The sequence below is a fragment of the Chiloscyllium punctatum genome, chromosome 25 (genome assembly GCF_047496795.1).
Source record: "Chiloscyllium punctatum isolate Juve2018m chromosome 25, sChiPun1.3, whole genome shotgun sequence".
NCBI lineage: Eukaryota > Metazoa > Chordata > Chondrichthyes > Orectolobiformes > Hemiscylliidae > Chiloscyllium > Chiloscyllium punctatum.
The window spans coordinates 26,144,992-26,289,170 of record NC_092763.1 but is presented as its reverse complement, the minus strand read 5'-3'; the positions used below and the strand labels follow the sequence as shown (position 1 = coordinate 26,289,170).

At 44.3% G+C, this 144,179-nt stretch overlaps 1 protein-coding gene across 1 annotated transcript; it reads left to right on the top strand.

The window, feature by feature from the left end:
* The first annotated feature begins 43,469 nt into the window (after positions 1-43,469).
* On the top strand, positions 43,470-88,924 carry LOC140495775 (proteolipid protein DM alpha). The gene is made up of 7 exons (XM_072594865.1): positions 43,470-43,601; positions 79,036-79,222; positions 81,696-81,852; positions 82,615-82,783; positions 85,832-85,905; positions 87,511-87,576; positions 88,267-88,924. Exons 1-7 carry the CDS (start codon positions 43,598-43,600, stop codon positions 88,345-88,347), a joined length of 738 nt encoding a protein of 245 aa, XP_072450966.1. The 5' UTR covers positions 43,470-43,597; the 3' UTR covers positions 88,348-88,924.
* The last annotated feature ends 55,255 nt before the right edge of the window (positions 88,925-144,179 follow it).

Here is a 144,179-nt window from a genome sequence, read left to right as displayed (position 1 = left end):
CTTGAAGAGCATTAAGAAGGATCAGTCCACAGGCCCCGATGGTATCTACCCCAGGTTTACTGAGAGAGGCGAGCGAGGAGGTTGCTGGGGCCTTGACTAAGATCTTTATATCCTCGCTAACCACTGGAGAGATTCGGGAGGACTGGCAAGTAGCCAATGTTGTTCAAGAAAGGAAATAGGAATAATCCAGGAAACAATAAACAAGTGAGTGCCACATCGGTGGTTAGGAAGCTATTGGAAAAAAATTCTCAGGGATAGCAATTAACATGGTTCTATGTAGGGCAGGTCATGTCTTACTAACTTGACTGAATTTTTCACGTGGATGATCAATGAGGCTAAGACAGTGGATGTTATTATAGAATAGAATCATCATAGGCTTCTTAAAATGTGGAAACAGGCCTTTCAGCCCAATAAGGCCACATTGACCCTCCAAAGTGTGACCCACACAGACCAATCCCCTAACCCATTATCCTCTATTTAAACCTGACTAATGCACCTAACCTACACATCCCTGAACACTTTGGGCAATTTAGCATGGTCAATTTACCTAACCTGCACATCTTTGGATTGTGGGAGGAAACTGGAGCACCTGAAGAAAACCACGCAGACACGGGGTGAATGTGCAAACTCCACACAGGCAGTCACCCCAGGTTGGAATCAAACCCGGGCCCCTAGCATTGTGAGGCAGCAGTGCTAACCACTGAGTCACCGTGCTGCCCATTAAGCCACCCATGTTGTTTACATGCATTTTAGTAAGGTTTTCAACAACATTCCTCATGGTAGGCTCATCCAGAAGATTAAGATGTATGGGATCCACGGTGACTTGGCCATTTGGATTCAGAATTGGGTTGCCCATAGAAGGCAGAGGGTAGTGGTGGAAGGCTGTTTTTCAGGCTGGAGGTCTGTGATAGCAGGGGGATAGTATTGGGACCTCTGCTGTTTGTGATATCTTTAAATGACTTAGATGAAAATGTAGATGGATGGGTTAGTAAGTTTACAGATGATACAAAGATCGGTGCAGTTGGGGATAACTTAGAAGATTGTCAAAGGATACAGCAGGATATTAATCAGTTGCAGATATGGGCAGAGAAATAGCAGATGGAGTTTAATCTGAGTGAGTGTGAGTTCGGGATATCAAATGTTAAGGAAAAGTATACAGTTAATAGCAGGGCCCTGAACAGCATTGATGTACAGAGGGATCTTAGGGTTCAACTCCATAGCTCCCTGAAAGTGGTCACTCAAATAAATAGGGTGGTAAAGAATGTGTATGGCATGCTTACCTTTATTGGTCGGAGAATTGAGTACAAGAGTCAAGATTTCATGTTTCAGCTTTATAAGACTTTGGTTAGGCCACACATCGGAAGTAACAAGTCATATGGTACCTACTAAATGGAAGAACTTGTTTCAACATGAGTCATGCAGGCATCTGCAGGAATGAATGCTCTGAACCAATACATTTTGTTATGATCCCAGCTAAAGGCAATATTGGACAAGTCAGATCTCAGAGTGAAACCCACCTTGACAGATAATAACTTTTATTTTTATAAAAGTATTACATTTGTTATTCTATCTTCCATGCCTAGAGAGTATGTCAGCATAATGCAAGATCTGGTCCATTCTGTGATGAATATGCTCTTTTATTGTTCTACAGCATCAGCTCTTTTGCATGTGATTTACTGTCCTGAATGTAGGTTTCTCCTCTTTCTCCTACATCGCTTATATCTCTCAGTAGACGTACTCTCATTGGAGGATCACTTATGCCTAATTCAATCTTGTATTTAATTCCATCGTACCTTGTGTAAATTTTGCAGGATTTTACAGGCTGAATTTATAATGTCACATTTTGATCAATGGACATTTATTTCTTTTTGGCTCCGAATGTTGAAGGCATTCTATTCACATGTAAGATTCACTTAGGGTTCAAAGTGTGCTTTACAATTTCTGCTGTGTTTTTTTGTTTGGTCTTCAGGGAGATTTAGGGTAGAGTCGAAGAGTGTGGCACTGGAAAAGCATGACTAGTCAGGCAGCAATCAAGGAGCAGGAGAGTTGACGTTTCGGGCATAAAGCTCTTCATCAGGAATGTGGAGGAGGCCCAAGTGGGCTGAGAGCTAAATGGAAAGGGATGGGGCATGGGGGAAGGTAGCTGGGAATGCAGTAAGTAGATGAATGTGGAGGACAATGGTGATAGGTCAGAGTGGAGGGTGAAGGGAATGATCTGTCCAAAACACAGGTAAGGATGGGGAGGGAAATATATCTCTGGTTGTGAGGTCTGTTTGTAGGTGGCAGAAATGGCCACCTTTCCACCATCTAGTCAAAAACGGCAATTTCCCCTCCCATGTGGTCAACGATGCTCTCCAGCGCATCTCCTCCTCTTCCCGCAACTCCTCCCTCGAACCCCACCCCCCCAACTTCAACAAGGAAAGAACCCCCCGGTTCATATCTTCCACCCGACCAACCTCCGTATACATCGCATCATCCTCCGCCACTTCCGCCACCTACAAACAGATCCCACCACCAGAGATATATTTCTCTCCCCAACACCATCTGCATTTCAGAGACACCATTCCCTCCATGACTCTCTTGTCAGGTCCATGCACAGCCCCCACCAACCAACCCACCCTCCCTTCTTGGCACCTTCCCCTGCCATCGCAAGAAGTGCAAAACCTTCACCCACTCCTCTCCGCTCACCTCCATCCAAGGCCCCAAACGATTCTTTCATACCTGACAGAGATTTACCTGTACTTGCACGCACATCATTTACTGTACTCATTGCATCCAATGTGGTCTCCTTTACATTGGAGAAACAGGACACCAATTTGCAGTTTGTTTAAGAGAAAAAAACATCTCTGGGACACCCTCAACAACCAACCTCACCCCATGGCTGAACACTTCAACTCCCCCAGGACATGCAGGTCCTTGGCGTCCTCCACCGCCAAACCCTAACCACCCGACACCTGGAGGAAGAACGCCTCATCTTCCATCTTGGGACCCTCCAACTACACAGGACCAATGTGGATTTTACTCCCCCCACCCCCCCCCCCCCCACACACCTTATCCCAGTCCCAACCTCTATTTGGCATCGTTCTCTTGAACTGTCCTCCTCTCCATCTTCCCTCCCAACTATCCACTCCACCCTCCACTCCGATTTATCATTTTCACCCCTACCTTCATCTACCTATCACATTCCCATCCACCATCTACCCAGCCCCAGCCCCCTCCCATTTATCCCTCAGTCCCCCTTGGCCCACAAGCCTCATTCCTGGTGAAGGGATTATGCCTGAAACGTCGACTCTCCTGCTCCTCGGATGCTGCCTGACCTGCTGTGCTTTTCCAGCGTCGCACTCTTTGACTCTGATCTCCAACATTTGCAGTCTTCACTTTCTCCTAGATGTAGGATAAAAAATGTTTTTAAAAAGTTTCTTTCTAACAGCGATAAAAGTGCAGTGGCTTGCAACCGTTCCAGTTTGCTAAACAAATCTATTGTTCTTTTATAACTCTGTCATTGTGTATGGAATAAATTCCAGCTTTGTTTCATCTCCGTCTGTCCTTTGAAAGGGAGCTGTTGGGGAAAAAGCTGCAGCCTATTTACTGTGTCTAGTTTCTCTGTCAGTCTTTGTCAATTTCACCTCTCTGTGTTATTTGTTAGTGAGTTCATGTGTATCTAAGGAAGAGAATGTCTCTGTGTTTGTAAATAAGGACGTGTATGTGAGTGTGATCCTGTGACGGGTTTATGTGACTGTCCCTGCATTTGGATCTATGTAAGTGTACAAAGTGTATATGTAGGCATATATGTCTATATACAGAAATATAATTTTGGAGACAGGAGAGAGAATAGGGAGATGGAGAGAGAAAGGGAGTCACCACCATCAGGGAGGGTGCAGGGCATATAGGGGACCCAAGGGATTCAGTTGCACAGTTACCCAGGATCTTGACACAGAATCTTCTGCATAACATTTCCTGGATAACTGTCCAGGTGATTATTTCTGAACTGTCCAACATTCTCTGACTCAATCTCAGGGTTGGACCATTGTTCAGAGGGTCCTGGGAAGTTCAAACTACAGCGACATTGCATCAAGGGCCCTGCTCTGCATCTTGGATGATTGAACCTGTATCTCTCATGATTCAGAAACCAGTGCCTTTATTTCCATCTATTTGCATCATTGTATAATTCATATTCTGTCTGTTAATTGCTGCAACATCCCTGTCAAAAATGTATGTCACCATCCCTGTCTTTTGTGCACCTTCTATACGAAAACCCTTGAGGAAACAGAAGTTGAAGTGATACCCCCCCAGAAAGTTGCAAACAAATATGTAACAAAGAGGAGGCATCTCCTCCGAGTGGCTTCAGACATTCATTACATGTTAATTTACCGAAGAAACCTAAAGTCTGCAATCATTTTAGAATGGAATCTTAATGACCCATCTTAGTGAAATGATTTTACATCATAGAAAGGAATAATAATATCTTTAAAGCAAAGATTGGTGAAGCACAGTCTGTATTTAAGTGTGAACAGAGTGAAGATTTCACTTAAAACCAGTATAAGACAGATATAGAAATAAACTGGGAAATTTACAGACACAGAGTCATAGAGATGTACAGCACAGAAACAAACCCTTCGGTCCAACTCGTCCATGCTGACCAGATACCCCAACCTAATCTAGTCTTACCTGCCAGCACCCGGCTCATATCCCTCCAAACCCTTCCTATTCATATACCCATCCAGATGCCTTTTAAATGTTGCAATTGTACTAGCCTCCATCACTTCCTCTGGCAGCTTATTCCATACACTTACCATCCTCTGCATGAAAAAGTTGCCCCTTAGGTCTCTTTGATATCTTTCCCCTCTCACCCTAAACCTATGCCCTCTAGCTCAGGACTCCCCCACCCCAGGGAAGAGACTTGTCTACTTATCCTATCCATATCCCTCATGATTTTATAAACCTCTATAAGGTCACCCCTCAGCCTCCGACACTCCAGGGAAAATAGCCCCAGCCTGTTCAACCTCTCATTATAGCTCGAATCCTCCAACCCTGGCAATATCCTTGTAAATCTTTTCTGAACCCTTTCAAGTTTCACATCATCTTTCCGATAGGAAGAAGACCAGAATTGCATGCAATATTCCAATAGTGGCCTAACCAATGCCCTGTACAGCTGCAACATGACCCCCCAACTCCTGCATAAATTGTGAAAAAGTGTTTGATTGCGTTTACCACCCAATGGTAATTGATGAGTTGCTGAACTCTGACACTGACAGCAAAGTGTTACGACTTAGCCAAATCCTGTACTGCACCAACCAATGAGCATCCGGCTAGAAGAGAGACTAACAGATGAGTTTCCAATGAAGAAGGAAGGATGACAACGTTGTGTAGTGTCACCAAAATGATTTAATCTGCACAAAACAAATACTCAGAGAATTGGAAGCTGAAGAAATTGGAAACTAGAACATAACCAACCTGCAGAATGCTGATGACCCACCCTACCTAATAAATCACAGGTGGTGTAGTGATGACATCAGTCAACCATTTTGCCAGAGGCATAGGCTAATGGTCTGGGAGACTGGGTTCAAATCTTACTATGGGAGTTGATGAAATTATCATTCATTTATTAAATGAAAATGAAAATGAAATTGAAACTTTAAAACCTCATGGAATTATAATTGATTATTGTAAATACCCATCGGAATCCCTTCAGGGATGGTGAGGGTGCAATTTGTGCTCTGATTGGGGGGTTTCAAAGTGCATCACCAAGAGTGGCTCAGCAGCATTACTGATCAAGCTGCTCGGGTCCAAAAATACAAAGCTGCTAGATTGGGTCTGTGACTGGTGGGAGGCACACATCCCCCCTTACCTTTATCCAAGGACCCAAAGAATTATTCCAAGTCCAGCAGAGGTTCACCTGCATTTCCTCTAACCTGATTAATTGCATCCATTGCTCCCGATGTGGATTCCCTACATCGGAAAGACCAAGCATAAACTCAGGGACTGTTCAGGGAACATCTATCATCCATACGCTCCAATCAACCCCACCTCCTGATTGCCAGCCATTTCAACTCCCACTCCCACTCCCCCAATGACATGTCCATCCTGGGCCTCCTCCACCATCAAAATAAGATCATATGCAAACTGGAGGAAGAACACCTGATCTTCTGCCTTGTGAGCTTACAACCATACTACCTCAGCATGGAATTCACCAGCTTTCAAATCTCGCCACCTCCCACCTTCTCCCAGGTTCAGGCCTCCCTCTCTGCCCCACTCCCTTGACCTGACCTAACCTGTCCATCTTCCTTCCCACCTATCCGCTCCACCCTTTCCACTGATTAATCACAATCACCTCCAACCTGCATCCAGCTATTGCCAACCCGCCTACCTTTCCCCCAGCCCCACCCCACCATTTATTTCTCAGACCCCTTCCCCCTCGCCATTCCTGATTAAAGGATCCAATCTGAAACGGAGACTCTCCTGTGCCTCAGATGCTGCTTGACTTGCTGTTCTTTTTCCAGCTCCACATTTTATCAACTCTCACTTTCCAGCATCTGCAGTCTTCACTATCTCCAACCAACAGAAGGAAAATCACACTAGGCTTTACCCCTATCAATCTGCCAGCTGCGGATACATCTGTCCATGACATATCCGTAAGACTGACCACTGCTCAATGGAGATGAAGTCCTGCCTTCACAGTGAAAATAACCTCCACTGTGTTTTGTAGCACTATCACTTGCTAAATGGGTCAGATTTTTAACATAGAATCATAGAGATGTAGAGCATGGATCAGACCCTTCAGTCCAACTTGTCCATGCCGACCAGATATCCAAAATAAATCTGTTCACATTCACCACTTTTTGGCCCATATCCCTTTAAACCCTTCCTTTTCATATCCCATCCAGATGCCTTTTAAATGCTGTAATTGTACCAGCCTCCACCAAAGCCTCTGGCAGCTCATTCCATACATGCACCAACATCTGCATGTAAATGTTACCCCTTAAGCCCCTTAGGGTGGCAGGGTGGTGCAGTGGTTAGCACTGCTGCCTCACACCACCAGAGACCTGGGTTTAATTCCCACCTCAGGCAACAGTTTGTGTGGAGTTTGCATGTTCTCCCAGTGTCTGCTTGAGTTTCCTCCCACAGTCCAAAAATATTGTGCAGGTTAGGTGAATTGGCCATGCTAAATTGCCCGTAGTGTTAAGTGTAGGGGAATGGGTCTGGGTGGGTTGCGGCTCAGTGTGGACTTGTTGGGCCGAAGGGCCTGTTTCCACACTGTAAGTAATCTAATCTAAATCTTTACCCTCTCACCTTAAACTTATGTCCCCTAGTTTTGGACTCCCCCACCAAACGGAAAGTACCTTCTCTATTTACCCTACCTATGCCCTTCGTGATTTTATAAATCTCTATAAGGTCACTCACCAGCCTCCAACACTCCAGGGAAAATAACACCAGCCTATTCAGCCTCACGTTATAGGTCAAACCCTCCAGATCTTTTATGAACCTTTTCAATTTCACAACATCCTTCCTATAGTAGGGAGGCCAGAATTGAATGCAGTACTCCAAAAGTGGCCTCATCAATGTCCTGTACAGCCACGACATGACCTCCCAATGCGCTGCCCAGTAAAGGCAAGCATACCAAAGGCCTTCTTCACTATCCTATCTACCCACAGCTCCACTTTCAAGGAACTATAAACCTGCATCCCAAGGTCTTTTTCTTTGACAACACTGGGCAATTTGAGATTGGCCATCCATTAGGTGCTGTGGGCCATCAACAGCAGCAGAATTGTACTCCAGGACAATCTGCAACCTCATGGCTCGGCATATCCCACACTGACAATGACCAGCCAGCAGGAGACCAACCCTGGTTCAACAGAGAATGCACCAGGGTATGTCAGGAGGAGCAGCGGGCAGACTTAAAAATGAGGTGTCAACCTGATGAAACCACCCAACAGAATTACTTGTGTGCCAAACACCACAAGCAGCAAACGATAGAACTGTGCAACCAACAGGTCAGATCTAAGCTCTGTGGCCCTGCTACATCCAGTCATAAATGGCAGTGGACAATTAAACAACTTACTAAAGGAGGAGGCTCCACAAATATCCCCTTCCTCAATGATGGAAGAACCCAACACACTAGATCTTCAGCCAGAAGTGCCAAGTGGATGTTCCATCTTGACCAACTCCAGTGGTCCCCAGCATTACAGATATCAGTCTTCAGCCAATCCAACTCACTCCACTTGATGTCAAGAAACAGCTGGAGATGCTGGACATTGCAAAGGCTACAGGGCCTGACAACATTTTAGCAATAGTACTGAAGACTTGTGCTCCAGAACTTGCCTTTCCCTGCGCTAAGCTGTTCCAGCATAGTTACAACACCAGCATCCACCCAACAATGTGGAACATTGCTCAGGTATGTCCTGTACATAAAAAGCAGAACAAATCCAACCCCCAGCCAATTACCAGCCCCTCCATCAGTCAACTCTCAATCATCAGTAAAGTGATGGAAGGTGTCATCAACAGGGCTCTCAAGTAGCACCTGCTCAGCAATAACCTGCTCAGTGTCACCCAGTTTGGGTTCCACCAGGGCCACTCAGCTCCTGACCTTATTACAGCCTTGGTTCAAACATGGACAAAAGAGCTGAATACACTGTCAGTGTTAGCCCTTGATGTCAAGGCCATATTTAATCTAGTGTGGCATCAAGGAGCCCTAGCAAAATTGGAATCAATAAGTATCGGTGCCAAACTCTCCAATGGTTGGAGTCATACCTGGCACATAGGAGACGGTCATGGTTGTTGGAGGTCAGTCATCTCAGCTCCATAACATCTTTGCAGAAGGTCCTCAGGGTAGTGTCCTAGGCCCAACCAACTTCAGCTGCTTCCCTCCATCATAAGGTCAGAAATGGGGATGTTCACCGATCATTGCACAATGTTCAGCATCGTTCACAACTCCTCACAAACTGAAGCAATCCATGCTATTTTGGAAATTTAGGGGGTGATGCACTTTCAGGTAAATGTACCATTAACCGCCAAGTGCCTGGTATCAACACTGGCTCTAACGTAATGAGGGGTACATCAGGTTACAAAATCAGAATGGTGTGTTGCTTCCCTGGTGCTAGGACTAAGGATGTCTCAGAGAGGGTGCAGAATGTTCTCAAGGTGGAGAGGGCCCAGCAGGAGGTAATTGTACACATTGGTATCAACAACATAAGAAGGGAAAAAGATGAGATTCTCAATATACAATAGACAATAGGTGCAGGAGTAGGCCATTCTGCCCTTCGAGCCTGCACCACCATTCATTATGATCATGGCTGATCATCCTCAATCAGTATCCTGTTCCTGCCTTATCTCCATAGCCCTTGATTCCACTATCCTTGAGAGCTCTATCCTACTCTTTCTTAAACGAATCCAGAGACTGGGCCTCCACTGCCTTCTGGGTCAGAGCATTCCACACACCCACGACTCTCTGGCTGAAGAAGTTTCTCCTTATCTCTGTCCTAAATGGCCTACCCCTTATTTTTAAGCTGTGTCCTCTGGTTCGGGACTTAGCGGAAACATGTTTCCTGCCTCCAGAGTGTCCAATCCTTTAATAATCTTATATGTCTCAATCAGATCCCCTCTCAGTCTTCTAAACTCTTCTAAACTAAAGCCCAGTCGCTCCAATCTTTCAACATAAGATAGTCCCGCCATTCCAGGAATTGACCTTGTGAACCTATGCTGCACTCCCTCAATAGCCAGAATGTCTTTCCTCAAATTTGGAGACCAGAACTGCACACAATATTCCAGGTGCGGTCTCACCAGGGCCCTGTACAGCTGCAGAAGAACCTCTTTGCTTCTATACTCAATCCCTCTTGTTATGAAGGCCAGCATGCTATTAGCCTTCTTCACTACCTGCTGTACCTGCATGCTTACCTTTATTGACTGGTGTACAAGAACACCCAGATCTTTTTGTACTGCCCCTTTACCTAACTTGACTCCATTTAGGTAGTAATCTGCCTTCCTGTTCTTGCCACCAAAGTGGATAACCATACATTTATCCACATCAAACTGCATCTGCCATGCATCTGTCCACTCACCTAACCTATCCAGGTCACCCTGTAATCTCCTAACATCATCATCACATTTCACCCTGCCACCCAGCTTTGTATCAGCAGCAAATTTGCTAATGTTACTATTAATACTATCTTCTATATCATTAATATATATTGTAAAAAGCTGCAGTCCCAGCACTGATCCCTGCGGTACCCCACTGGTCACTGCCTGCCATTCCGAAAGGGAGCCGTTTATCACTACTCTTTGTTTCCTGTCAGCCAACCAGTTTTCAATCCAAGTCAGTACTTTGCCCCCAATACCATGCTCCCTAATTTTGCTCACTAACCTCCTATGTGGGACTTTATCAAAGGCTTTCTGAAAGTCCAGGTACACTACATCCACTGGATCTCCCTTGTCCACCTTCAGAGTTACATTCTCAAAAAATTCCAGAAGATTGGTCAAGCATGATTTCCCCTTCATAAATCCATGCTGACTCTTTACCTATCCTGTTACTGCTATCCAGATGTGTCATAATTTCATCCTTTATAATTGATTCCAGCATCTTTCCCACCACTGAGGTCAGACTAACAGGTCTATAATTTCCTGCTTTCTCTCTCCCACCTTTCTTAAAAAGTGATACAACATTAGCCACCATCCAATCTGCAGGAACTGATCCTGAATCTATTGAACTCTGGAAAATAATCACCAATGCATCCACGATATCCAGAGCCACCTCCTTCAGTACCCTGGGATGTAGATCATCAGGCCCCGGGGACTTATCAACCTTCAGACCTAACAGTCTCTCCAACACCAACTCCTGGCAATTATAAATTCCCTTAAGTTCAGGCCCTTCAGCCACTGTTACCTCAGGGAGATTGCTTGTGTCTTCCCCAGTGAACACAGATCTGAAGTACCAATTCAACTCTTCTGTCACTTCTTTGTTCCCCGTAATATATTCCCCTGTTTTTAGTCTTAACCATTTTTTTTGCCTTTCACATACTAAAAAAGCTTTTACTATCCTCATTTATATCTTTGGCCAGTTTACCATCGTACCTCATATTTTCTCCACGTATTTCCTTCTTAGTAATCCTCTATTGTTCTTTAAAAGCTTCCCAGTCCTCCATTTTCCCACTTATCTTTGTATGTTATACTTTTTCTCTTTTAACTTTATATGTTTCTTAACTTCCCTCGTCAGCCACAGCCACCCATGCCTCCTCATAGGATCTTTCTTCCTTTTTGGAATGAACTGATCCTGCATCTTCTGCATTATACCCAGAAATATCTGCCATTGTTCCTCCACTGTCATCCCTGCCAAGGTATTGCACTATTGAACTTTGGCCAGCTCCTCCCTCATAGCTCCGTAGTTCACCTTATTCAACTGAAATATTGTCACTTCCGATTGTACCCTCTCCCTTTCAAATTGCAGATTGAAGCTTATGGTCACTACCTGCTAATGGTTCCTTCACTTCGAGGTCCCTGATCAATTCTGGTTTGTTACACAATACCAGATCCAGAATTGCCTTCTCCCTGGTCGGCTCCAGCACCAGCTGTTCTAAGAATCCATCTCAGAGGCACTCCACAAAGTCTCTTTCTTGGGGTCCAGTACCATCCTGATTCTCCCAGTCTACCTGCATGTTGAAATCCCCCATAACAACTGTAGTAACATCTTTGCGACAGGCCAATTTCAGCTCCTTATTCAACTTACACCCTACATCTATACTACAGTTTGGGGGCCTGTAGATAATTCCCAAGAGGGTCTTTCTACCCTTAGAATTTCTCAGCTCTATCCACACTGACTCTACATCCCCTGATACTAGGCCCCCCCCACACAAGGGACTGAATATCATCCCTTACCAACATGGCTACCCCACCCCCTCTGCCCGTCAGTCTGTCCTTACGATAGTACGTATAGCCTTGAATATTCATTTCCCAGGCCCTGTCCACTTGAAGCTACGTCCCAGTTATCCCCACAATATCGTATCTGCCAATTTCCAAAAAAGCCTCAAGCTCTTCCATCTTATTTCTAATGCTTCGTGCATTCATATATAGTATTTTTAATTTGTTACTGCCCTCACCCTTCCCATCAACTCCTATTTCACTCAACCTTACAGCATGATCCCTTTTTGGGTTTTCTGCCTCATTGATACAGTTGTCTTTCTTGACTTCCCTTGTTCGAACTTTCCCTCCAATTTCCTTCTTAAACATCTAGTTTGTCCCCTCCCCCCCTCTACTTAGTTTAAACGTAGCTGTGTTGCAGTAGCAAACCTGCCTGCCAGAATGCTGGTCCCCAACCTATTAAGGTGCAAACCGTCTCTTTTGTATAATTTATGCTCACCACAAAACATACCCCAGTGATCCAAGAATTTAAATCCTTGCTTCCTGCACCAGTTCCACAGCCACACATTCAAGTCCATTATCTCCCTGTCCCTGGCCTCTCCAATCCGAGGAACTGGAAGCAAACCGGAGACTATAAAAAGTTATGAAGGAATTTAAAAAGGAGGTCCTCGAGGGTAGTAATATCTGGATTACACCCGGTGCTATGAGCTAGTGAGGGCAGGAATAGGAGGATAGAATGTGTGGCTGAAGAGCTGGTATATGAGAAAAGGATTCACATTTTTGGATCGTTGGAATCTCTTCTGGGGTAGAAGTGACCTGTACAAGAAGGACGGATTCCCCCGAATTGGAAGGGGACAAATAAACTGGCAGGGAGATTTGCGAGAGCTGCTCAGGAGGATTTAAATTAGTAAGGTGGAGGGCTGGGACCCAGAGAGATAGTGAGGAAAGAGATCAATCTGAGACTGGTACAGTTGATAAAAGAAGCGAGTCAAACAGCCAGGGCAGGCAGGGACAAAGCAGAGAACAATGTAGGACTGATAAATTAAACTGCATTTATTTCAATGCAAGAGGCCTAACAAGGAAGGCAGATGAACTCAGGGCATGGTTAGGAACATGGGACTGGGATCTCATAGCAATTAAGGAAACATGGCTCAGGGATGGACAGGTCTGGTAGCTTAATGCTCCAGGACATAAATGCTACAGGAAGGGAAAAAAGGGAGGCAAGAAAGGAGGGGAAGTGGTGTTTTTGATAACAGATAACATTACTGATGAAAGGCTTTTGCCCGAAATGTCGAATTTCCTGCTTCTCGGATGCTGCCTGAGCTGCTGTGCTTTTCCAGCACTACTCTAATCTCGACTCTGATCTTCAGCATCTGCAGTCCTCACTTTCGCCTTGTATTACTGCTTTACTGTGGGAGGATATTCCCAGAAATACATCCAGGGAAGTTATTTGGGTGGAAGTGAAAAATAAGAAAGGGATGATCACTTTATTGGGATCGAATTATCAACTCCCTAACAGCCAGTGAGAAAGTGAGAAACAAATTTGTAAGGAGATTTCACTTATCTGTAAGAATAATAGGGTGGTTAGTGTTGGGGATTTTAACTTTCCAAACTGCCAGAGTTTAAATGGAGGGTAATTTGTTTAGTGTGTACAAGAAAATTTTCTGATTCAGTATGTGGATGTACATACTACAGAAGGTGCAAAACTTGACCTTCTCTTGGGAAATAAGGCAGGGCAGGGTGACTGAGGTGTCAGTAGGGGAGCACTTTGGAGCCAGTGACCATAATTCTATTCGTTTTAAAATAGTGATGGAAAAGGATAGACCCAGATCTAAAAGTTGAAGTTCTAAATTGGAGAAAGGCCAATTTTGACGATATTAGGTAAGAACTTTTAAAAGCTGATTGCTTGCAGATGTTCACAAGTAAAGGGATGGCTGGAAAATGGGAAGCCTTCAGATATGAGATAATGAGAGCCCAGAGACAATATAATCTTGTTAGGATGAAAGGAAAGGCTGGTAGGTGTAGGGAATGTTGGATGACTAAAGAAATTGAGGCTTTGGTAAAAAAAAGAAGAAAGTATATGTCAGGTACTGACTGGATAGATCAAGTGAATCCTTAGAAGGGTATGAAGGCAGTAGGGAGTTTACTTAAGAGGAAAATCAGGAAGGCAAAAAGGGGACATGAGATAGCTTTGGCAACTAGAGTTAACGAGAATCGAAAGGGATTTTACAAATACATTAAGGACAAAAGGGTAACTAGGGAGAGAATAGGGCCCCCTCAAAGATCAACTTGGCAAAAGTGAGGACTGTAGATCCTGGAGATCAGAGACAAGACTAGAGTGGTGCTGGAAAAGCACAGCAGGTCAGACAGCATCCGAGGAGCAGGAAATCTATGTTTCAGGCAGAAGCCCTTCCTCATTCCTGATGGAAGATATAGAATGTAGGGAAATAGATGGTGACATCTTGAAAAATGTCCATTTTACAGAGGAGGAAGAGCTGGACATCTTGAAATGCATAAAAGTGGATAAATCCCCAGGACCTAATCAGGTGTACCCTAGAACTCTGTGGGAAGCTAGGGAAATGATTGATGGGCCACTTGCTGAGATATTTGTATCATCGATAGTCACAGGTGAGGTGCTGGAAGACTGAAGGTTGGCTAACGTGGTGCCACTGTTTAAGAACGGTGGTAAGGACAAGCTAGGGAACTATAGACCAGTGAGTTTGCCTTCGGTAGTGGGCAAGTATTTGGAGGGAATCCTGAGGGACAGGATGTACATGTATTTGGAAAGGCAAGGACTGATTCAGGATAGTCAACATGGCTTTGTGCATGGGAAATCACAAACTTGATTGAGTTTTTAGAAGAAGTAACAAAGAAGAGTGATGAGGGCAGAGCAGTAGATGTGATCTATATGGACTTCAGTAAGGCGTTCTACAAGGTTCCCCATGGGAGACTGATTAGCAAGGTTAGATCTCATGGAATACAGAAAGAACTAACCATTTGGATACAGAACTGGCTCACAGGTAGAAGACAGAGGGTGGTGGTGGAGGGTTGTTTTTCAGACTGGAGGCCTGTGACCAGTGGAGTGCCACAAGGATCGGTGCTGGGTCCTCTACTTTTGTCATTTATATAAATGATTTGGATGTGAGCATAAGAGGTATAGTTAGTAAGTTTGCAGATGACACCAAAATTGGAGGTGTAGTGGACAGTGAAGAAGCTTACTCAGATTACAATGGGATCTTGTTCAGATGGGCCAATGGGCTGAGAAGTGGCAGATGGAGTTTAATTTAAATAAATGTGGGGTGCTGCATTTTGGGAAAACAAATCATAGCAGGACTTGTCCACTTAACGGTAAGGTCCTCGGGAGTGTTGCTGAACTAAGGGACCTTTAAGTGCAGGTTCACCGCTCCTTGAAAGTGGAGTCGTAGTTAAATAGGATAGTGAAGAAGAATTGCTTTTCTTTATTGGTCAGAATATTGAGTACAAGAGTTGGGAGGTCATGTTGCAGCTGTACAGGACATTGATTAGGCCACTGTTGGAATATTGTGTGTAATTCTGGTCTCCTTCCTATCGGGAAGATGTTGAGAAACTTGAAAGGGTTCAGAAAGGATTCAGAAAGGATGTTGCCAGGGTTGGCGGATTTGAGCTATAGGGAGATGTTGAATAGGCTGGGGTTGTTTTCCTTGGAGCCTCGGAGGCTGAGGGGTGACCTTATACAGGTTTATACAATTATGAGGGGCATGGATAGGATAAATAGACAAAGTCTTTTCTCTGGGGTGGTGGATTCCCGAACTAGAGGGCATAGGTCTAGAATGAGAGGGGAAAGGTATAAAAGAGACCTAAAGGACAACTTTTTCATGCTGACGGTGGTACATGTATGGAATGAGCTGCCAGAGGAAGTGGTGGAAGATGGGCCAAGTGCTGGCAAATGGGACTTGATTAGCCTGGGATATCTGGTCGGCATGGACAAGTTGGATCGAAGTGTCTGTTTCCATGCTGTACATCTCTATGAATCTGTGTTCAAATGCAACAAGACCTGGACTATATTCAGACTTAGAATGACATATGGCAAGTAACTTTTCCCCCACACAAGCAATGACCATCTGCAATTAGAGGTATTCTAACCACCACCCCTTGATGTTCAATGGTGTGACTATCACTGAACACCCCACTGTTAGCATCCTGGGAGTTACCATTGACCAAAACCTCAACTGGAATCACCACATAAACATAGTGACTACAAGAACAGGTCAGAGGCTAGGAATACTGTGGTGAGTAATTCACTTCCTGACACTTCAAAGCCTGCCCACCATCTACAAGGCACAAGTCAGGATTGTAAAGGTGTATACCTCACCTGCCTGGATGAGTGCAGCTCCAATAACACCCAAGAAGCTCGACACTATCCAGGACAAAGCAGCTCACTTGATTGACCCCACATCCATAAGCATCCATTCCCTCTACCACTGATGCTCAGGAGCAGCAGTGTGGCCTACCTACAAGATGCACTGCAGAAATTCTTAGACACTGTCTTCCAACTCACAACCACTATGATCTAGAAGGTCAAGAACAATAGATACATGGGAACACCTTATTCTCCAAGATATTCACCATCCTAACTTAGACATATATCACCATTCCTTAACTGTCACTGGGTCAAAATCCTGGAATCTCTCCCTGAAGGCGTTGTGGGTCTGCCTACAGCACAGGGACTGCAATGGTTCAAGAAGGCAGCTCACCTTCTCAAGGACAACCAGGGATGCGCAACAAATACTGGCCAGCCAGCGACAGCCACATCCCAAGAGAGCATAACAAATATGATTAGATTTCCTACAATGTGGAAACAGGCCCTTCGGCCCAACAAGTCTACACCGACCTTCTGAAGAGTAACCCACCCAGACCCATTCCCCCGCCCTATATTTACCCCGACTTGGCAATTTAACATGGCCTATTCACCTGACCTGCATGTCTTTTGGATTGTGGGAGGAAACCAGAGGAATCCCACGCAGACATGGGGAGAATGTGTAAACTTTGTAGAGACAGTCACCTAAGGTGGGAATCAAACCCAAGCCCCTGGCACTGTAAGGCAGCAGTGCTAACCACTGTGCCACAGCTCCACCCCAACTGCCAGCCTTACCAGGCTGAACCTACATGTGATTCCAGACTTACAGTAATATGGGTGACTTTTAGCGTGCCATCAGAAAAGGCCCAAGCACGCCACTCAGTTCAAGGGCAGTTAGGGATGGGTAATAAATCTTGTCCTTGGCACACGATGCCCACATCCCGTGAAAGAACAAAGATAACAAAATTGGAAGGGGCCCTACAAAATATTGAAGATAAATTAAAATAGAGAAATTAAAACATTGGTTGAGTATGAGCATCAAAAATGAAACAAAAGTGAGAAAGAGTAATTTGAAGAAGTAGATTGTGATGGATGGTGTGTCACTGGAACTATCAATAAGTTTGTCTCTTTAGGACAAATGAAAACAGAAGGTGACAGATATGATGCCAGAGTCAGAAGGAGGACAGGGATTGCCAGAAATAACTTTCAGAAGATGAAGTATACATTAGCAAGAGAAAACTCAAGCTTACATCAAGCAAAACCTCATAAGATGCGATGTTCTATCCAGTTCTTTATGTGAGGAAAGAGCTGAAAAATAGCCAAGGTCTTTTTCCCTGGGTGGGGCTGGGGGGGGGGGGGTGGGGGGGTGGGGTGGGGAAGAGTCCAAAAGCCAGAGGGCAGAGGCTTAAGGGTGAGAGGGGAAAGATGAAATAGGGACCTGAGGGGCAACTTTTTCACTCAGGGAGTGGTGCATGAATGGAACGAGTTGCCAGAGGACGTGGTAGAGACAAGTACAATTACAACAGACAGGAAAGGTTTAGAAGGATTTCGAACAAACACAGGCAAATGGATTTGGGAAACCTGGTCGGCATGTATAAATTGTGCCTAAGGGCCTATTTCTGTGATGTGTGACTCCAACATTCTGTATGAATGGAAAAGATTGATGGGCATATTTTTGAAAGCCGCATTCTGACTTCTAGTTAATGTTTTTGAATTTGACCAACTCATTTCTTGCGGTCACAGACATTTTCGGCTCAGGGTCAGGTTCAGTAAAGGACAGTCATGGTCAGTGAACAGGGAAGTGGATCAAGTATTAATGACAATTTAAACAGTGCTCATGCTGTGTATAAACACCCTTTCTGCTGGTCTGGCAGTGCTAGTGGAAATATACACATTAGCCCCAAGAACCAACAGATGAATTGGGATGAATACTAGCAGTAGATAGTTATACCGTATTTTGTTCAGTGGTACAGTGGACATTAGTGATGGGAGGGCTGGGGATATCTCCCTGAGGACTGAAAAATTGAAAGTAGGCATTTCACAGGTGAAGATGTTCACTGCCTTAGCATAAACAGCACAATAAATATTTAGCTGGCACACAGCAGATTTGGCCAGTTTTGAGATGCCCCCACAGTTGAAAAGTCCATGTTCGCACAAGCCTTATTGCGTTCTAGGAGCAAATTGCTGTAGATGCTGGAATCTGAACCGAAAACAAAAAGTGCTGGAGATCACAGAGGGTCAGGCAGCATCCACGGAGACAAAACAAGCTAATGTTTTGAGTCTAGATGACTCTTCATCAGAACTGAAGTGTAGCTCTGATGGAGAGTTATCTCGACTCAAAATGTTAGCTTGCTTTCTGTCCATGGATGCTGCCTTATTGCATTCACTGACTTTGCTCAGTGGACAGTGATTAACGTATTCACAGCAGAGGGCATGAGCTAGGCTAGTTTCCTACTGTCTCCATCATCTCTCCATCCAGAAGGGAAGGCAGACGGCAGTGGAAACCATCCAGAGATGACCCAGGGTTTAATGGGATACAAAAATAGACAAAGCTGTTCAGCTGTACAAAGGATCCCTCTGCTGGCTGCCTCAGGAAATGCAGGGACATTGAATAAAGAATGAGGATAGCTCACTAAATGAGAGACAGATCAGCACCTGCAGGAAGATGGAGAGTCAGCGCCTTCAAGGGGAGACAGATTCAGCATGCTAAGGGGGGGGGAAGAAAGCTTGTTTATTGCAAATGTGATGCCTCAGTGGTGCACTTACCATACACAAGCTCTGTGCTCTAAACCGGAGAATGACTCTGTCAATCCGCATACGCTACAGTCTGGCAGAATTGACCTGTGTAGTTTTACCACAGAAAGAGTTCTTAGTATTTAACCCATTGTCCCACTCTCTGAGCTGAGTGGCAAGGCAAGCAGCAAAGTTTGAGGTGGGGTCTGGAATCTGACAGGGGCTGGGCAGCATCAGAGCGATGTAGGGTCAGCCCTCAGCACTGTCTCTGCTGGTTGTGTTCACAATATGCAGTCCCACTTTCTTAAAAGAAAATGGCTGCTCTTTTTTAAATGGCCCAAGGGCACATTGAACAAATAACTGGATTAACCTGTTGACACAGGATCTCAAAACAGGCAAATTAAACAAATTTTAATCCAAGCTCAGGAAACACCTCCCTCCCACACTACCCTGAGCTCCCAAAGCTTTTGTATTGTTGCTATATATTTTCACTGTGATTTTGCTGCCTAGAGCAAGAGAAAGAAAAGAATAAATGAGAAAAGAACAACAGTCATGCCTTTTGAAGTATTTGTATGTAAGGACAGAGGAGACCAGAGCAGGAGTAGACCATTTGGCCCATCAACTCATACCAGCCATTCACTACAGTAGTGCCTGATCTTTTGGTCACCCACTCACCCATCCTCACATTCCTAGAAGCACACCCATCACTTACTCTCAGTTCTACACTCAACCACTGAGGAAGGTGGGTGGGAGGGTGTGCTCAGTGCTGGGGGTTGGGGGAGTGGAATAGGAGCTGATGGAAAAAGTTGCAGAGGGGTGTTTTGGGAGGTTGGAAAGAGTGGCAAACTGAATCGGTCAGACAGAGAGGGAAGGGGAAGGATGGATTCTGTTGTAGGAGAATGGGTGGGGGAGAGAGCTTGACGGATGGACAGGGAGGAATTTGGGGTAGGATAAACTGAGATGGGATGATTGAAAGCATTTGGAATTGCTACAAAATTTGGTAAGATAGGAAGGTTAAAACAATTCCCTCTGGTAAGACGGAGTCCAAAACAAGGGGAACTAATTTTAAACATAGAACCAGGCTCTTGAGGAGTGGAATCAAGAAGTATTAATATGCACAGGAGTTGTGGAAATATCTCTTCCAAGAGTCTGGAGGTCAAGTAAAGGTTTCAGATCAATATCAATGAAGTTGGATTGGAGTTAGCAATAGACATGGATCAATGGCAGGTAAATGGGGTTGAAATACAGATCATCCAGGATCTTACAAAATAGCGGAATGTTTCATTGGGAGTTCTCATGTTCCTGCGTGGCATTGTGAGGGGAAAGGATGGCACTGAGATATTAACATTATCCCTTCCTCTCGATCAACACTGAACGATTGCAAGTAATGGCGCTGCAAATGATCTGTAGACATTAAGACAGAACTTTGCATTTTATCACATGGTTTCCAGGGTGTGTTCACATTGTTCAAATGTTAAACAAATGAAGGATTTGGAACTCTTTTTTAACAAGTTTAACAGCGATCCCTTGAGTGAAATAAAGTAAAAATATAACTCAAGACAATCGCTCTGGGAACCATCAGCAAAGAACCAGCAACAAAGCAGACTTATAAGACCATAAGACATGGGAGCGGAAGTAAGGCCATTCGGCCCATCGAGTCCACTGTCCATTCAATCATGGCTGATGTGCATTTCAACTCCACTTACCCTCATTCTCCCCATAGCCCTTAATTCCTTGTGACATCAAGAATTTATCAATCTCTGCCTTGAAGACATTTAGTGTCCCGGCCTCCACTCCACTTGCATTTAAATAGCTTCCTTCCCAACCTCAGGATATTCCAAAACCTTTCAAAAGCTTGCTGAGAATTTGCAAAAGGTATCTTTATTGGAACAAAGCACACAGTTAGAAGATGCCACAGAAATGAATGATACAATAAAAACCCGAGAGTTTAAATAAACAAAAAAATACAGATGCTGGAAATCTGAAACAATTACAAAAAATTGTTGGAGAAACTCAGCAGACCTGGCAACATCTTGGAGAGAAAGAAGAGTTACTGTTTTGAGTCCAGAACTTTCAGAACTAAGTAGTAGTTGGGATATACTGAAGACAGGAGGTAGGCAGCGAGTAGATAGCTGGTAGTGAGCCAAAAGGTTGAGATGGAGCCCAGAGAGAGTGAGAATGTTTGTTAGGCAGGCAAAGGATTAGATAATGGTAAGCCAGGGAGAAAGAAAATCTGGTGATGGCGACCAGACGTATGTGAAAATGAGTTAGTGAGGCTGAAAGCATGACAGGGTCAAAGAGTGTGGTGCTGGAAAAGCACAGCTGGTCAGGCAGCGTCCGAGGAGCAGGAGAATTGATGTTTCAGGCGTAAGCCCTTCATAAGGAATCAGGAATTTTCCAGCACCACACTCTTGAACTCTGATTTCCAGCATCTGCAGTCCTCACGTTCTCCTGAAAGCATGACAGGATCTGGGGTTTGGGGGGTTGTAGGTAAAACACATGTGGAAAGGTGGTCAAGCCCTAAAATTATTGAATTGATATTGAGCTCTGAAGATCCCTAAGTGGAAAAAGAAATGTTGTTCTTCCTGTTTACGCTGAACTTCACTGGAGTACTGAGTAAGCCCAAGACAGAGATGTTGACCAGGTAACACGATGGTGCATTGAAATTGCAGGCAACTGGAAGTTCAGGGCCTTTTTTGTGGACACAGTGTAGATATATCTTTACTTCCACACGTCATTTAATGTATCCGTTGCTCTCGATGTGGTCTCCTTTGGGAAACAAGATGCCAACTCGCTGAATGTTTCGGGAACATCTCTGGACACATGCGTGAAACAACCCCACTGCCCTGTGGCTGAACACCTTAACTCCCCCTCCCACTCTGCCAAGGACTTACAGGTCCTGGACCTCCTCCATTGCTAAACCCTAACCACCCGATGCCTGGAGGAAGAACGCCTCATCTTCCAACCTTAGGACCCTCCAACCACACGGGATCAATGTCGATTCATCAGTTTCCCCACTTACCCTCCCCACACCTTATCCCAGTCCTAACCTTCCAACTCCTCTTGAATGGTCCGACCTGTCCTTCTTCTTTCCCACCTATCTGTTCCACCTTCCTCTCTGACCTATCGCTTTCATCTCCATCTTCATCTACCTATTGCATTCACAGCTACCTATCCCCAGTCCCACCCCCCTCCCATTTATCACTCAGTCCCCTGCCCCCAAGCCTCATTCCTGATGAAGGGCTTCTACTCGAAATGTCGATTCTCCTGCTTTTCGGATGCTGCCTGACCGGCTGTGCTTTTCCAGCATCACACTCTTTGACTTACAGCTCCTCTCAACACCCCTTCCATAAAAATGTGATCCCTTAATCCCAATTCCTCCACCTCCACCGCATCTGCTTCCAGGAGGAACAATTCCACCATACAGCATCCCAGATGGCCTCCTTCTTCAAGGACTGCAATTTCCCTCCCACGTGGTCAAAGATGCCCTCCAGCACATCTCGACAATTTCCTGCATCTCTGCTCTTGAACCCCACCCCTCCAATCACAACAAGGACAGAACTACCCCTGTTCTCACCTTCCACCCCATCATCCTCTCCCACCTCTGCCACTATATTTCCCTCCCTATTCCTATCTGCATTCCACGGAGACCAGTCTATCTGTGACTCTCTTGCATGTCCCCCACCAACCCATCTTCCAGTCCCGGCACCTTCCCTTGCCACCGCAAGAGGTGTAAAACCTGCACCCTCACCTCCCCCCTCACCTTCCCGCCTCAGGCGACTGACTGTGTGGAGTTTGCACGTTCTCCCCGTGTCTGCGTGGGTTTCCTCCGGGTGCTCCGGTTTCCTCCCACAGTCCAAAGATGTGCAGGTCAGGTGAATTGGCCATGCTAAATTGCCCGTAGTGTTAGGTAAGGGGTAGATGTAGATGTAGGGGTATGGGTGGGTTACGCTTCGGCGGGGCGGTGTGGACTTGTTGGGCCGAAGGGCCTGTTTCCACATTGTAAGTAATCTAATCTAATCTAAACCTCCATCCAAGGCCCCAAAGGATCTTTCCACATCCATCAGAGATTTTCCTGCACCTCCACAGATGTTATCTACTGTGTCCGTTGCTCACAATGTGGTCTCTTCTACACTAGGGAGACAGGATGCCAACTTGTGGAATGTTTCGGAGAACATTTGCGGGACACACGCACCAAACAACCCCTTGTGACTGCCTTGTGACTGAACACTTCAACTTTCCCTCCCACTCCACCAAGGACGTGCAAGTCCTGGGCCTCCTCCACCACCAGTTTCTAGCCACATGACGCCTGTAGGCAGAACGCCTCATCTTCCGCCTTGGGACCGTCCAACCACACGGGATCAATGTTGATTTTACCAGTTTCCTCATTTCCCCTCTCCCCACCTTGTCCCAGATCCTACCCTCGACACCACCCTCTTAAACTGTCCGACCTGTTCATCTTCTTTCCTGCCTATCTGCTCCACCCTCCACTCCGACCTATCACCTTCCACCCCACCTTCACCTACCTATCGCATTCCCAGCTAACTTTCCCGCAGCCCCATCCCTCCCATTTATCTCTCAGCCCCTTTGGGCCTCCCCCACATTCCTGATGAGGCACTTATGCCCGAAACGTCGATTCTCGTGCACCTCGGATGCTGCCTGACCGGCTGTGCTTTTCCAGCGCTACACTCTTCGACTCTGATCTTCAGCATCTGCAGTACTGACTTTCTCCTTGTACGTAATATCATACAGTTTACTACACACGCATACATCAGTAAAGTTGCTGAGTCCTTCTGTACAAAGACAGAGGTTGTGTTCAATCCCCCCTTGTCAGAGCCAGGCAGGCAGAACCACCAAGAGGCTTTACTCAGATTCCAGACTGTCTGTGGTGTAAGTTGCCATTAATTGAATTTTACCAAAGCATCCCTCACATGAAGAAATTACCAAGAAGGTTCCACAATTTATAGCTGCCATTTTTAAGACAATCAGAACCAAAACAAACATAGAAACATAGAAGGTAGGAGTAAGGGGATGTCATTTGGCCCTTCAACTCTACTTTGCCGTTCATTTTGATCATGGTTGATCGTCCACTCAATAGCCTAATCCTGCTTTCTCCCAATAACCTTTGATCCTATTTACCCCAAGTGCTACATCTAGCCGTCTCTTGAATACATTAAATATTTTGTCACTACTCCCTGTGGTAATGAGTTCCACAGGTTCACTGCTTTTTGAGTAAAGAAATGTCTCCTCATCTCCATCCTAAATGGTCCACCCTGAATTCTCAGATTGCGACCCCTGGTTCTGGACACACCCACCATTGGGAACATCCTCCCTGCATCTACCTTGTCTAGTTGCGAAAGAATTTTTTAAGACTCTGTGAGGACCACCTCATTCATCTGAACTCCAGTGAAAACAATCCTAACAGACTCAATCTCTCCTCATATGTCAGTCAGCCATCTCCAGAATCAGCCTGGTAAACCCCCACTGTAGTCCCTTGAAAGCAAGACCATCCTCCCTCAGAGAAGGAGACCAAAACTGCACACAATATTCTAGGTATGGCCTCACCAAGGCCCTGTATAACTACAACAACACATCCCTGCTCCTGTACTCGAAACCTCTCACAATGAAGGCCAACATACCATTTGTCAGCTTAACTTCTCCCAATTTACAACCATTCAGGTAGCAATTTGCCTTCTTGTCTTTGCTTCCAAAGTGAATAACCTCACATTTATCCAAATTATACTGCATTTGTCATTGATTTGCCCACTTACCCAACTTGTCCAGATCACGGTGAAGGATCTGTTTCCCAGTCACAGTCCACCCTCCCACCAAACTTGGTATCATCTGCGAGCTTTGAGATGTTGCATTTTGTTCCATCATTAAACCATAAATATATATTATGAATAGCTGGGGTCCTAGGACCAATTCCTGTGGCACCCACTGGTTACTGCCTGCCAACTTAAAATGGACCCATTAATTCCTACTCTTTGTTTCCTCTGTGCCAACCAGTTTTCTATCCATCTCAATACACTTCCCCCAATCCCATGCTCTTTAATCTTTCACAAAAATCTCCTCTATGGGATTTTGTCAAACACTTTCTGAAAGTCCAAATATATCACATCGACTGGCTCCCCCTTGTCTCTACTAGTTACATCTTCATAGAATTCCAACAGATTTGTTAAGTATGATTTCCCCTTCATAAAGTATGTTGACTCTGTCTGATCCTGCCACTGCTTTCTGTTATAAAGTCCTTGATAATGGATTGTAGAATTTTCCAACCTACTGATGTTTGGCTTACTGGTCTATAAATCCCTGGTTTCTCTTTACCCCACTTTTTGAATATTGGAGTGACATTAACTACCCTCCAATCTGCAGGTATTGTTCTAGAGTCTGTAGAATCCTGGGAGATCACCACCATTTCTAGAGCTACTTCCTTAAGTACTCTGGGATGTAGATTATCAAGCCCTGAGGGATCATCTGCCTTCAATTTCATCAATATTCCACAATATTCCCCTTGAATTAATAGGCCAATGAAGGTTTAAAAAATGAATAGATCTCATGGCTTTAGCAACCACACTTAGCTGCATCAAAGGTGGAAATCTGTATAATTTTGCAATGTTCCCAGCTTGGCCTCTAGTATGTAGGATTTCTCACTTTTCAACCAATTCTATTCAGCGCGTTGACCACCAGTCGTATTTCACCCAAGGTTTCTAGTTATGATTAATACCAACAAGACACACATCTATAAACACTCTCTTATCTGGGTCACATCAGTCATGATAGCGTAGCTTTCCAAAGTTCAGTAATCAACATGCTTGAGCTACCCATACTTCCTTTAGGATTCGGTCCCTCAGCCATAAATTACTTTCTCAGGAGCTTCTGGAAATCCATTCTTCTTCTTTTTTGTCGAATAGAAAACTGATCTTGATGCTCCTAACCATGCCAGGGGTTTGATAATTGTTTTTCTGCAGCATTTCCTTGTGTCTGCAACTCTGCGCTGGTGACCTTCTGCCTCAGCAATGGCTGCTGAGATATTGGTGACATGATTTGGAATGGATGGGTTACAGTTGGAGTGTTGGTGCAGGGTATGGGACATGAGGTATGAAGCCTAGAACTGAGTTGAAGGTGTAGAGAACCAAGACATGTCCTTCAAACTGCCCTTTAGTGTTGTTCCTGGCTGCCTCTGATTGGTATCTGAAGGAAGTGGATCTGACCTTGTCCAGCATGCAATAACCCTGGAGTGAAAATTCTGGCATCATGGCACTTTAACTCATGGCACGTATGCCAAGCTGGAAGATTTCCCAATTAAGTCCTCCATCTGAAGAGGTAGTATTTAGCCCAATATTGCAGGTTAACGACCTGCCAAGGAGATCGGAAAAGTTAGAAATGCAGCTTTTTAATGGATGTTCCTGGGACTGGACGGTTTGAGTTACATGGACAGGTTGGATCGTTTGTGACTTTTTTCCCGGAACGTTGAATACTGAGGGGTGGCCTTACAGAGATTTATAAAATCACGAGGGAGATAGATATAACGTATAACCTGGGTCTTTTTTCAAGAGTGGGGAACTCCAAAACTAGAGGGACTGAGTTTAAGGTGAGAGGGGAACAATTTAAAAGGGACCTGAGGGGCAACGTTTTCAGAGGGTGGTGCATACATGAAACAAGCTGCCAGAGATAGTGGCAGAGGCAGGTACAATTACAACATTTAAAATATATTTGATACATGGATAGGAAAGATTTAGAGGGATATGGGCCAAACACAGCAAATGGGACTAGTTCAGCTCAGGCAACCTGGTCGGCAGAGATGAGTTGGGCCAAAAAGTCTATTTCTGTACTGTATGAACCCATGACTCTATAAGTGAAATAGGCAAAGGTTCAAAAAGAAGAAGAGGGAAGATAGAAAAGTTTATACTTCAAAGGAATTGGTGATGTGAAGCCAAAGGATTTGAGACTGGAAAAAATGAAAAGGAGTGAATAGCTGAATAATGAATGCTGTCTGAAAGAGAAAACGAGAGAATCAAAGGTAACACTGTAGCTTTTAAAGAGAATGGAACAAAAATGGAGGAAAAGATGTCAGACAGAACCCAGGAAGATGAATTCACTGTTTAGCCCAGGAATATATGGAATGGCTAACTGAAAGATGAGGTCTTCACTGAGGTAAGTTAGAACTGAGTTGAATTGAATTGAGTTAAATTGAATTTATTGTGACGTGTACTGAGGCACAGTGAAAAGCTTTATCTTGCGAGCAATGCAGGCAGATCACAGAGTTAAGTAGCATAGATCATAAATAATAGGTAAACAGCAGCAAAAACAAAAACACAGGTACAGGTGAATGTTAAGAGTTTGACAGTCCATTCAGTATTCGAACAACAGTAGGGTATAAACTTTTTCGAAACCGGCTGGTGTGTGTGTGTGTGTGTGTGTGTGTGTGTGTTCGTTCAGGATTCTGTCCCTTCTCCCCAGTGGTAGAGGCTGTAGAAAAACATGGGATGGATCTTTGACAATGCTGGAAGCCTTTCCTTGACAACGGGCCTGGTAGATGTATTCTATAGATGGGAGGTTGGCCTTTGTGATGGTCCGGGGTGAGTTCACTACACTACGAACTACACTAAGACAATATAGAGGGTTGAGAGAGCTTGGCGTGGGAGCAAGGTGGAGAATTAAAATGACAAGTGACTGTGAAGCTCAGGGTCATGGTTGCAGTTTGAGAGGAGGTCTTCTTACGGTAGACTACACACTGGTGTTTGGTCTTCCTTGTATAAAGAAAAGAATCTACTAAACTAAATTGAAAGGAGTGCGCAAAATCCTCTGTTTTACCTCGGCCAAAACCCTGACTCTGAAGTAACTGTTCTAAAAGGTTTTTGTCATTTCCAATCTCTCTGTCAGCCATCCCCACACTCACTCTGCATCCCTACAGCTCTGGGCTGAATTCTGAGAAATTGTATTGCTGAGCTCTGCAGGATGTAGGTCGAGTTCATTTAGGACATGTAGGGAGATGGCAGCAGTGAGAAGTTAATATTCTGATCCGATAGAAAAGCGTTGGCTTGAGTTTGTGATGGGATTGTTTAGTGACTGTTTCTATGGCAGCTGGCTCAGTGCAACCTGGGGCCACTTTTATTGTTGTGCGTGACCTTTGTCCAGTCCTTGGGATCTTTGGTAAAGAGGGCTAGAAAATAGGTCACCATGACAGCAATACGAATGAAGCCGAAGAATGGAGCTTGAATAAGAGCGAGTACCTCCTGCATCAGTTCTCATGGAATTTTGGTCTCTTGGTATAATGAGCCCTTGTGTTTAGCTTTATTTATGACTGAATATCCTGAAGGATTAATGTTTCATATCGAATTCTCCACGTTCTTCCATCAATGTCCTGTTCTGCAAAACACTAATCCCTTTGTGTCTCTGTGTTGGAGAAACTCCTCTCCTGTTCGCTTACAAACTACTTTTCTGATTTCCTATGTGTTTATCCTTAGAGCCTCCGTTCACAACGATAGTTTTGCAGCCACTGATCTGTTACACACCTGTTATGACATCAGCCTTATGAGGAATCTAGAACTGGGTGAGAATCTAGAACTGGGTGAGAATGTAGAATTGGAGGAGAAGCCAGAACTGGGGTGAGTATAGAACTGGGACCAATCTAGACCTGGGAAATTCCAGAACCGGGGGAGTCTAGAATTTGGGCGATTTTAGAATTGGGGAGAATCTAGAACCAGAAGTCACTGTGAAAGTGAGTGGTCATTTATGTAAGACAAAGATGTGGATAAAACCTCTTCGATGGGTCAGTAAGTTTGCAGATGACACAAAGGTTGGAGGTGTCGTTGACAGTATAGAGGGCTGTTGTAGGCTGCAGCAGGATATTGACAGGATGCAGAGGTGGGCTGAGAGGTGGCAGATGGAGTTCAACCTGGATAAATGCGTGGTGATGCATTTTGGAAGGTTCAAATTTGAAAGCTGAGTACAGGATTAAGGATAGGATTCTTGGCAGTGTGGAGGAACAGAGGGATCTTGGTGTGCAGGTACATAGATCCCTTAAAATGGCCACCCAAGTGGACAGGGTTGTTAAGAAAGCATATGGTGTTTTGGCTTTCATTAACAGGAGGATTGAGTTTAAGAGTCGTGAGATCTTGTTGCAGCTCTATAAAACTTTGGTTAGACCGCACTTGGAATACTGCATCCGGTTCTGGTCGCCCTATTATAGAAAAGATGTGGATGCTTTGGAGAGGGTTCAGAGGAGGTTTACCAGGATGCTGCCTGGACTGGAGGGCTTATCTTATGAAGAGAGGTTGACTGAGCTCGGACTTTTTTCATTGGAGAAAAGGAGGAGGAGAGGAGACCTAATTGAGGTATACAAGATAATGAGGGGCATAGATAGAGTCGATAGCCAGAGACTATTTCCCAGGGCAGAAATGACTAACACAAGGGGTCATAGTTTTAAGCTGGTTGGAGGAAAGTATAGAGGGGATGTCAGAGTCGGGTTCTTTACAGAGAGAGTTGTGAGAGCATGGAATGCGTTGCCAGTAGCATTTGTGGAAGCAAGATCATTGGGGACATTTAAGAGAATCCTGGACATGCATATGGTCACAGAAATTTGAGGGCGCATACATGAGGATCAGTGGTGGGCACAACATCGTGGGCTGAAGGGCCTGTTCTGTGCTGTACTGTTCTATGTTCTATGTAGAGGGTCGTGAGTTTCAGAACTCTCATCCTCAAGAAGCAGAGGAAGCAGAGTCTTTAAATGTTTTTAAGAGAGATGTCGATAGGTTCTTGATAAGCAAGGACTTGAGGGGCTAACAGGAATAATTGGGAATATGGAGTAATCAGATCAGGCTTGTTGATCTTGTGGAGTTGGCACAGTAACTTGAAGGGTCGTGTGACCTTCCGCTCGATGCCTCTGGTTTTGGTTGGTTCCTTGGTACAGTTCTCACCCTTGCTGGTTTAAGTGGAAGTGATACAGACTTAAACAGACTAGGCCATACTTCTGTTCAACGCTGGAACAGATCATGTACATTATCAACATGTTCCACTCTTGGAGGTAAAGCAGCTTACTCTACCAGGATCATCTGCAAAGCAATGATGACCCCTTGTTTCTTTTCTCCTGCTGCAAACCATCATCTTAAACCCCTCTTCACTGGCTCCTGGACGCTCACCTCCAATAACAAGTAAAGGAAGGTCAGAAGTCACACAACACCAAGTAATAGTCCAACAGGTTTATTTGAAATCACAAGTTTTCTTAGCGCTGCTCCATCACCACTTGATGAAGAGGCAGCACTCTGAAAGCTTGTGATTTCAAATGAAACTGTTAGACCATTACTTGGTGTCATCTGACTTCTGACCTTGTCCACCCCAGTCCAACACTGGCACCTCCACATCACAAATAGGAGGAAGATCAGGAACCACTTTGTCGCTGCGATTTCCAGTCAGCTACCTCCCTTCCTTCCACAATCTCAAATTATGCCACTCTTCCTCTGAATTTTCACTTTTTTCCAGTGCTGAATTTGTTTCTCTACTATCCCATCATTCCTACTCTGAGCTCAACGAGGCCCAGCTCTTGCTTCCATACACTAATAGCAGTAAACTAAACCATTGGTTCCTGTGTCCTATATTATACTAAATATCAAGCTGGATTTAAGGGAGGTCACTGAAATGGGCTATGAGAAGGTGGGCCTGTATAATCACAGGGGAGGACATGCATCCTGCTGTTAGGAAAACTGAGTCCTGTTATGCTGCAGGGAAGCTGCCCATTAGTTAATTAGGAGAAAGTGAGGACTGCAGATGCTGGAGATCAGAGTCGAGTGTTGGGTGCTGGAAAAGCACAGCAGTCAGGCAGCATCCGAGGAGTAGGAAAATCGCCATTTTAGGCTTAAGCCCTTCATCAGGAATTAATTGGTTAATGAGACTGATTGGTAAACTACTTGAATGTTATTATTCATGAACCGACAAGGATTTAGTGGTATAAGCACAGAGAATGCTGGAGAAACTCAGCAGGTCTGGCAGCAACTGAAGAGAGAAAAACAGAGTTACTTTTTTGAGTCTGGTTTGACTCGTTGTCAGAATACATACAGTTTAAAGCCCTTATGCTGAGCTTGAGGTGTGAGGTTTTTACCTGAGACCACAGTGATTTGGTTGGTGTCTTGACTCTTCAGAGCTAATAAATATTGTAGGTATCCTTTTTTAAGTTGCAGTATCTTGGCACTGACTGTTTTGACTTGTTTCAGTGCCTTTGGATAAAATACTAATTTCAGTTCAGGCAGTTTTATTCCTTGACATTTGATTTATGAAGCTTGCCCGAACAGTGATCAGCTGATTATTGTGGCCATTTTGGGACCATTTTGTCCCTTTCTGAAATAGTTACATTCCATGAAAGTCCCAGGTATTACATATTAGACAATGAAGTTGTAAATCTGTAGTCCACACTTTATCACCATCATTTGGTATCAATGAGTCATCATGAATGGCGCTATTTAAATGTACATTGCTCTTCCTCTTGATGTTTCTGCAGCCTTGGACGCAGTGAAACATATTGTTTCTTCCAGCTCTCTCAAATCATATCCAGCTAGGTGGGACCATGCTCAGCTCTTTCAATTCTCAACTATCTAATCCTGGCCAGGAAAGCACCGACACCACTTCTCTTCCAACTCCCGCAAAATATTTCTAAAAATTGTTTCAATATTAGAACATAAAAGTACTCTGATACATGGTAATCATTGACATACTAAACTGTGACTTACAATTATAACATCAAGACTAAATAATTTTTGTTTATTTATGTCCATGTGTTCATGGAAGTCTTTCAGATTGTTCTAACTCGGCCTACTCTGTGCAGTTTATGCTTAGCATTGGTGCAGTCCCATGATATCATTGCAAAGTTGTTCTAGGATCTAGAGCTCTTCCAGAACAGCAACCTACATTCACATGGGTGGCACGGTGGCACAGTGGTTAGCACTGCTGCCTCACAGCGCCAGTAGACCCGGGTTCAATTCCCGCCTCAGGCGACTGACTGTGTGGAGTTTGCACGTTCTCCCCGTGTAGGTTTCTTCCGGGTGCTCCGGTTTCCTCCCACAGTCCAAAGATGTGCAGGTCAGGTAAATTGGCCATGCTAAATTGCCCGTAGTGTTAGGTAAGGGGTAAATGTAGGGGTATGGGTGGGTTGCGCTTCGGCGGGGCGGTGTGGACTTGTTGGGCCGAAGGGCCTGTTTCCACACTGTAAGAAATCTAAATCTAAATCTCTAAAAAAATGCTAACATGAAGGTCATTAAGAAAGTTGATGGAATGTTGCCCATTATTGCAAGAGATTGGAGTTGAAGAGTACAGACTCTTGATATAGTTGTAGTTTTGCTCTCCTTGCTTCAAGAGAGAGATACTTGCATTTAGACCAGTTCTGGGAAAGCTCTTTCACCAATTTTCTGGGAGGACAGGGTTGCTTTGTGAGGAAACAATGCACAGTTTAGCCCATAGTCCAAAGATGCATCGGTTAGGTGGTTGGCCATGCTAAATTGCCCTGTGGTGTTCAGGGATGTACAGGCTAGGTGGGCTAGCCATGGGAAATGCAGGGCTACAGGGATATGATGGGGGGGGGGATGTGTAAGTCTGGGTGGAATGCTTTTCAGAGGGTCTATGCAGATTCAGTGGGCTGAATGGCTTGCTTCCACACTGTTGGGATTCTACACTTATGAGAGTTTAGAAGGATGAGAAGTGATCTTAAAGCAACATAGATTTTGAAGGGACTTGGCAAGGTAGATGCTGAGAGGATGTTTTCTGTTGTGGAGAGATCAAGAATTAGGTGCTTTGAAAATAGGGGAGCTCCAACTTAAGATGGAAGTAATAAGGAACTACTTCTCTCAAAGGGTCCTTAGTGTTAGGAAGTCTTCTCAAAAGAGAGCAATTAAGGCGGGGTCACTGAATATATTCAAGGCTGCATTACACAAATTGTTGATTGAATTTAGAATTTAGAATAAATTTACTGTCACATATACTTAATGAATACAGTGAAAAGTTTGTACGTCGCCCATTACAGCACCAACCTTGATACAAAATTACCTCGGTACAGCTTCTATGGTTACAAGACCTTAGACAAGAGAGAAATAAAATGTCCAGTATTACAGAACTAAATGTTCAGTACAACAGACCATGCTGGCACCTAGCTTCCAGTCCACACCGGGCCTTGGCTCCACACCATGCTAGCAACACACCACACTGAGAGGTCACTGTGGGAGGCCAGATAGTCACCTTGCCATGCCAGGAGGCCCCTACAGGAGGAGGCCACTATTGCAAGAGATTGGCGTAGAAGAGTACAGTACTTTTTATATAGTTATACAAGACCTTAGTAAGATCACATCTGTGCACAGTTTTGGTCCCCTTGCTTCAAGAGAGAGGTACTTGCATTAAGTACCAGGTTGTGAGGTCAACGCCAAGAGAGTCAAGAGAGACAATAGTCCAGGAAAATGGGACACAGGTAGAAGAGTCAGAAGGCCTTAATCAGATCAACCATGATGATATTGAATGGCAGAGCAAACTGATGGGCCAGATGTTCTACACCTATTTCTCATCCTTATAATCTTCTGGTCTCAGTACTGCATCAGTTTTCATGTCTACGCTCATGACGTTCATGAGTACCTGCACCATCTCTGATTCATCGCATTGCTGCCTTTACATTCAGAAATGGATAAGTATAATTTATTTTTCAAATTAACAATGACAGTTTGTATTTAAAGCGCACAATCGACTCTACAAAATGTCCCTCATAAATTCCCTGGAATATTACAAAGCAAAAATTGACATTGAGTCACGAAGGGAGAGGTGGTCAAATGGTCAATGTCTTAGATGAAAACAACAGCTCCAGCTCTGATGAAGAGACATCTAGGCTCAAAACATTAGCTTGCCCTCTCTCCATGGATGCTGTCTGACCTGCTGTCATCTCCAGCATTTTTTGTTTTCAGTACAGAATCCAGCATCTGAAGTAATTTTCTCCCTCTTGGGTGCAGAAGTGGTTTTATGCAGTATTGTAATAGAAGGAAAATGAAGGAGAAAAGCAGGGATATTTATGTAGGAAATTCCAGAAGGGAATTAGGGCCATGACAGCTGAAGTCATAGCCAACAATAGTCAAACAATTAAAACCACGGATAGTCACAAGGCGAGAATTAGAGGATCACAGAACTTGGAGGATAGAACATAGAACATAGAACATAGAACATTACAGTGCAGTCGATGGCTCTCGATGTTGCACTGACCTTTGGAACTAATCTGAAGCCCATCTAACCTACACTATTCCATTTTCATCCACATGTCTATCCAATGACCATTTAAATGCCCTTAAAGTTGGCGAGTCCACTACTGCTGCAGGCAGGGTGTTCCACACCTCTATTACTCTCTGAGTAAAGAATCTACCTCTGGCATCTGTCCTATATCTATCACTCCTCAATTTAAAGCTATGTCCCCTCAGCTAGCCATCACCATCCAAGGAAAAAGGCTCTCACTGTCCACCCTAGCTAACTCTCTGATCATCTTATATGTCTCAATTAATTCACCTCTCAAACATTTTCTCTCTCATGAAAATAGTCTCAAGTCCCTCAGCCTTTCCTCATACGACCTTCCGTCCATACCAGGCAACATCCTAGTAAATCTCATCAGCACCCTTTCCAAAGCTTCTACATCCTTCCTATAATACGGTGAACAGAACTGCACAGAATACTCCAAGTGCGACTGCACCAGAGTTTTGTACAGCTGCAGCATGACCTCATGGTTCTGAAACTTGATCCCTCTACTAATAAAAGCTAACACACCGTATGCCTTCTTCACAGCCCTATTAACCTGGGTGGCAACTTTCAATGATCTATGTACATGGACACCGAGATCAGTCTGCTTATCTGCACTACCAAGAATCTTACCATTAGCCCAGTACTCCACAGGTTTGTGGAACTGAAGGACATTCAATGATAGGGTGGGGCAGGTTTGTGGAGAGATTCAAGAGCAAGCATGAGAATTTAATAAAAGGAGACATTCCTTAACATTAAGCCAATATAAGTTAGTGAGTATGGTGATGGATAAATGGAATTTGGTGCAAAAGAACATACAGGAAGCAAAGATTTGCATGGCTTCGAGCTTGTGGAGGGTAGAAGGTGGGAGAGCAGCAGTTTGAGGAATGTATTTATTCTTGGTGTATAAGCTGGTTTGCTATAATCATGTAGACTCCACCTCTTCAGCTTGTGGCAAACATGACACTTGAAACAAAATGAAATTGAAGCTGAGTAAATTTTCAGAGCTGTAAAGACAGCCACCAACTAAAATTTTTTTAAAAAGCAAGGGATAGTTTCAACCATAGTCTGTAATTTTGAAGAGCAGAGTGAGTCAGAATGGCTATGAGTTTCTCACTCCCTGCTATGAGTTTCTCACTCCCTGTTATGTCTTTCTCACTCCCTGTTATGACTTTCTCACACCCTGCTATGAGTTTCTCACTCCCTGCTATACGTTTCTCACTCCCTGCTATGAGTTTCTCACTCCCTGCTATACGTTTCTCACTCCCTGCTATACGTTTCTCACTCTCTGCTATACGTTTCTCACTCCCTGCTATGAGTTTCTCACACCCTGCTATATGTTTCTCACTCCCTGCTATATGTTTCTCACTCCCTGCTATGAGTTTCTCACTCCCTGCTATACGTTTCTCACTCCCTGCTATGAGTTTCTCACTCCCTGCTATACGTTTCTCACTCCCTGCTATACGTTTCTCACTCTCTGCTATACGTTTCTCACTCCCTGCTATGAGTTTCTCACTCCCTGCTACTATGAAACTGAAATGAGATATGATACGGATTTGGAATCAGTTCCCGTCTCAATGGAAAATCTGTGATGGAGCTACTAAATTTAATAAAAGGTCTGAATAAATAAAAGCAGTAACTCTTTTATCAGCACTGGAGGAAGAGTACCACATGATGCCACTGAGAAACAGAAAACCCAGACATGAGTGGTTTTGAACCCCATATTAATTTGTTTAACACTGGGCGGCATGGAAGCTCAATGGTTAGCACTGCTGCTTCACAGCGCCAGGGACCCGGGTTTGAATTCAGCCAGTCTGTATGGAGCTTGTACATTCTCCCCGTGTCTGTGTGGGTTTCCTCCGGGTGCTCTGGTTTCCTCCCACAGTCCAAAGATTTGCAGGTTAGGTGAATTGGCCATGAGAAATTGTCCATAGTGTCCAGGGATGTGTAGGTTAGGTGTATGAGTCAAGGGGAAATGTCGAGGAATGGGTCTGGGCGAGTTACTGTTTGGAGGGTCAGTCTGGACTTGTTGGGCAGAAGGGCCTGTTTCCACACTGTAGGGATTGTATGAAAACTCAGGGGGGAAGAGAGAGAGAAACTATTGATCAGTATGTCATGGCAATGGTACCACCAGCCGCTAGAGCCAGAGCTCTGTCTATTCCTTGCTGATGCCACTGTTTGACATGCAAGTAAACCAGTGTTTACAGCTTCATCAGGTTGACATCTCATTTTTAGTTAAGTCTGGTGCTGCTCCTGGCATGACCCTCCCCCCTGCACTCTTTGTTGAACTGGAAACAAAAGTGTTTGAGATTCTTTTCCTGTTTATGAAAAGGGGAATGTTTGAAGAAATGCACTTGTCTATGATTTACTAGCTGGCTTCCTGTAGTCTTGTGACCTGCACCACTGCTTTAACTTGTTTTCATTTTACTTTGTAGCAACTATGAGCACTGATCAGGTTAATTGCATGTAACAGTTACAGATGCATGAGAAAGAAGTCTGGCATCAGAGGTGGAGAGGAGTGATGTTGTGGAGGTGAAAATTGATGATCCTGGTGTTGGTTCACAGCTATGTTCAAAAAGAACACAGAAGAGTACAGGCTCTTTGCCCCTCGATGTTGTGCTAACCTTTTATCCTACTTTAAGATCAGACTGACCTACATACCCTTCATCATACTATCTTCCATGTGCCTATTCAAGAATCGCTTAAATGTCTCTAATGTATCTGGCTCTACTACCACTGCTGGCAGTACAATCCACACACGCAACACTCTGTGTGTACAGAACCTACCATCTGACATCTCCCCTAAACCTTCCTCCAATCACTATAGAATTATGCTCTCCTGTGATACGCATTTCCGCCCTAGGAAAAAAGTAGAAATGTAGAATCTCTACAGTATGGAAATAGGCCATTCAGCCCAACGGGTCCACACCAACCCTCTGAAGAGTAACCTACACAGACCCATTCCCCTACTCTATTACTCCACATTTACCCCTGACTAATGCATCTAACCTACACATTCCTGATCATTACAGGCAATTTAGCATGGCCAATTCACCTAACCAACACATCTTTGGACTGTGGGAGGAAATTGGAGCACCCAGAGGAAATCCACGCAGACACGGGAAGAGTGTGAAAAACTCCACACAGACAGTTGCCCAATGCTGGAATCAAACCGAGTTCCCTGTGAGGTAGCAGTGCTAACCACTGACCCGCCATGCTGCCATCTCTGCCTATTAACTATGCCTCTCATTATCTATTCCTCTCATCATCTTGTACACGTCTATCGCGTCATCTCTCATCTATCTTTGCTCCAATGAGAAAAGTCCTAGCTCCCTCAACCTTTCTTCACAAGACATGCATTCCAGTCCAGGCAGCATCCTAGTAAATCTCCTCTGCATCCTCTCTGAAGCTTCCACATCTTTCCTATAATGAGGTGACCAGAACTGAACACAACATTCCAAGCATGGTCTAACCAGGAGTCTATAGACCTACAGCATAACCTCGTGGCTCTTAATCTCAATACCCCTGTTAATGAAAGCCAACACACCATACAGCTTCTTGACAACCCTATCAACTATGGTAGCAACTTTGAGGAATGTATAGATGTGGACCCCAAGATCCCCCTGTTCCTCCACACTGCCAAGAATCCTGCCTTTAATCCTGTATTCTGCATTCAAATTCAACCTTCCAAAGTGAATGACTTCACACTTTTCCAGGTTGAGCTCCATCTGCCATTTATCAGCCCAGTTCTGCATCCTGCCAATGTCCCATTGCAACCTACAACAGCCCTCGACACTATCTACCACTCCACCAACCTTTGTGTTGTCGGCAAACCTACTAACCCACCCTTCAACTTTCTCATTCAAGTCATTTATAAAAATCACAAACAGCAGAGGGCCCAGAACCAATCCCTGAGAAATACCACTGGTCACCTGGCTGAATTCTTTCCATCTACCACCACCCTCTGTCTTCTATGGCCCAGCCAATTCTGAATCTAGGCAGCCAGATTTCCCTGCATTTCATGCCTCCGTACTTTCTGAAGAAACCTACCATGGGGAACCTTATCAAATGCCTTGCTAAAATATATATACACTATATCCACTGCTCTGCCTTCATCAATGTGTTTTGTCACATCCTCAAAGAATTCAATAAGATTTATGAGGCATGACCTGCCCCCCACAAAGTCATGCTGACTATTTCTAATCAGCTATGGTTTTCCAAGTAATCATAAATCCTGTCTCTCAGAATCCTCTCTTGTACTTTACCCACCACAGACGTGAGACTGACTTGTCTGTAATTCCCAAGATTATCCTTATTCTCTTTCTTGAACAAGGGAATAACAGTTGCCACCCTCCAATCATCTGGCACTACTCCAGTGGACAGTGAGGATGCAAAGATCATTGCCAAAGGCACAGCAATCTCTTCCCTCATGTCCCGTAGTAACCTTAGGTATATCCCATCTGGACACGGGGATTTATCTATCCTTATGTTTTTCAAAATTTTCAGCACTTTCTCCTTCTTAACTGTTAGAGCATAGCAGTCTGTTTCACGTTATTCTCAGGAACATCAAGGTCCCTCTCAGTAGTGAATACCGAAGCAAGATATTAATTTAGGACCTCCTCTACCTCCACCGACTCCAGGCACAAGTTCCCTCCATTCACCCTGATCAGCCCAACTCTCACCCTGGCCATTCTCTTGTTTCTCACATACATGTTGATTGCCTTAGGGTTTTTCTTAATCCTTCGTGCTTTCTCATGCATCCTTCTAGCTCTCCTAAGTGCATTCTTCAGTTTCTTCTGGCTACCTTGTAACCCTCTAGAGCCCTATCTGATTCTTGCCTCCTCAACCTTAAGTAAGCTTCCTTCTTCCACTTGACTAGATGTTCTACATCCCTTTCCTTCATCCAAGGTTCCTTCACCCTACCATCCCCTCCTTGCCTCAGTGGGACAAACCTGTCCAGCACTATCAGCAAGTGCTTCCTAAACAACATCCACATTTCAGTTGTGCATTTCCCTGAGAACGTCTGTTCCCAATTTAAGCACATCAGTACCTGCCTAATAGCATTGTAATTCCCCCTCCCCTAATTAAGTGTCTTCCCATAGCATCTACTCTAATCCCTCTCCAGGGGTAGAGTAAAGGTAAGGAAGTTGTGACCATTACCACTGAAATGCTCTCCCAGTGAGAGATCTGACACCAGGCATGGTTCGTTGCCAAGCACCAAATCCAATATGGCCTCCCTTCTAGTCAGCTTATCTACATTTGCATCAAGAACATTTCCTGGACATACCTGACAGAAACTGCTCCATCCAAATTATTTGAACTAAGTAGGTTCCAATCAATATTAGAGCTGAAAATGTATTGCTGGAAAAGTGCAGCAGGTCAGGCAGCATCCAAGGAGCAGGAGAATCGACGTTTCGGGCATGAGCCCTTCTCCTGCTCCTTGGATGCTGCCTGACCTGCTGTGCTTTGCCAGCAACACTCTTTCAGCTCTGATCTCCAGCATCTGCAGTCCTCACTTGCCCCTCCAAACAATATTAGGGAAGTTGAAGTCACCCATGACAACAACCGTGTTACTTCTGCACCTTTCCAAAATCTGCCTCCCAATCTGCTCCACCATGTCTCGGTTGCTATTGGGGAATCTGTAGAAAACTCCCAATAAAGTGGCTGCTCCTTTCCTGTTTTGAACTTCTACTCATACGACTCTTTAAACAAGCTCTCCTTGACAACCTCCCTTTCTGCAGCTGTGATACTATCCCTGATTAGCAATGCCACTCTTCCACCTCCTTTACCTCCCCCCACCCCCCATTCTTTTTGAAACATCTAAACCCTAAAACATCCAACAACTATTCCTGCCCTTGTGATATCAAAATATTCATAATGGCCCTAACATCATAGTTCCAAGTACTGATCCATGCTCTGAGTTTGTCACCCTTATTCTTGACACTTCTTGCATTAAAATAGACACACTTCAACCCATCACACTGACTGCACTCTTGTTCTATCAAGTGCCTATCCCACCTCACAGACTCTCTGCATGCTGTATCTGGCTGTTCACTAGCTATCCCATCATCTGATCTGTAGTTCCGGTTCCCATATCCCTGCCAATCTATCTTAAACCCTCCCAAAGGGCTCGAGCAAACGTCCCCCCCAATATATTGTTGTCCCTCCAGTTCAGGTGCAACCCATCCTCCTTGTACAGGTCCCATTTTCCCCAGAAGGTATCCCAATGATCCACATGTCTGCTTTCTGCACCAGCCCTGCAGCCACGTGTTCATCTGCACTCACTCTCTATTCCTACCCGCAGTAGCACATAGCAATCCTGAGATTATTACTCTGCTTGTCCTGCCTTCCAGCTTTCAATCTAACTCCCTATATTTTTTTTTAGGTCCTCATCCCTTTCCCTAGCTATGTCATTGGTACCACGACTTCTGGTTGCTCTCCCTCCCCCTTAAGAATCCTGTAGACTCAATCCGAGGCATCCTAGACCCTGCCACCTGGGAAGCAACGTACCATCCAGGGGTCTTGTTCATGACCACAGAATCCCCTGTCACTATCTCTCTCCTATTCTCCCCTTTCTTTCTGAGCCACAGAGCGGGCTCAGTGCCAGAGACCTAGATGCTGTGGCTTTCCCCTGGTAGGTCAGCACCCCCAACAGTATCCAAAATGGTATACTTATTATTGAGGGGAATGGCCCCAGGGGGTCCCTGCACTGTCTGCCTATTCCCTTTCCCTGTCCTGATGGTCACTCAGCTACCTTTGTCCTGTAACTTAAGTATGACTACCTCCCTATAACTCCTCTCTGTCAGCCTCCCAAATGACCCGAAGTTCATCCAGCTCCACCTCCAGCTCCCTAACGTGGTCTGTGAGGAGCTGGAGTTGGGTGCACTTCTCCCACTAGTGGTGCCCGCACTGCCCACATTCTGCAGAGGAGCATGCAACTGCCCTAGCCTCCATCCTCTCTGCTCTAAGAAGCTGATATTAGGGTCAACAATAATATGAATGTTGCAAACAGGCAAGTTAATTTTCAAAATTTTCAGGGAATGGGATGGAGTCAGTGGCAGTGAAGTACATTCTGGGCTAGCTTTTGTAGATGTTGCTCCTGTGCTGGGTTGTACTCTGCTGGGGCTGCATCAGTGCTTTGACCATTGAATCCCTACCCTGTAGAAGCTGGCTATTCAGTCCACTGAGTCCACACTGACCCTCCAAAAAGCATTCCATCCTCATAACCAATGGCCAATTCACCTAATCGGTATACTTTTGAACTGTGGGAGAAAACTGGAACACCCACAGACAGTTGCTTGAGGGTGGAATCAAACCCAGGTCCCACGCACTGTGAGACAGCAGTGCTAACCACTGAGCCTCCATGCCATTGTGCTGGGTTATGACTCAGGCAAGATTCTCCATCTAGCTACAGTTCCAGACAGGATACCTTAAACTGTAAACCTCTCTGATGAGGTGGGGTGACTGCCATTCCTTGGTTATTCGCTCAGTCCTTTGACTGCTTACAAGTTCACTTTAAGAAGATAAAGCAAAAGGATATTTCCTGCAGATGCTGGAGATGTGACAAAAAGCAAAAATAGAAATTACTGGAGAAAAACAACAGATCTGGAAGTATCGGTGAAGAGAAAACAGTTAACATTTTGATTTGAGCTCTGTAGAAGAGTTGTACCCGACTCAAAATATTAACACAAGTTTCTCTTCAGAGACACTGCCAGCCCTGCTGAGCTTCTCCGACAATTTCTGTTTCTTTTTGTTAATGTATTTCTTTATGGCTACCTTTCTCCCAGACCACATGAACTTATGTTTTCAAAGAAGCCAATTTAAACAGGTTTCTTGAGATCAAGAAAAAGATTGAGTTTATTAATTGCTAAATGCAAGAAGAAATAGTAATTCATTACACATTCATACAGCTTAGGAATAAGAGGTTAATCCAAAAAGGGTGCAAAAAATACAGATCAGTCCCTGAATTAAGAATAAAAAGTAGAATTTTACAGCTGTTGCAGTGAATATTGCCAGTAGCATCACCATTGGTACAGGTCACTCTGCTATAATGCGTGTTTCATCAATGCAAATTCACTATAATGCGATTGATGATTGGGGACACTGTTTCTAAAGTGTGAACTTTTAAAACTTGGGTTGACTGTAACGTGATTACATCACCAACACTATAAAGGCTGTTTCTAAAGCACGATCTTTGTCTAACGTGGGATTGCACAAGAACACAACCATCGTGTTATAGAAGAACAGACTGTACTTGAACAGTTAATTTTGAGCTTTTTTGCTTTTGGAGGTGGGATGAGACTCCTGCCCTAATTCCTCTCAGCAGTGAGACGCAGCAGCAGACAATTGGCAGTGGAGTGAGAGTGAGTCTCATCCTTTTCCTTTACCATAAGGCACAATAGCTGAAGCAGGCCGTTGACCCCAGCGAGTCTGCTATGCCATTTAGTGACATCGTGGCTGGTCTGACAATCCTTAGCACCACTTTCTTTGCCTTTTCCCCATAACCTTGGTTCCCTTACTGATCAAAAATAAAACATGGCGCAGCCTGGACGGCTCTCTGTGGTAAAAGAACTCGACAGATTCATGACTCCCAGAGAAAAGATAATCCTCCTCATCTCTGTTTTAAATGGGCAAGCTTTTACTCTGAGATCATACCCTCTGGTGCTGTGCTCTTCCACAAGGGGAAACAAACTTTCCATATCAACCCTGTCATGTCTCCTAAGAATCTTGTGTGTTCCAGTGAGGTCAGGGTTGTCTTTTCTCAGAGCTATGACCCTCACAGTGCATTAGTCTACACAGATGGTTGAAGACTCTTTTTTTTAATCCCAGAGAAGACACATGATTGAAAGGAGGGGGGCGGGGGGACAACAAAGATGTCTCTTGCTCAGAGCGCTGTCATTTTTACCATTGTGTTCCCATTCTGAGATAGTCCCCAGTTTGCAGCGCTTTCTCTCCCTTCCAACCTTCCTTGACACATGGTCAGGTGTGACATTCCAAAGTCTCTCCTTCCAGGCAGCCATTGAATTTATTTCCGGAGTCAACTTTTGGCTGTGTGTCCTAGTTTATTTTAAATTATAATTTAGCTCGATACGTTAATTGATGTTCTGGGATTGTGGTGCATGGTCATAAGAGGTTAGGTCTGTGTTCCTACTATATCGTGTGTGTTTTATGGTCTCTGCTGTTTTGGGATCCTCACTGGTCTGTGCTGGTTCTGACAGCGAGAGCGGACTCATTAGTGCTTCGTGTTAAATTTTCTTTCGCCGTACTGCATTTCAAGGGATGGAATCTGCCCTATTGCGAGGAGGCGGGTTGTGAGGCTTTAACTGGCGGCAGCTGTCAGTCACTCAGTGTCAGTGAGTGAGGCTGGAACAGAGGCACCGACAGCGAGTGCTGCTGTATGTTATCAGAGTGTAACAGAGGCACCGACAGGAGATGGGTAAGTGAGTGATAGACGGAGGGTCGTGTGGTGTAGGGTGAAGGGTCAGGCTGCATTGACTTTAGTACAAACTCTGTTTAAAGTGTTTTCTTTGAGCACAAACTGATGGTCCCGGGTTCCGCAAAACCGGTCCGGCTCACGGCAAAAGTTTTATTCGAGTCTGGGACTGGGCGGAATATCGGAGCGTCCCCCGGCTAATTTTCGTTACCTCAATCCCTCCCTCAACCCTCCTCACTCCGCACTCCCTCCCTCAACCCTCCTCACTCCGCACTCCCTCCCTCAACCCTCCTCACTCCGCACTCCCTCCCTCAACCCTCCTCACTCCGCACTCCCTCCCTCAACCCTCACTCCCTCCCTCAACCCTCACTCCCTCCCTCAACCCTCACTCCCTCCCTCAACCCTCACTCCCTCCCTCAACCCTCACTCCCTCCCTCAACCCTCACTCCCTCCCTCAACCCTCACTCCCTCAACCCTCACTTCCTCCCTCCCCAACCCTCACTCACTCCCTCCCCTCAACCCTCCCTCCCCCAACCCTCAGTCCCTCCCCCCCCTCCAACCCTCAGTCCCTCCCTCCCTTCCCCCAACCCTCAGTCCCTCCCTCACTCCCTCCCTCTCCCCAACCCTCAGTCACTCCCTCACTCCCTCCCTCTCCCCAACCCTCACTCCCTCACTCCCTCCCTCTCCCCAACCCTCACTCCCTCACTCCCTCCCTCTCCCCAACCCTCACTCCCTCACTCCCTCCCTCTCCCCAACCCTCACTCCCTCACTCCCTCCCTCTCCCCAACCCTCACTCCCTCCCTCTCCCCAACCCTCACTCCCTCCCTCTCCCCAACCCTCACTCCCTCCCTCTCCCCAACCCTCACTCCCTCCCTCTCCCCAACCCTCACTCCCTCCCTCTCCCCAACCCTCACTCCCTCCCTCTCCCCAACCCTCACTCCCTCCCTCTCCCCAACCCTCACTCCCTCCCTCTCCCCAACCCTCACTCCCTCCCTCTCCCCAACCCTCACTCCCTCCCTCTCCCCAACCCTCACTCCCTCCCTCTCCCCAACCCTCACTCCCTCCCTCTCCCCAACCCTCACTCCCTCCCTCTCCCCAACCCTCACTCCCTCCCTCTCCCCAACCCTCACTCCTGTCCACCCACCCTTGATCCCCCTCAGACCCTCCCCACTCACCCTCTCTCCCTCAAGCCCTCAGGTTTTCCAATCATCCCCCAGACCCCTCTCCCTCCCTCTTCACTCCTGTCAGACTCTTTCCTCCCTTATCCCCCTCAGACCCTACCACAATCATCGCTTCTTGCCCCTCCATCCCTCTCAAGAGCCTCCTCAGACATCGCCTGCTCCCTTGTCTCCTGCCCTTCCCTTGCCCCTGATTTCCACCACCCCCCCCCCCCAACCCCACCCCACCGCTCTTCCCACCTCCCCCAGTGATGCCACTTTCTCCCACTGGGATGGAGTTGTTTCTCCAGTGACTCCTGCTCCTATAACTGTTAAGGGGAGGATCACTGTCTTCTTTTTTCAACTTGCTGTGGTCTGAGAGGTCAAGTGTAATGTTGCTACATGGCTCAGTTAAGATGATGTAGCCTTGTGGTGGAATCTGAGACTTTGTTAGTCTGTTTCTCACTGTGGCATTGATCAGTATAAATGACTTACTGATTCTGACTGTACGCTGGAACCTTGTTATATTTCATTTTACCTTGGATTTGCCATCTTCCATATTAGGGTGCTCCCTCACCGAGGGCAATGCTCCCTCGATTCAGTGTCAGAAGTCTGTTGGGTTGTAATGCCATGAATGGTGGGTCTGTTCAGAAACAGGCAGTCTTTTGGCTAATTTTTCTTTCTTGCACATATTTTCTGAGCTGAATTCAGGACTTTGTGAAGGACTTTCAATCCTCAGCGTAGTGAAGTACTGCACCCCTCCAAATCTATGGTATTAGACCCCAGTCCCCTGCCTCCATCCAGCCTTATCCACTGTCCCCACAGTCTGCAGCGGCTGTATCACCCGCTGATGACTTGGCTCCTTGTTTAAAAACTGCCTCCCAATACATTCTTGTATTGTCCCATTGACACTACCTGTTTGTATTTCTTATGTAACTATTTCAAATCTGGATTGGCAAAAAAAAATCACTAAATTCCACTCTTACTTTTTTCATTTCTAAGTTACAATCAGTGTAATTAGAATAAACAATGGAGAGTGCATTGACATAAGCTTATTTTTAGTATAGCTTGGAACAGGACTAGACCATTTGTCACCTTGAGCTTGCTTCAGTGTTTAATAAGAGCCAAACAGATCTTCAATCTCAGTTTTGACTTCCCACTAGATTTCCTGAGAGGCCAAACATCTATTGCCTTTAGTCATTGAGTCATACAGCACAGAAACAGACTTTTTCAGTCCAACCAGTCCATGGTTTCAAACTGAACTAGTCCTGCCTGACTGCTCCCAGCCTGTATCCCTCCAAACATTTCCTATACGTGTAGTTAGTCGCGAGTGCGGTGCTGGGAAAGCACAGCCGCTCAAGTAGCATCGGAGGAGCAGGAATCCTGATGAAGGGCTTATGCCCGAAACATCGATTCTCCTGCTCCTCGGATGCTTCCAGACCTGCTGTGCTTTTCCAGCACTACACTCTAGACTCTGAGCTCCAGCATCTGCAGTCCTCACTTTCTCCTATACATGTAGTTATCTAAGGATCTTTTAAACGTTGTAACTGTTCCAGCATTTAGGAAGTTCATTCCATATGCAAACCAATCTCTGTGTAAATACAAAAAAATTGCTCCTCATGTCTTTTTTTTTTAAATCTCTCTCTTCTCAGCTTAAAAGTATGCACCCTTGTCTTGAAATCTCCCAGCTGAGGAAGATACCATTAACCCTATCTATATGCAAGAATGGAGCATCCTCTCCTTCTCTGCGATGAAGATTTGTAACCCGCAGTATGAAATCTCTTTTCATCCCATTCCTAAAGGATCAAACCCTTAACCTGAGATTGGGATCCCTTGCCTTGCATTGTCCAACTACGGGATGAAGCTTCTCCCCTATGCCATCAGCCCTTTTGATGTGATCAACACTCATTCTTCTAAATAGTAGAGTGTATTGATTCAATTTACTCATCCTCTCATCCCAAGAGGGGTCTCCCAATCTAAAGAATCACTTAAGTGAACCTTTACTGCACCCTGTCAATAACATTAGATCTTTCCTTGTGTATGTGCTGCACAACACACCAAGGAATTGCAGCATGATTTTCTCACTCCTATATTCCAATCCCATCTCTTTACACTCAAGACCAACACAGCATCAAACCACAGAATGGTCACTATTACTGAAGGGAGGCTATTTGACTTGTTATGTCTGAATCTGCCTCTACCACATTCTCGAACAATTCCAGGCCTTAGTCACTTGTTCCAGTAGTAAGATTCCCTTGGTTATTTTACCAATCATTTTAAATTTTAGTTGCTTTCTGCACTTCGATGTTAGTTTTGTACTTTATGACACACTGATCACTTTGAACTGATGTACAAAAATATCCTGTTTTTCCAATCTTTCCACCAAAATAAATAACATTACATGTACTCATATTGTACTGCAGTAACTTGGACTATATGTAATTCCTTCAAAGCCTCCTAACTTTGTATTGTAAGCAAACCTGGCTAGATTACTTTTGGTCCCTTCATCAGGAAGTCAGACATTGGGATTGGGACACAGAGGCCCCAGCATAGACCCCTGGAGCATTTTAATTCTCTTCAGCATCTATCTTGGATTGAGAGCAAGTTCAGAGCTGCTTTGGAGTTGTATAAATTAGTGTTGTACTGGTGAAATGTAAAATGGGATTGTTTGTCTTTAAGTGGAGTGTAGAGCAGTGAGAATGAATTGGCGAGCTGGATTTGGGAACCAGTTGTTCTGATTTGTCAGACTGTCAGCTGTGTTTGGGCTCAGCTATCCCTTTTGTTCCCCAGCTTCTGTTCCCTTCTTATTCCCATGATGTAGAGTGACTCTTGACTGAACAAACTGAATAAAGTAATTGTATTGTTCGGAAAATAACAGACTTCATATTGGGAATGCCTCCAACTGTTGAATTAACCCCTTCTTGTCCTGAATGGAGGGTCTTTCTAGGCACAATGGAATTGCAGAGAGAATAAAAATGACTCATATTTCTGACTAGTTCTGAGACTTGATACTGAAATTCCAGAATTTATTAACTGGACAAATGAGATTCCTGTACAAAGCAATGAATACTGGGTTCAAGCAGGCCTCAGTAGGGAGTAGGAATGGTGGATATGGATGGTAGATGAGTAAGAGAGTGAGAGTATGCCAGGCTTGATAGGGTGGGAATAGGAAGGTGCCTCCAGGATGATAAGAGGATAAGAATTTGAGACTGACTCCTGGGTAGCATCATTTTTCCTTTTAATTTGTTCTTGCAGTGACAGCATCACTGACAAGACCAATGTTGTTGGTTGATCCTAACGTTTTCAATTCACTCCTGAGATGTGGGTGCTCCTGGCTGGGGCAGCATCTATTGTCTGCCCCTCGTTCCCTTTGGGAAAGTGGTAGTGAGCTGCCTTCTTGAACCACTGCAGTCTATAAGGTATAGATAGACCCACCATGCCCTTTACTGACCAAGCTAGTGAAGTCTTAATGGTGTTGCTGAGCAACATTTCATGGTGGACAATGAAGTCCTCTGACCTAGAGTACGTTCTGTGTCCTTTCTTCCCTCAGTGCTTCCTCCAAGTGGTGTTCAACATGTGGAGGTTGAGGGGAGGGCTGTAGTACAAGTAATCAGGAGTTTTCTTGCCCATGTACTACCTGACGTTTTACCTTCATGGGGTGCGGAGTCAATGTTGAGGACTCCCAAGGCAATACCTTCCTGACTGTATACCACTTTGCCAACACTTTTGATGCACCTGCCCTGCTGTTGGGACAGGGCATACTAGCTGTGGTGACATCTGAGACATTGTCTATAAGGTGTGATTCTAAGAGTATGACTCTGTCAGGTTGGCTAGACTGAGAAATCTTGGCTAAGTTTGGCACTAGTTGCCAGATATTAGTAAGGAGGACTTGGAAAGGCTGAAAGGGCTGAGTTTGTCATTGTCAGTTCCTAGACTGATTTCAGGTGGCCTGGTTGGTTTTATTCCTTTTTTATTTGAGGCTTTTCAGCACTTTGATACAACTAATGGTGTCAGATCTCCTGGTGGGAGAGCATTTCAGTGATAGTGATCACAACTCCCTGTCCTTTACTATAGTCATAGAGAGGGATAGGAGCAGACGGTATGGGAAAGTATTTAATTGGGGAAGGGGGAATTACAATGCTATTAGGCAGGAACTGGGGTGTCTAAATTAGGAACAAATGTTCTCCGGGAAATGCACGACAGAAACGTGGAGGTTGGTTAAGAAGCACTTGCTGATGGTGCTGGACAAGTTTGTCCCACTGAGACAAGGAAGGGTGAAAGAACCTTGGGTGACAAGGGTTGTACAACATCTAGTCAAGAGGAAGAAGGGAGCTTACTTAAGGTTGAGGAGGTAAGGATCAGACAGGACTCTAAAGGGTTACAAGGTAGCCAGGAAGAAACTGAAGAATGCACTCTGGAGAGCTAGAAGGGGGCATGAAATAGCTTTAGCAGGAAGGATTAAAGCAAGTCACTAAGGCATTCTACACTTATGTGAGGAACAAGAGGATGGCCCGAGTGAGGGTCAGGCTGGTTAGGGATAGTGGAGGGAACTTATGCCTGGAGTCGGAGGAGATATGGGAGGTCCTCACTGAATACTTTGCTTCAGTGCTCACTAATGTGAGGGTCCTTGATGTTTGTGAGGACAGCATGAAACAGGCTGATGTGCTTGAACAGGTTGATCTTAAGAAAGAGGATGTGCCAAAATCTTTGAAAAACATAAGGATAGATAAGTTCCCTGGGCCAGACACATGCTTTGATCAGGTTCCCCATAGTAGGCCCATTCAGAAAGTAAGGAGGCATGGGATACAGGGAATCTGGCTGTCTGGATACAGAATTGGCTGTCCCATAGAAGACAGAGGGTGGTGATAGGTGGGAAGTATTCAGTCTGGAGCTCAGTGACCAGTGGTGTTCCACAGGGATTGGTTCTGGGACCTCTGCTCTTTCTGATTTTTATAAATGACTTGGATGCAGAAGTGGAAGGATGGGTTAGTAAGTTTGCTGATTTTTAGTGGACTGGTGGATAGTGTGAAGGGCTATTATAGATTACAATGGGATATTGACAAGCTGCAGAACTGGGCTGGAAAGTGTCAGTTGGAGTTCAACCTGGAAAAGTATGAAGTGATTTATTTTGGAAGGTCGAATTTGAATGCCAATTATAGGGATAAAGGCAGGATTCTTGACAGTGTAGAGAACAGAAGGATCTTAATGTCCATGTCCATAGATCCCTCAAAGTTGCCACCCAAGTTAATAGGGTTGTTAAGGCATATGGTGTGTTGGCTTTTATGAGCAGGGGATTGAGTTTAAGAGCCATGAGATTATGCTGCAGCTGTATACAGTCCTGGTTAGATCACACTTGGAATATTATGTTCAGTTCTGGTTGCCTCATTATAGGAAGGATGTGGATGCTTTAGAGAGGGTGCAGAGGAGATTTACCAGGATGCTGTATGGACTGGAGGGCATGTCTTGTGAAGAATGGTTGCGGGAGCGAGGGCTTTTCTCATTGGAATGGAGAAGGATGAGAGGCGACTTGGTAGAGGTGTACAAGGTGATGAGAGGCAGAGATAGAGTGGATAGTCAGATGTTTCTGCCCTGGGAAGAAGTCTCGATCACAAGAGGGCATAATTTTAAGATGATTGGAGGAACATTTATGGGAGATGTCAGAGGTAGGTTCTTTGCACAGAGAGTGGTGGGTGCGTGCCAGCAGTGGTAGTAAAGTCAGATACATTAGGGACATGGATGATAGTAAAATTAAGGGTTTGTAGGTTAGGTTGATCTTAGGGTGGATAAAAAGGTTGGCACAACATCGAGGTCCAAAGGGCCTGTGCTGCACTGTACTGTTCTTTGTTCTATGACTTGCTATGTTCTTTCAGGGGACACTTTTTAAAAGAAAATCAGCCACATTGCTATTTGTCTGGAGTCACACACAGGCCATATTATTTTCTGTAAAGGATACTACTGAATGAGGTAGGCTTTTACAACCATAGACATAGTTGTTTTGTGGTCAAAGTTAGACTTTTAATTCTGGATTTTGTTGAATTTATATTCTCCCATCTGCCATGGTGGGATTCAAGCCCATGTCCCCAGAATGTTACCTTGGTCTCTGGATTACCAGTGCAGTGGTAAGACCACTGTGCCATTACATCCCCTGAATGTGACCTTTTAAGGAGGAGCTGGTGAGCCATGTAAAACTGAGAGGCTTTCAAAGCTGCTTCACAGGGCAGTTGAGGGTCAACCACATTGCTCTGGGCCTGGAGTCACATGTAGGCCTGACTGATTAGGCACAGCGGATTCCTTTCTACTGAAGGACTTGTGCAAACCGAATGGATTTTTCCAGAAATCTGTCACATTGTTAATTAACATTTTCATATTCCCGATATACCTAAATGTAATTTAAATTCCACCAGTTGCCCTGGTGGATTTTGAACCCATGTCTTGAGAGAATTAGCTTGTTCCTGTGAAACACTAACCCAGGAATATTGCTGCTATGATTTATCGTTTGAACCCACTTTGTTCCCAGTGTGTGGCCAGGTCTGAATGAATAACAGGGTGAGCAGGGAGAAATGTATGTGAGAGAACTGAAATCTTATGGGTTTACAAGCTTGTGTGTTTTATTCCAAGGTCTGATTGATTCATCTCTTTCATTTGTGACCCATCAAGCAGGATTTTTTGAAATGATTATTTCAAGAGGGAGAAGGTAAACTTAGTTTCGTTATATTTGTAGATGCACCTTTTGATTTTAAACTGAGGGGATTTAGCTGCCTTGTTTTTATGGGATGGCATATGTCCGTATTCTTTTCTTGGTCCTGAGATATCAAATTGATCAGCTGAAGTCCCGAAGATGCTTGTGTCATTCATTCATTCAAACTGTGAAGATTGTTTCATGCAAAGCACTCGCTTTCCCCTGATTAGAATAACAATTACTTTAACCTTTCTACCAGTTTTCAATGTCACTAAATTTCCCAAAAGGCCTCATGGTAAGTCTAATCAACCGAAAATGGAAACCAAGCCAAAGGAAGACATTTAGAGGATTAACTAAACATTTGGTCAAAGAGAGATTTTAAGAAATGTTTTCATGGAGGAGACTGACTTAATTGAGCAGAGTGACTTGTTGTGCAGTTGAGTGAATTTTGGTTCTCTGGATGGAGGAGATTAGGAAACCATAGAATAGGGAAGAATTGAGAAACATGCGAATTAATATTTTTACATTGCAGTCCAGTGCTGCCGTGATTATGATGCTGATCAGCAAGCAGGTGGATGCTGGGCTTTCAGAATCTGGTGAGAGTTAGATCATGGGGCTAAAGAGTTTTGGACGGTGGGACGTTTGTGGAGGGTGGGAGAATGTCCATGTTCCAGGAAATGGAAGTGATAAAATATGGATATAAGTTTTGGCAGCAGATGATTTGAGGGAAGGATGGAGAAGAGTTGCAGAGATGGAATAAGGGGCTCAGGCTAATAGGGAGCTTACAGTTGGATTAACAGGGACCCACGTCAGCCATGTGTAAAGTTGCAATTATCCAAACCTCTCCTGCCAGTGTCTCCACTTATACCAAGCTACTTTCCCATCATCTCTACACTTGCTGACCTACATTGGTTCCCGATTTAAGTGCTTAAATTTGAAAATGCTCATAGAATGGAAACAGATCTTTTGGTCCAACTCATCGATGCCATCCACGTTCCCAAATTAAACTAGTCTTGTTTGCCTGTGTTTGGTCCATGTCTCTCTAAACCTTTCCTATTCATGTACCTGTCCAAATGACTCTTAAATGTTGTAACTATGCCTACTCTTTTTGTTTTGTTTTCACACTATTTCATGGTCTTTCCTGTCCTGTGTCCCTCTAAACTCTGTATCAAAGGACCGCAGGTGGAGATTACAATTTACATTTCACTCTGCTATTTGAAACTATGCCATTGTGAATGGCCTTCCAAAACCTCATCACCTCTGATTGCCTTTCCTCCTCTTTTTTTGGAAACTTTATAAACCTTTCTCTGAACAGATATTTGGTCACTGTCTCAGTGTGATATCTTGTTTATAATGCCCCTTTATGTGCTGTTAAAGTGATCAAACAAGAGCAAGTTGTTGATTTTTATCAAGCATCTCCTGGATATCTATATATAAACTATTCATGCTCGTTAAAGAAAAACCGAAAGAACTGCGGATGCTGTGAACTAGAAATGAAAACAAAAGCTGCTGGAAAAGCTCAACAGGTCTGTGCAGAGAATTCAAAGTTAACATGTCCGGTCCAGTTCTGAGGAAATGCCACTGGAACCAAGATGTTAACTTTGATTTCTCTTCACAGATGCTGCCAGACCTGCTGAGCTTTTCCAGCAATTTGTTTTTGTTTCTGTATTGATACTCATTCCCTTGTTTGCAATTTTAGTCACCTCTTTGAACAGTAATTGATCAGTTCCATCTTTCAACCTCTTATACTAGATTGTACTGGCTCTCTGATAAGCTGAACATATCAACTCACTCACTCTATCCTCAATTTGAAATTCTAACAACTTCCCAGCAGAAGCCATTAGACTAACTGTCTATGATTCCCTAATTTCCCTCTTTTTTTTTTTTTCCCCCCCCCCCCCCCTTCTAAAATGAAGGCAGTAATGTGTAGTTTGCCAATATAAATAAATAAATTAATTATGTATAGACTATAGAAAAATATAGTTTGTGCACCTGCATCTACAATCCCTGGGATGAAATTTATCTAATCCTAATAACTTGTGTTTCCCATGTGACGTGAGCACTCTTAGCAGACATTAGTTGCTTTTTTTTAAGTTCATTTGTGGGACTTGAGTGTCACTGTCTGGCCAGTATTGATAGCCCATCCCTGTTTGCCCTTGAGAAGGTGGTGGTGAGCTGCCTTCTTGAATCGCTGCAGTCCACTTGCTGTGGGTTGACTCTCAATGCCATTAGCGAGGGATTTCCAGGATTTTGACCCAACAACTGTGAAGGAACAGTGATACATTTCCATGTCAGCGTGGTGAGTGGCTTGGAGAGGAACTTGCAGGTTGTGGTGTTCATAAGTACCTGCTGCCCTTGTCCTTGTAAATGGAAGTGGTCGTGGATTTGGCAGGTGCTGTCTGAGGATCTTTGGTGAATTTCTGCAGTGCATCTTGGTGATAGTGCACACTGCTGCTACTGAGCGCTGGGGTGGAGAGATTGAATGTTGTGTAGATGTGGTGCCAATCAAGTGGGTTGCTTTGTCCTTACTGGTGTCAAGCTTCTTGTGTGTTGTTGGAGCTGCACCCATCCAAGCAAGTAGGGAGTATTCCATCACACTCACTGACTTGTGCCTTGTAGATGGTAGATAGACTTTGGGGTAACAGGAGGTGAGTTACTTGCCATAGTATCCCTAGTCTCTGACCTGCTCTTGTAGCCACTGTGTTTATGTGGTGAGTCCAGTTGAGGTTCTGGTCAATGGTAACTCCAAGGATGTTGGCAGTGGAAGATTCATTAATGGTAATACCATTAAATGTCAAGGGGTGGTGGTTAGAATGCCTCTTATGGTGATGGTCATTGTCTGTCATTTGTGTGGCGCGAATTTCACTTGTCACTTGTCGGCCCAAGCCTGGATATTGTCCAGATCTTGTTGCATTTGAGCACGGGCTGCTTCAGTATCTGAGGAGTTGCGAACGGTGCTGAACACTGGGCAACTGGCAGCGAACATCCCCACTTCTGGCCTTATGACAGAGGGAGGGTCATCGATGAAGCAGCTGAAAATTATTGAGGACACTACCCTGAGGGACTCCTGCAGAGCTGTCCTGGAGCTGAGATGACTGACCCTCCACAACAACAACCATCTTCCTTTGTATTCATCCCTAACTGCCCTTTAATTTAATTCGACTTAGTGAGCTCCTGATCCTATTTCTTATTTGTCTCCTGTCATCCCAAAACATCATAAACTGGGTATCTATATCATGATATTGAAAAATCGAACAGATATTTATTATAACTAAGCATTACATACAAACATTCCCCAAGTGCACACTGTCTGGAGTAACATTTAAGCTGTTAGGAGCATGCTTCCAGTTGAATGTTATGCTTCCAGTGATCTGAGGTTAGAGGGAGTACAAAACTTTATAAGCTCAAATCACATACAGTGAAAATGTAATGAATCTGTCTTTTCGAGGTATACTGACTGAGACATAACATAATGATTTCAAAATTAGTTTCCTTGGACTGATCTCTTTCTGCATTGTAATTTATCTAATGTGTCTGTCATTCCCTTACATTCATTCACAAAATCATTATCATTTTTGAAGATGATTAATTGCTCTCTGATTATCCCCTCTTCTTCCTGTAACTAATATTTCTGGTGTTGATTTTGATATCCCTTGCATATCTTTTTATACTGTATTTTTACAACTCTTGTTAACTATTTAGTAATTGTTTGATGTTCTTGGTATCTTTCTCATTTCCAGTGTCAATGCAGTTTTTTTTTTCTTTGAACAGTTTTTTTTTCTTTTAGTTTTATGTTTCCTCTCATTTGCTAAATTACCCTCTTATTTGCTTTATTTTCTTTTTCACACATAGAGCTCTTGCTCCTTAGGAGTCCAAACTGGTTTTGTACACATTAAAAGCCTTTTAACACACCTCCCAAAGATCTTCTGTTGCCTCGCGCATGAACAGTTTTGCTTAGTTTATTGTGGACTGTTAGCACAAAATTATTAAATATTGTTGATGCGATGTATCCATAATAAGAACAGAATAGAAATACTCAGCAGGCCAGGTAACAGACAGAAAAACAGTTAACATGTCAGGTTGACCCAGAACCACACTATCTCTAATGGGGGGTGACGTGGAAAGACTGTGCGAATGGTGCCCACTGGATTCTGTGAGACCCATCCCCAACCATGTTTATATGGAAATCTATAAGTGGAATGTTTTATAATTCAAGTCATGCTAGTGCTCTATCATGACTCTGTTTTTCATCTTTAGTCTATATGCCTTTATATCCAGAAAAGTTGTTTACAAGAAAAATATATTTGAGCATAGTCTTCAAATCTTCAATTGACTCTGTATTGAACCTTTAACAAGCCCATTAGATCATGTTTATGCACCCTGTCCCCCTTATCCTCTGGATTTTAAGGTTCCATATGTAGGCCAAGTGTATCCAAAGCATTAACTTTGACATAAGCTCAAGCTCTTGCTCGATATCCTAGAAACTTTGTGTAGAAGCACTGACAGACCAGAAAGCACACTGGTCCCATATTTGCCCAATACATTCCTACAACACGGAGGTCTTTTCCCTGGGTTGGGGGGAGTCCAGAACTAGAGGGTAAAGATTTAAAAGGGACCTAAGGGCAATATTTTCACGCAGAGGGTGGTGCGTGTCTGAAATGAGCTGCCAGATGAAGTGGTGGAGGCTGGTACAATTACAGCATTTAAAAGGCATCTGGATTGGTATTTGAATGGGAAGGGTTTAAGAGGGATGTGGACCAAGTGCTGGCAAATGGGACTAGATTAATTTAGGATTTCTGGTTGGCATGGATGAGTTGGACTGAAGGGTCTGTTTCCATGCTGTACATCTCTATGACTATGACTATGACTCTTTAAAGTGGGAATGTGCAATCATGACACACCATGCTCAACACCATTTGTGACTTCTCAGACACTGAAGCAGTTAACTTCCAAATGCAGCAAGACCTGGACAGCATGCTTGGGCTGATGTGCAGCACGAGTGTTAAGCAATGACTATCTCCAACAAAAAAGAATAATTCCTTACGTTTAATGACATTACCATCACTGAATCCCCTACTGTTAACATCCTGGGGGTTACCTTTGACCAAAAATGAAACTGGACTGGCCATTAATACTGCGAATGCAAGAGCAGAACTGGGTCTTGGAATACTGTACAATACCCTGTCTCCCAAATTTGTTTTGGAATTTGGATGTAGTGGGACAGAATAATCTCCACTTGATGAGTGCAATTGTAAAAACACCCCAGAAGCTTAACACCATCTGGAACAAAGCAGCCTATTTCACTGGGCCAGCATCCCCTCAATATCCACTCCCTCTACCGTCAACACTCAGCAGCAACAGTGTGTACCATCTGCAACTCTTAGGGGATCAAGTACTAACAAAGTAATAGTAGTCTAAAACTAGAGGGCATAGGTTTAAGGTGAGAGGGGAGAGATACAAAAGGGTTCAGGGGCCATCTTTCATACAGAGGTTGGATGGTGTCTGGAACAGGCTGCCAGAGCTAGTGATGGAAGTGAATACAATTTCATCATTTATGAAAGATTTAGATAGCTACAGGATGGGGTAAGTATGGAGGGATAGGAACTAAATGAGGGCAAATAGGACTAGTTTGATGTGAAAACTGGGTGGCATTGGGAAAATTGGGCCAAAGGGTTTTTTTCCATGCAGTAGACCTTTATGACTCTATTTAGAAGATCATGCAGAGTCAGTATGGTTTCATGAAAGGGAAATCATGTCTGATTTCTGTCAAGGAAATCTCAACAATTGTTGACCAAGGGCAACCAATTTTGTATTTCTAGAAGGTGTTCAACAAAACCGTTAACAGAAAGCGAAATCATAAAATACGAGCCCACAGTGTTGGAGGGAGTATATTGGGATTGATGGAGAATTGGCTCATGGGCAGGAAACAATGAGTGGGGATAAAGGGTGTTTTTTTCAGATTGGTGACCTGTTACCAGTGGGGTTCCACAGAATTCAGTGCTGGATCTGCAGTTTACAATATATACGAATGACTTGGAAGAAGGAAGTGAATATACACTAGCGATGTTTGCAGATGACACGAAAAGAGGATGGAAAGGCAGGTTGTGAGGGGGATAAGGGAAATTTGTAAAAGAGATATTGATCGGCGAAGTAAGTGGGCAAATTTTAGCAACTGGAGCATAATGTGAGGAAATGTGAAGTTGTTCATTCAGGCAGGGAGAACAAAAAACAGAATATTATTTAAATGGAGAGAAACTGCAGAAAGCTGCACTGCAAATGGATTTGGAGGTACTTGTGCACAACACACAAAGCTAGCACGTGGGCAGCGGGTAATCAGGAAGGCAAATGGAATGGTGGCCCTTATATCAAAGAGGATGTGAGAGTAGGATAGTTTTACCACATCTGTATGAGGTGTTGGTAGGACCACATCTGGAGTACTGTAAGCAGTGTTGGTCCCCTTATTTAAGGAAGGCTAGCATTTCATTGAAGGCAGTTCAGAGAAGTTTCATTAGGATGATTCCCTGTATGGAAGGATTGTCATGAACAAAGGTCAAACAGGTTGGGACTGTATTCACTGGAGTTTATAAGAATGATCCAATTGAAACATATCAGATTTGTAAGAACTTGCCAGGATAAATGCTGACTGGATGTTTCCCCTTATGGGAATGCCTAGGACCAGAGGGCATAGACTCAGAATAAAGGGCACCAATTTAACACTGACGATGAGGAGGAATTTCGTCTGAAGTTTGAACTGTGGGGGCAGAATCTGGATAGATTGATCAGTAGTGGAATTAAGGATCTGGGGAAAACACAGGGAAGTAGGCATGAGGACTGCTGAATCAGCCTAGATTCACTGAAGGTGAAGGAGACTTGAGCTCAGCTGGAAGTTTAAGGGTAGCAGATACATGGGATTGCCACCTGCAACGTTCCCCCTGAATCACTCAGCAGCATCCAGACTTTGGACTACATCACCATTCCTTCATTTTCACCAAGTCAAAAATTCTGAAACTGGTTGGCACTGTGTATGTAGCCAAACCACATGGATTGCAGCACTTCATGAAGTTGGAACACCAGTGTTTTCGTGATGCCAGTTAGAGGTGGGCAATGAATGCTGGCTTGACCACCATGTTCGGGGATGTTATTAGACTCCTCTGGCACAGGTGGAACATGTGGTCCTCCTGGTCCAGAGATAGGGTCACTACCACTCTGTCACAAGATCCTTACCAATAATACCTACAGTACATTAATTTTTCACTAGAAAATCCCATGATCATCTCGTTGTGTTTGCACTCCCTCTTTATCAAGTATATCCTTTTGTTGGGTTAGTAATCAAAAATTGTACTCTGTTCACCCTGGACATCTTGTAAAATTATATTTAGCTTTTATTCTAAGTGAGTACAATTTACTGCAACCAAAGAGGACAAGCAGTCAAGTCCAGCGTCCAGCCTCTCTCATGACTGCTTTCCTTTCCTTGCTTCAGCTCTGACTCCTATTTGACAGATGGCTGTGGCTTGAGGATATTGTGAGGAAGTGATGAAGTAACTAACTCTTTCAGGGATTTACAGAAAGGAGAGGCACTAGTGAGCTATTGTAGGTCACCTGGAGCCTGTGATACAGAGGAAACAGATGTAAGGGTGTGAAGGGTTGGTTGTGAAGTGCCAGGAGTAGGGAGAATGTCCACATCTCTGGCTCCAGCTCCCTGTGACTGAGGCAGTGACTGGCACTGTGCTGAGCAGGACATTGTTCTCTTTCTACTCTGTCTCTTGCCAAGTGTTGAGTGGGAGCCTCTGTCCTGGCCGGTGCTGAATGGTCCCTTTGTTGAGGGTCAGGGATCAGAATCAGCCGCCTTCCTCTCACTGAGCATTGTTTACACAGCTCAACAGAGCTCCTCTGAATTTCTGCTCTCATACCACAATGTTCATTGTTCCCTGAGCTTTAACAGGTTCCAATCAGGCTGGCATAGCTGTCACAGAACCACACAACACAAAAGGAGGCCATTCAATCCATCATGTCTGTACTGTCTCTTTTAAAAGGATGATCTAATTAGCCAGACATTGGCTTGCCCTTTTTCCTGTACAGCTCTTATCTTCCAGTATAGGCTCTGATGTCTTATGAATGTTACCTTTGTAAGTTATTGAATGTACTTCCTTTCAGGCAGTGAGCGTCAGATTCCAGAAACTTTGCGTGAAAGGTTGAAAGGTGTCCGGATGTCACCTTTGGTGCTTTTGGCAATTATGTTAAATGAGTGACCCACCTGATGAGTGACCCAGCTGCCGGTGGAAGCGGCTTCTCCTTGGTTACTCTGTAAAACCCCAAACTTTTGAGCAGCTGAAAGGAAACCAATCCTTTCAGGGAGGTGGGTAATTGTCACTGCACTTGTGATGCAGAAGCCCAGACTCTAATGTTCTGGGGAATGAGTTTAAATCCCACTCATGACAGGTGGCTAAATTTGGAAATCCCACCCTGGCCTGGACTATGCATGAGTCCAGAGCCACAGCCATGTAACTGACTCTGGGCATTATGGATGGACAATAAATATTCCATCCAACATAAAGTTGTTCCAAAGGCCCAAATAGAAAAACTTGTGGTAAAAGGAGGAATGAGGCTGATTAGATACCAGGAAGGGAACTTAGTCAGCACCTATAGCTGAGGAGTAGATAAATACTTTGCACCAGTATTTACCAAGGAGGTAGATGTTACTCAGGGTATCGGTGATAGAGGAAGGAACTCTTTGATTTGATTTATTATTGTCATATGTACCTAGGTACAATGGAAAGTTTTGTTGTGTTTAGTACAGGCAGATCATGACCAAACAAAGTCCATTAGGATAATAAAAAAGAACACAATGTTACAGCTGCAGAGAAGGTGCAAGATCAACATTGAATGGGCATCTCAAATTTTAAATTCAGAAGTCCAATAACAGTGAAGGGTTCAAAATCAAGAGAAAGAAGTTTTGAATAGACTGTTGCTACTTAAAGTCGAGAGTGTGGTGCTGGAAAAGCACAGCAGGTCAGGCAGCATCCGAGGAGCAGGAGAATAGATGGTTCGGGCATAAGCCCTTCTTCAGGATTCTCAAAATGTCGAATCTGCTGCTCTTTGGATGCTGCACCACACTCTCGACTCTTATCTCCAGCATCTGCAGTCCTCACTTTCTCCTGTTGGTACCTTAAGGTTGATGAGGCAAAGGGACTGTATATGATGCATCCAATAGTTTTGAAAAATGCGAGACTCTCAATTGGGGGAATTAGTTGATTCTGGGACTGTAGTTTGGAATTGGAATAGTGAGCAGGCTATGATAAATTGGGGAAGGTTGCTTAAAGGGGTAATGGCACGTAAGCAAAGGCAAACATTGAGTGCATGAAGGAACTGCAATAATTGTTTGTTCTTGCCTGGCATAGAAATAAATGGGAAAGTTGACCTGACAATGGCTACCAATGAAAATTAGGAATATTTGTAGATTCAAGGAAGGGGAATGCAAATTGTATAAATAAAACAGCAGAGCTGAGGACTGGGGGTAGCTTAGATCTCCGCAAAAGAAGACCAACGGGATTGGTTTTTAAGAGGAGGAAAATAGAGTAAGGAAGTAAATTTGTGAGGAGTATACAAACTGAGGTTGACTCAGTGGTTAGCACAGCTACCCCACAGCACCAGGGAGCTGGGTTTGATTCTAGCTGTGGGTCATTATGTGGAGTTTGCACATTCTCTCCATGTCTACGTGGGTTTTCTTCAGGTGCTCCTGGTTTACTCCCACAGTGCAAAGATGTGCATGTTTAATGGATTGGCCATGCTGAATTGCCCTTAGTGTCCAGGGATGTGCAAGCTAGGTGAATTAATCATGGGAAATGCAGGCTTATGGAGGTGGGGTGCGTCTGGGTGGGATGCTGTTCAGACAGTCAGTATGGACTTGATGTGCTGAATGGCCTGCTTCTGCACTGTAGGGATTCTATACTTGTAAAAGGTTCTTTAGGTATGTGAAGAGAAAAAGATTTAGTGAAGACGGATGTAGATACCTTACAGTAAGACACAGGGGAAATTATAATGAGGAGCAAAGAGGTGGCAGACCGATTTAAATACACACTTGGATCAGTCTTAAAGCAGGGTACAAATAGTGTCCTTAAAATTGTAGGGAATCCAGGGTCTAGTGAGATGGAGAAACTGAAAGAAATCTGTATTAGTGGGCACATGGTGTTGGGGAAATGGTTAGGATCAAAAGCTGATTAAATCCTCAGAGAGTGAATCTACATCCCAAATTACCGAAGGAAGTGGCCTTAAAATAGTGGATGCATTGATAGTCATCTTTCAAGGTTCTGTAGACTCTGGGAAAAGTTCCTATGGATTGGAGTGTAGCTATCCTAGCCTCTCTCTATTTAAAACATTTAATAGCAGAACATTTGCTGTCCTGACAGGATCAGACCGAGTCAGCATGGATTTACAAAAGGGAAATCCTACTTGACAGATCTACTAGAATTCTTTGAGGATGTAAGTAGTAGAATTGATGAGAGGGAGCCAGTGGATGTGATTTATTTGGACTTTCAGAAGGCCTACATAACAGATGAATATGTAAAATTAAAAGAGCTTGGAGTTCTGGGTAGTACACTGAGGGATAGAAAATTGGTAAGCAGGCAGGAAACTGTAGAAATATGTGGGTCTCTTTATGATTGGCAGGCAGTGACTAGCATGGTACCACAGGGATCTGTCTGTGTTAGTGATTTAGAGGAGGGAACGAAATGTAATCTCTCAAAATTTGCAGATGACACTGAGCTGGCTGGGAGGGTGTGCTATGAAGAGGATGCAGAGATGTTGCAGAGTGATTTGGAGAGGCTGAGTGATTTAGATTAGATTCCCTGCAGTGTGGAAACAGGCCCTTCGGCCTAACAAGTCCACACCGACCTCCCGAAGAGTGACCCACCCAGACCCATTTCCCTCTGACTAATGCACCTAACACTATGGGCAATTTAGAATGGCCAATTCACCTGACCTGCACATCTTTGGACTGTGGGAGGAAACCGGAGCACCCGGAGGAAACCCACACAGACACGGGGAGAATGTGCAAACTCCGCACAGACAGTTACCCAAGACTGGAATCAAACCTGGGTCCCTGGTACTGTGAGGCAGCAGTGCTAACCACTGAGCCAATGTGCCACCCCAGTGAGTGAGCAAATGCAGATAAATGAGAGGTTATCACCTTATGAAGGCTGATATACAATTTGCTTACTTTACTGCGTGCTGCCCCTGCATGCTTACTTTGCAACTAGTGCATGAGGACACCTAGGTCACACTAAGTGTTCTCCTTTTATTTGAATGGCTGTTAATTGGGAAAGGGGAGTATTCAATGAGACCTGGATGACTCCAGGCACTAGTAACATAAAGTTAACATGTAGGGCAGCAGGCAGTAAAGAAAGCAGACTGTATGTTGGCCTTCAAAACAAAAGGATTCGAGTACAGGGATATTTTGCTGTAATTATACAGGGCATTGAGGCCACACTTGGAATATTGTATACAGTTTTAGTCTCCTTATCTGAAGGGAGATATCTTGCTAAAGAGGGAATACAACAAATTGATTCCTGGGATGGCAGGACTGACCAATGAGGAACGGTGGAGTCGGTTAGGAAGTTATTCAGTGGAGTTCAGAAGAATGGGAAGGATCTCGTAGAAATCTATAAACTTCTAACATAACTACATGCAGGAAGGATGTTCCTGATGGTAGGGAAGCACAGAACGTGGGGTCATACTTTAAGGATATGAAGGAAACAATTTGCAACAGATGAGAATGGTGAGCCTGTGGAATTCACTGTCACAAAGTGGTTGAGGCCAAAGCATTCTTTTCAAGAAGAAAGTAGATACAATGTTGTGGCCAGAGGAATCAAGGGATCTGGGAGAAGGGCAGGATCAGTGATTTGATGATCAGACATGATCATATTGAAAGAAGGAGCAGGATCAAGGGGCCAAATGGCCTACTTCTACTCGTAACTTTGATGTTTCTATGGTTCCCATTTGCATTCTAGTGTTCTCAACCTGACCTGGCACTTATAAAGACTTGTGTATGTCTCTGTTCCTCACCACTCGACAGCAACAACACTGCAATTCTAAAATGAAAGCCTTTGCATCCTTCAGTTAGTGTTTTAGTGATCCATTTTCCAATTGTCTGGTTTAATCTGTCGTGAGGGAACAATTCTGGAAGAAGGAAATAGGTCATGCAATGTTGGGAAGGTCGATGTTTGAAATTCTTTCCAAATTCCAGCTTCCTGTCTGTTAGACTTCGCCCTACTCTTCGGGTCCACTACCACCTGATGAAGGAGCGGCGCTCCGAAAGCTAGTGTGCTTCCAATTAAACCTGTTGGACTATGACCTGGTGTTGTGAGATTTTAACTTCGGGTCTGATGGCTCCCTTGTGATTTTCCAGAATTTGATAAGTGAGCCATCCTGCTCAGATCATGGGTGAGATAGATCAGCTTCAGCAGAATGCCTTGTGTCGTCTTGTGAACAAATCAGTCCTGATTCATGCTGGAATTGATGGATAAGGAAAACATTAGGTTGGAATGTGGCTCCATCTTAGATTTTACATGATGTACATTTGATTTGAGCCTAAATGGCACTGAATCCCTGATATTGGATTTGGACATCAGGTCAGGGCAGGGAATCTGGATGTCATTGCTACTGTCAAGTGTGAGGATCAATGGAGAATTTTTTTTACTTAGGCTCCATGCCCTTGCTATATCCAAGGGTCTTCCCTGTCTCCTTTCTTTCCAGAGTGCCTGATTCATAGCCGTCTTTATTCCTCCAGAAATGTGTTTATCTCCTACTGTACGGAGGGTTAAAAGAGTTTTCCACCCTTTTCCCCAGGATTGGTGATAGGAGGGTATATATCTTCGCACCATCCATCCTCTTGTTACTGCAGTAACGTGTGTGTCTGCTGTCTGAATCCCATACGCAGGATAAGACATGTGATTCAGCCCCCAAGTTACTGAATGAATTAAAGATTGGCAAAGACAGTGATGTCAGGAATCCCCTGATGAAAGGTCACTGATTTGCAACATTGACTTGTTTTCTCTCTCCACGGAGACTATCAGAACTGCTGACTATTTCCAGCAGGTTGTTTTAATCAATCAGTTATCTGTTTGCCAGTAACTGTCCCCTTGATAGGATGAAAGCAGGGAGGGGCACTGGGACAGATTCTGTGTCTCTTTCCTCAGATAGCATAATTTTATGGCACAAAGATTAGTTGCAGTTTAGTTTCTATAGCTCTGCCTCGGAGTCCTGGGGCAGGGCTTAATCCCAGTGAAAGGTCTTTTGTAATGGTCAGTGCCTGTAGAATGCAAGTACAATAGTCTAAAGTTTGTCTGTATCTCATTTTCTCTTTGCATCTATTCTGCTTCGTGACTGAATTACATATATGCGCATTCATTTCCAGCCCTGCTTCAGGGTTGATTCTACTGACTTCTTTGTAATCCCACAGTTGGATTCAGAGAAGGAATTGCAGCTCTCTTCAGCTCTTTATGTGCTACATCCACTTTATTATCGTCCTTGAACGTGTGTCAGTTCTCTTACCATCTTGAAGTTGAGCCTGACTGGAAGAGAGGGACAGGAGGAAGCTATTCAGCCCCTTGAGCCAGCACAGCCATTCAGCTGTGACTGATCTGTGCCCTTGAAGCTATTTCTCCAGTTTTTGCTTCATATTCCTTTATTCAACAAATGAAAGTGACTCTCTCAGAAGTTACAGGATAAATATGACCCAACTCTCTTGGGAGGTTGTGGCATAGTGGTAACAACACGTAGGAGAAGAAGTAGGCCATTTGGTTCATTTGAGTCTGCTCGGCCTCTCAATGAGACCGTGGATGATCTGATAATGTTCACCTCCACTTTTCTGCCTTTTCCCCACAATCCTTGATTCCCTCATTGATTAAAAATCTGCTTATCTCAGTGTTCAATATACTTAATGGCCCAGCCATGAAAACCGTTTTTGTGGTGAACAATTCCACACATTCACTAACCTCTGACAGAGGAAATTTCTCCTCATCTGTCTTTTATATGCGACCCCTTATTCCAAGATTATGTCTTCTGGTTGTAGTCTTCCCCCACAAGGGGAGCAATCTCTCTGTATCTACGCTGTCAAATCCTCCTAAGAATCTTGAATGTTTCAATAAGATCACCTCCCATTCTTCAAAGTTCCCATAAGCACAGGCCCAATCCACTCAATCTCCCCTCATAAGATAATCCACCCCCATGCCTGGGATCAACCATGTGAACCTTGTCTGGACTGTCTCCAATGCCAGATAAGGGGACCAAAATAGTTCACAGTATTCCAGTGGAGGTCTGATTTGTTTATAGTTTTAGCAAGATCTCCTTACTCTTGCCCTTTTGAAATAAAGGCCAGTGTTCCATTTGCTTTCTTTTCTTAGCCACTGTCACTGGTCTTGGGAGTCCAGGACCTTAGTTTGCATGTTCAGGGGATATAGATTCAAATCTCGCCATAACAAATGGTGAAATTTCAATTCAATAAATATATGGAATGGAAAGTCTAGTAGTGACCACGTAACCATTGCCAATTGGTGTTCAAAAACCCATCTGGTTCCCTAATGCCCCTTGAAGGAAATCTGCCATCCTCACCTTCAGGTGACTCCAGACCCACAGCAATGTGGTTTGGATGAATGGTCAATTAATACTGGCCTTGCCAGTGATACCCACATTCCTTGAATGATTTTTTTTTTAAATTGAGTTTCAGATTTCCACAACCCATTGAATGTGAACAGTCTATTTCATTCTGCCTTGTACCCGTTTGAGATTGTGGCCCTTCTTTATTTCCCAAACAGAGGAAATAATTTATCTGTATCCAACTTTTATCAATCCTTTATCACCTTAAACACTTCCATTCCATTCCATTCCACCACTTCTGAACATTTTACACTGAATTCAATAGGAAAAATGCAGCCAGCCTATTTAATTTAACTTGCTTAGCTCCAAAATCATTCTGGTGATATTGTCACCCTTTGGTCAGAGAGAAAAAGAGATCCTTCCTGAGGGAGTGTGTGCACAGATGTGAATGTATTTACTCCACCTGTTACTCTGTGCAACTGAAGCACAACTTCCAACCCCTGGAGGTAAAGGTGCAATGGGATTGCCAGCAGCAGGAGGCGACATTGATGGAGGCCAGCTGGAACAGTCATATGGACTCTCACTGGAAAAGTGTGACTTTGGTGTACAGTTGTGTGTTGGGAAGGGAGGGACTAAATAAACCCTCTCCTTAGTCGAGCCAATTGGTTATTGGTCTAAATAGCTCCTTGTTTTTAAAGAACAAAGATTACAGCACAGGAAAAGCCCTTCGGCCCTCTGAGCCTGCTCCAATCCAGATCCTCTGTCTAAACCTGTGGCCTATTTCCTAAGGATCTGTAACCCTCTGCTCCCTGTCCATTCATGTACCTGTCTAGACACATCTTAAATGACTCTGTTGTGCCTGACTCGACCACCTCCACTGGCAACACACTCCAGGCACCCACTACCCTCTGCATTTAAAAACTTTCCACACATATGTCCCTTAACTTTTACCCTTTTGCCTTGAACTTGTGACCCCTAGTAATTGAGACCCCTACTCAGGGGAAACAGCTCTTTGCTATCGACCCTGTCTATTACCTCTCGTGATTTTGTAGACCTCAATCAGGTCCCCCTTCAACCTCCGTCTTTCTAATGAAAATAATCCTAATCGACTCAACCTCTCTTCATAGCTAGTGCCCTCTATACCAGGTAACATCCTGGAGAACCTCCTCTGCACCCTCTCCAAAACATCCACATCCTTTTGGTAATGTGACAACGAGAACTGTACACATTTTTCCAAATGTGGCCAAACCAAAGTCCTATACAACTGTAACATGACCTGCCAACTCTTGTACTCCATACCGTGTCCGATGAAGGTAAAAACAATGACTGCAGATGCTGGAAACCAGATTCTGGATTAGTGGTGCTAGAAAAGCACAGCAGTTCAGGCAGCATCGAATGAGCAGGAAAATCGACGTTTCGGGCAAAAGCCCTTCATCAGGAATACCTATGAAGGAAAGCATGCTGTATGCCGCCTTGACCACTCTACTGACCTGCGAAGCCACCTTCAGGGAACAATGGACCTGAACACCCAGATTTCTCTGTACATCAGTGTTCCCCAGGAATTCTTCATTTACCGTATAGTTCACTCTTGAATTGGATCTTCCAAAATGCATCACCTCGCATTTGCCAAGATTGAATTCTATCTGCCATTTCTCTGCCCAACTCTCCAATCTATCTATATTCTGCTGTATTCTCTGACAGTCCCCTTCGCTATTTGCTGCTCCACCAATCTTAGTGTCATCTGCAAAGTTGCTAATAAGTTCACCTATACCTTCCTCTAGATCATTTATGTATATCAGAAACAACAGCGGTCCCAGCATGGATCCCTATGGAACACCATTTTGAAAAACTCCCTTCCAATACTACTCCCTGTCTCCTGTTGCCCAGCTAATTCTCTATCCATCTAGCTAGCACACCCTGGACCCCATGTGACTTCACTTTCTCCATCAGCCTACCATGGGGAACATTATCAAAAGCCTTACTGAAATCCATGTATATGACATCAACAGCCCTTCTCTCATCAATCAACTTTGTCACTTCCTCAAAGAATTCTATTAAGTTGGTAAGACATGACCTTCCCTGCACAAAACTATGTTTTCCATCACTGATTAAACCCATTTTCTTCCAAATGGGTATATATCCTATCCTTCAGTATCTTCTCCAGCAGCTTCCTACCACTGACGTCAGACTCACTGGTCTATAACTACCTGGATTATCCCTGCTACCCTCCTTAAAGAAGGGGACAACATTACTAATTCTCCAGTCCACTGGGACCTGACCTGTGTTCAAGGATGCTGTAAAGATATCTGTTAAGGCCCCAGCTATTTGCTGTCTCTCTTCCCTCAGTAACCTGGAATAGATCCCATGCAGATCTGGGGACCTGTCCACCTTAATGCCTTTTAGAATACCAAACACTTCCTCCCTCCTTATGCTGACTTGACCTAGAGTAACCAAACATCTCTCCGTAACCTCAACATCTGTCATATCCCTCACCAACACAAAGTACTCATTAAGAATCTTCCCCCATGTTCTCTGACTCTATGCCTAACTTTCCTCCTTTTGACCTTTTCCCTCGTTACCCTTTTGCTCCTTATATATGAATAAAAGGCTTCGGGGTTTTCCTTAACCCTGCTTGCTAAAAATATTTCATGACCCCTTTAAGCCCTCTTAATTCCTCATTTCAGATTGGTCCTACGTTCCCGATATTCTTCCAAAGCTTCATCTAGATCTTATGTGTGCTTCCTTTTTCCTCTTAGCTCATCTCACAATTTCACCTGTCATCCATGGTTCCGTAAAATTCCTATTTCTATCCCTCATTTTCACAGGGACGTGTTTGTCCTGCACTCTAATCAACCTCTCTTTAAAAGCCTCCCACATATCAATGAAGATTTACCCTCAAACTGCTGTTCCCAATCCACATTCTCCAGTTTCTGCCAAATTTTGCTATAGTTGGTCTTCCCCCAATGAAGGACTCTTCCTTTAGGACCGCTCTTGTCTTTGTCCATGAGTAATCTAAAACTTAGGGAATTGTGACCAGTATTCCCAAAGTAATCCCCTACTGAAACTTCAACCACCTGTCCGGGCTCATTCCCCAACACCAGGCCCATAATGGCCCCATTTTGAGTTGGGCTATATGCATTCTGTGATATACATACTGCTCTTTAAAACCCTCCTGGATGCTCCTCTCAAATTCTGCTCCATCTAGACCTCTAACGTTAAGTGAATCCCAGTCAATGTTGGGAAAATTAAAATCTCCTATTTAATTTCCTTTCCAGTTGTAATGATCTGATGCCAGTGGAATAAAAGATCCTTCTTTGTGATCTTTGGACTCGAGGTCTGTTCACATCTCATGCTACATATGCAGCAGCTTTTTACTGATTTGTGTACACAATTCAATAAGATCGTGGGTGGTCTGATTATGGCCACAGTTCCACACTCTGACCCATCAGTGACGACTTGATTTCCTCATGTACTTTGACAGTTATTTTTATGTTGGTCAGACTGTGTTTGAGAAGAAAGTTGATGAATTTGCTGCTGTAATGAGTCATTCATCTATGAATGTGTTTAACTGGTGTCTTAGTGTACCTCAAGCTGTGGCTGTGGACTGGGATTCTGGAGCATGTCAATGCACATGCTCCTTGATGCCCAAACTAAATAAATCTAGGAGGCCCTGCAGTACCATTCTCCAAGATTTTTAGAATTCAACTGCAACAGCTATCACTAATCTCCATGTCTGGTCATTGTCATGGTGTTTTTGGAACCACAGTTGTGCACGAGTTGACAATGGCCTTTTCTACATGTCAGCAGTGTCTAGCCTCTTAACAACATTTCCTTGGCTGTGAAGCACTTTGTGATGTCCTGCTGTCACCAAGGCAGTATTACTTCAGTTTTGTAAGAAAAACATTTGCACCGTCAGCTTTTACCTTGTCCTCATCCATATTCGACTGTGTTGCATCACCTAACACTTTTTCAGGTTTTGTATTGGAAAGGGGTGGGGGAAGTATTGCTGGAATGCCCTCAAGGAGGCGCTGTGCTGCCCATATGAGTGCAGTGACTTGGGAATATGCACATTTTGTCAAATGTTCTCTCCTATTTTGCACATTCCGAATTTGATGGTTAAGTTTGAATAGTAGCCCACGTGCTCCATCTGGTGGTTGATAGTGGTTATTGCATGCCCTATGGTCTGATGGGAGTGAAACAATTGATTCGGTTCCGTACTCAGTGTGGAAACAGGCCCGTCGGCCCAACAAGTCCACACCGACCCTCCGAAGAGCAACCCACCCATACCCATTCCCCTACAGTTACCCCTTCACCTATGGGCAATTTTAGCATGGCCAATTCACCTAACCTGCACATCTTTGGACTGTGGGAGGAAACCAGAGCACCCAGAGGAAACCCACGCAGACACGGGGGCAATGTAAAAACTCCACACAGTCACCTGAGGTGGGAATTGAACCCGGGTCTCTGGCGCTGTGAGGCAACGGTGCTAACTATTGTGCCACTGTATTGCCCACTTTTAAGAAGGTATGCCTTCTTAAAATTGAGCTGTCTGTCACTGCATTACTCGGTCCTCTCCTGAAACTGGCCTCTTGACCTGGAGAGGCAGTCACCAAGAGGATCTTAGCTGCTGCAGCAGTTTTATTTCGACCAAATAATGTGTGAACATGTGACTCGCTTAATGTTCTGTCAGGAAATATTTGAAACATAATTGATTTGATGCAGGAGTCATTTATTCCATTTTCTTAGCAACTGAAAGTGAACAGGTTATGCTGGCTTGGCAGTGAGATAGCTGGGAGCCAGTGTGTGGTTTTCATTGTCAATGGATCTGGTAAATGTAGAGCATCACTTGTATTCTCCCTGTCCAGCTGGTTCATTGACTTGCTACCCTCTGTCCCTGTATTTCCTGCTGAGGTCAAGTTGAGAAGCAAAAGCTGGGGTAGACCATTGCCTCTTTATACCTTTAATTGTAGTTTACCATCTTCCTTAATTACATCTTTCCACACTGTTGCCTTACTCTTTAAATACCTTGATATCGAAAAATCTATTGATCTTTCTTAAATATTTTCAATGACTAAGCATCTTTATAAGCCCTCTAAAGACTGATGACACTTGAAAAGAGATATAAATCTTCCAGTGTCTGGGACAGATGAGTCCACACCAAGATTTCATATTTAAGAATTATGGGATGTTTGTATCACTGGCTGGGCCAGCCTTTGCCTGTCCCTAGTTACCCTTAAGAAGGTGGTGGTGAGCTGCCTTCTTGAACCGCTGCAGTCTCTCTGCTGTGGGTTGACCCCAATGCCCTTAGGGAGGGAATTCCAGGATTTTGATCCAGCAACAGTGGCGGAACGGCTTTATAGTGGCTTCAAGGGGAACTTGCAGGGAGTGGTGTTCCATGTATCAGCTGCCCTCGTCCTTCTAGATGGAAGTGGTTGAGGGTTTGGGAGATGCTATCTAAAGATCTTTGAATTTCGGCAGTGCATTTTGTAAATAATGCACACTGCTGCTACTGAGCATCTGTGGTGAAGCGAGTGGATGTTGTGCCAATCACTCAGGCAAGTAGGGATTCCATCAATCCCCTGACTTGTACCCTTAAAGTCAGGAGGTGAGTTACTGACTGTTACAAACTAAAATTTAAACAAACTAAACAGAGGCAAGGATTGGACTAAACTATAGACTATAAACCTTTTGACACAACTGAAAACTTTGCACACGCTTTATGTCACAGCATATTTTTAGCAGATACGTAACATTGTATTAAAATTCCAAAAGTATCCTGATGATTCAGTATGCTGTCGCCTTCTGGCCCATTTGAGAAAACCTCCCAGTGTCCAATGTAAATAAAGACCGATTCATTCAACTCTTTGGATGCCGAAGAAAAGATTAGATTCCCTACAGTGTGGAAACAGGCCTTTCGGCCCAATGAGTCCACACCAATTTTCCAAAGCGTAACTCATCCAGATCCATTTCCCCCTGACTAATGCACCCAACACTATGGGCTATTTAGCATGGCCAATTCACCTGGCCTGAGCATCTTTGGACTGTGGGAGGAAACCGGAGGAAACCCACGCAGACACACGGGGAGAATGTGCAAACTCTACACAGACAGTCACCTGAGGCTGGAATCGAACCTGGGACCCTGGTGCTGTGAGGCAGCAGTACCAACCACTGAGCCGCCATCCCACCTCTTTCCCACAAAAGGAATGTGTTTTGTGAGATTTCATGCACTCTAACTTTCACAATCACTGATTCCACCATTTGTTCACGAGCCACTCTGCTCAGTGATTACTTTACTTTAAAATTTGTCCTTTTCTTCTGCTTGACACAGCAACCCCTATTATAGTCCATTGCCCACTAATCCCGCAAACGGAATCTCTAACCCTGCAGTTTATATCTCCTTAAGATCAATAAGATCTACCTCCTCTTTAGTGTCTGGGTGTTAAAGCGTAAACCTTATCCCATGGCCACCAGGTTACATGGGCTTATCTGGCCAGAACTAGTAGGCAATTGCATCAACTGCCCTCTCTGAATTATTCGATTGAATTAGAGGGGATTATTTAAAACACAACCATTTTATAAAACCCAGATTCATAACAATCTGCAGACAGGTTTACAGCATACTGATCCCTGCAGCATTCCATTCATCCCATTTTGTCAACCCAAAAATCATCCATTTATGCCTAATCTCTGTTTTCTGTAAGCCAACCACATCTTGATGCATATCAATATGTTTGAGGGTGGCACAGTGGCTCAGTGGTTTGCACTGTTGCCTCACAGTGCCAGGGATCCAGGCTTGATTCCAGCCTTGGGCCACTTTTTGTGTGGAGTTTACACATTCTCCCCACGTTTGTGTGGGTTTCCTCCCACAGTCCAAAGATGTGCAGGTTAGGTGAATTGACCATGCTAAATTGTTAGGTGTATCAGTCAGAGGGGAAATGGGTCTGGGTGGGTTACTCTTCGGAGGGTTGGTGTGAACTTGTTGGGCTGAAGGGCCTGTTTCCACACTGTAGGGAATCTAATCAAAATAATAAAGGTTCTTTTTTTGAGTAAAGAAATTTCTCCTGATCATTCTGTGAAAATATTCCGAGACTCTGGATTGAATCTTGCATTTGTTTAGGCTCTGTGTCAAACTTCATGGAGTTTTGTGAGGGGTTTCTCTTCACAAGACTTAGTTTTTATTTGTACCGCTATTCCAAACAGTATCAAAGCATCCAGCCCAATGACACCTCTGTCATCTAATGCCAGCTTCATTCTCCCATCCACGTAGCTGGGAGAACTCACTGTTGCCCACATAACCCAGAAAGGAACTCCATCCCTGGCACTCATGCCATCTTTAAAAATCTAGAGCTATTCTGCATGATTCCTGACATTTGACTCAACATTGGGATGTTGTGGACTGAGCGAGAGAGGAGGGGCATCCTATTTCCTTCAGACTGACACAGAAGGCTGTGGCACCAGACACTGCCAACCTGATCTATGGTTGCTAACTGGGTCAGTGTGGTCTCAGTTGTCTGGCACTGTAGGTTTCTGCTCAATCAAATTACTTATCGCTACCTCCTCTTCACAACCTCACCCCCACTAGACCACTGTACCAACATCTCACCAAGGCTCATGTTCCACTATACCCTCTATAGCCTGTAACATCTTCCCTCACTTACTCCAATCTCCGACACCACTAACCCTGCATACCCTCTAAGCTATCCACTCACTCGTTTGCAGCACCATACCATCTTTTCCCCCACTTGCAGCTGCACTAATGTGTGCTGTACACTTCAATCTCCCTTAATAGCTCCCTTTCCCAAATTCCAGGAGAAAATAGCCCACAATAGAATAGAGAGGTCAAAGATAGGTGGTGGGCTGCCTGACATTTGGCTTCTTACTCCTTATGAGGTGAAGATCCTGTCCCTGACTGCCCTTATGCCTTGGACTGAGATTGGAGGTGGTTGTTGATGTACTGTGAGGAAGCTTCAAGCTGAAGACTATTTCCCTCAACCTAACAGAGGCCTTTTGATAACTATGATGAGCTTCCTGGTTCTGTATCTGTGCTAACTAACAAGGCATAACAGAAATGTAGTGGGTCTGGCTGAGCGGACATACTGCAAAAATGCAGTGCAAGAAAATTGTCCATGTCCAGTTTCCTCATGGTGGGTGTTTGGGTAGGAAGCTGCAGATTTAATGAGGAGAAATCTGCAGTTAACAAGTCCAGCAACAAAGCAATAATTCCTCTTAATAGGAAACTTGCTGCTGTCTAGAATGAGAATCTCATCTTAGCACCAGGAGCTCTGTTTGAAAATGCAGCGAGTTACTCCTGACATTGAGAAAGGCATTTCCTGATTTTTTTAGATTAGATTAGATTAGATTAGATTAGATTAGATTAGATTACTTACAGTGTGGAAACAGGCCCTTCGGCCCAACAAGTCCACACCGCCCCGCCGAAGCGTAACCCACCCATACCCCTACATCTACATCTACATCTACCCCTTACCTAACACTACGGGCAATTTAGAATGGCCAATTCACCTGACCTGCACATCTTTGGACTGTGGGAGGAAACCGGAGCACCCGGAGGAAACCCACGCAGACACGGGGAGAACGTGCAAACTCCACACAGTCAGTCGCCTGAGGCGGGCATTGAACCCGGGTCTCTGGCGCTGTGAGGCAGCAGTGCTAACCACTGTGCCACCATGCCGCCCACTTGCATGATTCTCCCAGATTTCTTGCTATAGCCCACCTCGCCAAAATGCTTCAACATCTGCAGTTGTGTTCTGGACTCTTGAGACAGGACATCATCTTATTTGCCAACCTAGGCAGTTTATTTAAGAATTTTGTATTTTAGCAAGTTTTGAGAAGATTTATAGGTCAGGTTGAGGTTCTGGATATAAGTTTGCTCACTGACCTGGAAGGTTCATTTTCAGACGTTTCATCACCATACTAGGTAACGTCATCAGTGAGCCTCTGGATGAAGCACTGGTGGTATGGCCCACTTTTTGTGTTTAGGTTTCTTTGGGTCTGTGATTTCATTTCCTGTTCTTTTTCTCAGGCCGTGGTAAATGGTATCCAAGTCATTGTGTTTGTTGATAGAGTTCCGGTTGGAATGCCATGCTTCTAGGAATTCTCGTGCGTGTCTCTGTTAGGCTTGGCCTAGGATGGATGTGTTGTCCCAGTCGAAGTGGTGTCCTTCATCATCTGTGTGTACTCAGACCTCTTGGCATAATGGTAGCCCAAAAACCCACCAACACACTAAACCAGCAGCTAATGAACTTGAAAGACCCTACACAGACAACGAGCAAAACTAATGTCATTTACAAAAAGCCTTGCAAGAAACGCAACAAACACTACATTGGACAAACAGGCAGAAAGCTAGTCACGAGAACACATGAACATAACTAGCCACAAAAAGACATGACCCATTCTCAGTAATATCTTTGCATACAGATGAGGAAGGACACCACTTTGACTGGGACAACACATCTTGCAAGGATGCCTGCCTTGAAGAAGTTTTCCTCCTCTCTCTACAAGAATCTCAGAGAGTCCCTTTCCCACTGCAACTCCCAGGTTATTTCCTCTGCTCTGAAGCTCTTCAACCATGTTGTGCCAGCTCAGCACTGTCTCCTTGACTTTTCCGGACTTGTCTGACCTGCCTATCTCCTTTTCCACCTATCCACTCCACCCTCTCCTCCTTGACCTATCACCTTCATCTCCTCACCCATTGTACTCTATGCTACTCTCTCACCACCCCCACCCTCCTCTAGCTTATCTCTCCACGCTTCAGGCTCACTGCCTTTATTCCTGATGAAGGGCTTTTGCCTGAAACGTCGATTTTCGCTGCTCGTTGGATGCTGCCTGAACTGCTGTGCTCTTCCAGCACCACTAATCCAGTACATCCATCCTAGGACAAGCCAAACAGAGACATGTACGAGAATTCCTAGAAGCATAGCACTCCAACAGGAACGCTATCAACAAACACATTGACTTGGATCCTGTTTACCACCCCATGAGCAAAAGAACAGGAAATGACAATGCAGACCCAAGGAAACGTAAACACATAAATAGAAAGCAGGCCATCCACCAGTGCATCACCGGAGGGTCACTGATGAGTATGGTGATGAAATGTCTGAATTTGAACTTTCCAGCTTAGTGGACAAACTTATATCCAGAGTTTTGTATATTGCAGTGAGATTCCCACTCATTCTCTACAGTCTGCATCTACTTAATCTATCCTAGTGTGACAGTTCTTGTATCCCAGGATTCAGCCTGGTTGACCTCCTGTTTCTCCCCTTCCCGGGATAAGTTGGCATTTCCTTAGTTTAAGGAAATCTCCACACTGGTATTCCAAGTGTCCTGGGGATTTGTTATAATGCTTCTTCATTCTTAACTGTTGCCATTTATCTCCCTACATTCTGATCCATGTAGGAGCACTATCGCTCATCGACTGTTATGTAGTTTAATGTTGTTTCTTAATCTCTCTTAACCAACACACTCCTCGTTCCTACATGATGAACTTTGTCTTAATTTAATCTCTAGTTTCAGATGTAATTAAATCACACTCAAACTCTGTTATATCAAGTTGTTATATCTGGATGAGAAGGAGTCGGTCAGCTCCTTTTTCAACCTTCCAAGTTTGTTACAACAAAGATTTCTGCGCTTTTATAGCCTAAGGCCATATGTTTCTCTAATTTTAAATGTAGCTGCCTAATTTCTGCAGTGCCAGTAAAAGGTTGATTATAAGGTTTCCTTGAGTTAGAGGAAATATCATTACTTTATTAATCCCAAATGTAGAATCAGCAAATCATAGAATCCCTACAGTGTGGAAGCAGGCCATTCAGCCTATCAAGTCCACACCATCCTAGCCAATCTGTGCATTTCCCAAGGCCAATCCACCTGACCTGTGCATCTTTGGATTGTGGGAGGAAACCAGAGCACCCGGAGGAAACCCACACAGACTCTGGGAGAACGTGCAAACTCCACACAGTCGCCCAAGGCTGGAATCGAACCCAGATCCCTAGTGCTGTGAGGCAACAGTGCTAACCACTGGACCATCGTAGGAAGTTAAAAAGGAATAAGTGTCCAATGCCAAAGGAGCATGAAAGGAATATGCAATTTTAACTCCTTGGAGTATCCTTGAGATGTAAGGCTTTAACCTGAGACTGCAGTTGTTTATTTGGTATCTTAAATCACTAGTATTTGGTTTTATTGTCACATGTACATCAGTCCAGGCATACACGAGTGTACTAAGTAGCCATTTTCAGTACCATCTTTGGTACAAAGATGCAAGTGTACAAACTTTTGGTATAAATTAGGAAATTAAACCTAAAAGTTCAGCATTACAGTCCTCCCTAAGCAATAACCAATAAGAGCAGACAAGTCCGTGCTAGGCCTCCACTCACGGCTGGGACTGGGATAACATCAGCAGCAGAGAATATTTCTGTTGCCTGTTGCTGTTCTATTGATTCTTTTTGATCAGTCTTGTCACTGGGCACTTTTATTCTGAGACAGAGACCGAGCTTTCTCAAGCTTTTGGTCTACAGCAACAAATCCATCTCCTGTCTGCTTCTGCAAGCATCTCGTTGAAATAAGTTTTTTTTTAAGATTAGCTTGTTGGTGAGTGAGTTTGCGTCTCTGCTGTGTGAAAATTCCCAGAAAGGGGTGTAAAAGTAGATGAGATTCCTCTCCATGCTTTCTGGGTTGTCTGTTTTCTGTGCTTGGTGATAAAATGTCAGTTTAAATTCAGATTCATTTTCTTTATTGACTTCCTGAAGCTTGGATGACCTTTTTTGTTCAGATGATTGCTGTGGCCATTAAGTGAATTATGGTTTTTGTCCCTTTTTGACACCATTTTAGTTCATGAAATTGCCAGGATTGAAAACCAGACGATGCAGTTTGAACTTCAATTATCCATATTTTGTCATCCTTCATAACAATTTTGTGATCCCTCTTTCCTAGTGGTTCCTTCCTGTCAGCAGTATTAATCAATTACTTTTCATGCCAGCATACCGCATCTAAACTCTTCCGTTCCCAAGTTGGTTCCTCTGCATACTGATCAAGAAGCCCCTCCCTCGTGAATTCATAGAATCCCTAGTGTGGAAACAGGCCTTTCAACCCAACAAATCCACACCAACCCTCCGAAGAGTAACCCACCCAGACCCATTCCCTACACTATTATCTTTTTCTACGTCTGGCTAATGCCACATAGCCTACACATCCCTGAAAACTGGGGCAATTTACCCATGGCCAATCCACCTAACCTGCACATCTTTGGACTGTGGGAGGAAACTCAATGCAGACACTGGGAGAATGTGCAAACTCCACACAGACAGTCACCCGAGGCTGGAATTGAACCCAGGTCCCTGGTGCTGTGAGGCAGCAGTGCTAACCACTGTGCCACCCCTCGTGTTCTGTAGTGAGTCTGAAGTGATCCTCAACAAAATTCTCCCACACTAATATTTTCGTCTTTGAGGAACAGAAGGATCTTAGGGTGATCCCTAAGTCGGCAGAGCACATGAACCGAATAGATAAGATGGAAAGTGGAGCAAGAAAATGTCAGAAAAAGTGAACGTTTTTCTTCAAGGTAAAATTGTGGCAACCAAGGGTTTTATGAAAGTAAATTATTAATATTAAGAAATATGTGCTGGAAAAATAATTGGACTAAAAGCTGATAAATCCCCTGGACCATCTGAAGGCATGTTATGGGAGCTGTGGATCTAGTGGATGAATTTGTTTTGATATTCCAAAACCCCTGGAATCTCATGGACTGGAAGTTAGCCAGGGTCACATTGCTGTTACTATTTCTCCCTGTGAACTTAAGACCGTGATCTAGAAGTCTTTGTACAGAACAGAGGTCCCAGCCAATCACACCATGCTTACATGGAATGCTGGGTAAAAGTCAATGTGACCCAGGCCTGCTTTCTTTTACCTCCAGTGTGTTTGAAGGGAGTGTGAATGGAGGAGAGCTGAGGGGCAGATTCTATATTATTTCTTGGTCTATCTGCTTGATTCTTGTTCCCTGCAGGTTGCTCGGAGTGCTGTGTGAGATGTCTCAGGGGCGTTCCCTACGCCTCGCTCATTGCCACCGTCCTGTGTTTTGTGGGAGTGGCCCTTTTCTGTGGCTGTGGCCATGAGGCTCTGACTGGGACAGAGAAACTCATTGAACTTTACTTTTCTGATGACTTCATGGACTACGCTATCCTAGCAAATGTGTATGTATCTTGTTCTCTCCTGTCTTTTCCCGATATTTATTTTTCTTTATTCATTAGTGGAATAACAGCATCAGCAACAACATCTGTTGCCCATTCCTAATTGCCCAGAGGGTAGTTAAGAGTCAACCACATGAATGTGGGTCTGGGTCACATGTAGGCCAGACCTTCCCTCAAGGGCATTAGTGAGCCAGATGGATTTTTCTGACAATTGACAATGGTAATCACTAGACCTCTTGCAGATTTGTACTGAATTCAGGTTCCACCATTTGCCATGGCTGGATTTGAACCTGGGTCCCCCAGAATATTATCTAGGTGTCTGGATTAACAGTGCAGTGATAATTGAGTCACTGGGCTATCACCTCCCTGCATGAGGAAGAATATGAAACTGTGTCAGTTGGAGCAGAAAGTAGTCAAGGGTTATGGATAGATAATGATTGAACAAAGCTGTTAAGTTCACTGTGTAATCATCCACTTGGGAGCTGATGGATGTAACTGACGTTTTAATGGTTCTAGGAACAAAGGGTTTTACACTATCAAATACAGAAATATTTAAACTCTATTGATCATGACGCAAAAAAATCAGTCAAATGCCGGACTTTATCTTAAGTAATGCTTTAGTTGTACAGAGCTCCTGTCAGACTGCATTTGGATGAACTGTTTTCAGTGTTGACATTCTGGGGCGGGGTCATTGGGGTTTTGGGCTAACCTTTGGAAATGCACCTGAATAATATCATGTTCACTGGGTTAAACAATGTAGACAAATGGGGCTTGTACTGACTTAAGTTCAAAGATCAAGGGGTGGTCTGGTCAGAGGTGTTTCTTTTTAATGATTCAGTAAGGTAGACGGGAGAATTCAGAATGAAGGAATTAGGCTGTGGGTAGGATCTGACTGAGATGTATAAAATTGAGGGCCCTCGATATTATCGATAGGAATGAATGTTTCCCCTTAGAAATGGGGTCAATTACTGAAGGGAGGAGGTCTGTGGATTTGAAATAAGGAGCAAGAGAGGACTTGGGAAAATTGTTTTCATTTCAAATATGATGAATGTCTGGAACTCACTGCAATAGTGCTGAGAACGATTACAACATTTTTAAAAAGTATTTTGATGAGCACTTGAAATACCATAGCATACAAGGCAGTGGGCCAAGTGCTGGAAAGTGGAATGAGAATAGAGAGGTCCTTGATGGGCTGAAGGGCCTCTTTCTGTACTGGTTATCATCTTTTGGTTCTAAAGTTGGAGGTCTGTTATTTTTATTGCTCCTTTTTCCCACCCCCCTGGAAAAAAAGGCCATAGATGCTGAGAATAATTTAAGTTTTCATGACGCAGATCAGCTGCCTCTTTCTGCTGGGTAAGAGTGTCCAAAGAGTTGGGGACAGAGTCAGCCATGATCTCACTGAATTACTAACTGCCACGATGGACTCAATGGCTTCCTGTTCCTGACTTCCCCTCTTGGTATAATGTGGATAAACGTGAGATTATCCATTTTGGTAACGAAACAAGAAGGCAGATCTCTATCTGAAAGCAATAGATTGGGGAAGCAGGCATTGAAGAACACAGATGGTGTATTGACCTTTTGTAGTGAGAGGGTTCAAGTACAGGAGCAAAGGTGTCTTTCTGTAATTTTACAGGGGCTTGGCGAGACCAGGCTTGGAATATTGTTGCATTTCTGGTCTCCTTATCTGAACAAGGATATTCTGGCTATGGAGGGAGTGCAGCAAAGGTTTGCCGGACTGATCCCTGAAATGGCTGGATTGATATACGAATGGCGATTGGATTGGTTAGGACTATATTCACTGTATTGTGGAAGAATGAGAGAATCTCCTAGAAACCTATAAAATTCTGACAAGGTAATTGCAGGAAGGGTGGTTGTGATGAAGTTTGAGAGTCGAGAACCAGGAGTCACCCTCCAAGATGCAAGATAGACTATTTAGGACTGAGGTGGGGAGAACTTTCTTCACCTGGTAATGAGTAATGAGCCGATGGTATTCTCAGCAAGTGATTGAGGCCAAACCATTGCATGCTTTCAAGAAAGAGATAGACATTTTTTTACTCAGAGTAGTAAGGGTATGGAATGCTTTGCCTGCAGCGGTAGTAGATTTACCAAGTTTAAATGCATTTAAGTCGTCATTGGACAGGCATATGGACGTACATGGAATAGTGTAGTGGGATGGGCTTCAGATTAGTATGACAGGGCAGCGCAACATTTGAGGGCCGAAAGGCATGTACTGCGCTGTAATGTTCTATGTTCTATGTTCTATTGTTCTTGAGGCTATAGGGATAAGTGTCTGGGGACAAGGCAGAAGCAGGGTGCTGAGGTGGATAATCAACCAGCATTTTAATGAATAGCAGTGCAGACTCAAAGAAGCTCCCATTGTATTTCTGTGATCTGTGTTCTTGCACGTTGTGTGTAATGGGGGTGTATTGACAATGTGATTTGTTTCTGTGTTCCCTGTTCTTTCTGCTGTCACTAGGATCCAGGTGTTCCAGTACATTATCTATGGGACAGCATCATTCTTCTTCCTGTATGGGGTGCTGTTGCTGGCAGAGGGTTTTTACACCACCAGTGCTGTCAGATCCCTCTTTGGGGAATTCAGGACCACCATGTGCGGCCGCTGTGTCAGTGCAACTGTAAGTCTCTCAAATGCTGTGTGGGAAACACTTGAACCTGAACTCTGACTTCCGTTCACAGATGATTGGCCAGGCTGCATTTCCTAGCCCCAACACCATGCATTTCTGTTTCCCATTGCCCTTGGTTCATAAGGGAGTGAGTAATGTTTCTTGGGTAAATGGAGTTGCCCACTTGCCATAATCAATTCCAAGAGTGTCACCTTAAACTACACAAAGCATATTGGGTATTTTAGGAGTGCCAAGCAGCTGTTGGCGTCTTCCTCTCCAGTTCCATTCACACCATCCTGTGATTGGACTCATGACAAACTCTTCTGCTCCCAATAACTCACCCTCTCACCCTGAGTGTGCCCCATCGCAGGCTGACTGTCTGATATAGTCCCAAGGCTTGTGGAGCATGTGAAGAGTGATTGCACAAGACTTTGAGAAATGCCACAGGGATAAGTGGGGAGACTGGTGTCGATGCAGTGACCCAGTGCTAGTGTAACATGGTAACTGAGATCTGGTTTTGCAAGTTCAGTCACCGCTCCGAATACCAAGTGATCCTTGATTCAAGACCAAAAAGAAAATACTGGACAATCTCAGCAGGTCTGGCAGCATCTGTAAGGAGAGAAAAGAGCTGACATTTCATGTCTAACTGACCCTTTGTCAAGGCTTTGATCCTTGGTTCAAACTGTGGTAAAGTCTCTGTTGCTCTCTGTCATTGCATTTTGAACTGAGAATGTTTGTTTGCATTTGCCAATTACCCCTCTCTTCCTTTTCCAGTTCATCTTTCTGACTTATGTGCTAAGTGTTACCTGGATGGGGGTTTTTGCTTTCGCTGCATTGCCAGTCTATATTTACTACACCATGTGGTCCACGTGCCAAACACTCAAATATGTGACAGATGGAAATACAGGCTTTGATGATGTCTGTGTGGATGCCAGGCAGTACGGTATGGACTCTGGCCATATTTCAATGTGGAATAAACACTTCCTAAATTATTCTCATTTGACTTTCTCCTCATACAGCTTTGGAGCTCAAGGTGCTGTCACTCCTGTGCACCCAACAGTGCAGGGCAATCCCTCTGGGAAGGGGGTCCAGAATCTCTTAGTACAGGACAGTCTCTCAGAGAAGGAGTCCAGGGTGTTCGGTGAGGAAGGTGAGGGACTGAATGAGGACAAAGAGGCCCTCTTTGTGCATTGTAACCCTGGAAAAAGGATAGAATAGCGGACTTTTAATGGGTATTGAGATCAGGAGGATAACAATGGGATGTCTTGCTCCAATTAGAAGTTTGGGCAGCATGGTGGCTCAATGGTGAGCCCGGCTGCCCTCCGCTCCAGGGGCCTGGGTTCGATTCTAGATTTGGGTGACTGTGTGGAGTTTTTGCATTCTCCCCGTGTCAGTGTGGGTTTCCTCTGAGTGCTCTGGTTTTAACCCACAGTCCTCAGATATGCAGGTCAGGTGGATTGGCCATGGGAGATGTACTGGGTTAGAGTGGAGGAGTGGCTCTGAATGGGATACAGTTCAGAGGGTCAGTGATCGCTCGATAGGCTGAATGGTCTCTTTCTGCACTGTATATATTCTGTGAGTCTTTAGTGAGATCTGGTGTACAGTTTTGACCTCTTATGGAAGGCATTCACTAACATTTTAGACAGGATGCACTAAAGGAGCAAAAACAGAAATTGCTGTAAAGACTCAGCAGGTCTGCCAGCATCTGTGGAGAGAAATTAGAGTTAACGTTTCGAGTCCAGTGACTCATCAGAACAATAGAATATTTCTGAAGTGTTAATGCTGATTTCTCTCCGCAGATGCTGCTAAACCTGTTGAGTTTTTCCAGCAATCTTTGCTTTTGTTTCTGATTTCTAGCATTGGGTCATTCTTTTGGTTTTCTTTTTGCAGTAAAGTTTGCAGTGGTGAGCACTGCTGCCTCACAGCGCCAGAGACCTGGGTTCAGTTCCCGCCTCAGGCGACTAACTGTGTGGAGTTTGCACGTTCTCCCCGTGTCTGCGTGGGTTTCCTCCGGGTGCTCTGGTTTCCTCCCACAGTCCAAAGATGTGCAGGTCAGGTGAATTGGCCATGCTAAATTGCCCGTAGTGTTAGGTAAGGGGTAGATGTAGGGGTATGGGTGGGTTGCGCTTTGGCGGGTCGGTGTGGACTTGTTGGGCCGAAGGGCCTGTTTCCACACTGTAACGTAATCTAATCTAATCTAAAGGAGCACTTGTTTGATTCGGGGAAATAAGGGGGTTCCCTCTGAGGTTATTAATTAAAATCAATGAGGGAAGAGGACATGGTAATGAAGACAATAGTAGTTAATGAGGTCTATATAATCATGTACCACATAACAAGCTGCTCAGCCAAGTTAGAGCTCCTGTGAGTGAAGGAAACAGTAGCAACACGAATAGGAAATTGGCTTAGTGACAAGAGGCGAGATGTTGAGATTGGTTTTTGGACTGCGGGAAGGTTAATAGTGGCGTTCCTCAGGGGTCTGAGTTGGCACTCCTGCTTATATGTATTAATGTGACCTTGACTTTGATATATACAGGGTACAATTTCTGTTTAGTATTTAAATTATGAAAAGGATAATAATAATAACAATCAAGGGCACAGGTTGGTGGGATGGGCAGGTTTGATGCAGAAAGGTTGGAAGTGATTCATTCTTGTTGATTTTAAACAAGGAAAAGTAACATAAAACAAGGGCTGAGGTTCCAAAATGTGGTTCGGATGCAGATTGAACGGGAGTAAATGCACGCAAGTCATTTTAAAGGTTGCCAGGCAAGTTGAGAATGTGTCTAAGAAAGCACACAGGATCCTGGAATTAATCAAGACTCTGAAAGCAAGTTAGATGCTAAACTTGCTGTGGTATCCACACTTTGGGAAGGGTGGAAAACTTTGGAAGGGAGCCAAAAAATCATTTCTGTGAACGTTTGTGGGTATGAGGCACTTTCAGATCTTGCCAAGTTAAGATTTTCGATGTAATGACTGCTGTCTCTGGAGGGGAGATTTGAATAAAGTTCAAAATCTGCATTGGGTAGATGGAGAAGAACTGTTCCTGTTGATGGAAGGATTTCACATGAGAGGAGGCAGATTTAAGGTAACTGTCAAAAGAAGCAATGAAGACAAGAGGAAAAGCAATTTTTTCTTTCTGGAGTGAGTTGATGGGATCTGGAACATGCTGCGTGAGAGTATGGTGGGTGTAGGTTCGAATGTCATGTTCAAAACGGAAGTTGATAATTATCTATAGAGGAAAGGAAATGCAGAGCTATCGGGAAGGGTTCGGGGAGCAAGACTGGGTTAATTACTCTTGCAGAGAGCCAACTCAATGGACTTAATAACCACCTTCTATATTGTGACCACTCAATGATTCAATTCAAGGTGATGCTTGATACATTTTATAGAAGCGATATGGCAGTAGGGTTGAAAAGGGGAATTAAGTTTGAAGATTAGGCCATGAGCTTATTGAATGCTCAAACATGCTCAAAGCTGAATGGCTCACTCCTGTTCCTATTTCTTTGTTCAGCTCCCAATCATCTGATGGGGGTTAACAGCGGGGGAGGGGTTGGCGGTGGGGAGGGGTTGGCGGTGGGGAGGGGGGGGGGGGAGTGGCGGGGGGGGAGGCAGGGAGGGGAAGCTTGATGGGGTTCACTTTTTTTTTTGACGGTTGGCGTGGACCCGATGGGCCCCATGAGGCGAAAGTCAAATTAAATATCAGAAAAGTCTTCAGAGGCTGAACAGGATTTGTCCTGTTTCTGAGTTAACGAATTCCACTGAGTTCTGGTAATGAGCTGGTTTGTAGTACAGGACTGCAGATGCTGGAAACCAGATTCTGGACTAGTGGTGCTGCAGATGCTGCCTGAACTGCTGTGCTTTTCCAGCACCACTAATCCAGAATCTGGTTTGTAGTACAGCCGTGTGAGACACATTTAACAACATACCGTTTAAAATTGTTCTTTATTTGTGTTTTTGTGGGGACTCATCCTCGTCCCTTCTCCTCCTGATTCAGGAGTCCTGCCATGGAGTGCTAATCCAGGGAAGATCTGTGGTCTCAATCTAACATCCGTTTGTAATGCCTCAGAGGTAAGTGATTTCAAACCAATTGATAAACCTCCGTTCAGAGTAACCACTGCTTCACCAAGCAAGCTGCTACCCTCAAGCCTGCAGCCAAGGAGTCAAACCCTTCACTATGTCTCCTTTTGCTCCCTAGGTTTGAGGCTTGTGTATCAAAACATGATAGGAAAGCCTTTTTTGTGGTCCAAGTGGGGCATCTCCAGTCTATATCCAACCCTGTGCTGCTGAGATGGTCAGTGTTGTCACAGGAGTGATCGAACAAAAAGATACCTTGAAGGAGGCCAAGGGCTCTTTCAAGAAATGCTTAGAGCCCCCAAATCCTTGTGAGTGATTTAAGAGAGGGAAATGTTCCACTACAATTAATAAATAGTGAAATTGTTCTTGAAAAATCAACCATGAGAGAGAGAGAGAGAGAGAGAGAGAGAGAGAGAAAATCATCTTTTGATTTTGTAGAAATGGGAGTAAAGAGTTAACTGTACAATGTCCAATTGTTAATGGTGAAAAGATGGGTTGTAAGAGAATTCTGGAGAATCCTGTCTTCAGGGTATATACTGAGCAGGGGTGAAATAATGGCCCATTAGATGGAACTGGGGCCTGGTTCTGCAGGGGCCAGAAGATGTCCTCTCTTATCATCCCTTGAATAGTTATACTTCCAGTGTGTAAATGTTCAGTCACAAAATTATAGACCTTGTCTTCCCACACATGATGCACCTGACCTGGGAGTCTCTGGCATAGTGAACTAAGCGATCGGTTTTAAAGAGTAGAGAAGATTTATACTGTACCACTGTGTTGAATGTGTCCTGGGAATTTTTGATAGGAACAGTATGGATGAACCGTTACATTCAGATTAAATGAGTAGAGGCAGCTTATATTTTCCATTTAAGAGTAAATGGAGCTTGACTGTCTGCCTCCAACCCAGAGCTGTACCTGTCCTGGGAGTGATTTGATAAGAACACCATGAAGGGAGCTTTGCGTTCAGTTTAAAAGAGTAGAGGCAGCTCACTATGTGTATTGAATAGTGCTATAGCTGTCCTTGGAGTGTTTGATGGGGACAGAATTGAGGGACATTTTACTTTCTGTTTAAGAGAGTAGAGAAAGTTTAATTCTGTAACTAACTCAATGTTGCCCCTTTCCTGGGAGTGTTTGATGGGGAACATTGTACAGGTAGCTTTAGTTTTGCTTTAAAAGAGCAGTGGGAGCTTTATGTCTAACCCCATGTTGTACCTTGGAGTGTTTAGACAGTTCAGGGAAAGCTTTACTCTGTATATAACCCTGTGGTGTACCTGTCTTCAGGGTTTGATGGGGACAATGTTGGGGGAGTTTACTTTCAGTTTAAAAGAGTAGAGGGAGCTTTATTCTGGATCTTGTCAGATGGTCCTTTCCTACTCCATGTCCCACACAAATCCATTTCCACTAGAATCAGCAGCTGGAAAGTGCCTGGTGCTGGTGGATTTAGCACTTTGGGGTAACGTAATGTCCCTCTCTCCAGGATTGTCAGCATCATGAGAACCTGCTGAATGAATGGAAGGGGAAGAGCTTCAGCTCATTGACTGACGTGCACTGTGACCTTTTTCATTCAGTTCCATGTTGAGTTCCTTTGTGTTTTTGTTGTAGTTTGAATTGACCTACCATCTCTTCATTGCAACGTTTGCGGGAGCTGCAGCCACTGTCATTGCTTTGGTAAGTTAACAATACGAAGATATTGAGAGGATGGTGAGTAAGTTTTGCTGCATTTGTGGACAGCGTGAATGTCGTTTTGATGTGGGTTAGAAATGGTTCACGCTTGACTTGAGTGCAATAAGCACCAGTCCCTGTGGTGTGATAGGGTCTTTGTCACAGTAAAGAAGGAATTTATAGGAGACAGATCTGGGGCGAGTCACAGACTCTGTACTGATATAGATCACATGCATGCAAATTACAAGTACTTGCAGGAATGCAATAAATTTCATTCTGGTTGCTGAGCAAGACTTTTTTCTAGTTAGACCAGAAAGGTGGAGATCTTAGAGATCACTTTTGTTTTAACTTAAAGAAATTCCAAACAACAAATCTCAGCATAAAGCTGAAAAAAGATAAAATAACAAATATCCCAGTTCCTGGCATCCACATATATCCCTGGCATGTTTGTATTTACATGTGTGGTGTGTATCGCTAGCTTGTTTGCTAATACAGGACCTGCAGCTCAGAATCAAAGCTGGATAATCCTGTTTCAAGTGAGAGTATAATTTTATCTGATTGATCAAAGTCTTGTTTACATTTGACTTTCACTGACTGTGCAAACAATTTTTATTGACTTTTTTTTTACTTCTTCACCTATTTCCTCCCCCTCTCATCCACAACCTCTCACCGTCTCGCCTCCCCTCACACTTTCAGCTCACCTACATGATGTCCTCCACCTACAACTATGCTGTCCTGAAGTTTATGAGCCGGGATGATTGCTGCACGAAATTCTAACTGGAAGCACAGACTGCGATCATCACTGCCACTCTACAACTCCTGTCTGTCTGTCTCTCTCTCTCTGTCTGTCTCTCTCTCTCTCTCCCTCTCTCTCCCTCTCTGTGTGTGTGTGTGTCTGTCTCTTTCTCTTCCCTAACCCGCTCCCCTCCCTACTCTACTGCACAATATTTTCTCCAGGAAAAGTTGCTGACTGGCTTCACCTTCCTTAAGCACATCGGTTTCCCAATAACAGCCTCTCCTCACTGCACACGGATCCTGAGCTCAACGTGTAACCTCCATGTCAACTGAAATAAATTGTGACATTGCGTAAAGAGTTCAAGTGTCAATGCGAGGGAAGCTCTTTAACTGTAGAATTTAAGATTAAATAAGCTCAAGTATTCTGACTGACATATGATGAGAAGCCAAGAAATTCAAGGCTTGAAATTTTGTTTTCTTTTAAAAAGAATGTTTTGCAAGTAGTTTGCCTTCTACTTACCTGCTATAATGTGTGCTCTTAGCTTACACTCTTTTCATATGTATTTTCACTGGATGTGAAAATAAAAAGGTTGGAGTCTGACTGGACCAGGATAATGTACATTCCTGTTTCTGTCCATTTTCTAATGATCATTCTGCAGGCCAGTAGGCTGGGTCGCCTCCTCTGCACCATAACAATTCTATGATTCTCTGAAGAGAATCCTGTGGCATTCACTATTCCTGCAGCCCAGGGGCTGGGTGGTTTGATTTGGGGGAAGAGTTTGTGGTCGATATTATGTCACTCTGGTTTTGAGAGTGAAATTGAGTTCAATGAGGCCACTCGGAGGGTGCTTTACCCTGTATCTAACCCTGTGCTGTTCCTATTGTGGATGTGTTTGATGGGGATACTGCAGAGGAAGCTTTACTCTATAGCTAATGCCATGCCGTATCTGTCCTGGCGATATTTCATGGAGACAGTAAAAGTGGGAGCATTACTTTCTGTTTAGCAGTATCAAGGAAGCTTTGTTTTCATTTTAAAAGAGTAGAGGGAACTTTACTCTGTATCTAACCTGTGCTGTCAATGTCCTGGGAGTGTTTGGTGGGCACTGTGTTGAGGGTGCTTTACTTTCAGTTTAAAAGAGTAGAGGGATCTTCTGTCTATATCTAACCCTGTGCTCTACCAGTCCTGCGATGAACTGTCCTGAGTCATATTTTGCATCTCTGTTATAGTCATTGATCACATTGTACCTGACCACAAGTGGCAGAGCAAATTCCAGTCTGGTTGTTTTCATTAATAGTTGCATCTATTAATGGAGGTTATTGAAGGAAACCTCCAAGAAATACACTGGCTTAATAGTTCAATAGAAAAAGTAGTAGCTGAGGTTTTTCTATATGAACCTTGCCGTGTGTCTCACTGAGGAAATGGGGTTACAGCTTTTGAGTTTTGCGTGCCCAGTGTTGGGTCAATGGCTGGATTCGAATCTTTCTCTCAGGGTTTGAGATTGTGCAGCCTGGGCCGGGTTTATGTATAGAAGCACAAACCCTCTCTCTTCTGATCTCCCTCAGGCCCTTATACATTAACATACCCATTGGAGCAGATTATGTTGATGGAGCTTGGCAGGAAAAGGTGCAAATTGCACATGGCCCTTCCTTGCTTTTCAGATTGTAAAATATAGTGGACCCCTCATCATCTCGTGTGTGTGTGTGTGTGTGTGTGTGTGTGTGTGTACGTGCGCGCCATCTATGGAACTCAGTCCTGCAGATTCAGTGTTTTTGAAGAGACTCCAGCCCCAGTTGGAGGTGGATGTAGCCTTGAACTGTACGCATCTGTGGAGATGTCAGGAAGAAAAGCTGGATTTGTGTCTCCCCATAAGTGTTTGCATGCTGCCTGTGTTTTGTGAAGATGTTGGTTTCCCTGTGTCTGTCTTTGTCTCTTGTTTCTGATTTTGTCTATCTGCATCGGAGTCTCTTGTGTGTGTCTCTCCCACACTTTTTCCTTACTCATCTGCGTACGAGAGTGGGAGATGTCAAAACCCTTTCTCCTCCATCTGCACACCTGTCTTTTTTTTTAGATAAACTTCCTCCTCTGTTTGACGGCCAACTGGGCTTACGTTAAGGAAGCGAACAAAATGAAACGGTGTGAAGAGTTGCGGCTGATGGAAAACCAGGAGCTTCGTCAGCTGGACACCCGCCAATAATCGGCCGTGCAGTTTGAATTTTCATTAAAGATTGTGTTCCTATTAAAGTTGGCCATTTCCAGGCTTCTGTTGTTCAACAGTGGCAATCTGCACCTTGGCAAACAGGAAATACCAGCTCCCATTGTGAGGTTGGCTACACAGCAATCCAAGCCATTTTCATTCTGCAGAAACTAGTCCTGCTGTGGATACCTTGGTGATCTGCTGCAGATTAAAATACTGTGTGTTGAGGAAAATAAAGGAAGAGTTGCATTTATGTTAGTGCAAAGCTTCACTGCTAATGAAGTATAATTACTCTTTATTGTAGGAAACATAGTTAAAAATCACACAACAATAGGTTATAGTCCAACAGCTTTATTTGGAAGCACTAGCTTTTGGAGCACTGCTCCTTCATCAGGTAGTTGTGAAATAGGATCCTAAAACACAGAATTTATAGCAAAAGATTACAGTGTCATGTAAACTTGAACAAACTTAGACCTGCAATGCAGACTACGCTGAAAGACTTTGCCGCCAACACCACTTGCAAACTCCTCCTCCTCCACATGTAGGAAACATGGCTGCCAATTTGTGCACGGCAAACTCATACAGGCAGGTGAATTCTGATTGAAATTCTGCACCCAATTCTAGAATAAATATTGATCAGGGGAGTTCTTGCTTTACGAGTGGTGCCCAATGACCATCATTTAAGCCCATCTGAGAAAGCAAACATAGATCCAAATTCAGCTCTCTTCAGAAAGATGAAGCCTCCTGTATTCTATCAGTGTGGCATTGTGACAACCTAGGTTCTGTACTCAGTGGTTTAGTGTGGGACTTGGGCCCCAAAACCTTCTGACTGAATGCCATACAGTGAAGAACATACAAATAACGTGTGTTCACTCCACTGTGCTACATCTACTCTGTAACTTAGGCCTGGAGAGAATAGAGGGAGTTCTTGGTAACTTTAATGTTAACTGTTACCTGATTTAGAGTCATAGAGATGTACAGCATAGAAACAGACCCTTTGGTCCAACTTGTCCAGGCCGACCAGATATCCCAACCCAATCTAGTCCTACCTGCCAACACCCGGCCCATATCCCTCCAAATCCTTCTATTCATATACCCATCCAGATGCCTTTTAAATGTTGCAATTGTACCAGCCTCCACCACTTCCTCTGGCAGCTCATTCCACACACATACAACCCTCTGTGTGAAAATGTTGCTCCTTAGGTCTCCTTTATATCTTTCCCCTCTCACCATAAACCTATGCCGTCTTGTTCTGGACTCCCCCCACCCCAGGAAAAAGACTTTGTCTATTTACCCTATCCATGCCCGTCATGATTCTATAAACCTCTGTAGGGTCACCCTTCAGCCTCTGACACTCCAGGGAAAACAGCCCCAGCCTGTTTAGCCTCTCCCTATAGCTCAAATCCTCCAAGCCTGGCAACATCCTTGTAAATCTTTTCTGAACCCTTTCAAGTTTCACAACATCATCCCGATAGGAAGGAGACCAGAATTGCACGCAATATTCCAACAGTGGCCTAACCAATGTCCTGTACAGCTGCAACATAACCTCCCAACTCTTCTACTCAATACTCTGACCAATAAAGGAAAGCATACCAAATGCTGTCTTCACTATCCTATCCACCTGCAACTCCACTTTCAAGGAGCTATGAACCTGCACTCTAAGGTCTCTGTTCAGCAACACTCTGTATGACCTTAGTATATAAGTCCTGCTAAGATTTGCTTTTCCAAAATGCAGCACCTTGCATTTATCTAAATTAAACTCCATCTGCCACTTCTCAGCCCATTGGCCCATTTATTTCTTTAGTTTTCTACTTAAGCAACACTTTCATAGAATAAAACTTGGGTTCAAAGTAGGAAAAGAAACAAAGTTTTTTTTGTACCTAGGTATCTTTGCACTTAAGTTGGCGCTGTGTTTGGTGGCATTATACACTTTCCGCTTAACTTCAGTACTCGTGTACATGTGCCAATAAAATAAATCTAAATTAACTTGTCATCCCATGAGGAATTGCAAAACATCAAGGTATGTAAACTTTATATGTTTAGCACCTCTGGCCTCTGAAGAAATGACTGTAATTCCTATGTGCACAGCAGGTTTTATTATAAACCTTTAAAATTTCTAATCCATGTTTCTTGCTCCGGCTTCCTAATCTTTCTTTTTTTTTGTTTATTTGCTGAATCCACGCCTCCGCTCAACCAGTGGAGGAGAATGAGCATTAGCTGTAAACAGGCAAGCATTATCGAGCACATGATTGAACACTGTACAAATGCTACGCAGGAGAATAATGAGGTACTGTTGGGAAGGAGCAGAGTGAAGGAAAATGTAGTTTAAAAATCAACATTGGGCACTGCTTGAGCCATGTCAGATATTGAGGAGAAGGAAGGCAGCAGACTGAGAATAGCTGAGGGAAGTTAACTCAGAGGGAGATGAGCAGAGCAGCTAAGATTTGGAGAATCTGAATTGAAGCCAGAAGGGAAGTAAGAAAGGGAAATTGTTAGTTGGACACACTAGGCCTGATTCTCATTAGCTTCTTAGTTTCTGGCATATGACTTATCGAGAGCAATGTGAGTGTGTGTTACAGGAGGTGAACCCCACTTTGCCTCCACTTCAGTGAACTCACCCTCGCCGGCCCTCATCATCCCCCTCCGATCTAACCTAACCTCCCATCACCCCTCTCCACCTGACCGAGTGCCCATCAGCCTGCTACCCACCCAACCTTCCCGTGTCACCCCTCACCACCTCCATCACCTCCATCACCCTTGTCCATCAAACCTAACACCCAACCTCCTCCCTACCTAATCTCCACACAACCTAATCCATCAACGCTATGTCCAACACTCCCTCCCCATCCAACCTAGCACCCAGCACCCTACTCCATTTAACCTAGCAACCATCAAACTCCTCCTGCCCCCTGGCACCCAGCTTGCCCTCCTGCCATACATCAATCTCTTTTCCCCCCCCCCCCCCCGCCTCTCACCCAGCCTGCTCTCCATCAACCTCCCCTCACCCCCACCCAGCCTGCCCTCCATTAACCTTGGGTGAGTGGGCAAATCAGTGGCAAATGCAATATAATTTTGATAAATGTGAGGTTATTCACTTTGGCAGCAAAAGCAAGAAGGCAGATTACTACCTGAATGGCTGTACATTGAGAAAGGAGTGTGTGCAGTGGGACCTGGGTGTCCTTGTGCACCAGTTGCTGAAGGTAAGCACGCAGGTACAGCCGGTGGTAAAGAAGGCAAATGATCTGTTGGCCTTCATTGTGAGAGGTTTCGAGTCCAGGAGCCAGGATGTGTTGTTGCAGTTATACAGGGCCTTGATGAGGCCACACCTAGAAAGTGTGTGCAGTCTTGGTCTCCTTTTCTCAGGGAGGATGTTCTTACTCTCGGAGGAGTGCAGCAAAGGTATACTGTGTTGATTCCAGGATTGTTTTCACTGGAATTCAAGGTAAAAACAATGACTGCAGATGCTGAAAACCAAATACTGGATTAGTGGTGCTGGAAGAGCACAGCAGTTCAGGCAGTTGGATGCTACCTGAACTGCTGTGCTCTTCCAGCACCACTAATCCTAGTTCACTGGAATTCAGCCGAGTGTGGGGGATCTCATAGAGACTTAAAATTTGAACAGGAGTAGATAGGGTCGATACAGGGAAGATGTTCCTGATGATGGGTACATCCAGAACTAGGGGTCACAGTCTGAAAATTCAGGGTGGACCATTTAGGATGGGTATGAGGAGACTTTTATTTTCACTCAGTGGAATCAGATTAGATTAGATTACTTAGTGTGGAAACAAGTCCACACCGACCTGCCGAAGGGCAACCCACCCAGACCCATTCCCCTACAACAACCCCTTCACCTAACACTCTGGGCAATTTTAGCATAGCCAATTCACCTTACCTGCACATATTTGGACTGTGGGAGGAAACCGGAGCACCCGGAGGAAACCCACGCAGACAGGGGGAGAATGTGCAAACTCCACACAGTCAGTCGCCTGAGGCGGGAATTGAACCCGGGTCTCTGGCGCTGTGAGGCAGCAGTGCTAACCACTGTGCCACCCCCTTTTTTTTTACCACCAGAAGTAGTTGATGACAAAACATTTAATGTATCAAAGAGACAGCTAGATAAGAAGGTTATTGAGTTAGACGATCAGCCATGATTGTGATGAATGGCAGAGCAGGCTTGAAGGGCTGAAAGGCCTCCTTCTGAGCCTACTTTCTATGTTTTTCACACCACCCAGACGGCCCTCCATCAGCTTCCACACACCCCCGCCACCCAGACTGCCCTCTATCATCCTCCACATTATCTCCATCCCCCCACTGCCTTCCATCAACCTCCACACCCTTGCCACCCAGCCTGCCCTCCACCCAGCCCTGCCCTCCATCAACAGCCAACCCCCTAGCCTCTCCCACCACCCAGACTGCCCTCCATCAACAACCAACCCCCAAGCATTTCCCACCACCCAGCCCTGCCCTCCATCAACAACCAACCTCCAAGCCTCTCCCACCACCTAAACTGCCCTCCATCAACAGCCAGCCCCTAAGCCTCTCCCACCACCTAGACTACCCTCTATCAACAACCAACCCCCAAGTCTCTCCCACCACCCAGCCCTGCCCTCCATCTCTCCATTATCACCTTCTCTCATCCTGCCCACAGCAGCCCTCAATTACCCTACCCCTCTCACTTCAGCAAATTTTGCAAACACGCAGCAGGTGGCACAGCATCTGTGCAGAAAACACAGTTGAGGTTGTATGGTGATGGCCGTTTGTCAGTGCTCTTGTCCAGGAGATTAAGTGAAGTGGCTGCTAGAAACCCCACAAGGACATTAACAATCTCGATGAAGATACTACATTTGCAGACGATACAAAGATAGGCAGAGGGACAGGTAACATTGAGGAGGTGGGGGGCTGCAGAAGGATCTGGACAGGTTAGGAGAGTACGCAAAGAAGTGGCAGCTGGAGTACAACGTGTGAAGTCATATCCTTTGGTAGGAAGAGTAGAGCTATGGACAGTTTTCTAACTAGGGTGAAAATTCAGAAATCTGAAGTGCAAAGAGTGGGAGTTCTAATCCAGGTTTCCATCAAGGTAGACTTGCAGGTTGAGTCGGTAGTTAAGGCAAATACAATGATGGCATTTATTTTGAGAGGACTTGAATATAAAACCAGGGAGGTACTCCTGAGGATCTATAAGGCTCTGGTTAGACCACATTTGGAGTATTGTGCACAGTTTGGGACCCCATATCTCAGGAAGGATGCTCAGAGGAGGTTCACAAAACTGTTCCCAGGAATGAAAACCTTAACATATGAGGAATGTTTAAGGACTCTGGGTCTATAGCCAAAGGATGAGGTGGGAGAGGGGATCTAATAGAAACATACAAAATATTGAATGACCTAGACAGAGTGGATGTTGGGAAGATGTTTCCATTGGTGGGAAAGACTAGGACCCGAGTTCACAGCCGTAGAGTAAAGGGAAGACCTTTGAGAATAGAGATAAGGACAAACCTCTTCAGCCAGAGTGTGGTGAATCTATGGAATTCATAGAACATAGAACATAGAAGAATACAGCGCAGTACAGGCCCTTCGGCCCTCGATGTTGCGCTGATCAAAGCCCACCTAACCTACACTAACCCACTATCCTCCGTATACCTATCCAATGCCCGCTTAAATACCCATAAAGAGGGAGAGTCCACCACTGCTACTGGCAGGGCATTCCATGAACTTACGACTCGCTGAGTGAAGAACCTACCCCTAACATCAGTCCTATATCTACCCCCCCTTAATTTAAAGCTATGCCCCCTTGTAATAGCTGACTCTATACGTGGAAAAAGGTTCTCACTGTCAACCCAAATTCACTGCCACAGAAGGCTGGGGAGGCCAGGTCATTGAGCATATTTAAGACTGAGCTAGATAGGTTCTTGGGGAGAAAGTGGGAGTATAGGTTTGAGAACCCTATCAGCCATGACTGAATTGTGGAGTCGAGTCAATGGGCTGAATGGCCTAATTTCTGCTCCTATGTCTTGTGGTCTTAAGAGAGTGAAATAGGCCATTCCGCCTACAGTCGAATCTGCTCTCATTTAATGAGATGATGACAGATCGGAATCTTCAATTCCACTTTTCTGCCTTTTCTCCATGTACTTTTAAAAAAGTTTTAACCTGTTGAGAGGTATTATTACACATCTTTAGAGTAGGTGCGACTTGAACCTGGGCGCCTCAGTCCACAAGTAGGGGCACTAGCACTGCACCATTACAGCCTCTAAGGCCATACCCATAACCTATTTTTAAATCATGCTGTTCAGAGATGCTATGACCTACTGCTGAAACAGGTGGGACTTGAACCCAGTGCTCTAAACCTTGAGATAGGCACACTATCACTGCATCACAAGAGTTCCCTAAGGCCATACCCCTGGGTCTGGTCACAACCCTGTGTTCCAAAAAGCATCCTTCCACCACCACTCTGTCTCCTATGACTGAAGCAGTTCTATATCCATGTAGACAACATTGACTGCTTTTCCCTCATCAATTATCTTGGCCACCTCCTCAAAAGACTCTATCAAGTTAGTGAGGCATAACCTCCCCTGCACAAAACCATGCTGTTTATTGCTAATCAATTCATTTGTTTCTAAATGTATGTGGACCGTGTCCCTGGGAAACTTTTCCAATAATTTCCCAACCACGGATGTGATTTCCAGCATTACCTCTGTTACCCTTAAACAATTGGACAACATTGGATTTTTAAAAAATGTCTGTCAATGCTCCAGCAATTTGTTCTCTTGCCTCCCTCAATATTCTGTAATCTTTAAGACAATTTTCTGATTCAGTGTGTGGATGTACCTACTGGAGAAGGTGCAAAACTTGACCTACTCTTGGGAAATAAGGCAGGGCAGGTGACTGAGGTGTCAGTCGGGGAGCACTTTGGGGCCAGCGACCATAATTCTATTAGTTTTAATTGGTAGGATAGACCAGATCTAAAAGTTGAAGTGCTAAATTGGAGAAAGGCCAATTTTGACGGTATTAGGCAAGAACTTTCGAAAGCTGATTTGAGGCAGATGTTCGCAGGTAAAGGGATGGCTGGAAAATGGGAAGCCTTCAGAAATGAGATAACAAGAATCCAGAGAAAGTATATGCCTGTTAGGGTGAAAGGGAAGGCTGGTAGGTATAGGGAATGCTGGATGACTAAAGAAATTGAGGGTTTGGTTAAGAAAAAGAAGGAAGCATATGTCAGGTATAGATTGGAGAGATCAAGTGAATCCTTCAAAGAGTATAAAGAAAGTAGGAGTATACTTAAGAGGAAAATCAGGAGGGCAAAAAGGGGACATGAGATAGCATTGGCAAATAGAATTAAGGAAAATCCAAAGGGTTTTTGCAAATACATTAAGGACAAAAGGGTAACGAGGGAGAGAATAGGGCCCCTCAAAGATCAGCAAGGCGGTCTTTGTGTGGAGCCACAGAAAATGGGGGAGATACTAAATGAATATCTTGCATCAGTATTTACTGTGGAAAAGGAGATGGAAGATATAGACTGTAGGGAAATAGATGGTGACATCTTTCAAAATGTTCAGATTACAGAGGAGGAAGTGATGGATGTCTTGAAACGGTTAAAGGTGAATAAATCCCCAGGACCTGATCAGGTGTACCCTAGAACTCTGTGGGAAACTAGAGAAGTGATTGTTGGGCCTCTTGCTGAGATATTTGTATCATCGATAGTCACAGGTGAGGTGCCAGAAGACTGGACTTTGGCAAAAGTGTTGCCACTGTTTAAGAAGGGCGGTAAAGTCAAGCCAGGGAACTATAGACCGGTGAGCCTGACCTCAGTGGTGGGAAAGTTGTTGGAGGGAATCCTGAGGGACAGGATGTACATGTATTTGGAAAGACAAGGACTGATTCGGGATAGTCAACATGGCTTTGTGCATGGGAAATCATGTCTCACAAACTTGATTGAGTTTTTTGAAGAAGTAACAAAGAAGATTGATGAGGGCAGAGCAGTAGATGTGATCTATATGGACTTCAGTAAGGCATTCAACAAGGTTCCCCATGGGAGACTGATTAGTAAGGTTAGATCTCATGGAATACAGGGAGAACTAACCATTTGGATACAGAACTGACTCAAAGGTAGAAGACAGAGGGTGGTGGTGGAGGGTTGTTTTTCAGACTGGAGGCCTGTGACCAGTGGAGTGCCACAAGGATCGGTGCTGGGTCCTCTACTTTTTGTCATTTACATAAATGATTTGGATGCGAGCATAAGAGGTACAGTTAGTAAGTTTGCAGATGACACCAAAATTGGAGGTATAGTGGACAGTAAAGAGGGTTACCTCAGATTACAACAGGATCTGGACCAGATGGGCCAGTGGGCTGAGAAGTGGCAGATGGAGTTTAATTCAGATAAATGTGAACTGCTGCATTTTGGGAAACCAAATCTTAGCAGGACTTATACACTGAATGGTAAGGTCCTAGGGAGTGTTGCTGAACAAAGAGACTTTGGAGTGCAGGTTTATAGCGCCTTGAAAGTTGTGTCGCAGGTAGATAGGATAGTGAAGAAGGCGTTTGGTATGCTTTCCTTTATTGGTCAGAATATTGAGTACAGGAGTTGGGAGGTCATGTTGCGGCTGTACAGGACATTGGTTAGGCCACTATTGGAATATTGCGTGCAATTCTGGTCTCCTTTCTATCGGAAAGATGTTGTGAAACTTGAAAGGGTTCAGAAAAGATTTACAAGGATGTTGCCAGGGTTGGAGGATCTGAGCTACAGGGAGAGGCTGAACAGGCTGGGGCTGTTTTCCTTGGAGCATCGGAAGCTGAGGGGTGGCCTTATAGAAGTTTGCAAAATTATAAGGGGCAGGGATAGGATAAATAGACAAAGTCTTTTCCCTGGGGTTGGGGAGTCCAGAACTAGAGGGCATAGGTTTAGGGTGAGAGGGGAAAGATATAAAAGAGACCTCAGGGGCAACTTTTTCACGCAGAGTGTGGTACGTGTATGGAATGAGCTACCAGAGGAAGTGGTGGAGGCTGGTACAATTGCAACATTTAAGAGGCATTTGGATGGATATGTGAATAGGAAGGGTTTGGAGGGATATCGGCCGGGTGCTGGCAGGTGGGACTAGATTGGGTTGGGATATCTGGTCGGCATGGTCTGTTTCCATGCTGTACATCTCTATGACTCTATGAGATTTCATCAGGCCCCAGGGTCTTATCTACCTTGACATTTTTTAAGATGCACAATACCTCTTCCTTTTTAATAGCAACTTGATTGGTCCTTATAAATTCTGCCCCAATGAAACCTTTAGCATGAAGTGAGTCCCAGTCAATATAGGGGAAGTTGAAATCACCCACAACAACCCTGCTGTTCTTATATCTTTCCAAGATCTGACCACAGAGAGGAGAGACTATCTCCAGCTGGCAGTTGGGCAGCGTAAGGTATACCCCCAGCATTGTGATTTCACCTTTCCTATTCCTGAGTTCTACCCATATTGCCTCTCTGCATGAATCCTCTGATGTATCTTCCCTATGTACAGCTGTGAGATACTCCTTTACCAGTAATTGAACTTGCCCACCCCTTTAACATTCCCTTCTATCACACCCGAAACATCTCAATCCTGGGACATTCAGCTGCCAGTCCTGTCCCTCTTTCAGGGCTGACAATGTGTTGCTGGAAAAGCGCAGCAGGTCAGGCAGCATCCAAGGAGCAGGAGAATCAATGTTTTGGGCATGAGCCTGATGCCCGAAACATCGATTCTCCTGCTCCTTGGATGCTGCCTGACCTGCTGCGCTTTTCCAGCAATACATTTTCAGCTCTGATCTCCAGCATCTGCAGTCCTCACTTTCTCCTGTCCCTCTTTCAGCCAAGTTGGAACAAAGGCTGACTCTATTTAACCTATTTTTCTAATCAACGTGTTCAACAATGTCCTTTGGCCCACTTAACATGATACAAATGGCAGAAATAATTTAAATAGTTTGCAGCTAAAGTCATAACTCAGCTGACAAGTTCACTTATCCAGCTCGCTGGGGCAGAATTGGGGAAGGATTTGGACCCATAGCAACTACTTCTCATTGGCAAGAGAATAAAGAGGTAAGGACAAGATGTTTGTAAACCAATAGGGGGATAGGGCAGGATCATAGATTCCCCATAGTGAGAGAGGAGGCCATTCAGCCCATGTTGATCCTGCGAAGAGCATCCCACCCAGACCAACACCCTCACCCTCTCCCTTTAACCCTGCATTTCCCATAACTAATCTTCCTACCCTGCACATCGTTGGACTGTGGGAGGAAACCAGAACACCCTGAGAAAACCCACGCAGACACAGGGAGAATGTGCAAAGTCCACACACACAGTCACCTAGGTCCTGGTGCTGAGAGGCCACAGTGCTAACCATGTACCATCGGAGGGCTGGAGGACAACTACTGACTGGGGAAAAGTGCAAAGCTTCCAAGCTGTTCTGAAAGGTGTGTGGTACAATATTTTCCCTTTTTTCCATCAAGTCAGGACTCCCTGACACCAGGAACAACCAGTCCCTGAGGTTGACGCCTTCCATTTCTCATTCTTCTGCCCTTCGCCCCCCTCCTCTCTGCCCTCTGCAGTCAACACATCATCTCCCAGGGCCGGTCTCTCCACTAGTTCTCCGTTCACACCACAGCATGTTCAGCTTTCACTGTCTTTCTTGCTGTGAGTCTGCTCAGTAGAAATTCACAAGACGAGCATCTGTGTTAGGTAAGTTACTTGAGAAGATTCTGAGATAAGGTATACGGTGCATTTGGAAAGACAGGGTTTGATTTGGAGTAGTCAGCATGGCTTGTGCATGGGAGATCATGCCTCACAAATTTGTTACAGTTCTTTGAAGTGACTAGGAAGGTTGATGTGGTCTTTATGGATTTCAGTAAGGCCTTTGATAAAGTTCCACAAGGTAGGCTGCTCTGGAAAGCTAAGTTCCATGGAATCCAGGGGGACCTGGCAATTTGGTACACAATTGGCTTGATATTAGGAAGCAGAGGGTAATAGTGGAAGGATGCTTATTGGACTGGAGGCCTGTGACGAGTTGAGTGCCTCAAGCATTGGTGCTGGGCCCATGCTGTTTCGGTGATTATTGGGTGAGAATTTACAGGGGGTGATTTGTAAGTTTGCAGATGGCTCTAAAATAGGTGATATCGTGGACAGTGAGAAAGGTTATCAGAAATTGCAGCAGGACTTTGATCCGCTGAGGATGTGGGCTGAGAAATGGCAAATGGAATTTAATGTAGATAAGTGTGAGGTCTTGCATTTGGAAAGTCAAATCAAGGTCAGAGTTTCGTGGTGAATGGTAGGTCCTTAAGGAGAGTAGTGGAACAGATGGACCTTGGAGTTCGGGTAAACGGTTCTCTTAAAGTGGAGTCACAGGTAGACAGGACAGTGAAGAAGGCTTTGACACACTGGCCTTCATTAGTCAGGGCATGGACTAGTCTGGGCTGAAGGGCCTGTCTCCATGCTTAGGACTCTATGACTCTATAGACATTGCTTAAAGAACCTATACTGAGATGTTGAGACACAGCTGTGGAGCAAGTGATTGTGAACTAGTGCCTCCTGTATCAGAGGGGAGGTCGTTACCACTGCACTACAAGAATCATCTTAAATATCATATTGTCTTACAGGAATTGACTGCAGGGCAAGTCCAAACAATTCGTATATTATGAATTAACCCGCATGTCATTCATAATTCACAAAACAAAACCCTCAGCAGGTTTTACAGACAGAGCGGTATGTCAAACAAGATCAAACAGGCACCATCACTGTCAATTTTAATAGTGAGTAATTCCTCCCAGGTAATCCACCTGCAAAATCAGCTCAATAATTCAGGAATTCTGGAAATTCCCAGCCAACAAGACTGAATCAATTATTCACAGCAAGTTTGTGGAGATGGTTAGAGTCAAGTGGCAGAATGGACAATTTTTTTTTTAAATTACATGAATAATTTCAGCTCGACAACATTTCATCTGCTTCAATTTTGCATCAACCCCAACTTATTTTCATCTCTCTCTCTCTCTGTCTTTGTGCAGAGTTTAACATTTCCTGATGTTTGTTGGTTTTAATGCTACAGACTTCCTGCAAGTGTCAGACTAGAGAACCACCAAACTGCTCAGTGGCATCCAGTTTCTAAAGGATTGTCTGTTCACACTGGGGCTCTGCCCTCAGGTCATAGTCTCTCCTACTAGTGGAAGCATCTTTTCCATTTCCATTCTATCCAGGCTTCTCTGTATTCTATAAGGTTCAATGAGATCAACTCCCCCACCGCAATTCTTCTAAATTCCATAAACAGACCCTGAGTCCTCAATTACTCCTCATACAATAAAGCCTTTCATCTCCAATATCATTCTTGTGAACATCCTCTGACTGCCCCCAAAGCCAACACATCCAATCTGACCAGAAACCTCATATAGCCTCAGCAGTATATCTCTGCTCTGTATTATAGCCCTCTTATTGCATTTGCCTTCCTAACTGTCAACTTTACCTGCATGTCAACCTTAAGAGAATCCTAAAATCAGACTCTCAAATCTCGTTGTGCTTCAGATTTTTGAAGCCTTTCTCCATCCAAAATGTGGTCTGCACGTCTATTCTTCCCACCGAAGTACATAATTGCACACCTTCCCACAATGCATTCCATCTGCCACTTCTTTGTGAGCTTTCAAAGTCTTTGTGCAGTCTCCCCACTTCCTCAACACTATCTGTCCCTCCACCTCCCTTTGTTTCATCTGCAAATTTAGCAACAATATCCTCAATTCCTGAATTCTATCATATATGGCCACTACCCCAACAGGTTCCATCACTTTAAGCTCACTAATCAAGTCTGCCTCATGTACCACAAGATGCTCCAAAAAAACGTTTTGTGGACATTCCAGAAAGTGTTTTTTTGGGATCCATTACCAACATGATTTTCCCAGTTGCTGCATATTGAAGCCAATATGATCATTGTAACAGTGTCTTTATTACCTCCTGATTTATTTTCTGTCCCATATCCGGATTACCTCTGGGAGCCCTGTATATTACTCCCATTGGGGTCTTTTCTCCTTTGCGGTTCCTCAATTGTAATCACACAGATTCTACGCCTTCCAACTCTATTTCACTTCTTACTCATGCATTGTTTGAAAGAAATGAAATTAAATCAACTTTGCTCCTCTATCCATCTGCCTGTCCTTTTGAAAGGATGTATATCCTTGAATATTTAGTTCCCAGTCCTGAATCCCTAGCAGCCACATTGCTGTGATACCCACAACATTGTACCTACCACTTTGAATCTCTGGTATAAGCTTATTTACCTTGCTTCATATCCTGCATGCATTTAGGTACAATATCCTCAGTCCTGCATTAACTGCCCCCTTCTCATGTTGTCTCCTTATCTGCTGTACCTGAGGTTAGATTCCTGACCCTTATCCTCTGTCTTATTACTTGTTCTGGAAGCTTTAATAACCTCTGCTGAACACTCCACTCCACCTTTTTTTTCATAATTTTCTAAAAGTTAGAAACACTGCAGCCATTAACTCATGACCTGATTTCCATTGCTGTCCATCATCTCTAAAGTTCATTGTGGAATTGTGACACTGTTCGGGAGAAAGTAGCCTATTCAGTTAGAACCACATCCACCAACTTCAGCAACCACTCCCTTCTCCACTGATGTAGAGTAGCAGCAGTGTATCTAGAAGATGCACTGCAGCAACTCACCAAGCTCATTTGATTGCACTTTCCAAACCTGAAAACGTTGCCACCAAGTTGGGCAAGGGCATCAGATGAGAAGAGATCAGAAAAGCCAACCTCTCCCTTCTGAGCTCCTCAGCATCCTGGTTCCTTCAGTAGGCCAAAATCCTGGAATTCCCTCCCTAATGGTGTTAGGGGTCTACCTACAGCACTGCCTACCTACACCACTTTCTCAGGGCAACTTGGATTTACTGATCAATACTGGTCCAGGCAACTTTGAAAAGCAAGAAGAAGTATTTTTGTTGTATTTCTGTGATACTCCTGTTAGCGCGGATGAAATGATATCAGTCCGAGCCCAGAGTGCAGTTCAACAATCGGTAACGTTTATTGATACAGTAACACCGGCGGAGACCAACCGAGGTCCGAATCTCAGCTGTTCTGCTGTTCCCGTGCACTGCTACACATTATATACCTTTCTTTGTCAGGATGTGAGGATTTTGAGTATGAATGGGATGATAGTTCCCCGTCATCGCTGGAGTAGGTGGGTTTCCTGCCTTCCCAGGAGAGTTGCAGTGTACACACAACAGGGTGCTAATTGGATTATGTAAACGGGTCTGGGTACTATCTGCTTGTCTCTCTCTGTGAGGGCTGGGGGCTAGCACCCCCCTTTGTTCCCTTGGGGTGCTGGTGTGTATTAGTCTGTTCGTTACTGTCTGGTGGATGCCTGTCCTTTGTGTCAGGATGGTTCTGTATTGATGAATATGGGTGTGTTTCAGTCAGTCTCTTGACTTGATTAGGAGATTGGTTTCCATATTAATTAGCTCCGGAGTTTCGGTCTATGAGTCATGGTTAGTGTCTGGCCTAGTGTGGATTTGATCTGTCCTCTGGCTCCCATCTCCCGGTCACGTGGGGGTGGACCGGCAGCTGCTGAGTTCTGTGGGTTTAAGCTGCGGCTGCCGTTTAAAACACAAAATGAATTCCTATAGTTTTACCGATGTAGGCATAGTCCCGTGGCAAATGCGGGGCGGCTCTGATGCCCGCTTGCACCCCTAACAATCTCACAATAAGCTTGTAGCAAAATTAATATGTGCGGAGTTGGCTGCATTGTCTGCCTCACTATTTCATAAATTCCAAACACTGATTGTTCTGCTCTCTCTGAGAAGATTCTGGGGAACATAACAAGCCTGAGCCAGGCTGACAATCCAGGAACAGTGCTGTGGGAATGCTGCACTATCAGTTACTATCTTTTGAGATGGGATATTAACCTTTTCCCTTATCTATGACCATGGTCCCAGGATCGAATAGGATAGATACGGAGATATCTCCTTTGGTGAAGGATTCCAGGAAAAAGAGAACGTTGTCATGATTTTAGAGCTGAGATTGTCATAAATGAACTGACTTACTCCCTCAAAGAGTATCTGGAAATCTCTCCTGTATAAGGTTTTAGACACTGGCAATCAAGTGGAGCTTTTAAGACTGGGACTGAGACAATTTAACTGCCCAAGGGATATGAAAATAAATTGGAATATAATCTCAGAGCAATGATTCAAGCAAAACAAGGAGAGTTCTGTCCTGCTCCTTTATCCACCAACAACACTGAAAGTTGGGGTGGTACAGGCTCAGTGGTTAGCACTGCTGCCTCACAGCACCAGGGTCCAAGGTTCACTTCCCACCTTGGGCGACTGTCTGTGTGGAGTTTGAACATTCTCCCCGTGTCTGCGTGGGTTTCCTCCCACAGTCCAAAGGTTAGGTGAAATTGGCCATGCTAAATTGCCCATAGTGTTAGGTGCATTAGTCAGAGGGAAATGGGACTGGGTGGGTTACTCTTCGGAGGGTCGGTGTGGACTTGTTGGGCCAAAGGGCCTGTTTCCACACCGTAGGGAATCAAATCTTATTTATCTGGTTATTGTTATGTTGCTTGCTGTCTGTGGGAGTTGGCTGTTTTCAAACTAGTGACCATGTTTCCTACATAACAGCTGTGATTGATTCAAATGTACAGTGCATCTCTCCAATCCAGCAGCTCTGGGACTGGCTAAACGGGGAGTTTACCGAATGTCATGTGTTCGGGCCAACACGGGAGTGTATAAATCATTCCTTTTTCTACTCCCACCCCCTTCTACTATCCTGAAGGCACTGACAGGAAGTCACTGCTTGTTGCACTGGAAAATGCTTACTCCTCCAAATACTGAACTCTGTATTTATACGGCTGCAACGCATCTTGGAACATCTTGAGGCCACAGAAGGTGCTAGAGAAATGCAAATAATTTCTCCTTTGTGGCTGTAATTTTGTTTTGCATCAGTAGGGTGAGCTGCAGACGCATATTGCTGAATTGTCAGCTCCGACTGACCAGAGAACAGCATTCCAAGGGAACACAAGCTACCCGACAAACACCATGCCTTTCCTATGACAACATACTGCCCTACCCTGACCAAGCGAGGAATGTACCCAGGATCATGGTCCCAGAATATAATAGGATAGATACAGAGCAATCTCCTTTGGTGAGAGATTCCAGGGGAAACAAAACAGAATGTAGTCTTGATTTTTGAGTTGTTCTGGTCATATGTGAACTTTCATGCTCACTCCAAAAGTATCTGGAAATCTCTCCTTCCATAAGGCCTTGAAATCAATTGGAGCCTTTAAGACTGGGATTGCGACAGTTTAGCTGCCTAAGGGTGGACCAACATTGCTACCTTCATCAGCTCGGCCACAGCAGCGGGACAGATGCTAGGGCTGGCCCGTGTACACACGGAAGCTGCACACATCCCCCTGCTGAGAGCAGGCTGCTGCCAGCGATTGTAAACTCCGCTTTTTATCTCAAAACAGGTCCAGTCGGCTACTCCGGAACAGCAGAGGGGAAAAGGGGGCGACAGAGAAAGGACAATCACGATTTGAAGTTTCGCGACTTATACTCACAAAATTGATTGCATCTTCAGAGGTTCGCTGGATCTCATATGACTTTGGTCAATGCCAGACCCCACAGAGCTGACAACATAATTCAGCATTTACACTGGCACAGTACTGAGGGAGTGCTGCACTGCCATAGGATCAGTACTGAGGGAGTGCCACACTGTCAGAGGGTCAGTACTGAGGGAGTGCTGCACTGTTAGAGAATCAGTACTGAGGGAGTGCTGCACTGCCATAGGATCAGTACTGTGGGAGTGCCACACTGTCAGAGGGTCAGTACTGAGGGAGTGCTGCACTGCCATAGGATCAGTACTGTGGGAGTGCCACACTGTCAGAGGGTCAGTACTGAGGGAGTGCTGCACTGCCATAGGATCAGTACTGAGGGAGTGCCACACTGTCAGAGAGTCAGTACTGAAGGAGTGCCACACTGTCAGAGGGACATTACTGAGGGAGTGCTGCACTGTCAGAGGGTCAGTACTGAGGGAGTGCTGCACTGTCAGAGAGTGTGCTACATTGTGAAAAAGTTTTCACTCATGGGGCAATCTCAAACAAGGGGACATAGTTACAGAACACGGGACATGCACTTGAAACTCACATATGAAGGAACCTCATCCCCCAGCAGGTCGTGAATGCCTGGAATACTGTACCACAGAGAGTTGTGGAGCTAGATCACTGAAATTACTTAAAGTAGAGACAGATAGATTTTTCAAAAACAAGGGAGCTACAGGCTCTGATGCTTGGGTATGAAACAAATGTTGTAGCCTAGGGCAAATCAGCCATGATCAGGGCAGGCATGGAGTGGGCTGAATGATCCACTGTTGCTCCATTTCTTATGTTCTTATGCTCTAAACTTCGAAAGGGAATTGAAGAAATACTGGAGAAGGTAAAATAAATGGTGGGCTTTGCTAAGAATAGGAGATATAAGTCAAATGGGATTGCTTTTCCAACAAACCAGCAACAGCAAAATAGGTAGAATGGCCTCTGATATACCCATCTAGGATTATGTGAGAGCAGAACTCTTCCTCTAGTAATACTGAGAGATTCTCCGCCATTGCATGGATTGTGAAGCTGATATTATTTTCGTTCACGTTTCACTCACTAACATTTGTTTGTCGGAGTGCAACGTTGAATCTTCTGAAGTGGAATTTTCCTTTCATCTCCAAGTATTCCCAGTGCGGCTGAATTCCTCATAAATTTACATCATGCGCTTGTTCCGTTTTGAAACTGTTGCTGAACAGAAAGGATCAAAGCCATCCCCGGGGGTGGGGGGGGTAATTCACTGCTTAGCTCCAATTAAACCTGTCAACCAAACCCTGGCTAATTTAACCCAACTGGGGAAGCAACAGGAACCACTTCATTCAGTCAATGCGCCTCATCTTGGTCACCCTCCCCCACTTAATCCCTGTAGCAATGCAACTTGTTTAGATAATGAATGTATTATTGTTTTGAAAGCCACAATGGAATCTGCCTTCAGCAAACTCTCAGGCAGTGCATTCCAGAACCGAATCAGTGTCTGCTAGATATTGATTTTTCTATGTCGTCAATGCTTCTTTTGCCAATCGCGTTGTCTTGATCCCCACTTGCTTGTTCTCAATAATTTAGCCTAGAATAGTTGACAGATCGAACCTGCCTTTTACATGCTTAAGACTTGCCAAGGTGCTTCATGACTCATGAAGTACTCTATTGAAGTGCAGTAACTGTTGAAGTCTTAAAATGCAATGGCCAATTTGTACAAACTAAGTTCCAATGAATGACAAGATGATAATGCCACCGTGGGCGGCACGGTGGCACAGTGGTTAGCACTGCTGCCTCACAGCGCCGGAGATCCGGGTTCAATTCCCGCCTCAGGCGACTGACTGTGTGGAGTTTGCACGTTCTCCCCGTGTCTGCGTGGGTTTCCTCCGGGTGCTCCGGTTTCCTCCCACACTCCAAAGATGTGCAGGTCAGGTGAAGTGGCCATGCTAAATTGCCTGTAGTGTTAGGAAAGGGGTAGATGTAGATCTAGATGTAGATGTAGGGGTATGGGTGGGTTACGCTTCGGCAGGGCGGTGTGGACTTGTTGGGCCGAAGGGCCTGTTTCCACACTGTAAGTAATCTAAAAAAAACAAAAAAATCTTCTCGTTGTGATGTTGACTGAAAGATCAGTATTGGACAAAACACTCTGAATAAAGTCATGCAAACAGAAATGGCTGGAAAAGCTTAGCAAGTCTAGCAGCATCTGTGCAGAGAAACACTGGATGAGTTCCCTGCTCTTCATTGAAGAGTACCAAGGGATTTTTTTTTAAAATCCACTTGAGTGGTCAAATAGTTTCAGAATTGCTTTAACATATCTGATAGATAAGACCTCTAGCAGTGCTGAGCTCCCTCAGTACTGCTCTAGAGTGTCAGCTAAGATTTTAAGCTCAAGCATCTGGAGTGGGCAAATCTGTCCCTGAAAATCCTCAAAAATAATGAGGAAAATCCTATCATGGCAATGACTAATAAAAAAAAACGAGGAGGAGGAGGGGCTGCAAGGGGGACAGAGTAATTTCAAACCTTGCAGCAATGGAGTACTGGCTATCTGGGAACCAGACTCCCACTTAGGAATGCAAAAGTTCAGGAGCTACTACATGGCAAAAAAAACCAAAGAGTAGCCTCTGAAAAGCTCAAGAGAAACCTTTGGAACAATTTTGATCTGGTCCCCCTTTCTGAGTCAGAGTTCTACTCAATAAAGCAGGGATGAGGCTGAGGACTGGGGATAGGTTAAAGTAAAAATAAAGCACTGCAGATGCTGAGAATCTGAAATAAAAACAGTGTAGTACACACATTGACAGAGGATATATTGACTGTGACCAGCACTTAATAATGTGTTGCTGGAAAAGTGCAGCAGCATCAAAGGAACAGGAGAATTGACATTTCGGGCATAAGCCCTTCTTCAGGACGAGGCGGGAGTAACTATGACTCTCTTTCTTGACCTGGTCAAGGAAGCATAGTTGCCGACTGTGATGTTTTCACGTATTTTTGGCGCAGTGTGTGTCGTGCCTCCCCGCTGGCCCTGCCAGTAAGCCCAGCAATCCTGGATGTTGGGTGACCAAACGACCAGAAAAAGTACGAGACGGCTATGGTCTAGACTGACCAGCTTTCAAAAAACCAGTATGTGTTGTCCATATTCAATGGAGCAGTCTGGCTGGGAAGCGTCCCAGAAAAACAACCTCCCCGCAGTCTCGTCCACAACCGCGAGCTGTGATAAGTCATTAGGTTGTAAATGTGTAAAACCCACAACAAGGTCCATCTCGGTCCAGACCGAGACAGCGACCTTGAAACGCTACCTCCTGCCTTACATGGAGCTGAGACCGGTCACCCCTCTCAGGGAGCCGGCTCACCCTGTAACGGATGACAAAGATAACGTAAGGGCTGCTCACCCTGCAGTTGAGATAAGCATTCCCACCCAAACCTTCTACAGCAACAGTTATCAAGATATAACGCAGGGCACAGACATGAATAAGGCAATAAATGAGACTGGTGAGGAAACAACTGATGTAACTGCCTTCATGAAAGGAGTCATTATCAAGCCAGTATGCAATAGGACATCTGTCTCAGAGGTAATCATCCACTATCCCATCATCAAGCTGTTCTGCAAGGACTGTGATACCCTCTTCCCCACGGTGAGCCTGTTTAAGATCCATGTGACTAAAGTGCACAGAATAAAGAACATCCGAACAAGAGGTTCACGCTGCAATAAGGCAGGAGCATATCACTTAATAGCCTGCCATTATCCAAAATGCAAAGGAATGAAACAACCTCCAACTGAGGACTTTGCATGCAGCATGTGTGACCAATGGTTTTCAACACAATCAGGCCTTGGTCAACACGAGAGGCACAGGCACCCGGTTCCACGAAACGAGAAACGCCTCAAACCGGCACCCCAAGTCAAGGGCAAACCTGGGAGAAGTGACCACATATGGTCACAGGAGGAGGTGGCACACCTGAGGGAATTAGAAGTGACATTTGCAGGATGCAAATTAAGAAACAAATCCATCGGTAGAATCCTGAAAACCAAAACACCAAAGCAAATCTCAGACAAGCGCAGGCTCCTGGCAAACACCCCGACGGAGGTCAAGAACACTAGCGAACCAACGACAGGTATAGACTCGCACGATTCGGAGGCAGAGAGTGTCCAGGAAAATTCCGACGACGAAGCCCAGTGCCACAGAGCCAGCCGAAAAACACCGGCTTCGATCCCTAAACATCGGGACGTAGATGACCAGCTAACACAAGCTGAGGAGCTCTTGAGCGCGAGGAATGACCCGGACACGCTTGCCCTCGGAATCAGACAAGTGGACAGTATTACTGACCTACTAATGAGAAGTAGGAAAAGACAGAACAAACACAAGAGGCCCCAAAAAGATCGGGCCAAGAAAGACAAAAGGCCTGGTAGCAATACCGGAGCCAAAAACTGGTGGGCAGCACATAAGGCGCTGTTTAGAGCAACACAGCTGCTTTACAACTCCAACCGGTGTCAACCAACTCGTGAAATCATGGGGGCGCCAACCTCTTCCGCTTGTCCTCTATCAAAAGAGGAATTGGCGACATGTTTCCGTGAGAAACTGTCAGTACCAAATAAGAAATCAAACATAAATAAGTATGCCCCATACACTGGCAAAGTCGATGACGGGTCTTTGATGAAACCCATAGAGGTAGAGGAGGTTGAAGCGGCCATCAAGGGAATAGACGAGAACAGTGCCGGTGGATCAGGCGGCCTGAAACTGCAGGACATAAGAACACTCCACGAGCAAGAGTGGAGAAGAAGGGCTTATGCCTATGTCGTTTCTCCTGTTCCTTTGATTCTGCCTGGCCTGCTGCACTTTTCCAGCAACACATTTTTCAGCTCTGATCTCCAGCATCTGCAGTCCTCACCTTCTCCTAATTGACTGTGACCAGTGTGGTACAGAAACTGATAATGTCTAGGCTCTAGTTGCAGACACTGTAGTAGAGACAATGAAATTTGGCAGTGCAGACACTGACTGTGGACAGTAAGAAGTGACAGTGGAAGCAGACAGTGTGATATGACACCAGAAGTGGACAGTGCAGACAATGGCTGTGAACAATGCGAGACAGACACTAGCTGTGGTAATGTCAAACACGATATCCTTGACTCCAAAACATTTATCACAACTCTGACCTATATCCTTTGTCAATAATGTCTAGCTGCTATCTCATAAATACAGCCGTCACTCAAATTCTCAACCTTCAGTTGAGACCTATCCTTTGATCTGTATCCATGTGAACTACATTCTTTCCTGCAGCTGTCCTGACTTGCAGCAAGTTAAAATGAGTTTGTGTCTCATGGATACATTTTATGGAGGTAATCTCTGACTAGGACTGTTAATTGCAATTATATAAGCAGTGTTGTTCACTACCCAATTAGCACACAGGATTAGCCAGTGTTGGCTTTAAGTAATAACATGACACATTGGAAACCTTGCAGGCAATGCGTAGCTAAATGTGATGATGCTCCGCAGAGAAATGTTTGTGAGACATTAGCTGCCACCCAGATTGCACAATACTTCCATATCACAAAATATGTGAACAAATCATCAAGGACAAGCCAGCATACCTGATTCTGAATTAGTCAGGAAAAATGACAGCACCATCCTGATGTGGAACTAGAGTGGAGAAGAAGGGCTTATGCCTATGTCGATTCTCCTGTTCCTTTGATGCTGCCTGGCCGGCTGCTTCAGTGTAAAGGTTAAGATCCTGGAATTCCCTTCCTAATAGCTGTAGATGAGGACAATGAGGACTGCAGCAATTCAAGAAGGCAACTTACCATCACCCCCTTCAGGTTAATTAGAGATGGACAATAAATGCTGGCCCATCCAGTGATGCCTACATCCCCCAAATGAATAAAACAAAAACATTTGAGTTTCTGCTTGAGATTTCCATTCTACTCTCCTCCTACTTTCTCTGCACTTCCAGGAGCAGGCATTAGTTATGTTGTGATCCTGCTTAAGTTTGTATTAGAACATATATATTACATTACATCGATAAATTAAAACCTGATCATTGTTTATAATTCATTCTATGACTGAACCCTTCTCTATATTTATAGCCACCTCCCTTTCTACAAAATGCATAAAAATCTCTTCCAATTGCAGCTGCTGGTATTTCCTCAAATTGATTGATCCAGCGTTGATGGCCTGATTTTCATTTGTCAAGGCTTGATTTCTCTCCCTAAATCTCTTTCTCTCTCTCTCTCTCTTATTTTGAAACACTAGTACTTTGTCACCTAGCTTTATATCTTCTCATTTGCAGCCTTGATAGAGTTTGCTAGGTTTAGCTGCTATATAAATGTAACAAGTTCTTATCAAGACATGATGCAGGTAAGCTCATGTGGGTGGCCTCTTCTACGTTGCTGATATCCTGAATATTATTTGCACATGGGGTTATATATAACTGAGTTTGCAAGCAGTGACGGCTGTCTCACAGATTGAACAGAAGGCAGGGAACAAGATAAATTGGGAACTGAGTCACCCATCCACAGACTAACCACCCACTCCATAATCTGGCTATCAGGCTATATCCAAATAATATAGGGAATAATTAACCCCGTCACCACTTAGTTCTCATCACTTTCCCACTTTACATATTTCTCACCCCTCTTGACCTTGTAGAATGGGTAATGCAGATTTGCTGAAGTGGTCATGGGACTAAAAAGGTTAAGTTCCAAGGCAGTTGACACTGACTAGACACAATTCCCTTTGGAACAAACATCGAAGGGTGGACTAATTTTGCTATTTGAGCTGATGAAAGGATTGTTAAGGCTGGACAGAGATAAACTATTTCCAGAACCAGGAATACAACCTGAGAAAAGAGAAGGACTATTCCGGGCTGACTTCAGGAACATTGGAATTCACCCCAAAAAGGTCATGTAAATTTGGAACTCTTTCCATTCCTCATAAATTTAACAGCCTACGCCTGCACTAAAAACAGAAAGTGCTGGGAAGATTCACCAGGTCTGGCAGCCTATGTTGAGAGAGAAACTAAGTTAATGTTTCAAACCATCTTCAAAACTGAATCTTGAGCTCCACAGAGGTGTCATGATAGCCTCAAAATGTTATTTCTGTTTCTCTCCTCACAGGTGCTGCCAGACCTGTGGCATACTGGAGGACCAGTCTACCTCCTTAATAGATAGGAAGTGTTGGCAGTGCAGCAGTATTAGTCCAGGCTATTGATGTAGTTTTGAATTAAGAGCTTGTTATAATTGAATAGTTAGCTGCGAGAGCAACCGGAGGAGTTCGTAGATGTTTGATGAAATGAAATTCCATGGCTGGAAATGCATTGTTAGATCGATTAGAATTCCTGTCAGGCCTTGTTCAATTTTCAAACGAATACTTTGGTTTCAGAGAAAATTACTAGCAATAACGTGGAGACATAGCGTTCATGTAGAACTCGCCCACACTTGTTCTGTACCACATTATAATGTGAACAGAATGCTAGTAATGTCACTGCATGTTAAAGAAACAATAAACATTTGACAACTTTTTTTCAGTATTTAGAATAGGTTCTATTCGAACTTTGTGTACACATTAAAGCCAAGTGTAAACCAGTTTGAGTTTGCTCAGTCTCCTCACGGAATGTGATTTCACAGAATTCTAAATCGTTTTCAGGTAAGAAACCCACATGAGCTCAAACAATCAAGTCTTGGGACTCTGAGGAACTTAAAACAATCACTCGAGAATGAGTACTTAGAAAATTGTTTGAACTAAAAGCTGATGATCCCTGGTTCTGATTCCCTTAAGCCCACAATTCATAAAAGAAGTGGCTGCTGAGGTACAGATGCAAGGATTTTAATTATGCAAAATTCCCTCGATTCCAGAAAGGATTTACCAGATTGATAAATATTGAATGTCACTCTTCTGGTCAAGAAAGGAGGGAGACAGGAAGGTAGAAACTTCAGGCTAGTTAGTCCAACATCTAGAGTCCTCATAGAGAATAGGTTAGAATCCTTTGCTAAAGAAGCAATAATAGGCACATTGCAAATAGAAACATACAAAATAGGTGCAGGAGTAGGTCATTCAGCCCTTCGAGCTTGCACCATCATTCAATATGATCATGGCTGATCATGCAATCTCAGTATCCCACTTATGCTTTCTCTCCATATCCCTTGATCCCTTTAGCCACTAAGGCCATGTCTAGCTCCTTCTGGAATATACCTACCGAATTGGCCCCCACAGCTTTCCGTGTAGAGAATTCCACAGGTTCACAACTCTCTGAGTGAAGAAATTCATCTTCATTTCAGTCCTGAAGGGCTTATCCCTAATTCTTTGGCTGTGACCCTAGTTCTGGGCTTCCATAACCTTGGGAACACTCTTTCCGCATCTAGCCTATCCAGTCCCATCAGAACTTTATAGGTTTTTATCAGATCCCTCCTCATTCTTCTAAATTCCAGTGAGTTGATCCAGTCTTTCTTCATGTGTTAGTCCTGACATTCTGGGAATCAGTCTGGTGAACCTTTGCTTTATTCCCTCAATAGTAAGAAAGCCCTTCCCCAGATTAGGAAACCAAATCTGCTGACAGGTCATTCTGCTATGACGTGCGTTTCATTAACTCAAATTCACTGTAATGCAATTGCCGAATTGGGAACACTGTTATTAAAACATGAACTTGTAAAGTTGGCTGTAACGTGATTACATCACCAACACTTTAAGCACTGTTTCTAAAGCTTGATTCTCTACAATGCGAGGTTGCACAAGCACACAACCATCGCAGGTTGTTCTGCTATAAGGCAACTGTTGTGTTCCTCTGCAACCTTGCGCTATAGAAAATTATTCTATGGAAAGCCACTATAAAAAACCACGCTATAAAAGATCGCTATACCCATTCAGTTTGCATTCTCCAAACAACGCCCACAATTCGTCAATCATGCCAAAGCCAACTCATGCTAATGAAACACGTGTTTTAGTAGAATGCCCTGTATAATACTCAAAACTGTGGTCTCATCATGCTCTGTATAACTGAAGCAAGACAACCCTCCTCTTCCAACACCACTAATCCAGACCCTACTCCTACACTCAATTCCTCTCACAACCAAGGCCAGCATGCCATTAGCTTTTCTCACTGCCTGCTGCACCTGCATGCCAACCTTCAACACCTGGTCCACTATGACACCATTGTCTCATTGTGCCTCCCCTTTTCCAAAACTGCCACCTATCAAATAAAAATCTACTTTCCTGTTTTTGCCATCAAAGTGGATAATCTCACAATCATCCATATTATATTGCATTTGCCACTCGGCCAGTCTGTCCAAATCAGGCTGCAGCCTCCTAGCATCCGCCTCACAACACATACTGCCACCCAGCTTAGTGCAATCAGGCAAGTGCAACATGGTTTTGTGAAAGGGAAATGATGTTTGACTAAGTTATTGGAGGAAGTAAAAAGCAGTGTGCATAACAGCACAATTTTGGTTGTGGTGTATTTAGATTTCCAGAAGATATTTGACAATGTGCCACAAGGTTACTATGCAAAATAAGAGCTCATGGTCTGGGGGTAACATAGAATAAAATCCCTGCCATATTCGGCCCAACAAGTCCACACTGACCCTCCAAAGAGTAACCCACCTAGACCCTGACTAATGCACCTAACCTACACATCCCTGAACACTATCGGGAATTTAGAATGGCCAATTCACCTAACCTGCACATCTTTGGATTGTGAGAGGAAACCTGAGCAACTGGAGGAGACCCACACGAACACAGGCAGAATGCACAAACTCCACACAGACAGTCACCTGAGGTTTGAATCAAACCTGGGTACCCGGTGCTGTGAGGCAACATTGATAACCACTGAGCCACTGCACCACCCACAAACATATTGATATGCATGAAGATGTGGTTAACTTTCAGAAAACAGAGATTAGGCATAAATGAATGATTTTCAGGTTGGCAAAATGTGATGAATGGAGTGCTGCAGGGATCAGTGAAGCAAATATTAACAATGTACCTCAACAGCTTAGATGAAGGGATCAAATTTATTGGTGTTAAATTTGTTGATGGCACAAAGAAAGGTTGGAAAGTAAGTTACGAAAAGAGCATGAGTTGTTTATAAAGGCATATTAATGTATAAATGAATGAACAAAGATTTGGCAGTTGGGTGTGGCAGGCGTGAACTTCTCTGCTTTAAATGAAGAACAAAAACACCACATATGATTACAGTGGAGAGAGAAAGCGTAACTCTGAAGAACAGAGGGATATGGAACGATAGAATCCCTGTAGAAATAGCCCACTGATTCTGCACCAACCATCCCACCTAGACCCACCCACCTAACTCCACCCTGTAACCCTGTATTCCCCATGGCCAACCCACCTAAGGCTACACATCCCTGAACACTATAGACAATTTAGCATGGTCAATCCACCTAATCTTTGGACTGTGGGAGGAAACCAGAGCACCTGGAGGAAACCCATGCAGACACAGGGAGATTGTGCAAACTCCACACAGGCTGGAATCCAACCTGGGTCACTGGCTCTGTCAGGCAGCAGTGTAATCCATGCCACCCAGTGCCTCGGTAAGTGAATCATAAAATGCTAGGAAACGAGTACAGAAAGTGAATAGTAGGGTAAAAGGATATGGTCAAATAAACTGCAGATGTTGGAAGTCTGAAACTGAAAGTGCTGGAGAATCTCAGCAGGTTTTGCAGCATCCATGGAGACATTTTTAATGTTTCAAGTCCAGTTTGATTATTTTTAGATCTGAACAAGATAGGAAAATGCTGGTTTTCATGCAGTTGACAAAGGAGGAGAAGGAACAATTGGAACACATAATGACAGCATCCAGAGCAAAAGAAAATGAGTGCTAATGCCAGTGCCTAGAGAAAGGGAGTGAATAGCCAGGCAGGGCTTGGGGAGAGGGAGAGAGTGGTCAGTCAGAGATCAGGGAGAGGGACAGAGTGGTCAGTCAGAGCTCAGGGAGAGGGAGAGAGTGGTCAGTCAGAGCTCAGGGAGAGGGAGAGAGTGGTCAGTCAGAGCTCAGGGACAGGAGAGAATGGTCAGTCAGAGATCAGGTAGAGGGACAGAGTGGTCAGTCAGACCTTGGGAGGAATAAGTGGTCACTCAGAGCTCTGGAAGAAGGAGTGAGTGGTCAGTCAGAGCTCAGGGAGAGGGAGTGAGTGGTCAGTCAGAGCTCAGGGAGAGGGAGTGAGTGGTCAGTCAGAGCTCAGGGAGAGGGAGTGAGTGGTCAGTCAGAGCTTAGAGAGAGAGAGTGAGTGGTCAGTCAGAGCTCAGAGAGAGGGAGTGAGTGGTCAGCCAGAGCTCAGGAAGAGAGGCAGAGTGGTCAGTCAGACCTCGGGAGAAGGAATGAGTGGTCAGTCAGAGTTCAGGGAGGGGGACAGAGTGGTCGGTCAGAGATCAGGGGGAGGGAGGGGGAATGAGTGGTCAGAGAGAGCTCAGGGTGGGGGAGTGAATGGTCAATCAGAGTTCGGGAGAGGGAGAGAGTGCTCAGACAGAGAGGGGGGAGAGCCATTGAGTTGTTAATCTGATCTCTTGGTTTGAGAGTTGTTGGTCAGAATAAGATGGAAAGACTGATGACCGTTTCTGTGTTTTTTTGTAGGAAATCCGGGAGTTAATGTTCCATAATGGAGATCTGAAATTTTCCAGCCTGGAGACGCTGTTGAACAGACAAGTCTGGGCACCAACTCCGGTCATGAAACCATTTCCTTCAACTAATTACTGATGGTGGAAAAATGCCAGAGTTCTGTGGAATTAGTCATTGCTAAATAAACACTCCCTCCAAACAAACTGTTCCATTTACTAGCAAATTGTTCTACTCTGATGACTGCATGAAGTCTCTTACTTTACATGGAATTATTTAAATGGAGATTAAATTCCAAGATAAGTGAATTTCTTTACTCAGCTAGTTATCGTGATTTGGAATAACACTGCCTGAAAGGCATTATTTTCTGAAGGAATTTCAAGACTCTGAGAAAAGAACAAGAGGAGCGAATCACATTTGATAGCTTTTTCAATTGCAATGTCACTCACAGAATATATGCCTTTCCTACTCTCTGTTGTCAATATGTTTTTATGGATTTAAAATAAAGTTATTTATTCTCATGTCCTTTCACTGAACTTAGGCAAAGCTCCACTGTTGCTCTCAAACGTGGCCTCACACCCAGAAAGATTGGATACAGGTAAAGATGGTGCACATTTACAGACTATAGTTAATCCAGTCTCTGATTTACAATCTCAGGGACTCCCACATGGAAGGGTTGTGGTCTCTCAGCTGGATTGGATGAGCGAAATGTAAAGCAGGGAAGGCAATGGCCCAGCGGTGTTATTGCTAGACAATTAATCCAGAAACTCAGCTATCATTCTGGGGACCTGAGTTCAAATCCTGTCATGGCAGATTGTGGAATTTGAATTCATTAAGAATCTGGATTGAAAGGTCAAGTGATAACTGTAAAGTCATTGTTGATTGTTGGAAAAATCTATCTGGTTCACTAATACCCTTTAGGGAAGGAAACTTGGTCTACGTGTGACTCCAGACCCACAGCAATGCAGTTGACTCTTAACTGTCCTCTGGGCAATAAATGCTGGCCTAGCCAGGGATGCCTATATCCTGTGAGTCTATTGAAAAATAAATTCAGGTGGACCACATGTGCTGAAGATCATGAAGCACAGAATATTTTATTTCATTGACATCAGCTTTTTACAAACACAAAAGAAAATTAAGAAACAAAACAAAATATTTTCATGAAGCTAAGCCTAAAGCTCACACCTGAGTGAGAAAATCCAAGTCTGTCATTCCTTCTACCTGTAAGATCTCTTTCAGATTATGACACCTTTTCCTACAAAGACAGTCTGCTCAACTGCTTGAGCTCCCCTGCACAGTGCTTCCCCTCATTGTCGCCCCCTGCTGCTGGAGGTCCCGTTGCATAAGGTTGAGGTGAGGGTCTTGAAGAGTTGACAGCAGGTTGTGAAGTGTCTTCAGTTACATATCTAGGAGTTTGGTTCTCAAATGAAGTTTGAAACTGGTTACATTCTTTAGTTGCCTGCAACAGTAGTAGACTTGCCAATTTTAAGGCCATTTAAATGGCCATTGGATAAACATGTGGATGAAAATGGAACAGTGTAGGATAAATAGGCTTCAGATTGGTTCCACAGGTAGGCATAACATCAAGGGCTGAAGGGCCTATACTGCACTGTAATGTTCTATGTTCTATGATGGTTTGCTGCTGCTTTCCTCATATGGTTTTCAAACTGGCTGATGACTGAAGGTTCTTTTGGATCTTTGTGCAAATAGCTGATCTTTTAAACATACAAAAGGAGTACTTTCACAGAATTGTTTCAGTTCAGGACGAGGCCTCTTCATACTACACTGGCTGTATTTATCTAGTCTGCCTCGAATATCTCCTGCCTTTTCCCCATATCCCTGCACAACATTGCTATACCGAGAGTACATCCATTCCCCTCTTGAATTCCCCAATTGGACCTGCCTCCAAAACATTTCTAGGATGTGCACTCCATACAATAACCATCCACTGAGTGAAGTAATTTATTTTTCCTCACATCATCTTTGTTTCATTGCACTTCACTTAAAATCTCTGCCCCTTCATTCTTGTTTATTTTACAAGCAGAAACAGCTTCTCCCAATCTACATTTTTTAGAGATTTGATTCCCTACAGTGTGGAAACAGGCCATTTGGCTCAACACTTCCACACCGACCCTCTGAAGAGAAGCTCATACAGATCCATTTGCCTCTGAATGATGCGCCTAACACTTTGGGCAATTTAGCATGGCCAATCCACTTGACCTGCACAGCTTTAGACTGTGGGAGGAAACTCAAGCAGACATGGGGAAAAAAAGTGCAAACTCCTGAGACAGGAATCGAACCCAGGTCCTTGGCACTGTGAGGCTAACAACTGAGCTGTCTGAATGAGTTCAAATGCCACCATTTGATTGGATTAAATTCCCTACAGTGGGGAAACAGGCCCTTCAGCCCAACAGTTTCACACCGACCCTCTGAAGAGTAACCCACCCAGACCCATTTCCCTCTGACTAATGCACCTAACACTATGGGCAATTTAGCATGGCCAATTCACCTGACCTGCACATCTTTGGACTGTGGGAGGAAACCAAAGCACCCGGAGGAAACCCACACAGACACGGAGAGAATGTGCAAACTCCACACAGACAGTCACCTGAGGTTGGAATTGAACCTGGGGCCCTGGTGCTATGAGGCAGCAGTGCTAACCACTGAGCCACCATGCCACCCCGTGGCATCCCCAGAACTTCGTGTAGGTCTGTGGATTAAAAGTCCATCAATAACACCACTAAGCCATCCCCTCCCCAGCAAAAATAAAACTCTGTCCAGCCCACTCATGATTTTGAAAACCTCAATCAAATCTCCCCTCAGCCTTCTTCTCTCCAAAGAGATCTATCCCACCTTCTTCAGTTTATCCTCGTAACTGAAGTTTCCCATTCCTGGACGAACTCTTATAAATCATTCCTACCCTCTCTCCAATGCATCCACATCTTTTCTGAATATAACCCCCATAGCAATACACAATACTCCAGGTGAAGTTTAGTACAGGTTGACCATCAACTCCTTGTTCTTGTATTCTATGCCTTTATTAATAAAGGCAAGAACACTGTATGCTTTATTAGCTGTTCTCCCCCTTCAATTGTATTGTATTGTGTTGCCATAGTCTTACCAGACTACAGACCTTCTCTGTCATTAGATTAGATTACCTACAGCGTGGAAACAGGCCCTTCAGCCCAACAAGCCCACACCGACCCTCTGAAGAGTAACCTACCCAGACCCATTTCCTGACACTTACTCCTGACTAATGCACTTAACATTATGAACAATTTATCATGGCCAATTCACCTGACCTTTGGACTGTGGGAGGAAACCAAAACACCCAGAGGAAACCCACGCAGAATGCGGAGAATGTGCAAACTCCACGCAGTCAGTTACCCGAGGCTGGAATCAAACCCAGGTCCCTGGCATTGTGAGGCAGCAGTGCTAACCACTGAGCAATCATGCTGCCCCAAGAGGGATGACTAGTGGTGATTTAACCTGAGGGCTACCATACTCCAGATAGGGTTGATAAGGAGAGTCCTTCATGGTAACCTCAGTCAGTGATGGGAATGGAACTCAGGCTATTGGCTTCACAATGCTTCGCAAACCAACTGTTCTGCCAACTGAAGTAAACTGAATCCCTACTACCTTCAGTGATCTATGTACATAAAGACCTAGATCTCTCTACTCCCGCACCCTTTTTAGAATCATATCCCCTAAATGATGGTGACATGGTCTGTGGTCAGCAGGATTGTTTTCCAATGTCACCATGCAACTTTTCACAGGATCATGGTGTTTTCCAAATAAGGTGTAATGTTGATTCTGCGCCCGCAGAATATGGGCCCGCACTACCAAGCAAGACCCACTGAAGTTTGGATAGGAAAGGCCTTCAGGCTTCATGACACAATGGCAAGTCAATGGAAGCCATTGAGTGTTGCTCACTCATTTTGTCCAAATGGGAAATACGGAGACCCATGAGATGGAAACTCCTTTAATTTTTGGTATTATTACATCTGAAACAAGAAGACGTGTGAATTGCGTAAGTAGGTGTGAAGAATGAAACAAAAACAGAAATTGATGGAGAAACTCAGCAGTTTGGCAGCATCCACAAAGAGAAAACAGAGTTACTGGTTTGAATCCAGAGAGGGAGGAAGAGACCTTCTTCAAGGAAGGCATCATTGTAAGAGGATTCGCAGTAGGTTAAAATCTTCGAGGAGAAAGTGAGGACTGCAGATGCTGGAGATCAGAGCTGAAAACAGTAGGTTAAAATTTTCAGCTCTGATCTCCAGCATCTGCAGTCCTCACTTTCTCTTTGAATCCAGAGACCCTACTTCAGAACTGGGTCACTGAACTTTAAACATTAAACCATTCCTTTCTTCACAGATGCTGCCAGTCTTGCTGAGTTTCTCCAGTAATTTCAGTTTTAGTTTCAGCTTTCCATCATCTAAAGTCTTTTTGGAGTTCTTATAAGTGTGAAGCACACTCACCCATGTCCATTGATAGCATCTAGTTTAGTTAGTCAGTTATTAAATTAAGGGTAACAAGGAAAAGAGATTTGGAAGATAATTAGGCAATTGGATCAACACATATTTACAGAAATTACAATGGCAAGAGAGGGCTGTGTGTGAAGGAAATAATGAATGCTCCTGAAATATTTTGGTTTTTGTACATGCTTCACAAAAAGGCTGCAGGGGCCTTTAGTATTGGGAGCAGAAAATGGTTGTCTAAAAATGTAGCTGAGATTTAGTTTCAGATAGATGGTTTGAATTAGACTCATTTCTTTATGGGAAGGATGACAATTGGAGAGTCTTTGAAGAAAGATAAGTGAAGCCAGGTTTGAGGTGTTAGGCCATGATTTTCCATCGCTATCTTGAAACAAGGAGCTTTATGACCAATGGAAGAATGTAGACACTTTATGGATAAAGGTCATGTCTCTCGTGAAGAGGAAGCGCTGGTATTCTCCCGCCCTACTGGAAGTAAGATCAGCTGCAAAGTGCTATTGGAACTAGAGGTTTTATAGCTCAATACCAAAAAAAGGTCTTTGGCATTCTTTTTAAACTTTGTGGATAAATTTATATGAAAGATAGTTTATTGAAAGCCTATGAGGCTTGTCCAGAACTTGACAAATTCAGAAAACTGGATGATTTTCCTGGAATAATCCATTGAGGAGTTTAAACAGTTACATGTGTTGTGTCTCCCATCAACGCCCCCCCCCCCCACCCCCCCCACCCCCCAACCAAATAAAGGACTCTGGTTTGTTAAGGTAAGGATTTTCTATTTCTTTATCGGTGAATGGTTAAAACTTTACTTTTTATGGTTTATCTATTAATTGGTTTTTAGAAAAAGACTATAGCAGAGAAGTATCAGAAAGTATTTCAACTCAAATTTATAGAAAGTAATAAAGTGATTAACTAAGCAGAGATGGCTGGGCAGGTGATGTGCTGTTGCTGTATGATGTGGGAGCTGGCTGATCCCATTGTGAATGGCAGTGACCACATCTGCAGCAAGTGTTGGTTGCTGGAAGAACTCCGGCTCAGAGTTGATGATCTGGAATCTGAGCTTCAAACACTGCGGCACATCCGGGAGGGGGAGAGTTACCTGGACGCTTTGTTTCAGGAGGCAGTCACACCTGGGAGATTAAGTAATTCACATTCAGTTAGTGATCAGGGACATCAGAGTGTGACTGTAAGTGAGGCAGGTGGGGGGAACCTGAGTTCAGGAGTGCAGGAGCCTCAGCCCTTAACCTTGTCCAACAGGTCTGAGATTCTTGCTCCCTGTACGGATGAGGAAAAGGGCTCTGGACAGGATGAGCCAACTGACCACAGCACCATGGTGCAGAAGGCTATTCAAGAGGGAGGAGCAAAAAGACAAGTAGTTGTTATAGGGGATTCTATAATTAGGGAGACAGATAGTATCCTATGCAAGCCGGATCGGGAGTCTCGCATGGTGTGTTGCCTGCCCGGTGCCAGAGTGCGGGACATCTCCAACCGGCTTGAAATGATATTGGAGCAGGAGGGGGAGGATCCAGTTGTTGTGGTCCATGTTGGGACTAACAACATAGGCAAAGCTAGGGTGGAGGACCTGTTTTCGGATTATCATGCACTAGGAAGGAAATTGAAGTACAGGTCCTCAAGGGTCATAATCTCCGGATTAGTGCCCGAGCCACATGCCAATTGGCGTAGTGATAAGAAAATTAGGGAAGTAAACACATGGCTAAGGGATTGGTGTGGGAAAGAGGGATTCCATTTCATGGGGCATTGGCATCAGTTTTGGAACCGGGGGGATCTGTACCATTGGGATGGTCTCCACCTGAACCGATCAGGTATCAATGTTCTAGCGAAGGGGATAAATAGGGTGGTCAGTAGGACTTTAAACTTCTGAGTTGGGGGGAAGGGAAAGTGAAAGCGACACGGAGTATGGAGTTAAATGGAAAGATAAGCAGCAGGATAGCATGTGCGCAAGTGGATTTAGCCTTGAGGCAGACTAGGAATGCAGCAAAAAGGAAAGATAACTTAGGACATCTTATGACTTCCAATATCTCTAATGATAAGAATGTTAGCATTAAGGCACTTTACCTGAATGCTCGTAGCATTCATTACAAAGTAGAAGAACTAACGGCACAGATCATCGTGAATGATTATGATGTGGTAGGCATTACAGAGATGTGGTTGCAGGGGGTTCAGGACTGGCAGTTAAACATCAAAGGATTTACAACTTATCGAAAAAACAGGGAGGTGGGCAGAGGTGGTGGGGTTGCCTTGTTAGTTAAGAACAAAATTAAATCTATGGCACTGAATGACATAGGATTGGATGATGTGGAGTCTGTGTGGGTGGAATTGAGGAACCACAAAGGCAAAAAAACCATAATGCGAGTTATGTACAGGCCTCCTAACAGTGGTCAGGACCAGGGGCACAACGTGTACCGGGAAATAGAGAAGGCATGTCAGAAAGGCAAGGTCACGGTGATCATGGGAGACTTCAATATGCAGGTGGACTGGGTAAATAATGTTGCCAGTGGATCCAAAGAAAGGGAATTCATGGAATGCTTACAGGATGGCTTTTTGGAACAGCTTGTCATGGAGCCCACAAGGGAGCAAGCTATTCTGGACCTAGTGCTATGTAATGAACCAGACTTTATAAAGATCTTAAAGTAAGGGAACACTTAGGAAGCAGCGATCATAATATGGTAGAGTTCAGTCTGCTGTTTGAAAGAGAGAAGGCAATATTGGATGAAATGGTGTTACAGTTAAATAAAAGTAATTATGAGGGCATGAGAGAGGAACTGACGAAAATAGACTGGAAGCAGAGCCTAGCGGGGAAGACAGTAGAGCAAAATGGCAGGAGTTTGTGGGTAAAATTGAGGACACAGTACAGAGGTTCATCCCCAAGAAAAGAAAGATTATCCGGGGAGGGATTAGACAGTCATGGCTGACAAAGGAAGTCAGGAAATGTATCAAAGAAAAAGAGAGATCCTATAAAGTGGCCAAGAGCACTGGGAACTCAGAAGATTGGGAAGGCTACAAAAACAAACAGAGGATAACAAAGAGAGAAATAAGGAAGGAGAGGATCAAATATGAAGGTAGGCTAGCCAGTAATATTAGAAATGATAGTAAAAGTTTCTTTCAATACATAAGAAACAAATGACAGGCAAAAGTAGACATTGGGCCACTTCAAACTGATGCTGGAAGTCTTGTGATGGGAGATAAGGAAATAGCAGGAGAACTTAATAAGTACTTTGCGTCAGTCTTCACAGTGGAAGACATGAGTAATATCCCAACAATTAAAGAGAGTCAGGATGCTGAGTTGAGTATGGTTGCCATTACAAAAGAGAAAGTGCTAGAAAAGCTAAAAGGTCTTAAAATTGATAAATCTCCTGGCCCCAATGGGCTACATCCTAGAGTTCTGAGGGAGGTGGCTGATGAAATAGCGGAGGCGTTGGTTGAGATCTTTCAAAAGTCACTGGAGTCAGGGAAAGTCCCGGATGATTGGAAGATCGCTGTTGTAACCCCCTTGTTCAAGAAAGGATCAAGACAAAAGGAAAATTATAGGCCAATTAGCCTAACCTCGGTTGTTGGTAAAATTCTAGAATCCATCTTTAAGGATGAGGTTTCTAAATTCTTGAAAGAGCAGGGTTGGATTAGAACAAGTTAACATGGATTTAGTAAGGGGACGTCGTGCCTGACAAACCTGTTGGAATTCTTTGAAGAGGTGACAAGTAGGTTAGATCAGGGAACCCCAATGGATGTGGTCTATCTAGACTTCCAAAAGGCCTTTGATAAGGTGCCACACAGGAGGCTGCTGAGTAAGGTGAGGGCCCATGGTGTTCGAGGTGAGCTACTGGCATGGATTGAGGATTGGCTGTCTGACGGAAGACAGAGAGTTGGGATAAAAGGTTCTTTTTAGGAATGGCAGCCGGTGACAATCGGTGTCCCGCAGGGTTTAGTTTTGGGGCCGCAGCTGTTCACGTTATATTAATGATTTAGATGAAGGGACTGGGGGCATTCTAGCGAAGTTTGCTGATGATACGAAGTTAGGTGGACAGGCAGGTAGTACTGAGGAAGTGGGGAGGCTGCAGAAGGATCTAGACAGTTTGGGAGAGTGGTCCAGGAAATGGCTGATGAAGTTCAATGTGAGCAAATGAGAGGTCTTGCACTTTGGAAAAGAGAATACAAGCATGGACTATTTTCTAAACGGTGAGAAAATTTATAAAGCCAAAATACAAAGGGATCTAGTCGAGGATTCTCTAAAGGTAAACATGCAGGTTGAGTCTGTGATTAAGAAAGCGAATGCAATGTTGTCATTTATCTCAAGAGGGTTGGAATATAAAAGCAGCGATGTGCTACTGAGACTTTATAAAGCTCTGGTTAGGCCCCATTTGGAGTACTGTGTCCAGTTTTGGGCCCCACACCTCAGGAAGGACATAGTGGCACTGGAGCTTGTCCAGCAGAGATTCACACGGATGATCCCTGGAATGGTAGGTCTAACATATGAGGAACGGCTGAGGATCTTGGGATTGTACTCATTGGAGTTTAGAAGGTTAAGGGGAGATCTAATAGAAACTTACAAGATAATACATGGCCTGGAAAGGATGGACGCTAGGAAGTTGTTTCCATTAGGCAGGGAGACTAGGACCCGTGGACACAGCCTTAGAATTAGAGGGGGTCAATTCAGAACAGAAATGCGGAGACATTTCTTCAGCCAGAGAGTGGTGGGCCTGTGGAATTCATTGCCGCAGAGTGCAGTGGAGGCCGGGACGCTAAATGTCTTCAAGCCAGAGATTGATAAATTCTTGATGTCACAAGGAATTAAGGGCTACAGGGAGAATGCGGGTAAGTGGAGTTGAAATGCCCATCAGCCATGATTAAATGGCAGAGTGGACTCGATGGGCCGAATGGCCTTACTGCCACTCCTATGTCTTATGGGTCTTATGGTCTTATGTGAAATCATAGCAATTTCACTTGGAATGTTTGGATTCAGAAAAAGTGATAACCAGTCTACATTCAGGCTCCATGCACACCATCATCACAATGATTTGGTGTCTTTTTCCTGGTATGGATATTATTAAGCTGGAGAGGGTTCAGAAGAGATTTTACCAGGATGTTGCTGGGAATGGAGGATTTGAGTTACAAAGAGAGGCTGGGTAGACTGTGACTTTTTTTAAGTGAAGCGTAGGAGTTTGAGAGCTGACTTTATAGAGGTTTATAAAATAATGAAGTGTACAGCTAAGGTGAATGGCAGGGGTCTTTTCCCTAGGGTAGGGGATTTCCAGATAAGAGGGCATATTTTCAAGATGAAAGGAGAAATAGTTAAAAAAGATGAGAGGGAAGTGTTTTTTACACAGTGTTTTTTTGTGTGTGGAATGAACTTCCAGAGGAGGTGGTGGATGCAAGTACAGTTACAACGTATAAAAGACATTTAGATAAGTACATGAATAACAAATGTTTGGAGGGATATGAGCCAAGGGCAGGCAGGTGGGACAAGTTTAGTTTGGGATTATGGTCAGCATAGACTGGTTGAACTGTAGGGCCTGTTTCTGTGCTGCATAGCACTATGTCTCTGAGTACCATTTTGGGTTTTGAAACTTTGGACACTCCATTACCTTATCTACCATAAACTTGTACCCCATTACCCACCTCCCGATTACTCACCTCCATTACCCTGGTCTACATTGTTCCCCCACTATTACTCTCCCTACACTATCTGTTTTCCTTACTTTATCATTCCTCTCATTCTTCACGATTACACTTGCACAAATAGCTTCATTACTCTCTCCCACTTCCCTCCCCATAACTTATCTCCCTAAAAATCTGTACCCTACTACCATCCTCATCATCCCATTTCCTCATCCCCCATACCTGCATTATCCTTCTCCCACTCTTCTTCTCACCCCATTCCTCTTCCCCCATTACATTCTCCCCATTCCCCAGTTATGTTCACCTCATTGCTCTGCCCTCTGTGACCTATTGATATTGTCCTAGTCTCTGGTGGAGCAGTGGCCCACAGAGTGTGTGAAAAAGACACCCACAGCCCATTAAAGATATGGCTGCCTGGTGTATCTCTCTCACGCATTACCTGATCAGCTGGCCTCATGCAATCAACAAGTACTGTCTGGAAACAGAGTTCCACTTGGAGCTTGTTAATTTATGCACTCAGTGCTGACCCACTCACAGGAAGGAACATATATATTATTTATCATGCATGTGTATGTATATTAGATGTATTTAAATCTAAGAACATGTATGTATCTTACATATACATAAATGTTGTTAGCCTTGGCACTTTATTGAAATTTGCTTCAAGTGACTGTGCTGGGAATGAAATCAAGTGTTTCCCATGTGTGTTTTGAACTCAGATGCCACTGAGGTTGATAAACAATTCCCAGATGGTGGCTCTTTTCCAAATGACTGTTCCCAGAATCATGCCTTCCCATTAATTGTGGTTACGCTGCACTCAGAATGTTGATTGTGATGTAATTCCTTATCTATCTCTCTCTCTCTCTCTGTACCTGGAAGATCAGTTGTAACTTGCAATCTGTCGACACGATGATCTGAACAGATGGCTCACTGAGGATCTGAAGTCCTGATGGAAGACAGAGATAATGTGTGATTGCAACTCAGTAGAGGATGGATTTGGAGAGCTTTTTGTTGTGTTGGATATTGACCCTATTTTTGTTGGTCTCCTTGACAGTCCTGTCACAGTGTCCCCGTGGGGGTCTTCTCTCTGGTCCTCAGTGTCTGATCTCATGTGAAAACCCTACCCCTTTAACCCCCATCCCACTTAAAGTCAGCCCCACTAGGGGGTTCCTGTAAAGCCCCACTAGGGGGTTCCTGTAAAGCCCCACATTAATCACTCCTTCTTCCCACAGACTTCATCGAGAGCAGGCAATGGCAAAACATATTTCTCAACAACAGCTGGGTCAACCCAGATTCAGAGATGCCTGGATTGGAGGGAGGCCATTCAGCTGATAATACCTAAAGAAGCCATTCACTGTAACCCCTGCACATTTTTCCTTTGCTGGTAATGACCGAATTTCCTCCTTGAAACCTTCAATTGATCCTACTTCTACCACACTGTCAGTCAGCAGAACCTAACACAAAGAGTCATACAGCACAGAAATAGACCCTTCAGCCCAACCAGTTCATGCGGAACATTATCCCAAACTAAACTAGTTCTAACTGCCTGCTGAAAAAAAGATTTCTCCTGAACTTGCCATTCCCTCTTTATTGGTCAGACTTTAAGTCAATGCCTCCAAACTCTCTGATGGGCCGTTGATGGGTGAATTGTCTATAGTTGCTCTCACTCTCCTACCATTGACTCCAGACAGGCACCTCCAGGGACAGAAAGTTATGTATAAAGCTCCAGGTCATGTCCCTCCAGTCAGAGGCACTGTATTTGTCAGAGATGGGTCAAGAACCTTTTGGGCTTTCCTTGGTTCTCAGACTTTACGCTGAGCATCACCATTCCCTATCTCCGTGAGGGGCATCACTGACAAGGCTACTGCTGTCCAGCTAATTGCATGCATATGCGTTCATGAAATGTGCATGCATCCTCATAAAAACACTCACCAATTGGCATACAGCCATACAGACTCAAACACAGATAGAAACACAGTGGAAAATAGGTGCAGGAGTAAGCCATTCAGCCCTTCGAGCCTGCTCCACCATTCAACATGATCATAGCTGATCATCCAACTCATTGCCCTGTCCCTGTTTTCTCTCCATACCCTTTTATCCCTTTAGCCCTAAGAGCTATACCTAGCTTCTTCTTGAAAACATTCAATGTTTTGGCCTCAATCACTTTCCGTGGCAGAGAATTCCACAGACTCACCACGCTCTGGGGAAGAAATTACTCCTTCTCTCAGTTCTAAATGGCCTTCTGATATCATTGACTATGATCCCTGGTTCTGGACTCACTGGTCATTGGGAACATCCTTCCAATGTTTGCTCTAACTAGTCCTACTGGAATTTTATAAATTTCTATGAAATCGCCCCTTATACTTCCAAATTCCAGTGAATATTGTTCTAACTGATCCAGTCGGTTGTTATACATCAGTTCTGCCATCCAAGAAATCAGTCTGGAAGACCTTCATTGGACTTTATCCATAGCCAGAACATCCTTCCTCAAATAAAACATCAAAATTGCGCACACTATATCAATGAATAGACGTGGCAGATTCCTATATACCTAGCCTTAAGGATAAATAGATCTCACAATGAGCATTGGTGGAAAGTTGAAACACTTTTTCCCCTGTAGCTGGGAATTCTGAGGCTAGTCTGTGTGTCCCTCTCTCTGATTCTCTAACACAGCACCAAACTCTCTTGACATATCTCTGTCATACACACAGTGAGCCAGTGGTATAGTAGACAGCTCCAAAAATACAAAGGATTGACTTTATCCAGAAGGAGAGGGAGTTGGGTGGAAAGGCTGTAAGTGTGCAGGCAGTGAGGTGAGCAACAAACTGTTCCCTGACCCAGACATTGAAAAATCATGCAGTACAGAAGTGGCCCTTTGGCCCATCAAGTCTGTACCACCAAAAATATAGCATGGTCCCACTTTCGCGCATCAGGCCATAGTCTTGAATGTTATGACACTTGAATTCCTTATCCAAATACTTTTTAATGGTTGTGAGGTTTCCCACCTCATTTACCATCCCAGGCAGTGCATTCTAGATTCTCAACACCCTCTGGGTTAAATGTTTTTTTCTCAAATCCCCTGCAAACCCCTGTCCTTCGCTTTTAAATTACTCTATAGCCTCTTGACCCTCGAAGATCCTTGCAGATTTCAACTCTGCATTTTGTCTGATTCAGCCTCAGTTGACATCTTGATGGGAGTGGGGAGCGGGAGTCCTTCCAAAGGGTCTAAAAGGTGGAAAGGAGGGACTTCAACTCAGGGCTGCAATCAAATTAGTAAAAAGGAAACTCCCTTTGCAACAAGGACTTTGCAGCCTCCAGCCATGCAAGTCTGAAAATGTCTTATCTTGTCTCATCTTGGAAGCTAAGCAGATGCAGGCATGGTTAGTATTAGATTGCAGACTGCCTACATGCAGTAAGCTTCTGGGGCCCTCTTGTGTGCAGTGGTAGTGTCCCTACCTCTGGACTGGGAGAGCCTGGTTTAGGGCAGCATGGTGGCTCAGTGGTTAGCACTGCTGCCTCACAGCACCAGGGTCCCAGGTTCAATTCTAGCCTCGGGCAACTGTCTGTGTGGAGTTTGCACATTCTGTGTGTCTGCGTGGGTTTCCTCTGGGTGCTTCGGTTTCCTCCCGCAATCCAAAGATGTGCAGGTTAGGTGAATTGGCCGTGCTAAATTGTCCATAGTGTTAGGTGCATTGGTCAGAGGCAAATGGGTCGAGGTGGGTTATTCTTCAGAGGGTCGGTGTGAACTGGTTGGGCTGAAGGACCTGTTTCCACACTGTAGGGAATCTAATCTAATCAAGCCCCACCTGCTCCAGGAGTGTGTAATAATATTTCTGACCACGTTGATTTGGGAAAAGTAGGTTAAGTACAAAATAAATTGGCATAGATCCAGGACTTTGATGGTTAGTTCTAGTGGTATTAATGTCCCTCATAAGGGACAGGAGTAGGAGTGAATTGCTGGGCATGTTCCACTATTCAATCTGACCTAGTCAATGGTTTATCTTCGGGTTTAACCCGTCTCTTCCTGTGGGTCACTCCTGCTCTCCATGCTGCTGGGATGGACCTCTTCAGGCTCAGCCTGAATCTTCATCCTCCTTGTCTTTACAAAATGAAGCAGCAGTCAGGTCACGTAATATTATCAGGTGTTGAACTGCTCATTGAAAGTCAGTTTGCAGGGTTTCAATATCTGTCCCTCTTGCCTGCTTGCAAGTCAAGGGAATTATCGGGATTGATCTTTGTGCAGGGTGGGGCAAGTGGTGATCAGACCCAGAGAACTGACTGAGTATTGTCTGAAGGGGGAGCTCATTGGTGGAGAATTTTGAGACCAATGCAGACTCTGCAGAGGGATGCCCACAGAAGAGAAGCAACAAGAAGAGAACATGGGAAGAGCCTGTGGCTGGGAAGGGAGCAAGTTGAAAGAACCCATCAGCCGCAGTGAGTAAGTGACAACAGCAGGTTAGATGGCTCTACAGAGATCAGAAACAAAAGACACTTAGAAAATCTGCCAGCAAAATAATGCACAGGACGTAACTGGGAGCAATTGATGCCACTGTGAGACCCCAGTGATAGAAAGTTATGCAGAGTCATGAGTGACAGGTGAAGGTCAGTTCAGACTGGAAGCAGCTAATACCCTAACCTTAATGCTATGTGCAAGGCAGAGTAATGAGAGAACAGAGAAGATGCAACTCTCAGAATCACAGAATTGTTACAGTGTGGAAAGACCCATTCTCTCATCACGGCTGCACTAATTCTGTTCCCTCCTGCCATTTCTCCATGTCCCTGCACACCATCTCATCCAAATAATCATCCAATACCCTCTTGAATATTTCAATTGAACCCTGCTTCCAACAAATTTCCCAACTACTTGCTGTGTGATAAAGCTTTTTCTTTTTATTGTTTTATTTCTTCCTCGCTTTATTTGCACGGACTTTAACTCCCTGCCTTCTTGTTCTTGTTCCTTTTGCAGCTTCTTCCTGTCTCCTGTATCCAACTCACTTATGACTTTGAAAATCTCAATTAAATCTCCTCTCAGCCGTCTTCGGAGAAGAAGGAGAACTGTCCCAACTTCTTCAATCTGTCCCATAACTGAAATATCTCATTCCCGGGACCATTCATGTAAATTGCTTCTGCCACTCTCTCCAACGCATTCACATCTTTGCAATACTATGGCGCTGAAAACTGTACACAGTCCTTGAATTGAAATGAAGGGTAAAAGCTGAATTACATAGAAAAGTAGGAAATGGGAGTAATCCATTCAGTCCTTTGAGCCTACTCCACCACTGAATATGATCAGGCCTGATCCTTTATCCCAAAGTCACATTCCCGCTTTCTCCCTCTAGTCCTGACTTCCTTGAAAATCTAAAAAAAAACTCTTTCTTGAATATATTCAGTGACTTGGCCTTTACAACCTTCTGTGATAGAGAATTCCACAGACTCACTACTTTCTGAGTAAATAAATCTCATCCCCTCTCAGTCCTAAAAGGCTTATCCTGACACTGTGTCCCCTAGTTCTAGACTCCTCACCTAAGGAAACTATCCTCCCTGCATATAATCTGTCCAGCCGCATGAGAGTTACATACATTTCAATCTGATAACCCATAGGCCTGATGTTACTATAGCTGGCATCAGCAGATGGGTCTCCTTCTGGGCATGAAGGGTTAACATCTCCATCTGGTTCTGCGTGAGGTTTGCATGGACAGCAGATCAAAGTGAAGAGTGGGTGAGAATTGTATCCTGTTGTTAGGGTTACCCAGTGGTCTTTTGCAGTTGAGCAATATTTCCAGATTTCTGAGTAAATCAGGAAACAGATTTGACCCTGACCTCTCGGGGAAATTCAGTCTTTCACATCTGAACACATGTGGCAGACAGCTTAGGATCCAATCACAGGAATGAAAAGGCTGGGAAACTCTGCAGTGAAATGTTGGTGCAGCTATGGAGGCAGGTACCCTGCTGGGCTGTTCTCGTTGTGGAGTGGCCTGTTGTGTCACTCTTATGAACATAAGACCATGTGACGTCTCAACCCTGTCCTGCTAGTCAAGCCCTTCAGGGCTGATTGTCATGCCGCCGCCCCCCAATCCAATCCCCACTCCCCATATTCCTCGATTGCCTCATTAGCATGCATTGCCTGAGGACTGGTTCCTGTAACTACACTGACTTTACTGAAGGTGAGAGACTGGCATGTGGACATGATGCCCCATCAGCTGGGGGAGGCAAGAGTTAGGGTGGGAGGGGGGCAGACCTCAATAGTCATAAGAGGAATAAGTGATGCCTGCTGCAAAAGGAAAGCAGAGAGTTATGTGTACAGCTTTTACAACCTCAATCTCGAAAGTATCTTTGTAGCCAATGAAGTACTTTAAATATGCTGTCACTGACACAGAGTAATGGGCACTGCCGGTTTGGACACCTCAAGCCCCGATACCCATCAATGGGATGTATTTTGCTGCTTAAGAGTGTGGACAGGGTCATGGTTTAACGTCCCATGGAAGGAAGGAATTCTCTTAGCCCTTCAGACAGCATGTCATCAACTGCCCTGAGTTTGTGAAAGGCTCTCTATAGATGCATCATGGAAATTCTCTGGGCAATTTTCTTCTTCTCAGCTGGCAGCTGTGGCTCAAGGAGCAGGGCTAACCAGGGACTGCAGTTACTGTGCTGCACAGTGACAGTGACATTAGCTCTTGGTGAAAATTCACAAAACTGACCCTGATTGGCGCTGTTGCTGATTAGTGGAAGGAGCAACATAGCCAGACAACAACAGCCCTAATGACGGGATGACCTTGTCAGACCCTTTGAATCCATAATGATCGCAGACAGATTGTTTAGTCCAGATCTAACATGCAAATGACACATCTCACCAGAATGCTGCCAGTTTGTTGGCAATGTATCTCTTCCCTTGAATTTGTTCAGTGAAAAACAGATTGGAAAAGAATCAGAAAATCAGCAGAGAAGCACAGCAAAGAGTGGAAATTTCAAGCTCTTGTGCAGTGGGAGGAAGAAACAGCAGCTGGGCCATTCCGGCAGGTCAGCAGGCAGGGAAACTTGAATATGATGTTCTCAGAGATAGCAAGGTACAACAAAGTTAAATATAGGAAAGCTGCATAATATATTGTATCATGACCATTAGGGAGCAGTGAGACTAGACCCAAGGCCCAGGGTGAACAGACTGTGAGACGGGGACCCAGGCTAAATGATCTGTGGGAATGCAGCCCAGAGTGAGCAGGCTATGAGACTGGGGTCCAGGGCCCGAGTGAGTAGACTGTTAGACTGGGTCCCTGGGGTCAGAATGAGCTATGAAGCTGGGACTGTGAGATTTAGGCCTAGGGTGAGCAGGCCACAAGGACAAACAGTTATGAAAGTGCATCTAGTAGAAGGTAAATATTTCAAAGTTCACTGCAGTATTCATCAAGGCTCCTTCTTAACAACTTCCAAACCCATTACACTATCATGTAGAAGGGCAAGAACTGCAGGTGCATGGGAACCTTTAAGTTCGCCTCCAAGACACCATCCTAATATGGATCTATCTCACCATTCCTTCTGTATCTCTGGCTCAGATTCCTAGAACACCATTCCTATAGTCCAAGAACAGCTACAGTTCTGGAAAACAGCTTCTTCTGGGAAATAAGGGTAGGACAATAAATGCTGGCCTAACCAGTAGCACCCCATCCCAGGAACAAATAGAAAAAAAAAATCTTTGATACTGTTCTAATCCACATGTAATGGGCTTCTAGCTTCTTTTCTCTAGAAACTTGAGCCTATACAAAATACAGCTGCCTTTATCCCAACTCACCCCTGTGCTCACTTATCTACACTGACAACTGGTTAAACAATATTAGATTTTAGAGTTCTCATCCTTGTATTGTGATCAGTGCATGTCCTCTACTCTCTCTCTCTGCAACTTCCTCAAGCTATGCAATGCATTTAGATAGCTACACCTATTTCATTCTGCTCTGTTGTGTACTCATGCCTGGTGGTTGTGTGTTTAGCTGCTTGCTCCCTGAATTATGGAATTCCATTCTGAAGCATCTCCATCTTAAATTTGCTTCCTTTGATTGTACCTGCAGCTTTTTACCCTTGACTGAGACATTGCTCATTCTTCAAAAGACCCTCCTTTGTGGATAAGCATTAAAGGTTGATGGAGTGTGTTCCTGTGAAATGACTTGGGATATTATTATTATTCTCTTCAGAATGCTATATAAATGGCAGTTGTTGTTGTCACTTGAGTGTGTTTCTGTGAAATGACTTTGGATATTCTTTTTTCTTTACAGAATGCTACATAAATGTATGTCAGCTGTTGTTGTTAGTTGCAGACCGTGAACCCATGGGCACTGATAATCGTTCCCAGGTTGGATGTGCAGATATTGAGAAATCCTGGCTCCAAGGTTCTGAACATTAAAATGGCCTCTGTGCTTTGGGTTGGTTCGAGGGTGACAATGGCAGTTCAAGTTGGATTGGGAGCTGAGTGATCTGAGCCTGCCCTGTTCCCAAAGTGGCCTGGACGGATTTTCTCCTTAGCACTGTGGTCAAAGTTTAAAAAAAATAAAGGTTAAACCGGAAAACACTCCTCCTGCTTTCAAACAAAATCAGGATTCTAACCTTTAGGATTCTGGTCAGGTCGTTAAACGTTGTAGTATCACAGCTATATTCTGGGAGGTCAGCCTCTCTGAGCTTTAGCAATCTCTTCCCACTGTGGGAATGTTCCCAATCCCCACACCATGGTGAAGAGGACTTTCCTTCTCCATGTTTCCATCATCTCAAAATAACGTCTCCAAAAGCAGCATTTTCCCTGATTTCAGTAGATTCCAGTTTTACTTGGAGTAAAACTTTTGCTTGGAGTACTGATTCCTGATGAACAAATGCCATTTTTGTATTTGTAAAATCCTCCAGTGCTTTGTTAGTAATGAAGATTAAACTGATGATTCAATAATTGGTCAGATTGGATTTATCCTGCTTTTTTGTGTACAAGATATTTGTGGGTAATCTGCAGCATTGCTGGGTGATGCCACTGTTGGGTGATGCTGTTATTCCTGGAGCCCCAGTACATCTTCTAATATTGAAAATTTGCTATTGCTTTCTTGTCCATCTAAAACTCTCAATCAAAGAGTGAGTCTGGGCAAATAATCATGGAAAATAAGGCAATGTGAGATTAGATTAGATTACTTACAGTGTGGAAACAGGCCCTTCATCCCAACAAGTCCACACCGACCCACACACCACCCAGACCCATACTCCTACATTTACCCCTTCATCTAACACTATGGGCAATTTAGCATGGCCAATCCACCTAACCTGCACATTTTTGGATTGTGGGAGGAAACCGGAGTACCCGGAGGAAACCCACGCAGACGCGGGGAGAATGCGCAAACTCCACACAGAGAGTCACCTGAGGCGGGAATTGAACCCGGGTCTCTAGCGCTGTGAGGCAGCAGTGCTAACCACTGTGCCACCCACTTTCTTTTTCTTCTTATCTTCTCCCATCCTCTCAGTGATGCTGCCTGCCTGTTCAGAGTCCTCACCTTCACCCCTCTCCTCTCAGTGATACTGACTGCCTGATACAGGTATTTATTTTCCCCCTCTCCTCTCCTGAGATACACTGAACAGATATTTTACATTGGTCTTCACTGGGGAGGATGCTAATAACATCCGGACATGGCTATAGATCAGAAATAGAATTGAGTTGGAAGCTAAAGAAATTTTCAATCACCATGGTAGTGGTCCTGAGTAGGTTGTGGGAAGTGTGGGCTGATAACTTCATGCAAAGGTCTTAAAAGAAATGGCTAGTGCGATAGTTTCGTACATACTTACAAATTCTGCTTTTCTATACTTTCAACTAAAGTGAAACATAGAAACAAAGCAAAATAGAAAGAAGGAGGAGTGGCCCAGGGGGTAATCCTGAGACTATAATCTTTGAGGTCCTGCTTTTCAATCTGCAACCTAGCTCCCTAAAATTTTGTTTTAGAATCATTTCCCTCTTTTTTTTTGCCTAGGACTTGGTCCCAGTGTGTACCCAGTGTCTGACTATTGGGTCTTCTCTTTCAGAATGCCCTGCAGCTGTTCAGTGGTACTGTTGATCCTGGCCTCATGAGGCAACGTACTATCCTGGAATAAGGCTGTGCCCTTAGAAACACCTATCTGTGCCCCTCACCCCTACCACTATTGCTCTGACTCGTTTTGTCATCCTGCTTGGTGAAGCTGGACTTTGACTGCACTCCCGAGAGGAACCCTTCGCTCTCGTCATTTTCCAACACAGAAATACTGCTCTTGAGTGCAATACACTGTGGAGTGACTAGAAACTTAACCTCCTTGCTTTTCCTCACTGACTGCATTTCCCTAAGTTGTGAGGTGACCAGCTTTAAAAAGGTGCTCTCCATGTAATTCTCAGCCTTGTGGATGCTTTGCCATGTCTCCAGCCAAATCTGAACTTCCAAATCCCTGCTCTCAAATTGATCAAACTAGTGGCACTTCCTGCAAATGGGGTGATCTAGGAGCATCTAGGAATTCCACATACTTCAGTCTGTGCAATATCTGAGACCGAACTCTTTTGTTTAAAATACTCTTATTGCAAACTTGAGTTATGTAGAAATATTTCACTGTTTAAAAAAGGTAGAACTGTTATATTTCCTTAGTCCAGTATTAAACTGGAGAGAAACAACTTACCCACCTTTTACCAATCAGCCCGCAGTTTCAGGCTATTATCACTTCCGTTAGCCTTTCTGGATTCTGCAGGAGTTCTGTTGCTGGTCTCCAGCAGCAGGTACCTAGTCTCCAGCAGCCCTCGAGTGCCAGAGACTTGGGGCATTTCTTCCTCAATCAGAGAAGTGGTAGTGAAGTGCTCAGTCACAACAGGTACCCCCTGATGTGAATCGAGCTAAAGCACTCATCATCACTATTTTCGTCATTAAGCCCACCTTTTACCTTCACTTCCGCCTTTTTAACTCAACTTTCCTCTCTGATTGATAATTTCTAAATTCAAACTCTCTTTCTGCTTTTCTTTTTTCTTTTTGTTCTGCGAGGGCTATTCTTTCCTTTTCTTTCTCTTCTGTTCATTTCTTTTTCCTCTAATTCAAGCAGCTTCATCGGAGCTGGTGAAGGGTACTGGAGGCAGCCCTGGCAGTGCTTCCTCTAAGGCCTCAAGTCCTCTGGTCCTCAGAGGTGGGGAAGGGAATGCCTTGCAGGGAAGCCCTGTTGACCCTAGAGGCTACGCACATGCTGCTGGGACTTTGTAGAAGAGAGAGGAGAGGGACAGTGAGACATTAACATTAAACAAAATCTGAGGGCAATGGGAAAGGTGCCTGACAATGAACATATCTTCTTACTTGGTTGCCAGGACATGGAGGTTTCAGCACTATTACAGATGTGGGCCCTCCCTTCCCCAGTAGTGGCTGAGGAGATTACTATCCATCACCCCACCCTCTTCCTTGGCCCTTTTGGGAATGTTTTTCCTTGGAATTAGAGAAATGGAGGGATTGAGTGAGATGGAAGTGGGTGGCACCATGATTAACGGCAGCTCAGGCGGGAGAAAGTTTGTGAATTGACTCTAACCAAGTGAGGACACAGTGCAGATATCAGACATGGTTGGGAGAGTGTCGGAGACTGGGCTGGGTGAAAACGGGTGAGGGAAGGTGTTGCATGAGGTCTTGAGATTGGTCAGGCTTGAGTCTTGGTGAGAGGTGAGTGCTGGAGGGGAGAGAGAGAGAGTGTGTGAGGTAGCCATGGGAAGGTAGTGGAACTCATTGTACCAGAGTGGCGAAGATCATTGACCTTATTCCTGGGTTGCTGAGTGATTCTCCAGAACGTGGAGAGTGCACTGACCGAAGAAGGGACCTTGGACCAGACTGACACCTTTGTGATGATTCTCTGGGAAGGAGACAGCCCTACACTATACTACCCCATCCACCAGGACCTCCAGTCCCTATCAAGCAAGATGCCAATTCCCCTTCTGAGCCCTGCCTGGGTCAGGTCACTGCAAATGGGCCAGGCAGCCCAGGACTGCCAGTTCTTGACTGGGTGCACAATGGTTTTTTAAAAATATGGCACCTGTACAAGGGAAGCTGGTATATCCTGAGATATCGGTGCAATGGCTAATGGGTGAATTTGACAATTATTGAATAAGAGGCACACTATAGAGGCACAGTGGTAATTCATGAAGTGGTATGGTTGAGCCAAAACTTTGGGTCTTGCAAAGAGAAGCCCTTCACGAAAATAAATGGAAATAATACTCAGTAAAAATACAATAAAATTCAGGCCGTAGTGCTCTTCCCCCTCTGCCTGGATAACAGTTGAGTCTTCACTTTCAGGTTCTCAAGTTGTTTCCATTCTCAAAAGGCAGGGGAGAGGCTAGGGCCGGTTGAAGGAGCTGGGTGAGGATGGGAATGAGATCCAATCATTTCATAAAACATCCAAATTGCTTTTGTAATGTGGGAGACACAACATTAAAATTGCACACAACATACTTCTCCCATCAGAAATGTGATTATCCTCATTAGTACCTATCACTTAACAAGAGTAGGCTATTCAGCCCTTCAAGCCTGCTCCACCATTCAATATGATCAAGCTTTTCAATGCCTTTTACTCATCCCTTTCACAAACTTGATATACCATTGGTAATGAGAAATCTATCAATTGATCCCATAAGCATACTCAAACTGAGCCTGAACATGCACCTGTCATCCTCCCCCGCCTCCCCCAATATGCTGGTTACTCACTATAAAATGATTCCATTCACTTTATGAATACACTGTGGCTTTAAGAAGTGTATTTTGTATGGTTTCTTTTAAGAGAGAGACTGAACAAGAGGTGCTGAGCAATCAATGGCAATGTAAACAGCTTGTGAGGCCTTGGGATTTATTTCAAAGTTGGAACAATAACAGCAGCCTGAATGGGTGTAGTCAGCTCTCGCTGACTAGGATTTATAGCTTTTTAAAAACTTTTAGATTTTGCACAAGCTGCTGGAGTTTTGAGGAACTAGAAGTCTTTTCCCCCCTTTCTCAGTAACAGCTAAAAGCTGGGGTTTCTCTTCCCACTGTGGGTGTTGCATGTGAGAAAATTTGATTTCTGAATTTGTTGTAAAGGGATGTGCTTATGTGATGTTATTGCATTGGGACAGTTAATTAATAATAGTTACTATATCTATTATTCTGTTAAGATTTCCACTAGAGTTGTTATTCTAAGTTCTTCTTTCTTTTGTTGTATTTTATCTCCAGTGTTTGAATAAATGGTATTTTGCTTAACGTCGGGTCATTTGCACAGTCATATTGCATCTAGAACATGGTATGTTACATTTGCCTTTACAATAAGAACAAGTTAGGGTCTAGACTACCTTCTTAAAATACTTTGAGAGGATCTAGTCTGGTCCATAACCACTCTTAAATTTGTTTCCCTTTACTCCTAGATTATATCCATCATTTTGGATTATTTCCCTCATTCCTGGATCTCTTTATTCTCTTTTTTGAAAGATTTTTTGTGAGATCAGAGATTGGTCTGCAGTAACTGCTTTGTGCTCTTGGTATCTAAGCAGTATTTCTCTGCAGCTTCTGACACTCTCCCTGTAATGGGAACACTTTTAAGAAGCATTGCTTGCCAACACACTTTCTTGCAGCAAAGAATAGAAAAATCTGCTCGGAATGTTCTTGTAGTGCTTGTGCATGCCCTGAGTGCCGGCATGCGTGGGCAGATTTTGACATTTTCTCTGATTTGCTTGGAAATGGAGTGAAGTTGATTGTAATTCGCATGGAAGTTGGAACATTCTTATATCACATTACGCTATTGAGCTGCACTGCAAAATTCTGAAACAGTAATTTGCAACGCTAGAGTCTAATCGAGGTTGTTATAAAGCTTTACATATAGAAAGTGGATACTGGTAATTCACTGATCAATTTTCTAGAAAAATTACCCGCACACTTGGATTAGTCCAAAGATGTGCAGGCTGGGTGAATTGGTCATGCTAAATTGCCCTTAGTGTTAGGTACATTAGTTAGAGGGAAATGAGTCTGGGTGGGTTACTCTTCAGAGGGTCGGTGTGGACTGGTTGGGCCGAAGGGCCTGTTTCCATACTGTAAGGAATCTAATCTAATATAAACTAGATTTCAACCTGGAATAAGCTTCCGATGGTCCACTCAATCCTTTCCACTTTGATTTGTGATTTTAATTACTTTTTTGCTGGAAGCTGCTACAGAAAATGAAAACTCCATTCTGTTTGTTTGCTTCGTGCAATGTTGGACAATTTGCATATATCTGTTATCAGATACATATCCAATCCAATTCCTGTGGCTGAGCTTAAAGCTGATTATTACAAGTTCATTCGCACAGACAGCTTCTTATTGATAAAAACGAAATAAAGAACTTACAGCTGTAACTCTCAATCACCATTAATTCATCATTAAACACTTCCCTGCTTGTGCATAAATAATTTTGAGGGAAAATCATATTGATTGGTTCCATCAGTACATCATATAACCAATTAATATCCCACACTGTCATTTTCCAAGCATTGCTCTAGACAGCAAGCTTTCAACTGACAAAACAGAATCACAGGAGTGCTGGGATGCAGAATGAGACCATTCAGCCTGCAGTGATTGTAGCAAGGTCAGCAAGGTGAACCTCACAGAATGAGTTCCCTGATTGAGGCTGTTATCTGGTCCAATAAGGGAGCCCTGGATGTCAGATAAGAACAAGGTTGTAGGTGGGAAGGGCAGGTGGTTTGCTACATTGCCAGTGGTGTCTGGGGTATATGCACTGTTTTATTGTTTGGTTGATTGGGCTGTTTTGTGAGCGTTTGCATCTACTGTTCCCTTTTTAGTGAGATAAGGCAAATTTTGAGGTTCGTCTTCATTTCCCTGTGAACTGGCTGTACAGTGGGTCTGGCTTGCCCTCTTTCCCCAAGCTGTTTCTTGCAAACTGCTGTTCATTGTTAACTGTTTGTTTTTATTTTGTGCAGTTTGATTTTTTTTTAAAAACAGGGTTGTCAGACATTTGGCTTCGAGGGGTTTGAATCATGTCAAGGACTGTCTATATGTAAAGCAAGGTGGCTTGGTGATGGGATACTGGCCTCTGTGGAATTGTTTCACAGCCCATGGTACTGAACACAGATGCTAAATACTGCAGATGTGGAAAATCTGCAATAAAAGCAGCCATTGTTGGAAATACTCAGCAGATCATGCAGCGTCACGTAGGAAAGGAAGTTCTGAGGAACGTTTATTAACTTGCACGGATTCTGCCAGACCCATTAAATATTTCCAGCACTTTCCCTTTTAATTCCAGCCATATTGGACCCCGAGAGGAGATGGGTTTTGGCCTCCAGTTCCATTGAGATTAATCCTAAAAGGCTACAAATCTGACTTAACTGATTGGATGGATTGAACAGCCTACAGTCTGGAAGGGACAAAGTGCTGAGCAGTTGACATAGGAGCTGAAACATTGCTGTTTAGTCACAGAATTATTTCCAGTCC

Excerpts from the sequence above, each read along its gene's own strand:
- LOC140495775 (XM_072594865.1), top strand. Across the intron at positions 79,223-81,695 it reads TACGCTATCCTAGCAAATGT|GATCCAGGTGTTCCAGTACA; the intron begins GTATGTATCTTG and ends TGCTGTCACTAG. Across the intron at positions 85,906-87,510 it reads CCGTTTGTAATGCCTCAGAG|TTTGAATTGACCTACCATCT; the intron begins GTAAGTGATTTC and ends TTTTTGTTGTAG.